General features: G+C 38.1%; 2 protein-coding genes across 4 annotated transcripts; both read right to left on the bottom strand.

Annotated features, from left to right (window-relative positions):
• Positions 1-29,577: 29,577 nt before the first annotated feature.
• LOC138064439 (uncharacterized) lies at positions 29,578-75,210 on the bottom strand. 3 transcript variants are annotated; one of them, XM_068927008.1, is made up of 13 exons: positions 75,072-75,210; positions 67,710-67,801; positions 64,217-66,697; positions 60,492-60,674; positions 56,181-56,348; positions 54,270-54,371; positions 51,116-51,226; positions 49,341-49,519; positions 38,067-38,224; positions 36,712-36,754; positions 33,576-33,762; positions 30,621-30,756; positions 29,578-29,869 (listed from the first exon to the last, which is right to left on the bottom strand). In XM_068927008.1, the coding sequence occupies exons 2-13, from the start codon at positions 67,765-67,767 to the stop codon at positions 29,770-29,772; spliced, it is 3,906 nt and encodes a 1,301-aa protein (XP_068783109.1). In that variant the 5' UTR covers positions 67,768-67,801; positions 75,072-75,210; the 3' UTR covers positions 29,578-29,769. The 3 variants fall into 3 exon arrangements, with proteins under 3 accessions (XP_068783109.1, XP_068783108.1, XP_068783107.1); XM_068927007.1 differs by lacking the exon at positions 75,072-75,210 and adding an exon at positions 72,104-72,239; XM_068927006.1 differs by lacking the exon at positions 75,072-75,210 and adding an exon at positions 72,104-72,181 and having other exon boundaries at positions 67,710-67,798.
• NUDT12 (nudix hydrolase 12) lies at positions 71,023-90,316 on the bottom strand. Its single transcript, XM_068927009.1, has 7 exons — positions 90,196-90,316; positions 89,028-89,241; positions 85,816-86,411; positions 84,395-84,562; positions 82,439-82,552; positions 80,387-80,586; positions 71,023-79,062 (listed from the first exon to the last, which is right to left on the bottom strand). The coding sequence occupies exons 2-7, from the start codon at positions 89,231-89,233 to the stop codon at positions 78,952-78,954; spliced, it is 1,395 nt and encodes a 464-aa protein (XP_068783110.1). The 5' UTR covers positions 89,234-89,241; positions 90,196-90,316; the 3' UTR covers positions 71,023-78,951.
• Positions 90,317-128,495: the final 38,179 nt, after the last annotated feature.

Below are 128,495 nucleotides of genomic sequence, written 5' to 3'. Positions count from 1 at the left end.
TAAAATAAAGTGAAAATTCATTTAGGATTGGGAAGAAGAAAATCTGCAGTGACTGTTTGGCAGCCTATTAGTCACCATTAGAAATGTTTTTTTCCTGGGAATTGAGGGTTGAATACAGCATGTTCGGTAAAGGCTAGAAAATTCTAGATATAAATGTTTTTTCTATTCTTAGAAGAATAAAGAGATAAAAACCTCTTGGGAACCTGGAAGCTGTGGCCTGGCTGGCCAATGGGAAGTTGACGGTCTAATTCAAAGACCAGAGATGGATACTCATCTTTCTCTTCTGCCTGTTTAGTCTAGAATTCACTAGCATTAAGGAAGCGTTGTGCTAGTAAGATTAAGTTTTTTATTTCAACTGATTCTACGTGAACAAAAGTTGCTTCCATATAAAGGCCTAAAATATTTTGATCTGGAAGTCAGTAATGAGAATTTTTGTTTCCAGCCGCTTCCTAATAATTATTTCTCACCTCAGTTGTTGCACTTATTTAATTAATTTTTTTTAACTAATAAAGGAAATGTGCACGAACAGAAGTCAAATCCTCTCTATAACAGAAACCAGTGAGTTAAAACAAAACCAGCCGAGAGGAGTGACTCTATTTTGTAAGAGACATCAGTCTTTTTTTCCACAGAGTGGTCAAATTCTAGAGGATTTTACTGCTCAGTTACTGCCGGAGACCGTTGTGCGATTGCTCGCGCACAGCATTACAGTGGCTTTTGCTAATGCAGGTACATCGCGTTGTATGGGACACTCCAACGTACTCCGTCTCTCAGAGCTAATCATCTGTAGGTCCACAATTAATTTAGCTGCTTTAGCTTCCAGCTAAAATATCACCATTATTTTTAGGCCAATTATGTCTCCAAAGATGTAATTACTAGACTTTTGTGTATAATTATAACTTGAGCTTCCTGTTAACTTGTTAATAATTGCATCTTCCCTGGCTAATAAACACCTCAGGACTGAGCCTCAAAGGGTTTTTTTTTTGTTGGTGGTGGGTTTTTTTGTTTTTTTAGCTCAGGATGTAGTTGTTCCTGATAAAAAGGAAACAGTTCACTTGGGAAAATCAGTGTAGTCCCGGACACGGTCACAAAGAGGAAGGACCTTATAATGACCCACTTCACGATCTTTATATGAAGTTTCTGCGGCGGCTGGGAAGGTCTGCTAGCGCACCCGGCACCGCTTGCCGGGTTCTTGCTTTTGGGCCGGGCAGGCTGAGCACCGGCCACCCCGTCCCCTGGCTTTTGGCGGCTCGTGTGCCTGCGGCGGGGGGCAGCGGAAGGGGCGGCCCCGTCGCTTCTGCTAAAAGACCCCTCAGCAAGGGGAAAGGGCTGGGGGGGGGGAGGTCGGCGCAACCGCCCCCGCGCGTCCCTCTGCCTCCCGGCCAGCCCGCGGCGTTGGCGCCCCGACCGCCTCCGTGGATTTCGCCCCAGTGGGAAGCGGCGGCGGGGAAGAGGAGGCGGGGAGCGCGTGACGGCGCGGGCGCCACGCGTGACCAAACTGAGCCGAGTAATACTTTTTTTAAATACTTGAACAACAACCACAAAAGCCCTATAGACCCGTGGCACAGGAATGACCGTCAGGTGGGGGGCGGAGGTTTTCGGGGAGGGCAAGAGCGGAGCTCGCGGTGGAAAGTGGGACAAGGGAGCACACGTAGCCCCGGCGTGAAGTGGGTCGGGGTCAAGGTCGGGCTCAGGCCCAGGGCCACAGTGGGGCTGGAGCCAGCACCGACCGGTGGCCCCAAGATGGCGACCGGGAGGCCCCGAGATGGCGGCCGGGCTGTGGGGCTGGCGATGCCCGCCGGGCCCCGTCTTTTCCTAACCTCACCCTCTTCTTCAGTCCCGGCTTGTGAGTGCTTGAAGACAAATGACTTGCTGCGCTGCGTAGTAGCTGACACTTAAATATATATCTTTGTCTATACCTCTCTCTCTATATCTTGCTGTTGGGGAGGGGAAAAGGAGGCCAAAATTTTGTCTCGTTCCTTTTGCTGTAGTTGCACAAGGCCGTCGGCAGGCAGTGGTTTACGAGGTCTCCGTGCGAAGGTTTTGAAGTAGCAACCCTTGGCCTAAAATTATTGCTGCAATGAAAAAGACGGAGGAGTTTTGCCGTGCCGGTTTGTTCTGAAACTGTTGTGCGATCTCAGCTCGGCTTAAGGTCAGATCTCCAGGAAGTTGACGCATTTATTTCAAAAAAACAAAGCAACCGTTATAATTTGGAGTGGTGTATTAAATTATCTAATTTTTTTTTTAATTAGACACTCTCTTCTGCCCGTAATGTTTAGGCAGGGATTGCCTGCTTTTCATTAATATCCCCAGAACGGGGCTTTTCATATCACATTTAAATCAAAGTCCAGTGGAGCAGCTAATGAGTTTACGAGCTGAAATATAATCTTAAGGGCATGTTCTCAGATTTTAATAAACAGAAGGCTGAATATGAGATTCACAGAGTACTAAATATTGTGGATAAAAATTACTTCTTGCAGTATCAAAGGAGAGGGTTGTGCTTTATTTTTTCCCTTACTGTTTGCAGGCTGGACCAAAAGGCAAATCTCGATTGAATCCGGTGGTCCCCTCAGATTAGTTTGGTTTAAAAGATTTAATAGCAGTTAAATGTTTTGTGAATGAAATGCTTCTCAAAAGGAAATATAACTCAAACAGGACAAATGAAAATATCAAAACGTTTTGTTTTCTTTTTTAATGTCCTTTTTTTTGGATCAAAACAATTAGCTGAAATCCAAATGAGTTCTCAAAATATTTTTGTCAGCCAAATCTGCATTTTTGGAGAATAAAAGTTAGACTGAAAAATCTTTCCCAGATCTACTGGGGAGGGAGAGAAGGGGAAGCCTAGACAGTAGGACTTTCCTCAGTGATCTGTTAATAAACTGTTCTGTGACCATGCCATATACCTGTCTGTGTTCAGATTATCACCATTTCATGTGTTCTTTCTGTAACAAAGATCAAAAATAAAAAAATGCAGAAAGCCAAAATATTCAACTGAATAGATTTACTTTGGACTTAAATATGTTTGTTTTTCCTGTTGAGACAGGTTCACCCTGAAAACCCTTCAGTCAGCGTGAAGTGGCTAGGAGATGTCTACATGAAGAGCCTAGGAGAGCATGGAGCCCGCAGCAGGTCATACACATACGTTTAACAGTCCTGAGCGTTATTAGGGTGGTGGAGGTCTAGGGTTTGGAGCAAGGTTTGGAGCATGCCAGCACTTTCCGTTTGGGTGCAGATCTGGCACGCAAACAGACCTGTCCTCACAGCTCAGGGACAAGAATTCAGCCACATAAATAGGAAGACATGTACTTATGATCTGCGCTTTGTTGCCAGTGGACAGGTGGTCTTATCAGGAAAACGTAGGAACAGGCAGTATAAACCTGTCATGGAGAGACCCATGATAGTCATAGAGGTTTAAATGGGACTGGGAGAATAAAGCGCTCTTGCATGTCATGAAGTCACTTCTTAAAGGTATTTGATGAGTGATGTGGGAGGCCTGCACTAATGGGGGCTTCATCTATTTTGAGAGGATGGGGAGAAAAATCTGGCTAGAGTTTACTTTTAGATAAACATAGTTGCCACAAAAATAGTGGATTTCACATTAGGAGACAGTAACTGTAAAGGAATAAGCTCTCAAATAAAAAATGAATAGAGCAAAATACTCTGGAGCGTTCTACCTGGGAAAGGCTGCATAGTGATACAATTGGGGCATAATTACCATAATGATTTTTTCATAACTTACATCCACATGGGAGTATCTTTTAAAACTGAACAAGTAATATATTAACAAATAAAGCTAATGTTAATACCTTGTAAGAACAAAGACTTCTGCAATTGGATATGTAACAGAAAAAATTACTTGGAAAGCATACTAGAAAATTGTTGGTTACAGAGCCACGTGAAAGTGTATTTTACTCTCGCTATACTGAAATACATATTTTTGGTTTTCATATTAAAGCGGTTTAGACTGGCTTTTTAATTAGTATCAAGATAACAGTATGCATAAGAAATAGGTCATGCTGCTCGTAATTTCTCTATCAGACTGATAAAATGCACTTACATATTGCATATAGTAATATAAATATTCATGAAAGTAGCTCCTTGATGTAGAAGATTAATAGTTTTGACATTGACAAAAGAAATGCGATACACATAATATTAAAATGGCATCTCTGCATTTGTAGGCTATGTTTTAAAGTGGTTTTGAAAGTATTTTTCAGATGATATTTGCCTTTATTTGACTTTCTACTGAGGCATAATTTAATGAGCCCTTGCCTGTCAGCTGATGTCTACCTTTCATCTGAAACAAGTTACCTGATTGTTAGCAGCCTGCTATTGGCTCTACTAATTAAACAGATGATACTAGGGGAGAGAGACCAAAAGGTAAGGGAGGTGGATAGATGGGCTCTAGCCTTGCCATTCTGTGTTTGCATATATAGATGAATAAAATACAGCTATAAAATTTTATCAGTGAGTCAAGAATGACTATCTTCCAGTGTTTATGAGCAGCCATATTCTCCTACCATTCTGTATGTAATTTGTGATTTTAAGAAAATAATTTTGATATATTGCCTTGCTGAGCAGTACCTCTGAAAATGATACGTAGTATATTTTTAAAACAGCGGAACTGAAATCTGTTGTGTTACGTTTACCTTTGGTAAAGAAGAAAACACTGAGTCTCACTGGGAAGGCAGGAACCTCTTGATCTCTTTTTCTGGTGCGACTGTGTAAGGAGCAGGTTTCCATTGTTGCAAAGCTATAGAACAGCAGGCTTTAAGGCTATTGCTTTTTTTTCTTTTTTAATTCTTAACAAGAATCTATCACTGTTTCAGGTCATGCAGCCGACTGATTTTTTTTTTTTTTTTTTTTGGCTACTCCATGTTTTGGAGAGCAAAATCTCTTGAGTTTTTTTATTACTGGTGATTATGTGAAACTGTTGAGTGTATAAAAAGCTAAAATAAACCTTCCTGAGCTAACCTCAAGGGCCAGATGTGAAAGTATGCTGGGTCAGACCAGTGATCCGTCTAGCCCAGCGCTCTGTTTGTCGAGGCTATAGGAGATGGGAGAAAGAGCAATGCTACTATATGTGCCCTTTGTACTCTCCCAACATCCACAGCCACCAGATTAGGAATGCTAGAAGTTACCTTTCTGCCTCTTCCCCTACTATCTCTTTAATGGGCTTGTGGTCCATAAATTTGCCTGGTCCCTTTTGGAACTGGCTGACGCTGTTTGCATTCCTAACCGCATGCAACAGCAAGTTTCAGATGTTCACTACCCACTGTATAAAGATATACTTTCTTGTGTATTTTTTAAAGTAATCTCCCAGTTTCACCGGGTGCCCCCTATTCTGGGATTGTGTGATTTGGTGAATAACAGCTCCACATTCACCTTATCTGTTGCCTTTATGATTTTCTGTAGCTTGATCATATCCCTTTCCATGTTCTCCCTGGTGCAGTGACTGCCCCGGAGGGCAGTTGCTCTACGCCCTAGGTCACCTTCCTCGGCACCTTCTCTCTGTAACTCTGCTAAGCTCCTTAGTAAGATGCAGAGAGCAGAAGAGCACTGGGAGATTTCACTGTCACCCTGTTCTCCAGGTCACTGTTGAGAGCTGTTGAAATAAAGCTGTTTCTGGCACTAATCGCTGGGGGACCCCGCTGCTGGGACAATGTGAAAAGTGATGGCAGTGCCTACCCTTCACTTCCTGTCTTTTAACCAGTTTTCAGTCCATTAATGGACTTTTCTTCCAGCCCCACAGCAACATATGTCCTCCAGTAACCTTTGGGGCGCAGCCTTGCTGCGGGCTTTCCGAAAGCCCGCAGGGTCCCTTTGCCTGTGCCTATTAACCCTTCTGGGGGTGCCCACAGTTCCCACGTACCTCTCTTTGGAGCGCGATAACCTGTGTGTGGCCAGCATGTATTTTTTTCAGAAGGGCTTCTACCCTGATCTCAAAACTGGAGCATTCTCTTAGTGGCTTGCTTTAGTGACCAATGATCCTCAGCAATTTGAAAATGAAAGCCAAATTTCCAATATAAATGTGTTTGGGTTTAACTTTTACGTAGTGTTTTGTCTCCGCTTTCTAAATAAGCAAGTCATTCTTCAATATGTTTTCATAACCTATTTTTTTGATTACGTGAGGTCTGGTGCAATCAGGTCACTTTCCCCAAGCACTGCCTCACTTTTTTTACAGCCTCTTCGATTTGTGATATTTCTTCTTAAGAAGTGGAGCCAGAATTGCATGCATTGTTCTGTTGTTAATCTTACCAAAGCCGTATAAAGGGGGGGAAATAAAGCCTTTGTATTCCTTTCTGTGAACTACTCAACACTTTTTTCTCCCGCTTTTTTTTTGGCCACAGTGCTGCACCTGAGAGGATATGTGCAGTTTCCTGTCCACTGTGATCCTGGCGTCATTGTCACAGTCCTATCTTGTCATAGATTTGGTTATGTTAAGAGTTATTTGGTTTGTATATATCAGTATGTGTTACTCTGCAAGTCTTTGTATTATCAGCACACTGTATTTTTTATGCTTCCAGGTCACTGATGAAACTGCTAGACAGCTTTCAGCCTTGTACTGACAACACTAGAAATCCTGATTCTCTACTGGCAACTGCTTCTGGAGGTCTGTCACTTTTTGAATTCTTAATATATTTTAAAATGTGTGTGTTTGTGTTGTTTTGATGTTGGATGGAGAAATTATAGCTTTCATTTTCCTAAAGAGGCTATAAATAAAACACGCATACAGATAACCTTGTTTCTTCCCCTAACTTTTACAGCATAGATAAGACACACAATTTTACATTTATATGGTGCAATATTTAGGGATCCTCCCTGAAGATCCCTTATGACTTTGTATGTTTGGAGAAATTGACTTACAACAAAAATTTTGTTTTACAAAAAAATAAGTAAATGCTCAGGAGGTATTTAATTTTCTATTAAATTCATAAAAAATGATGTCAAAAGGAAACTGATCTTTTATGCCTTTGAAGCAATCTAATGACTCATTCTTTCCACTTTGATAAGCTTTATTATTTTGAAGAGGTACCCAAGAGCACCAGGTGTGGATTGATGACTAAAAAAAAGAAATTGCATTTAATCTTCAATAAGGTGCTACATAAAGTTGTCTTTAGTGGGAGTTGTCTTCTCTTCCTCACACGATTTTTCTGTAACAACAGTCTTTCTCTTATAACAATTGTGTTTGTGCTCCTTGAAGCCCCTTGAGTCCCTTATTGGCTTGAGATGTCAACAAGTTTATTCTGACAAAGTGCAAAAAGTATTAAGTTCCTGATTTACAAAACTGAAATGCAGTTATAACTGAAAATAACATAAATGAATCCTGAGTTGCTCAGTTGATTTGGCTAGCTTGCAGGTCTCGATTTAGCTCTCAACTCTTCAGAGAATTATTACATACCATGAATTCTCTGTCCTTTTGTTAAAAAACCTTCTTTTTCCTTTTTTGCTATTATGTTTCAAACTACCTTTGTGTTAATTCATTAAGAGGAATTTTATTCTGGACTAAACCAACTGTAGCTGTGACAATTCTCCCCTTCTGCACTGAACTCTTAGAAATAAAATGCAAATGGAGGAGGAGACCTCTCTTCTCCGGGAGATGATTTCTTCTCTTTAAACAGAGAACTCTCTATTTCTGCTCTGTTCTTTGGCATTTTAAAGTGCTTCGTCTATTTGTCTGTGATGCTTGTTGTCAGTGTGGGGACACCTGCCATTAAATAATAAATTATTGTCCGTGTAGCCTTAACAGTTTCACTGCAGAGTTCATGTCAAATCTAACTACAAGTCGTAGCAACATAGAGTAAACTACTAATATTTGTAAAGATTTCTTCATTTCCTTAGCTAAGAACTTATTTGATACGGCCTAGAGAAGTGCCTCTTTATCTCTCCCCAGAGAACTGAGGGCATCAGTTCTGATTTTTATTTAAAAATATTGTCCATAGCACTTGAAAATGTATTACACAATACAGGTTGTTTCCTATACTTATAGCTTTTTTCCCCTCTATTTCAGAATGTAGCATGAGATACTGCAAATTTTTCTGAGAAATCCATAAATCTTTAGAGATAGATATAAGACGAAAGAGAAGGATAGTACCAAATATTTTGTATTCTGAATCCTATATTTCTAATGGATATATGTATAAAATTACAAAATATTTTGCTTCATTTGCCTTTAATAGAAAGTGTTCAGCCAGTGTGATAAAGGTATTAGGAGAAAAACACTGTTTCATTAGGAAGGAGTCACGTTCTCTGGATCTAATTCTTAGATTGGTGCCCATCTTTGTATAACTAGGCTTTAGGACGGTATGCTGCCAAAGTAGAAGGGCAGAGGAATTCTCTTTATTTCCCTTTATGGACTGCTAGGCATACCGTGACCTCTGCAGAGCGCGCTTTGGGAGTGTGAGGAGTCCTGACTCCATCCCTCACTTGCTGACCAGTGCAGCCGAGCAGAAACTACTTTAATTTGCTACTAGGATGGGCCAGTAACATACTGCTATAATCTTCTCCACCTATCTTCAAGAACCGAGGTGCTGCATTTGAAAGCTCCTTATTCTGGGAAGGCTAGTTCTTAGGGGACAGGGTTATTCAGCCTGTTGCTTCACAAGTCATTCCGTGAGTATCATCAACAGCAGCCATGAAAGAAAAGAGAAGGGAACATCGACCTGAAAAACTGAACTCGCTTCACTTTGATCTCAGAATAGCTGGCAGTAGTGAAGGCTTTGGCAAAGGTCACTCACTGTCTATCAGGGTCAAATACAAACAGTTGTCTGTGTGGAAAGGACACTTACAGTCTGCCCAGTCTCCTCATTTGAAATGTTTTAATGAAGCATTTGACAATTAAATGTGAACACAGTGTGAATGATCTATTTTGAATCCATTCCACAAATAAGAGCTGAAAAGCCTAAAGATATGTCTATATGAAACATTGATTTCCTGAGAACATAATCCCTTCACCCCCGGATTTAATTCCTATCTATTCTGCTAGTGCTCATCAACTCTGCCTACAGCTATTCAAGCAATTAATTAGATATATTTCACACAAACATATGCTCCTGCATGTACCAGGATTTTTCCTCCTTTAACCATAACAATAAATAGAAAAAGAAAAAAAGTTCTGCAGAGAGGAGTGGAAGGCATTATTTGACCTACAATACATAACTGTGGTCCCAAAATATTTGATGAGTGGAGAAGTGTCAGGTGCTACTAGGTGCAGAATTGTGGTCTTAGTCGCTGAGATATCGCTCTCTGTGGGTCAGCAATGGAAGGAGGATTTAGCATTAAATTTAACATCTTGTTCCACCTTGAGAGTCTTGGCGTAGAATGTGCTGTTTGTTGTCTGCGCAGGCAGCTGATATCCATCTTAGGCACTAAGGGCTGGCAATATTTATGAGACACTCACATTGCATTTTAATATCCACGATTCTTCAGTCATGAGTGTGGCAGCATTTGATTGAATTCGTTCATGCCGTTTTTACTGATATCTCTCCATACAGAGCAACGTTTCACAGTTGCAAGTGCTCTGACAACCAGACTATACTGACTAGCAGTAGCATATCTCAGTCACTATTCATAATTCATGCCTAAAGGGACAAGTGCTGTATTTTGAAAACTGTCAGTTTAGCTTTGGTCAGGATCTACATTTAATACTTAATCAGTTTCCTATATTCCCTGAGATGAACAGAAGCTTTGGCTATATGATAATTAAGCATGCAATGAAGCATATTTATAGTCCAGCAAGGTTTACTAACCTTTATGATTTTGTTTCATGATTATATATATATTTTAATAGATACATAAATATACTGTGTGTATATTTTCTGAATGTTAATTGCAGTAAATTCAGCTTGTTAGGAAACAAGTATACTGTGCCAAGATTGAAAATAACACATAATAATAGAAGGTCACTGACAATGTTATAGGTAGAAATTGTGACCTACTTTAGCTTGTTATAATGGCACAGTGAGAACGTCTAGTGAAATTTATAGCTCTGCTTTTTAGAGAGGCCAAGTGCCTGCAGCTCCTGTTGATTCCTCCTGGGGATGGGTACTCAGTGCTCCTGAAAACCTGGCTCTAAGCATCTATCATAGAAATTTTTAAAATAGCTGTCATTCATTTGGCAAGAACGTAAAGCAATATGAGAAACGTATTGGCCATTGGCTCAGTAGATCCCAGAAAAGAGAGTCATCTGTTATGTATTCACCTCCTGTGTTTCTGCAGGAACTGTTAATGAACAAATACTATTCTTTCCAGATCTCTGCTGATACCATTGATGGCTGCACAAACAAATGTGTTTTGCTGAGGAGCTCTATAAATTGAGGATCTTTTTAAAACAAAAAAAACTTTTAATTTTTCCCATTCTGAAGTTTGTTTCCTGCCGTGATGCTTGCCTTGCCCATCAAGGGAAAAAGCCATCCAAAATGTAAATAGTTAAGATAAAATTGCTGAAATGATATGTGTAGTTGGAAAGGAAACATTATCTAAAGTTTTTAATCAGAATGTATGAAAATGGTGTCAGTCTAACTGTATATTGGGCCTGATCTGAAGACCACTAAAGTCTATAGCTTATTTCTGGGTCATGTATACAAGGTATATGTATATATAGACAGGTAGTCGCTCGCATACAAAGTTCTTATTTTGCAGAACAATTTAGACTTGGAAGGTAACATTAATAGGATTATTATATTACAGGTTTTCTAGCAGGCTGACAATTATAAAAGAAAGTACAATATTAGTTGTTTAGAGAAAAATATAAAATGATTTTAAGGCACTTGTCCATACTGCATTTTGTTAAACCAATCCCTTGCTTCAGTGGAAAGGAAATCTTTAGCTTTCCTAGTAGAAAAACAATTGTCAAGGAAAATTCTCTAGAGTCTCATATCTCTACTATCGGCTATAAATCCAAATCTGAGGTGAGACACTTCAGCTAAGCTAGTTATAACTCATTAAATGCCAAAATTTGCAGGGAAACAGGTGACCTTTGCAAAGAGAGAACGGGGATTGATTTCAACACGCTGTGGAAGAAGTCTATTGCCCTGTAGGTTTGGGCTGTAGCTACAGACTTTTCAGAGTATCTTGTTGTTCTCTTCTGTGGCTGCCAGACTGATGAGGGAAATCCGCATTCAAGCTTTCTGCTAGATGGTCTACAGGGACAGCATAACCCTGTAGCGTGAGGTCAGCTGCACGGATCATGTAGCTAAAGAAACTTTTTCAGTACCTAGGGAATGCTGTCTGCAGCTTGAATCATACATGAATGGTAGGTGTTTTTCAGTCTAGTTTTACCTTCACCTTCTTCCGTCCCTGACATTACCCCTGCAGGACACCCATCAAAGTCTCTGTGCTTTGATGTTTGGAGTTTTATTGCTGATATCTTTAGAAGAAGCTAGAGTAAGGAGTGTTCCCTGATTGTAGTCTAGTTTTTCTGGTTACGAGATGGAAAGTCAAATGCTTGCCAATCACTACAGCACATACCAGGGTTCTCTTATTTCTCATATATCTCTTATTCTCTGAATTTCACTAGCTTGTTTTTGGCTCAGAGGTGGAATTCAGATTTATCACTTCTGCCATCTCTAAGAATATTCATCTGATACAGCAATTGCGTTGGTTCTTTGCTGAAATGCATTTAGTATAAAATTCTACAGGGAATGTGAAAATGCTTTCTGACAACATGACAGATGGAGAAATTCTGCAGTGATATGTCCCACCCCTTTCTGTTCATTCTTTTAAAGTGGATTAATCTTGTGTTTCACCTTCAAGAAGGGAACTGCAGCGCTGTACAGAACAAACTCTTTGTTTTGAGAGAGACTTCAAGGGAATGATGTAACACCAGAGATAATCTGTAGATCTGAGATACTGCAGTTAAGCACTTCCGATGAATCACTGCTGGCACTGAAGGCAAATGAAGAGTGTACACAGACGTGATTTAACGATGTGAATGACTGGGAATAATTCTGCTCTGTAGAACAGGTCATATGCTTTTGCCAGACTTGTTCATTGCAGCAAACGGTTCATTCTGCAGCGTCTAGTCTGCTGTCATCTTGAGGTGCTCACATGGCACAGTGTGACTCTCCAAGGTCATCTGGACACTGAAATACAATTCCAAACGCTTATTCTGTGAGACGCTATTTAAGTAAGCTAACCTATTTAAGTTAAATAGGTTACATTTTTAATGGTTATCTTTTAAAAATTACTGTGTAGAGGAAGGTTTGAGGAGATTTTCTAGGTTACTAGTTTCTTCAGGTGCTAGGGGTAATCTTCATTGTACAAAGAAGACAGTATCTCTCAAATCACGAGAATCTGTCAAAATAGAACATTCTCCTCCTCCAATACCGCCCCAGACTTTTAAAGATGTCTCTTCTGTGCGTGTAATAATTGTAATTATTTGCTCACTTCATACCTCTGTCAGCCTTGCTGCCTCTGTCCACGCATAGCAGCTTTGCTAACGGACTCAAATCCTCTAGCTCTGCTTACCCCACCACCTCCTTGGATGCCTTTGTTGGCATCTTCCTTGTGCTCCAGAAGGCATCCATTTACACACGCCTTACTTCTCTTCCCTGGTCTGCTCCTGCTCCCAGTACACCTTCCATTTTGCTGCTTATCTTTGTGTCCCTAAAGTCTCAGGTTAGTACTTTCTCTTTTGGACTCACTTAGCCTTGGATCTGTCCCTCTGTCTGCTGCTTGCCCTAATCATCTCTTAACTGCCTTAAAATTCATTTCCTCCAAGGAACTGATCCACTGCATTTGCCTCACCTGTAGTCTCATTTCCTGTGTTTACGAGTGTGGCTGTCCTCTCTATTTTGTGTTTAATCTTATTTGTTGTATACTGAGGCAATGTGCGGCAGGGAAAACACATTAATCTGGGTTTATAAATCATATGCATGTTACTGAAGGCTGTGGATGCGTCACGTTGCCTTTTCTGTCCTTGATCCACCAAATAAGTATACAAGGCTGTTATGGCTCCAGTTAGTATTTAGTATTTTTAATTCTGACAGTCCCTATTCGGTCAGTTGGCAACACAGCAGCTGCCTCACAAGCATTTACAGCCCTCCTTTCTTTGACATCAGTGGCTATTTGATTAAAAAGTGATCAGGGAGGAATGTACTCATCCAAGCTTGGTTCTAATGAAGCTGTTACATAAAGTCCACTAATGAGTGTTTTTTTCCTTTGCTTGGGTTTTAACTCTGGGCCTAGCTTGGCGAGAACCTAAGGAAAGTGTTGCCTTTTATAGCATCCTGTCCCTCCATAATTCCCCAAAGGACACTCCCCCACAGTCCTGCTGCTGCATTGCCTCATACAGCTCTTTCTCCCTTCCTGAGCTGTGGATACGCGTTCCCCCGCCGAGCAGCCGAGCCTCCATCTGCTCAGCACCTCTTCTTTCAGCATATGGGGCTGAGCAGTGTGTTGTTCCTAAACTGGGATATCCAGGGCCAGGGTTGTGGAGGTAGTGCTGGGGCCAGAAGGCTGAAAACTTGAAGCTGACTGCTTACTGAGTCTGGAAGATGCCACTGCTTCTTTGCAAACCCCCTAGCAAATCCTTTGTACTCTTTGAAGCTGACACACAACTGCTTGCCTTAATGGTGAGAATGCCTATCATTTCGATTTCACTCTCAAAGCCATATGGGAGGTCCTATCTAAGCACGGTACATTTTCAATCAGTAAATAATTCCTTTTAGATTGGCACCCTAGAACTGTTCAGTTTGCAGAAACCATCCCTTTTTTTTTTTTTTTAGCATGTACTTTAGTTTAGTACTTTTGCTGTATCAAGTTGTTTGTTTCTGTGCTACAGCCTGAATGCATTTAGGTTACTAACACACAAGCATTTTCATGAACTGCTTGCTCTCTGACATTCATTGTATGTGTCCTATGTTTGACTTCAAAGCTTTTTCCCCTCTAACGCAAAGTTAGCATTGTTCATTGTGAAAAATCTTTTTCCTGCATGCTTAAGTGAAAAATGTTGAATTGGGGCTGGAGAGCAAGCTACTGCAGTACTTAGAACCTCAGGAAAAAGGATTTTGTAGGTATACTAAAGCTTTTACTTGTATAGGAAAAAATAAATGATTTTAAAGGGTGATTTAGTGCTTAATGCTTTCTAATTTTCTCTCTGAGTTGTGATCTCTTTGCATATCAGGCGAGAGAGAAAGTGATAGAAAGCAAAGTCATGCAGAGGAGAAAGAACTAGCAAAAGCAGGAGGTCTATTTCCCCACTTAAAACAAAAAAACTGTCCCAGCTGGCAGGGGAAGACAAAAAAAAAGTGTGACTTCTGTGAATATTGTGGGATCAGATACTGTATGACCACTATTGTGAACAGTGACCCTGAGAAAAGATCCCTGCAGGCATGGCCTTTTAGTAAGATTGCTTCACACTCGCTAAATAAAATCACATTGTGTGCTCCCGGGCTAAATTTATTTATTATAAATATATTTTATTTACTATAAATATATTTTGAGGGCCTTCAAATCTGAAATACAATTTTAAATTATGTTAATTCTGTTGAGCATGAATAGTAACAACAAATCAGCTTTAAAAAAAAAATGACTCTCCAGTCAGCCTATTTGTGCAATTAAAGAGCTGCTTTAATGTCTTAGAACACCTTTTATGATGTGACAAGGTGAGCGCTAGTCGGTGTTAAAAGTTGCAGCATCTCCAACTGGCTCTTCCTGCTGTAAAATGCTTCCAAATTTGATTTTCCTCCCATCTTTGCTAATTACACCGCGTCCCTTGTCGCAGCTGACCGCTCCTTCAGTGACCAAACCCCAACACCCTCCTTATTTTACATCGCAATCGTATCTCCTACAACGCGAGAGCTTTATTTTTCGTTGCAGTGCCGTTTACAAGATGTCAAGGGCAAGCAGCTGCACACTGTGGCTGTGTGCAGCTATTTCTGCTGAGCCTTTGTTCTTCCACCGATACAGCAATTAGAGTGAAGCTGCAAAGGGGCAGGAGAAGAAAAGCTTTCCCTGTGCGAGTCCCTCTATCAAGCCACACACCTCTGAACTGAAATTTCTGGGTTCACTGCTTCTGCAAGAGTGCCAGTTTGGCGCTCTGAGCAAACGGATGAGCAAATAAATGGAAACCAAACAGATTCACACTGTCTTTCAATTAGGAGAGGTCTGGTGTTCTATTATTACACGTTTTTATCCTCTCGGCAGCCTGTACAGAGATCTGCAAACTGTTCCCTTGGGGGTTCCTTGGTAAAGAGTTTCCATTCTGTTGAAAAGCTCTTTCTGGGCAGCCATCTCCAGAGAAAATCATGTCTGAGCTACTAGACAGTAAACAACAGTGCGGTCCCACAGGGTCTAGGGTGACCTGAATAAGGTTCAAGCTAAAGGTAGTGACAGCAGTACAATCCTGCCAGAGTGTCTGGGCGCATGTGTGCGTATAATTTCAAATATGAATATTTCAGATAGCCTCAGTCCAACCTCAAGCGAGACAACTTACAAGACTTGCACTGTGAAATGGAGGCTGGTTTTGATAACAGTTTACTTTTATGCGCACAAATAAATAAACATGGTTGCAGCCGTTTCAGGGTATGTTTTTAGCAGTCATTGCAAGGTTTTGCACCATTTACTCTCCTCATCTGTGCTCTCACTGTGTAGAGATGCTTAGATACACTGGCTTTTCAGCTTATCCCTTTAACTCAGAGCGAGGCAGAGCTAAAACACACACTGATCAGTTCTCTCCATAATGTTGTCATGAGGCATGTGATGAGAAATTTTTATATATCTAGGATTAAAATCTACATTTACTTACACCATTTCCTGTTCTTCGTCTCTCCTCCCCCTAGTAAGCCAGACCTGGGAGAGTTTTGCCTATACTGAATTAACGGAGGTAGCCCAAGCAGCATTCCTCCTCCTTCTTTCCCAGGCTGGCCTTATGCTAATGGGCGTATTGATTGCTGAACAATTTATTTTTGCTAACCAGTTTTCTTTTCACTGTCTGTCAGTTGTCACCGTAACTCTCCATAATAGGTTTACTAACTGTGCTGTGTCCGATTTTTGCTGTGAAAGAGTCTCGTTTTTCTCATTTTTAAGTGCAGCATCTCAGATCTGTTCTGAAGGAGACTACCTTTGCTTTTGTTAATAGGAACCACTTTTTGCATCTGGTTATAAGGGACTATCATCCACTACCTGTGAAAAACACATGTTGCAAATTTTCATTTTATACGGAGCCCCTTCTCCTAGCTTCTCTCTGTGGCCCTAGAGCAAGTTTTCAGTAGAAAACTTTTAACTTCCGCTCTTCCTTTTCAATTGTATATAGCAAAGACTTGCGGGTTTCAAACCATTAAGTGTCGGCTCAGGCCGTACCGGTGGGCTTGGCGCGTGCCTACGTGCACGGCATAACACTTTGGAGATATACTCCAACTAGCTTATCGCCTCGCCATGGCCCAGCCACGGCCCTGCCCTAGCCCAGCCCTGCTGCAGCAGGGATCTGAGCTGGCTTGTCCGGGGCAGCCGTGGGGCCAGCGTGGAGCGCACCCTGCGGTGGAGACCCATAGCCCCTTCTGCCTTTCAGTGGGGCCTGTAGCGCTCGAGCCCAGAAATCAGCGCTCCTGCAAAGCTATTACCTGGCTATTTTTCCTGCGCCACAGTTGGTGCACCTCTGTGGAGGCAACTCTGAGTCGGAATTACGGTTGCAGGGAAAGAATTAGCATATTGTGGTTACTATTATGGTACACATGATAGCATATAATTAAAAAGCCCTCGCAGCTCAAGACTCTTGACAGATAAAAATGGAAAAACACGTTATGTCACCACTACGTGAGCCTGAAAATAATATAATTCTGTATAAAAGTCCTTTTATGAAGGCGTGCCTGCTTCATTCTACCAACTGCAAAACAAAAAATGAAAAAAAGAGAAAGGTTTAAAAAAAAAAAAAAGGGAACATGACTTCTTTTGTTCTATTTTTATTATTTACCTCTGACCTGAATTCACTGAAGCTGCAGCTATGCTCCTGACAGATCTCGGTAGCTGATAACAAATGTTGAAATTTAATGTCCAAACCTGGGGTCAAATTAAGTTTCCTCCTGAAGTTGCAGAGCATCCTGGAACAAAGGGCTGCAGCTGCTTTTCAGCTGTACAGTGCTGTTATCTGAATGTCAGAATTTGAGAGAAGAAATTGGTTATTCCCTAAATATGTTTTTAAATGTCTTCAAGAGAAGACCTTTTTTTCCTTACTGCTTCCAGCAACTAATCATCACCTCAGCAAACCAGCACCTGGCGCTTTTCCCATTTTTTCTTAAGTTGCAGGCCATTTACATTATGTCAAATGTGTGAGGTCTTTCTTCTTCCCGTAATCGTCTTCAGGAGCAACTAACATTAACTAATCATAATCTTCTTAAAGGTCACTGGCAGTTAGGCCTTTTTGATCCTTGGAAAACAGTGATATAGAGATATTTTTAGTTGATTTGTAGGTTAATTCTAGTTTAATTCTAGATTTTTTTTTTGCCGAGCAATGTGGGGAGATACTATATGTGGTACAAACAAATATTACTTCTCAATTTCTCTCTTTTTTATGTTGTTATCTTATATATTTATTTTATGGCAACAGCATCTTTTGTGCCAGCTTCTCTGTATGTGAATAATAAGTAGATTCTGTGCTCTAAATAGCATAAAATATAAATGGATCAGACAGACAAAAGAGAATAAAGGCAGTATTATCTCTATTTAAAAGTGAGAATACCTTTACTATTGACTGTTCCCTTTCTATTTTTGGTGTATGTGGGTGAAGATGTCTTGTGCTCAGATTTCCATTCAATGCTGAATTTAAACAGTGGCCCCTTGCCTGAATGCTGTGTAAGACATGCATCTGATATGCTTTGTGTTTGTATTTCTTCAGCCCCGGATCCTGCCAGAATGATGTGCAGATAGCCCACCTCCCTGAGACAGAGGTCATAATCTATTGTGATTACATTATCCCCTGTTCGGTTTCAGCCTTTTCCCTGAATTTTGGTTCTGACTGAATGAAAGGCTCAGTCCTCTGTTATTGTAGTCTTTCTGTTCCCCATGCCCCTTGTATTCCTCACGCGCTTGAGATGTGAGCTCCCAGCTGGGCTTTCGGATGTGCTCAGCAGATACGTTCCCTTGCTTGCTGCAGGCGGGACAGTACTGTAGTGGGAAGCACCATCACCTCCTGATGTCAGCCCTCGGCGTACTGGGGCCCTTCTCATTACACAACATATTGCCTCATCTGTATGAGGGGTACTAGGCAAAAACTTTCTGGTTTTTGTTTCTTTTTCACATGGGCCATTTGAAGTTGTTGCCTGCCTTGGCCCTCTGTGGGGTTTGGTACTTTGTTGGGTTGCCTGGCACCTCCCATAGGAATGGGAAGCTTTTGTAAGCTGAGGTTGCGAAACCTTTTCCCCAGAGCTATCAGTATTCGCAATGGAGGATAAATGAGAGCCATGCACTTGCCACCATCACTGAATTTTTGCGGTTAGTAACTTGCTCCCTGGTGCTGTGCGTGCTTATTTATACTATTCAGTGGCTTTTTCATGATGCTTTCTAACGGCTACCTCTGTGCTTTTTATTCCAGGATGAGCTAACAAAGTCCGTCCATTCCCCAGCTCTCACCTAGCAGCTTCCTCTTGGCCTGAGCCTTTCCCTGGTGTCTGTCAGGATTCCGCTGCCAAAAGCTGAGTGCTGCTGGCTGCGTCCTACTTCTGTCATGCCAAAACTGTACCTCTAACAGCAGCTCTAACTGCTCTTCAGGCTTGTAGGGACTTTAGGACAGCATCAGCTTTCTGCTCTTTTTTCAAGAGCTCTGCTGAAACCCACTCTGCAGTGGAGGATTAACTGTGTCAAGGTTTTCAGTAGGACTGTGCAGAGTCTGGAAAGATACTTGGCTATCCTCTATAACCTTGGTTTTGAGCATTTGCTCAATGGCTTTCAGGGTCTCACTGGGGTCACACAGGAGCCGATGGCTATTAAGTACAGGAAAATCAGCTCTCCTCAGCTTTGCATTCAGTCTGTTTAGCAGTTTTTAAGGTTTGGTTTTATGGTCCTATGTTCATTGCTTGCTACTTAGCATTTTTCCCACTGGAGGGTTACATCAGAGAGAGAGCCTTTGGGGACTGAGCTGCAGCTCCAGTGATGCTCGCTGGCTCCCGGCAGCCCTGCCAGCACTGGCTTATCCAGCTCTATAGATCACAACCTTTGCTAAGAGCAGAAACAGTGAGTCATTTTCCCTCTGATAAAATAGGTGTGTGTCCTCAGTTGCTGATAGTGGGTAGCGGCTTCTCCGCTCCGGGGCACAGGGTCAGCGTACATCTGCGTTTAATCCGATCCTCGCTGCAACGGGGCTGCTCATGCACCTCCTTCTGGGTCCCGTTTGATATCCCGTCTTTGCAGAAGTCCCTATAGAAGTCCTCTGTGCAGTGGCTTTTCTAGGGCTTCCTGCACATTTTCTTGTGTTTTTGGGAGGAGGCAGCAAGGGTCTCTGTTGCTACTCCTCTATGTGACCACATCTTTGATCTGAATCCTTTTATTCTGCTTGACAGAGGGAGGTGACTCTCTTTTTCTCACATGGAAGATATTCTGTGGGATTACTTAGCTTGCACTGCTCTGTTGTGGGTGGGACTCCTAGGGGTCCATTGCCATCAACTCAAAGTGACAGTGTTTCCTTTCACTTTCCTATCTTATTTACAGCCTACATGCCTTCCCACAGATGGCCCCTGGAATGATTTTTAAAAGCGTCTGCTTCTCTGCTCTGGTATTACTACTTATCAATACTGTTGAGATTATGTTGTACTTGGCTTTGCAATCCAGCTAAAATTGGCCATTGGTCTAATAGCGTAACTGCAAATATGGCAGATGGTTGGCAAACAGGCTCTGCAGCAGTGAGCGCAGCCTGAACGCATGGCAAACAGCGGCGGTTGCATAAGCACGCTCATGTGAACTTGCATGTCGCTAGCACAGGTATCTGCCTGTAGCTGTAGCAGGCTGAGTTTCAGCTTTGCCTTGACACTGGGTATTCCTTCTGGTTTCCAGCCTGTGAAGAGATAGATGCCAGGCTGTCTTATCTGGTGATACCTACAGCCAAAGTAGGGCAGATTTTCCTATCCCTGCTAAAATCACACTGTGAGAATCCTCCTTTTCGTTGGATGTCTGTGTTGAGCGGATGCAGCTGTGCATACTTCTGCTCTTTGTTTAGTTAGTGGTGACTACCTAATGTAACTTTTTTTCCTTATACCTTTACACTGTAGTTTTTAAACTGGATATTTTTCTTTCTGGCTTCCATGCTGTCTCTTTGACACTGGATTATAATGAATGCAGCTTCAGCTGGAGCTGCCTCTTGCGCTCTTGCAGGCTGAGCTTGGATACTTGTTCTTTTCTGGTGACTCTTATTGCTTTGATCCCTTCCCTCAGCAGATTGCCTTGCTATTTCTCTGGAGTGAGATCCATTTCATTGGCAAAATTTAGGCTTTTTTTCAGCTTTGTTTGTGAAACACAACTTGTGCTATCTCTAGCATACAAGGAAAAATGAAGCACAAGCTGATGTGCTGGCTCCTTCATGTGGTGCTGCACCGTGTTGCGCTAGACCTTGCTTCCAGCGCTGGCTGCACTGTTACTCCCAGTGGGGCAATACCACTCTCTGGCACCGTCTCCAGTGTGTGATAGAGACCTTCACTTAGAGGCATTACTTCCCAGAGCTTTGCTTTTCTCTTCATGAGCGTACTACCTCATTTCCAGTTAGTGGTTTCCATTTGTGTTTCAAAAGCATCTTTGGAGCGGTTATGGAAGTTGCTTATATGGAGAAGCAATTTCAAGACATTTATTTAATTAACCTTTACCTGTTTTAAGGGCATCTTTTCACTGCCCAGTTCACTGGACCAACAGCAAGCTTTCCCTACGTCCTTTTGGTCTACAGGGTTTGACAAACACGAGCGCTGGCAAATTTCCATAAAGAAAAACGATGAGTTGTGTGTGGCCATCACTGGCAAATAGTAATGCTTTAATTCTGAAATGCTAGTAGTACAGAAGGATCAAAGACCTGGCCTCGGCTTTATACTGGACCTAGATCAACATGCCCAGAGGCTCAGTTAGTATCATTTGTTCCCATTGAAAAGAATTACTCCATTTCATATCAGCAGAAAGTCTAGAACAGGTGGATCTGGCTTTTTTCTTTGTGTTGTGTCTTGTGGCTTCTGCCTTTCTATTCTAGTGAGGAATGTGCGGGCTCGAGGGATGCTAGGATGCAGCGTCTACCCGTCTTTCCATAGGTGCAGCAGAGGACTCGAGGGGTGCGGAAAGCAGGATCTCTGTCGACAGGTAGGTGTAATGTCTGGAGAGGCATCCTGGCTGCAGGAATCATTAATGGTTACCCTGGGAAATTGTTCCTCTTCCCAACACCTCATGTTCTTATTTCTCCCAAGGTGGGGAGAAAATATCTTGACTGTAAGAACTGTCTCATGATATTTGATGAGTAGTAAAATAACTGGTTAGTGCGGGGCCTGAGTACAATTATCTGTCATCATACTTATTTAGAATATCAGTTGCTGTGGCAACTGGAGAGCAGTGGATAGGTGTTCTCGTCATTTATCAGGAAAACCTACTTTTATCAGGGAAACTGATGATTGGAGTAGTGAACTGAATTTGTTGAATCTGGATGGTGCACCTGCTAAAGCAGTGAGGGCGGCTACAAATTCAGCAGCTACTCTGCACCTGTGGAATTATAGTGGTTGATCAGGCTTTGTGTTTTATCATTTGAAAATAGCTGTAAAAGAAAGAATAATTAGCTAAAGACAGAACGTTGCTTAAAAAGTTGCCTGTCGTCTTGCTTCAGAATTTTGAGTAATGACAGTCTTCAGGAAAAAAAACAACCTAAATCCAAAGGATTGCTTAAAAAAAAAAAAAAAAAGCACCATCTGCTAGTAACTACTCCAATATTCAAAAGTTTGACTTCTCAGTAATTACAGTTCAAATTCTGTTGCTCATTCCCAGCTGGGACAAGGGCAAGTACGTCCAAAATTTATTGCACGATGTCCTTCCAAATGTTGGTTTCAGATCATTTTCATTTAGAAATGTAGAAATTAATTCATAGCTGAACTATTTTATTATTTTTAAAGCCTAAGGAGGGATACCACTTAATCTGCATTGAAATATTTGTTCTTCTAAATCAGCTTTTCAAACCATTTTTGTCTAAATCAAAGTGCCCCCAGTTTGTTGTAATGAAAACAAGATATTTCAGCTGATGCTAAATAACAGCTACTCTCAGCAATGTAAAATGAGGAAAATATTTAAGTTGTAGATTATAAAAATAGGTGTTATGTTATCCATTGCTACAGCTGACCTCATATAAAATAATCTAATGCAATATACAAATGAAAAAAACACAAAATACAATTTTCAAAACCTCTAAACGTCCTAAAATATTAAGAAATCGCTTTGATTTTTTTCTGAGTATTTTTATTAATAAGGGGATACTTTTCTAAATGATGAAACTTTTAGATGACAGCCACTTCCTACCCCTGCGTCCCCCCTAAAAAAAAAGGAAAGCATTTTCCCAGCTCTGTCAGCGTGTGATTTTCTGTTATGAAGTATCTGGCTTGGCTGGCATTACTTGCCCTTGAGAAGATCATCTTGAATAAGAAATGTCAAATTCTACATGCTGCTGAAATCCTTCCTTGCCTCTACTCAGATAAAATTAGCATGTCATCTTGTGAATGGGCATAATGCCAGCAGAGGGAACGGGCATAAGCGTTCATATGTCAGCAAAGTCAGGGTATTAGCAGCCAGATTTCTGTCCTAGAGTGCTGCAGTGTTTTACAGCTTTGGCTAATGCATATCTCATCACTTGTGTAGTTTAAAGGTGGATTAACTCTGGAAAATTCAAAAATACTTTCCACTAAAATGAGTTTCCATTTCTGGTAAATGAGATTTCAGGGCCTGAGAGAAAGAAAGGAAAAATCCAAACCTATACAGCTATGCCCTTCAGAAATGCATTACAGAAGGGTATTATGCATTTTGCAGAAATGTTTTTGTGGCCCAAAAGTGTCTCCTGCTAAATAACTCAGCCCTTTGCGGAAAATGCATCGGTGACCTTCGGTGGCTTTCCCTCTGCAGAACCTTGCGCGTATTTTCTGCTGAACAGGGCAGAAAAAGAGCTCCATTTGGAGTGCAGCAAACCATCTGAATAAATCATGCTTCAAGTACATGACCCGATTTCTTCTCAGCGGAATATACGCTGCTAATGGAAGCGTTCTGGTTTCAATATAGTTATCTTTTTCCTGGCAGTGAAAGGAAAACCTTGAATGCGGATGTATCTAGCAATACATATAAAATCTTGACTGCAAACAAATGACCCATGGTGAGATACTGGCAACACAGTGACTGCACAGCTGTGCCGATCCCTTGCTGACATGAGACAGCAGTGATCTCGCTTACCCTACAGGTTCCCCTTCCATGTTTGCCTTTGAAAGAATTGTAACAAAAGCTAAAATGGGAGTAAAACTTAAAATCTGAAGGGAGTCTCAAATAAAATTTAAAATCTAAACTCCCTTGGCCTTTGGAGAAGTATGGATTTGGAGCTGTCATGGCTGAGTGCTATCTCTTTGCTGCCTAAAAGAAAATTCTGTTCTGTTACATTGCAAAATATGTATCTCCATTTGAAAAAAAATTGCTTTAGCTAAGATTTCCGTCTGCTGTCTGGGGCCACCTTTTCACCCTTCTTCCAACCTACTTTTTTGTGTCTCTGCCTTGCTGAATTCACATTTGAAATGTATAAAAATAATAACATTCTATTGCCATTGCTGAAATAACTTGAAGACTTGAAAAAGTAGTATTTTATTTAATGTTCATTCAAACAAAGAGTGCATTTCTTTATTCAGTCCCGTGAGAAGACCAAGAAAGACTTCTATTCCTCAGGATAGAGGTAGAGTTTTCCCCATGATCATATTTTTCTCACTGCACTCTCAACATTTTTTCCTATGAAGATAAAAGTACAGCTGTCAGCAGCCATTTAAACTAAGCCAGCTGATTTTGCACTAGAGAGAACGAGGAGTTATCACACAATCCATTCTGCTGGCTCATAAAATGTGGCATTTCAACATGTGTCTATTCCTCAGCTGAGGATGGCAACAAGCACCTGAGGGTAAAAACAGCCAAGCTGCCACAGTTGTTTTTGCAGCTTTTTACTCATGTTTGCCCTAATCTCCTCCTCCTATTCAGAGGAGCAGTTTGGAAATACCAAGACGAAAGCTTTTTTGGAGGCATATTTTATCTTTTCTCCTCAGAAGATGGAAATCGGGTTTTCACTAACATTTAGAACAGCATCACGCTGGCCAGGCCCTATGGTTGTTACAGGTTCTAAAACATTTTATCTGAATTCTGTCGTTGACTTGAAATGGTATCTGGAAGCTTTTTCTCCATTAATTCAGGATCGTTTTAAGGAAACAGTAACTTTTCCAATTATGTAGTAAACAAATTGTAACTGCAACTAATTACAAGCATTTTCTGACTTTGTTTTATCAGCAGTGCTTATTCCTTGACAAACTGGAGACAGGATGCATCAACAGCAAATGATGATATTGCAGTGCAAGACTGGAGTATCCTTGGACATTTATGTTTGACAGACTTCACAGCGGTGCTTTTCAACTTCACATGCTTTTAATTCTGGGTATCATCAAAAGCATTTCAGTTAATTATTTAAAATGTTTTTTAAAACAACAAAGCACTTCTGGGTTTGTTTTAGTGTTATAGAGCTCATTCATAAGACACATTATAGATTAACTCTCATACGTCTATACTGAAAAATTACTAAACACAAAGTTTTCTTAAAATATATCTTTCATAAACTAGGGATGACATGATATGGAGAAAACTGCTGTTTTCTCTCATTAGTTTGTGTCTAGACTCAATTCTAACCCATTTTAAACATAGATGTTTGTTTTTAGTTTTTAAGTCCTTAGTAAGCGTGATCTACTCTAACTTCAAAGGCAGTGTTGGTTTATGTCTCAGAGTTATAAATGTAATCAATGGAAAATGCTGTTACAGGTATGATTCTGTAAAGTGCTAAGCACCATAGGCATAATCCTCTTTTTAATCATATGTTTTAAGTTTAAACATAGAGAAGAACGAGACCATGTGTTTGACTGGGTTTGGAGTATTCAGCAGATTTCAGGTTTCAGCCCTCAGCTTTCAAGCATAATATAAAGGAAACTGGAAGAAAAGTGGTACTTCAGTGAGACATTGATGTTCCAGTGTGCTTTTTGCTGTGGCACATTGTTGTCGAACCCCAGAAAAGCATGAAGGTGGCATTTAAGCTTGTAGCTTTACCCTGTCAAGAAAGGCATTTTGTTTATTTATCTGGCCTTAAACTCCTGCCTGTCTGAAGTTCACAAACGCTTAATTAAACATAAACTCCATGGTATCAAAATAGTACATGTTATAAGGTTATTCATATAACAAAACTCCTACCAGTTAAAAGAATTAGAAAATGACTCCCACATTTTACCAGACTTAGCATGTCTTATTCGAGTAGCTTTAGCACAAGTCATAGGTGCAAAGTTTCCCTCGGGAAAAGTTTTTCTTTTTTGTATATTGAACAACTATAATCTTTCCATCAAACAACCTTGTCCAGTGCCTTACCCTTTCCCTAGCCAAGAGATCCAGTATTCTCTTTTTCTTTCTTCTACATAAACCTTATCCAAAACGACTTTGTTGCCCGCCCTTGCACTTGGTCCATGGCAGCTGTACTTCCTGTAGTTTAAAAAGGCTATGACTGGTATTTTGACTAGCTGTTCAGGATAGTGAAGGGTAAAGTGAGTAACCTGAGTGGCCTTTCGTTACTCTCTCTCCTAGTTTGAGAAGACATGATTGCATGGTTAAGGAAATGGCCGTTCAGTATAGAGAAGAAATTATTAATACTTCATGATAAAAAATACCACATGTAGAGTTAACAATCCAATCTCTTTTTTTTTTTTTTTTAAGGTCTGCCTGACTTTGTGACCATGACTAATGTTCGTCCTGTAGTCATACGTATGCCGAGCTCAGTGAACCGTTTCTCCTACTTGAAGGTGTAAGCTGATTGCTATAAGCTTCAGGGAGGATTTCTATCCTCTGTGTGCAGGAATGGACAATTTGCTGTGCACAGCTTTATTTATTTATTTATTTATTTTGCCTCCGTCTGGCGCATCTCAGGATGTAGAATTCTCAATTTGATAAACGATGGTCTGACCTAGCATGGCAAATCCTGTGGTAATGGGATGTTAAATGAATGTTAAATTCACTTTAGCAGGAGAGCTGCAGTAATACAGAAAGTACCTGGTAAACACTCAGAATATTGAAATAGATTTTTTTTTTCAAACTGCTGATAATTTTCAAATTTAACTACAGCTTTGAGGCAGATAAGAGTGTAAAGAGAACAAAACAAACTGGTGCACCAAAAAAAATCTAGAAAAATAATTCTTGACTTCTTGAGTATTTTGGAAAAAAATCCAGAGGGGAAAACAAGTCAATAAAACATGAAAAGGTAGCAATATATCTCGGTGACAAGGAGATCACAGAACTAGGTTGACAAAGTTCATGCATGAACACTGAATTATATATTGCTATTTATAACTACAGTTATCCAATTAGCATTAGATCTCAAAAGTAATTAAAACTCCAGAGGAAAGTGAAAAAACACGGGGGAAAAAAGTTGTAAGTACATTGGAAATGTTCAAAAAATTCCTTTTGGACAACGCATTTGGATCAGGAAGAAATCCCAGGACAATGCAGGAAACTATTGCCTGAGGAGCAGTGTGAATACAAATAAAAATAACCACAGAATCAGATACAGTAACTCTAGCTTACTATGAGAATTTTCACACAATTGGAACAAACCATCAGAAATACCTCCATACATTTTTCAAAGTGCTTTTAGCCCTGCTAAAAATGCCAAGAGAAGGAGTATGCCACCAAAACGGCTGGCTGACAGCTTGCATCCTTGGGACTATAGCTACTTAATAGAAAAATGAGAACAGCCCATAGGCTACTCTGATCTGTACTCTAATGTATGGTGATCAACCAGCCTTGGCTCAATAGGAAAGTTTTTCTTTGGCACCTCCTCAATTTTTATGGGGTTAAAAGCTAGATACTTCCAAGGCCTGCTATGTTTTTTAATAATTTATATAATTTTTTCAATTTTTCAAAAATTTACAGACATTTGAGAAAAAGTGAGTTATTAGTACAAGTTACTACATTTATGCATTTTATTTAATTTTGGAAGTCTAAAAATCACAGAAAAGAGACACTAATCTTCCTTGGGTCCATCAGACAGAGAGATCTCAGTAAACTCTGCTGTTCTGCTGCCCATTAAGCAGAACAAAGCAGCCCCAAAAAATCTGCTGTGTAAATACATAGCTTTCCAACAAAAAGAAACTATGGGTTGAGTCTTTATTTACTTGTACATTTTTATAGCACTGTAATTGTATTGACTTCACTTGAGACATTTTTGAGGCAAACTTGCACCAACTAAGGAACTGAGAGGAAGCACATTTTCAAGGTTTCATATTTGTTGCATACGACAAATTAAACAAAGCACAAATCACTAATGCAATATTAAAATACCTTGGAAATTATTGACATTTTGGAGTCCAAGCAGGAGATTTTTTCTAATGTATGAAGCACTTTATAATGATGAAAATTTGATGAGATAGTACGTGAAAAGGCCGTATCCTGTAACCTTTACCCACACTGAAGAGCACATTTGTTTTTGCACCTTGTTATTGAGGTTACTGAGTCTTTCATCACTGTCAGTTCTCTGTGCCACATATATTATCATATGTGTCTTCAAAGCTTTACACAAACAAGAAACGTGGTGATGCTGTCCTTTTGTCTGAGGATGGCTTCAGTTACACTTGTTAAAGAAGAAAAGCGTTTCCAGTAACCTAGTAACAGTTGAAGAAACAACTAGTTCCCAGAGGGAGGTCGGATCAGAGCCTGAACAAGATTATAATGGGGTGACCAGTGAACCGCACAGTATTCATTTTTGTAACTTTTTTTTAATGGAGTATGCATTTGTCCTTTCTGTTTGCCTTTGTTTTACCTATTGTTTCTTTTCTGCTTCTTCTCCCTAAACAGTCCCCCTAAATTGGAGAACTGTCTCCTAGGAAATGTTAACAGTTGTTAGTCTCAAGTCAGCAGCATTTGTACTTGACCCAAGCAAGGCATGTTCGTATGTGTTACTTTTTCCCATGCAAAAGAGTAAGAAAAAGAAGTCATTTATACCTGCTGCAGTACTTGTTCTAACAGCTGTAGTGGAAATGTGAATTTCATTTCTGAATGTGAAAATTTCAAAATACTAGCAGTAGATGTAGAACATGACCATGAGGCCCAAGCTTACTTGCTTTCAAATACATTTATACATTTTACTTTGTACAAATTTGTGCTCTGAGGTAAATGTGTTAACATGTTTAGGGGCTGGTACGTGCTTTGCGAAAAGCGCTTATACTGTTTAATTAATTATTCTTATTTTTGAGTTAAACCATTCAAACCACTGCTGCAAACCATTTGGACTGTTTAATAGCTTTCTTTGAAGTACTATTGCTTCAAACATTTAAAGCTAATGACTTGGTCTCCCTCAGACTGGCTTAAATGTAGAGAGGCTTAAAAAATACATCTGTGGTGGGTGGGGGAGCTCCACTTGCCTTTTAGGGTTTTTTTTTTGTCATTGTGGTCCACTTTTTCAGGCTGACAGTACGGGCTAGCCAGTAGCTGAGGTTCTGGAGTGTTCGAGTGAGCTCAAGGTCTACAGAGTTTGACAAAAAGATCAAATATCAGAACCTTGTAATAGAAGCTCATGAACAGGCAATTTTTTTCTCTGTACCGTGTTCTATTTTCCTTTCTGTACTGTGCTGCAACTCTAAATTGTAAATCTCCCAAGGTGAGATATTTAATTAGCACATGGGTTCAATAAGTAACTGGAACCAATCTTTATTATTTTATTTGAATTGATATTTTGGGAAGTTTGGAAACTGAATACCCAGATTTGTTCAGTGGAGGAATTCTTTTACTGTTACAGAATAATACAGAATACTATGTATATGATCAGCTGTAATTACTGTCGATGTCTAACGCTGATGTCCTTGATGAAGATTTATGGTGCTATCTCTTACTGTTAACTTTGGAGGAAATAGTGTCTCGAATTCTCAAATTGATTTCTCTCCATAAATGTGATGTGCTGTGATGGAAGATGGCCAAATCGAAACCATTTTAAAATCAAAATTTATGTTAATATAGAATATTAAAGAACAAAAGTATTCATCCAAATAATACGAATGCGTTTCATTCCCCCAGTCATGCTGTAACGGTACGTAGCTGTTATCGTCTCGTCAGCTTGGCCTGTCCCTACCTTGAGCTTGGCACCATCTGGAAACTTCAAGGCAAACCCAGATATGAAACAGCTGGGAGGAAAAGCAGAAGACTTTGCAAAGGTTGTGTTTACAAAACAAAAAATGATGCTATAAAACATCAGATGGAACAAAATATATACTGAAATCCAGTGCTTTCTGCTTTGGCTATATCAGGTAAAAGTTAATGTCAGTTAACTGCTGTAAAGCCAAAGTAACTTCATCCTTGGCCTAGGAACCTTGCAGTTGAGTAGAAACACAAAATAAAAATAGCCACAAAGAAGACAACATTGCTTTGCTTTTATTTACTAATGCTTACAAAAGATGTGAATGTATAGCAATGCTAAAGATTACCTGTTGCTAGAGCATCTTTTAAGATGAGTCATTATAAGACATAGCATGAAATTTTTAATGAAAAACAGAAATTGATGGAAAATGACCTTTCTTCTCACATCCTTGTCTCCTCCAGTGGTCTGTTCATGAAATCTTGAATCGCCTGGTGTAGGGGTAACCATTTATTAATTGAAGCTTTTAAAGCTGTAATCCACCTAGAAGAAAGGAAAGACCAACAACTGTCTCCTACTGAGCGGTACGTATGCACTTTTGTTTTCTTTGAAACAGGTCTTTTATAAGTGGTGTTTGTGCAGTCTTGTTACTGTGTATGCAGCTAGTAAGTGGATTGGGGAAAGGCATGAAATGAAGGAGTTAACTATAATAGCAACATATCTCAACACTAGTTTCCAAAATACTGAATAGCTTTGTCTTTTGTTCATTAAATTAAAACACAAATCCTATAATTAGTAGGCTTTACACAAGCAGAATTGCCATTGACAGCATTTAGAATTTGGCTGGATTATGATGATGGAATTTACCTTTAGAAAATGATTTCATAGACTAATTTTCTTTTTTAATTATAATCATCATTGCTGGAAGTAAATCATCCTTGGGAACGAGGAGGATATACTTTTCATTAGTTTGAGCTTCTCTAGTGAAAGGTACCATAGCTTTTCTGTTTAGTGTAATCACCCACGCACCATTGTGGAAGGCACCCTATCAAGGTTCCTTTCTGAACCTCTACAACTGAGCCTCGCTGTAGTTCCAGCATCGACAATAACAGAACTGATGACTCACATGTGGCAACATATTGTACTGCAGTGTGACTAAAACTAGAATTAAAGGGAAATCTGGGGGAACAAGTGAAAACAGAATGAAAAGTTGTTGCCAGATTTTCCCAAACTCTAGTGTTCCTGCTTTCCTGAATTTTTGGCAAATAGAATAGAAACAAAAAGTTCAGTTTACCTTTTGTTTTCATTCACATTCTCTGCACACAAGTAGAAGGTTTTAAACTCTTCAGATGGAGGTTTGAGTTCAATTACAGATCTCTTGGAGCCCAGAGACTGTTCACTCACAATATAGCCCTGTAGATAAAGGCCACCTGGACAGAAGAAATAGCATGCATTTGGTATAACGTTGGCACGATTTGTGAAGTTGCTGCCAATTACAAGCATACTGACAATTCTTACAAATTTTATTTGCAGATTCCTTACGTTGCGTGTTTCCACAAAATGATGCAGAATTTACATATAAAGTGATATGCTGAAAAATGCAAAATTTTAGTTTTATTCCAAAAATTGACTTGAAAATAATGTACAATTCCATGTTTATTCTGTCTAAAAGATTGCCTGATCAGAAGTGTTCTGTTTACAATTTTAGCAGTTTTTTAAATTTTCCTCAGCTGCCAGCTTTGGGATTCAATTGGAGTTCTGTGAGGTCAGCTGAATTCTTGCAGCTCTGCCTCGTGTCTTCATTATGAAAGGTCTACGCTTTGGATAAAAAGCAGTGTACAGGAGGTAAGCCTTTTTATTGTTACAGACTGAATTTACCCTCAGCTAATGCTTGTGCTCCCGTTTGTTTTGGCACAGATGTATCTGATTGTCAAGTTAATGGAACTTAAGAAAGTTCTGTTGCATTATGAAAACTCACTCCAGCTCATTCTGTCTTGGCAGCGCTGGCTTGACAGATATAATGGGAATACAAAGCTATAAAAATGCATTTATGTCTCTAAAATCAGCAAGTGTGAATGTGACTACAAAAATAGGAAATCTATTTAGTAAGAAAGTTACATTGCCACATCATTATTTGAAGGATAGCCGTACTTAACGTTATATAAAAGTAAAGCCATACTAAAAGTTAAGACTGAGAAGGAATATGGATGTGAATTTTCAGGATAGCCTCATGGTACGTTCTACAGTCAGTTTCTTGTGGACAGAACTCTAGTCCTGAAAACTGCATGACCTTCCAAGATTCAGGGGTTTGATTTTAGTCAAGTAAACCTAGAAGCTGCTTCAAGTAAACCTTTGAAGTTTCATTTAATCTGTCAGGTACTTTAGACCCATCATTTTATGCACACTGAAATAATAGTTAGCTGAGTCTATCTTCTAGTTCATTGTAAAAAGTGAAATATGAACGAGAGACTTAAATGAAAATAATATTAGCATCATGGAGTGGGCTCTATACCTGTTCTATCAGTATATGACAGTTTAGTTTGTATGTGCAGTTCCAACACAGTGACCATATTTAGTACAGTCTTCCCAATTTCCAGTCATTAACTCTGGCCAGCACATAACCAGCAATATAGTTTTAGTGATTTCTTCCCAGAAATAAGTTAGCCCATCATATAATATTAAGTGGCAAAATATTTTTTCTAGCTTTTGTTTTTTTTTTCCTTTAAAAACGAAAAGGATATACATTTCAAAATTTAAAAAAATCCTAGAGTCAGCATTGGTTCTCTTTATTTGAAATGCTCCCATTATTTATTGGAGCACCACTGCAGGCCACACTAGCTATCTAGGAAGAAAAGGATTCACACAGAAGTTGTTTTTCATGACAATTTCATTTTAGCCATATTTTTTTCAGATGTCACTTCACTGTTAACAGTGTATGAGTTCACTTTACACTTATATGGTGAATAGCCAAAAAGAGCTATGGAGCTGATCAACTGCAGTTGAAAGCTTCTGTTACTGACTTCAAGTTGTGTATTTTTTTTGGCTCTCTCAGTTAGTAACAAGAGCAACAAACTAATGCTACCTCATTGAAAAATTATATGGGGGAGTGAGAATCTGTAGTGAAATTGGAAAGAACAACAAGGAGCTGCAACAACAAGAGGAAAAAAACCACTACAGTATGGAAGAATTTGTATGTAGTAGGATATTTAAACACCAAATAGGCATATTTTGCAGTATGAGCATGGGCTTGAGTGTCACAGATACATAACAGCTAATTTTTGCCTTTCCACTGACTCACTGCTTAGCTTTGGGCAAGTCTTAGCCTCAGTGTCACGTGGGTAGGAAATCACTGATCATTTCACATGTACGGCCTTTTCCAGATGGAAAACGCTATGTAAATGTGAAAGACTATAAAATGGAAAGCCTCTTAACTGATCATATGGAAAATGCATACACCCTAAGAAAAGTTTTCCCTTTTGAACTGAAAGCTGACTGGTACGCAGAGAGTTCAACAGCATTTCCTTTCTGACTGCCAACTTCCTTAGGCCAGGAAAGGGGAATTTACAGGTCCTGACCCACCCCCTCTCCCTGGAGTACCTCTTTTTTATTTTAAATGTCAGTTTTCTCAGAGCTGTGCTGGCCCCAGATTCTCATTAGCGCCTGAAACTCTGCTCCAGGGTCCCTTGTGATTGACCCCTAATAGCCTCACTTTGCTGTCTCCAAAGAGCGGCTGGATAGCCTCCTCTGTTACCGGGAGAAGTGCTAAATGGCAGCACAGCTTTTGCAGATTAACTGCAAAGTACCACAGGCAGCCCCTGCAGAAGGGCAAGCCAGTGGGCCACTGGGTGGAGCTTCTTGGCCAAAGCCATGTGGAAACTGCCTGATCGCAGAGAAACCAGCCCTAGCTAATAATATCCCTCCCTCTGAGGGTGTTATCTACCAGGCAGTAGCAGGCAGCCGGCAGCAGCGTGTGCCCTCAGTGCAGACATCGGACCCCTCGTTCCCGAGGTCGAGCGTGTGGATCCTGGTTAGCTATGTTCAGGAATGAATTCAGACTGCACAAAGTAAAGAAAGGACCATGAGGAGAACGAAGAGGCTGTCTTGTGAGAACAGACTAATTTGCTCTTCCTACCCTCACCTTCATAGAACAGGTAGAGTGAATTTGCTGCTCAGGAACTTTCATTATTTTGAAACTGCAGTGAAACACTCCTGCTTTAACAGTCATCTACAATCCAGTAGTCATCCGTACCTTGGGCAGGTGTGGAGCGAAGAGTGGCATAGAAATACAAGCAGCCGTCCTTCAGGATGCAGTAGTGCTGAACCCAGACGTCCTTGTTTCCCTCCAGCTGGTGGAGGAGCCCGAGGCACTCCGGGTTCTTGATAGCCAGGGGTGGCAGTGTGGTGTTATGCAGTGTGACATCTACCCAGACATGGTTCTATAAAGTAAGCACAAGCTTAATAGTTTCTGGTAAGAAATTAAGGAGGATCCGCTGTTACAAGAAGACGCTACCTCTAGTCCCCTGCTAGGAAATTAGCTTTTGTTGCTGGAGCAGTTTGGAAAGTCAACAACTCTGAAAGTATAATTAAAAATATACACTTGATAGCAAACAGTGACTTGCTTCTTCCTTCTTAAAATAATGGCTTGTCTTTCTGCAGCTATTTTATTTTTCTGTTCAAGTTCTGCCAGTAGAAACAGTAATATTTCAAAGCTGTATGAAGAAGGCTTTTGTACTGTTGTGGTGATTGACTTCAACAGTCTTTACTCTGTGTAACCTGGCAAGCTAAGGTTCACCTTCTACCCTCCGCGATTCCAGAGGAAACGCAGGAGTGTCTGAGGCCAGAATACAGCATGCAGGCTTGGATGGAAGTGATGCCACACGTGAAAAGCCTTTCTATCCCTTTCAAGAAAGTACAGTCTCTTTAGTTACTAAAAGTATTCTATTGTCATTTTGAGGGGAGAACCACAAGGCTTTCCATTGTACAGGCTATTTGCGTAAGAGAAGCTAAAAGAAGTCAGGAAGAAGTTAGCAGTTGTTTAATAAGGCCAAATTGTCTAACATGACATTAAAGCATTTCTTTCTCTCCTTTAAATCTAAAAGGTGTTAGGAACTCAACCTCTCCAAAAAAACCTACTGTGTTTTGTTTATTTGCAATACACGCGCACACACACACACACATACACACACACATATATATTTTTTTTGAATTCTGCATCAACCAGTATCATTGTCATTTGAAATCCTTGGGGAGAATGTGTACAATATCAATAGCATCCTGATTGTTTCCACTGGGGTTTTCTTTTGCATTTATTTATGCTATTTCTTTTTTATCCTTGACAAGCCAGTGATGGAGAAAAGATCTGAAAAAATATAGCTAGCTGTATTCTTGGCTGTGAACTGGAAACCTGCTGGGACTTTCTGCAGCAAAGTGCAAGAGATGACTTCAGTAATACAAGATATATTCATAGAATAGATACCCCTGTAGGTTCATCAGGAGGACATAGTGTCAGTATATTAGTCTGTTAAATCATTCTGTTGTGAGCCCACCTGTAATACACTAGCTATTCTAAAAATTCAGTAACGAATTATATAGTGAATAGGGGGGGAAAAAAGCTTTCTTTTATTAAGCTGAAGTCCAGTTAAAAACAGGAGGAAGAAACTAATTGGAAGTAATTTCATTAAGGACAGACGTTGGGCAATGAAAGCAACATATTAAAACAAAATTTCCCTCAGAAAAGGATATTTTTGCCAAAAAAGATAAAGAAGTCAAAAACAAGATTCAGTAGCAGAGAAAGGAGCCAACTTATTGTGTGAGTGCATGAGAGAGTTTTCTGTATGTATAAAGTCGGACCTTTTTACTTTACAGGTTATTTTTGCATGTTACACTAAAGATTTTTTTAAATATGTTTTATTCTCTTGTGTGTGACTTTTTCCTAGTTTTTGTCTCAGGTTATTTTTTATTCTTTGGTTTGGGTGCACAGTGAATATTTTAAATTATTTGATTTATTTTTACTGCTTCAAGTGTTCTTCTAAGAACACTTCTTCTGCTTTATGTTCTTCTAAGAAATAGTGGCAGGTCGGATATCCTTGGACACAAATTAGGTTTTGCACTGATAATCTCATATAAAAACTGAAGCTGAAAGAAATGTATGCATGACTGATTTTATTCTAGTAGAAAAGGTATTAAAGAAACAGCAAACATTTCCTTTCAGTGTTTAGAAACCTATCACTAAAACATACTGCTTGGAGGAGTTATTCATGTGTCCTGCATTGAGAGAGCAAGGAAAGTAAAATGATTTGTTGTTTTTTTTTCCTACTGCATTAACCTAGGATATCATTTGTAACTTACAATTTTCTTATTTTTATTGATTTATTTTTAAGTCTGTTTATTTTTACTTTTTTTTCTTTATTGATGGTGTTCCTCTGCAAAAAATATAGACAGTAATACTTTTTCTGCATTTGAGCCTCACATTCCTTCTGCTAAGAAGCAAGCTGGTTCAGTAGCTAAACCTTATTAAAAAAAGACTTTACAGGTGAACAGCATATTTTTGTAAAGACAGGCGTATCTTTAGGAAGGAAGAATAAGAAGTTTGCAGCCACTTTACTAGGAAAAGGAAGCTAAAGTAGCTTTAACCCCTTTGCATACGGGGATTGTTCCCAACCGTGGAAATACCAAAATTAGTTTTGCAGCTCCCAGTTCAGGGGAAGGCTGGGGACTATTTGTACGGAATCACGTTGGGCTGAGCAAGGTCCCTCTGTAGCAGCTCAGGATCAGTTATGACCGTGTTTTTCTCAGCCACATGGGCCATCAGAGAGCACAGCTATATGAAGAGATGGAGAGATGAGCCTTATCTGTGTCTTATCTCTAAAAATACAGAAAAAAAACAGTTCCAGGAAAAAAACCCCTTTCTAATATTCTGTCAGAAGTGACAATGGATGGCCTCAAGAATCGAGGCAGACTTGCAGGGAACACCTAAGGAGATACAGCCCTTCTCACCCTTAATTCCAAATAGCATTACCTGGGGTGGAACATGCCCCGGACCATTTGCTAGAGAGTCTTCACCCCACTGCGCACGCTACCCTTCCTGCCTTCCCACTATCAGCACAGCTACCCTCGTTGTAAGTTATGTCTCTGAATCAGCTTAAAGCTGCTGATATCTGGATGGGGAACATTTTGATTCATTCCACCATATGGCAGCAAAACATATTTGCTGAGGCACAATAATGTGTTTATATGGCTTTTAGATTGGAGCTGATTCACATCCCAGCAGCTCAGACCAGCTTCCGTGTTGCTGTCTGCACCTGACAATGTACAAGATATATCTGTCTCTGTCTTCTGCACAATCTACTTTACACATTCTGCTTCTTGTATAAATAAAGCATTACCTGATGCACAGGATGCACCGCTTTATCCATAGCCTCCAGCCACCTATAAAATGACCAAAAATGAGAATAGCTTAGCTTGGTAGAACAGAATAAATGTGTTTCACTGCCTCTTTTAATTCTTGCTGATGTAGACAGCTTTTAAAGGGATGTGCAATTTTCAGGACAGATTCAAGGCTTCAAAGTAGATAAACAGTGGATTAAATCTAAGTAAATGTTTCTAACTCTCAGAAAATAATTCTCATAGCTTGCTGTATAAGGTGTTATAATAAATTAGGGCACTATTACAGACAAGGTGAATCTATAAATTTTAGCCTGACATGTTGAAATGTCTTCACATGATCATTCCTCTGGTGTCTTTGTTATAATGCAGATTAGGAATTTGTGGGAAACTTAAAACAACGTGAAATTGGACATTACAAAATAGAGTCGTCTGTTGGCAAAGCTTTTGTTTGTGTGCTGTGGCTGGTATAGGAACAGGAAGTGGGAAGTGCTCATATATTACAACTGTCAGTGCCATGTACTAAGATACTGTAAAAGATGGAGGGATGAATCAATCTTAGCAAATATCATCTGCTTCATATCTTTATATTTCTGGTAAAACAGAATAAAACAATGGGGAAAGAGTAGATTTTAGTACATTTTGAAAGTAAAGCCTAAAAAGCTGTTACCTGTGTTTTGCCTGGTTTTGGTGTCTCCTGTTTAAGTCAGCTATGGTCTTACGGAAATGGAGAAAGAATAATTTTAAAGTCTGTCTAACTCTGAGACAAGCCCAAACACTTTTCCCATTGTCAGAGCCAATATGCTTTTCTGGGCTGTCTGTTTTAAAATGCAAAAATAATAATGTGACAGCATGACAGAAAGGGAAGTGGAAGATGGGATTGCATTTATTACTTGTGCAGTCTTTGCTGGGCAAAAGATAGACTATTGGTGTGAAATGACAGATAAGCATGCTTAGATCCACAGGAAGATGTACAGTTCATCTGAATAAAGAAATGGGGGCAAAGGAATGAGAATATGGGAGGAGATTTCTTTTTTTTTTTTTTTTCCTGGAGATCACTGAAATAAAGTATTCAGGCTCTGTTCAAGCTTGAACAGAACATGAATGTTAAAGACGTGACGAGAAAGCTATTTCTTTTCTCATTTAAAAAAAAAAAGATAAACTATGAATCTGAAAAATAGTTTTTGAGACTTCTGCAAATGAAAATCAGAAACAACAACTTTCCCAAAAGTAGCTGACAGGGTTTATTTCCTATTGATTAAGATAGAGCTTGTGAACACATGCCAAAAATTTAAACTCCCTCTCTCCCCAAACTTGAAATAATAAAACTGACCTTGTAAAATGAAAGATCACTTACCTCTTCATTTCTTGGTTAGAAGTTGCACAGAAGTAGAAAATCCTGTTTCCACTTTGAGGTATGCACTTAAAAACAAATGGTTTACCCAGACTGGTGTCAACACCAATTTCCGCTCCTTCCAACTTTGTTACTTCTAGGGGCCTGCATTTCCCTTCATCCTGTAATTAGAGAGAGGAAGGCTGTGCCAAAGTTCAGAATTGATATAAGACTGATCCCTGTGAGACTGGGATAAACTAAGAGAAGTATTCAAAGGTATAAAATCTGGTGATAAGGTTTTATGCCTTTGAAACCATCCTCCTAATCATTTGCTTTAATGATCAGTAGTCCCAGAAAATACTTATGATGGAGCCATGAAAGATAAAATAATTGAACACCCTCTAAATCTCCATCTGCGTTTTGGCTCTTAATCATTTTTGCTTCATCAAAGGTTGTATTTGTGTGCAGAAACATTGCTAGCTATTTGTAAATATTCCAACTTTTGAGAGTGCAGTTAAGTAAGGGCAGGATTTTCAAAGGGCACTGAAGAACTTTAGGAGCATGAGCCCCTTCACAAGGCTGTGCTGCTCAAAATCTGGAGTTATGCTGAAAATCTCATCTCACATGTGCAGATAGAGGGAACAAAGGCTTATATTCAGAAAATAGCAGGCATAATTTAAAAGACTGGATTTCAGCTCCTTTATAAAGTTGCCCTAAATATCAGTATATTGAGTATCTTTCCCCATTCATTTCAGACAATATTCAATGGAAATCATTGCAAAGTCTTTTGTACAGTATTGTTGTGGACTGAGTTAAAGCTCTTTGAGACTGGAGGGTATTGTCACTGCCTTTCTCTTTGGGTAGTTATAAGAAGACATTAAGCTCCTTAATATAAGTAGATAGGTGAAACAGCTATTCTCCCTGCTCTCTGCCCCACCCCACCCCCAAACCCAACCCCCCAAGTACATGTCTTAACTGAAAACAAAGGCGCACACATCTGGATAGTGAACTCTGTCTTTATTTTAAACAATACTCTAAGCCCCTTTGCTCTGAAGAGCTAAGATTGGAGCTCTAACAATTGCATCAAATTTGCCAGCGATAAAATGGAAAACAACAGTTAATGCTAGGGCGCGTGAAGAGCATTAGTACTGTTTGCAAAATGCACAAAAAATGGAGTCTCATAGAATACTGTAAATAAATTATTGGGAGTTAATTACACAGTATCAATAGGAACTGAATTACAAATGCCTTTTTTTTTTCTTGGCCTAAAAAAATGTACATAACCTTTCATAAGCAAAATATCCTCCTGTGAATATTAAATACTTGAATATTTTCTTGTATATTCATTAACACATGCAATTATCACTTTGCTTCTGTACAAGCATTTTCTGCAGGAAAAAAAATAGGTCCCAATACTGAAAACTAGTGCCAGATAGACATCCATGAATGCATTTCCTTGATCCTTCTGCTTTCCACTTTTTTAAAATGCAGAAGTAAAGTCAATACAGTAGCTGAAGACAATCCTAAAAGTCATCAGTGCCATATGACCTACTTTACTTACAATACCTTCAGACACAAAATTACATTGCAACAGTAGCATAACTGAAATATATACTGAGACTCCAAATCTCATCCCCAGCATAGAGAATCGTGTGCTAGAGTGATGAAGTGTTATTCATTAGGATTCGGTTGTCCATGGTCTGGGTTCTGTTGCCTGTCTCAGCCTGAAGGCAATAGTCACTGAAGATGCTGAAATGGCTGTGAGACCACTATAACTGCACATCCTGATAAACTCCTTCTCTGAACACTCTCTGTGCTGTCTAGAATGAAGGCAGAATGAATACTCTGTGGCATACGGAATGATTTATGTCCACTCCATTTCAAATGAATATGTCTAGGCAAGGAATAAGATGGATTTGAGGATTTGCATACGTTGCAAAGTGAGACCAAATATTCTTTATTGACTAAAAGGCAAGTATGCTCTCCTAATTCTGATAAACCAGAGAAGAGACACTTTTCACTGAGGGGGCTTTCAGGAATAATATCTTGGGAGCATTTCTGTGGCAAACCTCCCTTTGTTCCAAACAGTGCCAAAGGCATATAACTGAAAAAGTTATTATAAAAGCTATTTGGTATGCCTGGGTCTGGAGTGCAGCCCACTGACAATACTGTCACTATGGTACCTAATACAACTATGTGCTACTGTTTAAGTTGATGATATATATGGTACAGATTTTAAATGAACTAGTTCAGATTGTAGCTACTACAGTTCTGTTTTGCACTTAAGTCAAAAAGATTTTTCTAGCCTATAGAAGGGGAACAAAGGTATGGGTTCAAGCTTTATGTTCCCTGCATTAAGTGGTTAAGAACAATACAGTCCTCTGGAGGTTCCTATCTGTTGTTTCATGGATCCTCAGTGGTCCACAGGATTTAACCTCTGGGCAGTGGGCAGAAAGCATATTCTCCTTTGGTAAGTTCTATTTGAGAATAATAGAAACAGCTGAAAGAGCCCTTCCCTTGCTGCTAGTTTTCTTCAGGTGACCTGAGTTTCTGGGGAAATGTTTTTGCGAAAAAAAAAAAAAAAACCCATCTCAAAGTATATCTATGACCAAAAGACAGGCTGAAGCAAGGGAGCAGTAAGAAAAGGAAAGTAGGCATCTCCTTCCTTTATTGAATGAAAAGGCCATTAAGATAGGGTACGTAGCTGGGAGCTCATAAACCAGTCCTATCTAATTCGGTGTAAATACTTCCAGAAAACAAAGGACATTCATAGCATTTCCTGAATGATTCGCTGCGATCGAGGGATCCTGTTTGAGCAGAATCATATTTGCTGTTCTAGTTAAGCTGCTTTGTCTATCAGAAAGGAAGGCTGAAAAGATACATGAACATTTCATGCTATCTGCAGTGAAAGAAATCAAAATCAACAACAAAAAAACAATGAAAAGAGATTAAAAATAAGCTGTGCAAGAGACTGCAAGGACTAGGGAAATGGGACAAAAATAACTTTACAGAAAATAAAATCAAATCCTAGAAAATATTAAAAGGAATCCAAAACACAGAAGAAAAACTGATCAGTGCTAGAAAGCAGAAAATGATGGACTAGCTAGCTTAGGGGACTGGCAGTAGAAAGTGTAAGGTAGTCACCTCTAGGTCGCTGGTTCAAATTGGTTTCAGGTCAGTAGTGACTTGAGGGAATTTTTGGCTGTATATCTAAAATATCTCCCTTGCTGTGCCCCTGTTTTCTTAAACTAGACTAGAAGATGAACCTCTCTCCTCCCTGCTTCCAGCTTTTTCACTTCTTACTTTCCTTTTTGCCCAACTTTCCCCATCACAGCTGACATGGCTATGACCCTCCCTGGCATTTAAGTTCACAACATTTTGATCACCTGTGACTTTGTTCCTCTCTGTCTGGCCTCTCCCTGAGTTCTGGTGCTGCTTGCTTAGTAGTATCTCTAAAACGTGCTTTGTGTTAGGCTTACTCTTCGTATGTTGCGGAACTAAAAACCAGAGCCTGTTTGCGTTTCTTCTTTGAGCTGGACGCATTGGTGTATAGGAGAGGCTAAGGCAGAAGAAAGGACTAGCACGTGTCAGTAAAGAGAAAACTCTAGACTGCAGATCTGTTTGTATGGTATTTTTCTCAAATACAACTACAATGTTTTAGTTTTTTATTTTGTTTTGTTTTAAACCACTGATATCTAAACAAGAGAGAATAGAAATGTACTGAATATCAAGATCACGGTGTGGGGGGAGGGAGAGGCAAAACCTCTGATTTGAAGATCCAAATTATCCTACACCTGGCTGTATTGACTGGCAGCTTACGTGTGATTGGGTGGTCTTTGATATGATTAGTCTTCGAGTTCTGGTTGAGTTCTTTTGCTGCATTTAATTGCACAAAAGGTAATTAACAGTTTGCAGGACCAAACTTTATAGGAAGAACTATCGATTGAGATAACATTTTGAAAAAACTTGAATCAGGTCAAGTAATGTATCTGTTTATGACTTTTCTCTGGGTCAGCATATGCAGTCTGTTGGTAGGCCAAAATTAACTTATGCATCATGTCAGCCAGCAGTATTTATGATTTATTAATAAAAAGAATAAAAGGGAAATACTGGAAATGTAGGAGTCAGCAGCTCCTTAAATGTAAATTGAAAAATATATCCTGGAGCCATGGGAGTCATGGAAAACGTACAGCAGAAATCAGATTGTATACCAGCTCTAAATAATGTGGCAGCTCCCAGACTGTGATGATAAAGCTTCAAGCAAGAATGAAGAACAAATAGAAGTGGTATCTTTATGAGCAATGGCTTAGACCTAAATCTATTTATAGCTAAGCCTTTTATATAAAGTGCTTAGGCTTAGCAATGAATACATAGGCCTGTACAGGAGAACAAAGGACTGAATGTTTGTCATAGATTGAAATGCTGAGAAAGGTCCACACATGGTAGGCAGGGGATTTCTTTCTTGCTATAATAATTGGACTCCTTATATACCACAAAAATTAAGATAATTTAAAAGTATCTTTTCTTTCTTGCTATTCTGTTCTACTGGGAGCAATCTTAAGAGTATGCCCAAGAAGTATGTACCGTAGAGTCTGAGTCTCAAATTTCTGCAAATACACACTCTGTCAAATGCCCCGTTCCCGCATATAGAGGAGACAACTGTAGAAAGAAAAGGGAACATTTAAATGTGCATTAAAATTTCCTCTTTCTATTTAGGGAGGGCTTTCCCTTGTTCTGGGAGGGCCCTCACTTGTTCTGCAAGGCCTGGGTGCAAAGTAATGTGTCATGCAATGAGCAAAGGATAAATAGAAGACCAGTATCCAGCTGGTCACACTATATATGTAAATGTTGCTGTTGACTGTTGTTTGAAATAAAAACAAGCAGCCAACTGTAAGTTTCTAGGTGTCCTGAATAAGGAAGAGAGCAAGAAGGGAACAATTTACAATCGCAAACATGCACTGACAGAGACAACTGAAGAATGGCAAGCAGTTTCCTTCACAGAGACCCTGGTAACTAAAAAATATCCATGGAAGGCGACGTTCCTCTCGTGGAAAAAAACAATGGAGGTTAGGGACTCCTGGAGTGGAAAATGGTGCTGTCTGATTATCTGAACAATATTTAGATACCAGTTAGCTGGCTGTGTTAAACTGTCATAGACAGAGAAGACCAGATAATGTTGAGCTACTGAAATGGACCGGCTTTGTAGTGGAAATAGGAAGATGATCTAACCTCTGATCACTGAGGTGATGGAACAGTTAGACAGGGGTCTTTTGGTTGTTTTGGAAGGTGCGTCTTCCCTCCCCCTGCCCTCAACCCAGAGAAACTTTTACTTAGTCCTACTCACACTATGCCTGAAGGCTTCCTAGAGGCATGGATCTTGTGAGCCTAAGAAATGCAAATCATAATTCTTTTTTAAACTGATATTGTTATATGTAACCACAAGGAAGGCTGACAAAATGCATACCCCTCCCCTTCACTGCTTCCAGTGTGTTCAGTGAGATTTCTCGAAGGTATCTGTTGCAGTTTTCTTATAGCATACTTCAAACTATTACAAACATATATGGAAGGCCATTTCTCTGAGGTTTTGTGCGTGCAGGAGAATTTGCTTCTGTTCACTCACAGTTCAGTTGCTTATAAGAATCTCTAAATCATCTGAATCTCTAAAACATGTCACTTTTCTATTTCTTACTGTCAGGACAGAGACTTCCAACCTAACTGCTTTAACTTCCTTCCTATCACAGTTCCTTCTTTTGACTTTCCCACCTTGAGTCCATGCAAAATACTGCTAGGAAAACCATCCTCTCTAGTTATTTATTCTTAATTACCATTGCTCTACATCATTCTTAGCTGAGGGAAGTGGGAAGGGAAATGGAATAAATGGCAAAAGTAATGTAAGCACCTGACAGACAGAGCTGAATACGGCATAGAATACGTCAGTCTCTAATTTCTGGGAAAGACGATGTCTGCAAGGGAGATACACTAATGCTATACTTTCCTGTTTGGAGCCAGACATCTTTATAGCTTCCCCTAGAACATAATCTGAATGACATTTCATATTTTCCTTTTCAGTTACAAAATTTGTTCTCTGTCTCATTTTCCTCTTTCCCAGGAGCTATTCATGGCAAAGAGACAGGAAATAATTAGTAAAGACATAATAAGACACAAAATAGAGAGGGACTAGGATATTTGTTACAAGCACATGCTCTTTTGTTAATTCCTTTAATTTTATCAACTCTTTTTTTCTTCTTTAACCCAGAGAGCCACATGCTATATTTTCTTTTAATTGATCTTATATAGCAAGAAAGCAATGATGAAATTAGGAAATGCTAGTTTTGGCCGGTATTTTTAGCAGTCTTGTAAATATTAGTATAATTCTTCTTTAAGATTATGTTTGTATTCAGCTTTAATTAGCTGAGCTTCTTACATTGTGAATAGTTATAATGAAGAATTTTGAGTAGTATATTTTTGGCTGTAACATTTTCTTTATGCTTGTGCTTTCCTGTTGAACCTAGAACACTCTCTTTAGCAGCAGTGTCCTCATGATAGAGGAGTGCATGTTCCACAGCCTTTGTGCGCCTTGTTGGCGCATTCATACTTTGGTCCCAGGCCTTCTATTCCTTCTTTTTAACAAATTTCATATGGCTAGTGTTTTTTATCCTGAAAGCTGAAGCATATTGTTAACTTTGTGAGTTCTGGCAGGTTCTAGAAGCCACTTGGTGCTGGAGCACAGAGCTCTGTGTGAACTCATTTAACCTATTGAAGCAGTGCTCTACTGCTGTGGCTGATTGCTTTCATAATCTTTCTTTTCTTATTTAAAGTTGATTCAGGTTTTTCTGTCCTGCTGCAGTCTTCATCATAGACACATTGTGGTGACTTTGTGATCACCTTATTGTGCTGAACAGCAAATGCTAGTGTTAGGGAAGCATACACTGCTATCTGTAGAGAAAGCATCAACACTTGCATATGCTCATGTACCTTCAACTTTCCTTGAAGAAATGTGTAAGTTCATGAAGAAGAAACCTAAGACTGATCTTATCCTTTTCTCAGGATAAGATCTGAGTGTACATCACTGTTTCTCTCCTCACCATGCCCAGATATCTTTCCTTGGGAGGAAATCCAGGCACATAGGCAGGGATGGAAATGATGCACTCAGAAAGCCCAGTGGTCTGGAGGATGTGGGACCAGGACTGTGGAGTGTAGGATGGAAATCCACTGCTGCAAAGTGTAGGCAAAGCTGTTACATTATAGCTCCACTGATCTCAGTAATTTACACCAAGCAAGGATCTAACCCAGTGTATTCATATTCCTGCTATGAGCTGGCAACCACAGCTATATCCACTGAGATGAAAAATATATTTAGTTACTCATATGGCTAACTGCTTGTAGAATCAAGGTCAGTGACATCATCTGTCAGAGGGGAAAACAAAATGACCTTGTAGGCAAAGTGACTGAATCTATTGCAATGTTTATCACTTCACCAATATGTGATGGGATAGAGATGAGTCTGAAACAGCAGCAATTACATGGGTGAATCAATATGTAAAATGCTCTAGGAACATCAATTTCTCTTTTAACGTGGGTGGGAAAAGGGAAGTTCAGGATGGATAATTTCTGCCTGTAAATAGCAATGACGAGGCAATGGAGCTCTCTGTTTTTGTTGGTATGAATTAAAACAGATGATAAAAAACCCTTTACCTTCTCAACCACAAAACATGATCTGCACCATTTCAGGCATAAATAAAGTCCTGATGGTCTTCTCACATTGGTGTAAATCAGGCATGACCTTTTTCGAGTCATTGGAATTACACCGATGTAAGTTTTTGACCTTGACATCAAAATCAAGCCCTGGTTATACCTGAAAATTGATAAATCTGGTAAGTTTGTTGGACAGTGATATGCAGATTATCCTGAATTACTTTTGTCTCCCTGAATTACTATTGCCTTCAATGCACTGTTTTAAAGAACATCTTATATTCACCTATTGAAAGAATTTGTCTTCCTAAGTGAGATGAGGCCTGGAACATAATGTTTCCAACTTAATATCATAGTTGACATGATATATAAATCTTGTGTGAAACTAAGAACATTATTTGTAATTCTCTTAGAAAAGGAAGTGGGATAGGCAAAATCTATTTACGTTATTCTTCTTGTGCCCTGATAGAAATCATACCCAAAAGAAAGAAATAGTGCCAAAGGGTCCAATTCAGCTGCTTCTTACTGATTTGGACATTGTATCTTTCAGTAGTGAAGAATTGCATCCTTATGTAAGCATCTTTCATTTTATCTTACTAAAGGCCTCTTCAGAGTACCCTGTGAGCACTTGAAGCAGTGAAGGGCGCTCAGGCTTTCAGGTACTTAAGAAGTACTGTAATATTTTAGTGTTCTTTGGAGTCCAGAAAGAGAAGGAGGGCGGGAGGGAGGGAGAGCTAAAAAAATTGTATGAAAAGTTTCAAAAAGTTGTTGAATGGCATTAGTCTTTGGTAATGCAAGAAAACAAGTAGTAATTGCTATTACAAAATATTTATGCAGTGTTTTAAATTTATGTACCTTTTTTAAACAAAAGGAAAGGCGTGTTTTCAATGCAGAAGAGCCTGCCATCAAAATACAAGGTTGGGATGATTCAGGAAGCTATTTTTTAAGGCAATAAACAAGATAGGAGTAGGTAGGGAAGAAAAAAAATTACCTTAAAAATAAATCTAATGATTGAAAGAAAAAAAAGACCAAATCAATTAAATACAAATGAATGTAAGATTATGGGGCACCTTTTAATCCTTAATCCAATTTATATAACACTGTTTCTTCCAGGTTAGTTAATTGATTGGGAAGTGGAGAGTGTTTAAAAGGCATAATTAGATTTCTTTACATTTCAAGAATTTGATGAATGACCTGATTAGGGGTAAAATAAAAACTTCTCTCCAAGCAAAAAAGTTCCTACATGTTTGTATCCTTTTTAGCGTATGTTGTTTTTTGTTTTTAGACTAGAATAACTGGTGCTGAAATAATGATGACAGAAAGCCAGACTGCTTTGTTGTATATCTGTGAAGCTCAGTGGTTCTGCAGCATGACCTTGACAAGCTGGCTAGTGTTTATGTCATGGCACATGCAGGGAAATAAGTCTACCAGGCTGTTTGCTGAAAATGTCAGGGGGAGAGAAAATTGTAGACAAGGAGGCACTTTCTACAATTTTTAGCTACTTCTAGCAAAATGTCTTTTTCCCACAGAAGTGTTTGGTTTTGATCAAGAGACTTGAATGCCTGAAAGCTTGACTAATTTTAGTTTGGATATGATCTTGCAGTGCCTCATGGGAGTTTTTTCTTCACGTTAATAGTATGGTCCATGAAACTCTATGCTTAGGTTTACCAAGAGGAGAGACCAGATGCATAGCAGTGAGTTATCAGAGATCCTGAACTGTAGAGGAAGATGGACTCCCAAGCCCTCAAAGTATGGTTCTCGGGAAGCATTGCACCAGCATCTTTCAAGTAAAAATTTGGTCTCCAGCATTTTACTGAAAAGGAGAAATTGTCAAAGGAGAAGGTTTTTTTCTTTTTTGGGGATTGGCTCTACTATTAATGTAAAATTGACTAAACAGGCTAGCATGCAAAAATGAAATATATACATGGAAGACTGGAGGGAATGGAGAGAGATGACACATAGTAGAGAAAGCAATACAAAAGCAGGTTTATGTTTAGGAGTGAAGCCTGTTGTATTATCCCATCTTCCCCCCATCTTCTTTTAGCTGAAATTCCCTTACACCTTATTGTTGTGTAGATTATATTCATGTGCATTACAAGTCTGTGCTGGTATGTCTACATGCTGTGCTGTCCAAAAACTGTGTGAGTGTGTTAGAGGCCAAAACTATTTATAGGGCGTAATATTAACGTGGGCTTGGTGCCATCCCTAGGTTTTAATGTAATTTTTTTTATTAAGGACGGGCATAGGTGCATTTCACTGGCCTGTGTTCAAGCTGTGCAAGAGAGACGAATCCCTTTCTGCCTATTTCTAAGCTGGTATTTCCACTGATGTCATTCCTAGATTTAGCTAGAAGATTTACTGGAAGTTACGTGAACTTTGTGTAGTGAAAAATCCCTCACCAGGGCAAATTGTCTCAGCTTTACGAAGTTTGCTTGAAATGAGATGAAAATGAATGCTTAATGGATCATTTTGGATCTTTTTTTACAAGATTTTTTTTTTACTACAAAATGTTCTGAACAGACTGCAGGCTTTGAAATAAACCTGTTTAATTTTATAAATGTAACTTCCTACATGAATAAGTTCATCACGAAGTTATACAAAGGAAGGGATTAGTACCTTGTAGTTACATGCAGCACCTGTTAAACTGCCTCGCAAATTACAGTAAGATGCTACTGTATAGCAGGTGAATTCATCCTTTCCCCTTAGTGAAGAATATCTATTATCAAAATACTCCACCTGCCGGATACTGGCTGAAACATGCCCACTGGCATCTCGAGGAACTGTCCAGCAGGCACTTCATGTGAACTTGTAAAACAAAGATCCCTAAAGTTAACAAATTTTGAGGAAAAACTGAAAATTACTGCAAAAAAAGTCATGTCTTTATTTTTTGTGGCAAATACATATTTGAGTATTCTACCTACTTATAGCTGATGCAATGGCTGAAGCCATTGGTTTTAAGCCGTTAAGACTCACTGCTATGCTAGGGGATTGTAAAATTACTTTGTATTGAAGTGGTAGCCTCAGTATAATGCCAAGTAAGGTATTATTCTTCATGAAGCACCAGTTTTATGCCTTTTAAGAAGCCTACAGCTAGCTGAAGTAAAGCCTTATACAGCGCTTAAGAGTGGATACAGCTCCCTACTCACATGACAGAGAATAAACGAGGCACTGAGCCGTGCTACAGTCCTTTAGCACACTGAGAAAATGGAGCCTGCCCCATATCTCTCTGTACAGTTCCACACACACAGAGAAAACTTATGCTTACGTTGGCTTAAAAAAATTCATAAAATGGTAGATGGAATATAAAGCTCCTATACTTCTGAAACTATTTCCTCTCTTCCAAAGCCTCCCAGAGCCTGTTCAGTTCATAGATTTCTTTAGTATTAGAACTATGAGATTAAATGTGAATCCATCAAAGCCTGACAGTTAATATCTGTTATATCTGTAAGATAAAGGAAGACAGAATTGCCCAAGGGGCCTTCTATATACACCACACACAGGAAACATCTTTAGTATTGGTGCTATTCCATAAGTCCTGCAAGCCAAGATAACGTGCTGTACTTAGTTCAGGATACAGCTTGCTTACTCACCAGCCTCTCTCCTTACCTTCTTGTGTTTGTAATAGTGGAGGTGGCCATTATGTTTCAGCACAAACCACCTCTTCCTCCATCCCTTTAGTATCGCTGACTGTGTTCGTTTGTGCAAATATCCCCGACAGGTGGGCCTGGGAGTGTTAGGGTAACGGCTGATATCGGATCCCACCACCATAGTCAAGATATCAGGACCTAAAATATTACATGAAGAGTATTAAAACCTAAGTCAGAACTAGAAATAACAATCCAGTTTCCTGGAGAAGTACACTCCTCTGCTATGGGGTGAAGAACACGAAGGCAGTATGCCATCCCCTCCCCTTTTCCTCCTAGTGCAGCCTCTAGAATGTTTGGCCTTCTTTTAATAGAAATTCAGGGATGAAATTCACATTGTGCTGAGGACTTGTAATGGAGCCAGCTATCTGAAGACAACTCTTAAAACAGCTTTTGTGATCTACTTTTGCTAGCACCGAGTTTATTTTATCAGTTTGAAGAACTGGCTAAATTTCATTGCCTGAAATCAGATGTGTATGCATAAATTGGGATTTATACAACAATTGCTGAGAATACCCTTAGGGCCACCTTCAGTCTCTGTTATCGTACATATGCTCTTGGGATTTCCTTCTTTTCTATGTTTTGGAGTCTGCTAAGGTTTTCTGCTATTTATGCCCCTCACAGAGGAGGCTTGCTGTTGGAGCCTATTCTGTGCTTATCTGCCCACTTATCAATTGCAAAAGGTAAGTGCTCAAAAGAAGTGTTAGACTGCAAGATTGGCTAAAAATGTCATATTGTTATCAGCAATGTGGTACTGTTTTAGAATATGCTGATGCTATCAGCACATGTATGGCTTTGCCCCTAGAGGCCTGAAATTCTGATTATACCAGATACTACTTCAGAGCAGGTGGCAGTTTGAAAAAGATTGAGAACTGTGACTACGACATATTTTCATTTGCAAAACATTTGCTGGGTTTCTGTTTTGGGGACATTTGACTTTGGGAATGCTGCCTGTGTGCCAAGATTCATGCCGGGGTAGGGGGGGGTTCTCTTAGTGGAGTTAAAAATACCCTGTAATCAGAGATTTATCTACTAAAAGACTTGACATACTCTTAAATGTAACAGTGTGAATGGCACCTCTATAATTAAAGAACTTGGTATGTGTCAAGATAAATTTGTCACTGTCTTGTAAAAGCATTTTAATTTATTGAATTTTCTGTGAGCCCGTGTCAAAACCATATCTGAGATAAATAAAAGAGCTGCAGTAGGTTGACTTTCAACATGCAAACATGGGTATCTTTAAGTTTTAGTCATCACAATACTAGGAAGAATATACCTGATTAATACTACTGACTGCTTGTTTCTGCGATGTTGCAAAAGGCTGCCTCATGAAATAACCTCTCTGCTCTCCTGACTAGACTTCAGTTCCCAGCAACACAGAAATAGTTACTGGGAGCAGTGAACCAAGCTGTGAATTTTCCCCCTGAGGAAGCATAAGGCATAAATTGGATATTGGTGTCTCTGAAGTCACTTTCAGGAGACTCTCTCATTAAGGCAGGAGAGCCAAAAGCTGCCTGTATTGTCAAACATGCTCTTTGGGGAATATTTTGTCAGTATGTCCATATTCTGCTATGTTTCTAGCAAGGTCTAGAAAAGCAAGTGATTTAGGCAATGCCAGTGCAGATGTATTAAACTGTTAATTGAGTCTTCTGTAACCTCCATTGTCATATTGCAGGTATGTTATGAGCATTGTATAGTGATCCTGATTCATGTAACTTAAGATGATTTCAAACTCACCTTTCCTTGCCAGATTTGCAGCTTCTGAATGTGGCATGCTTGTGACATCCGTTCCATTGACTGCTATCAGAATATCCCCTACCTGAAGCCCTGCTTCTTCAGCTGTACTGTCTAGAATCAAAATTGGAAAAAAAAGGGATGTTATTATCAAGCATATCTATGTGATGAGGTTGTTATAGCAAAATAGATATCTGTCCAGCCAGTCAAGAATTATGCTTTGGGGTCTTCATGACTTGAACTTGGAGGTGGGGTAAGCTTTTCTGAGCAAGGGGGGTAAGTTTTTCTGAGCAACTTGTTAGTGGCCTACAAATGAAACTTCAGGGTTTAAGTACTAATTCAATTCCAGAAAATCACTGGCAGTGGAGAAATGTCATTTACTGTCATTATGATTTAAATACTTTAAGAGGCGAGTAGGCACTCCAGTATTTTTGAGGGTTTGGGCCTAAATTTCCAAAAAAGATCTGATCCAGTCTTCAGTGAAGACAGTGGAAAGAGCATCCATTACTCCAGTGAGTTACGGATTTTAGAAAAATCTTGCTGGTTAGCAGAATTTGGTTATAATATTTTGTGGTTTGTGACTTGAAGAGGAAATAACATACTAGCTAACAAAAGAGTGAGTGATTCGGATCGTGAATGTATCATCTTGTTTATTTGTCAACTGTTGCAAAGTATATATGCTCCTAATAAAATAGGACTCAGACGAATGCTAGCCAGGAATGGAGGCAAATTAGATGTGATAAATATGCTCCGTTCACAAACACTAATGCAGTCGGTTAAATCCCACCCGCGTACTTTTCAGACACAGTTTTTTCTTCTCATTTATAATTAAGCATTCCTAATATACTGGGAGAAAAACTTACTGGAAAAATTTTTCCCCACCCATATTATTTAAAGTATGATTTTTAATAATCTGAAATCTATCAGTAAATGTGATGGCTCAATGTATTTCTTAGGTCACTTAGAAGCTGTGGGGAACAAATTAGTAAAAACTTAACAATAAACAGTAGGCACAATAAAGCCATGGTTCACCCCCATATGTATTACAACACATTTGCAAATTAGGTGTTTTGGTCTGTGCTGGCCTTCAACGTATCATACAAGATTTTATGAGCATAAATGCTCTTTAAAATATTATTAGAATAATGTCTTTATTTCATTGTGCAACTGAAAAGCGATTCAGATGCAATTTTTATGTCTCTTTTAATGAAGCCAGCCATATTTCGAAGAAATGAAATTTTACTAAAAGTTTATCTGTAAAAAAGAATAGTCTGTTGTTTAAAAGCAAGCACATTTGAAAACAAAAGATACAAATAAACTTAGTAGTGACACACAATGTGAGTAGCAGTTTTGCATTTTAATTAGTACGTGTTAGGGTTAGTGCTTGTTGGATACTAGGGTTAATGCCGTGTGTATGACTTATAATTTATTTACATTTAGGTGTAAAACTCCTCATTTGAATTTGAAGGGTCTCTTCAGAGGTTCTATTCTATGATTTAAGAGCACTAAGGGAATCTCTTATGTTTACAATGGGGAAGTCAGCTGAATCTTTTGGAACCAGGGAGGAGAAATATCTCTTTGGAGCAAAGAGAACTTTGCATGAATAGGGACTTGAATTCCCAGCAATCTGATACCACAGCTAGTTGTCGAAGTACACATCACCACAGTTGCGGTATTTAGGCCAATGATGGCAGAGCTCAGTAATTTTGTTTTCTTAAAATACTCAGCATGAGTGATGGCAATCTTTAAGCTCTTTCTCAAAAGTAACATTCTAATGTGATAAGCTGAAAGAGTTTCTCAAAATTACTTTCTCAGATTCATGCCATATCGTTTTGCACCTAAATTATACTGTGAAAATTATCTAGTCTGAAGAGCTATAGATATATTAACAAAAAAGTATTCTGAAGTAAAATTATGTAGCTGTTTTGGGATAAATGGCATTATGTAGTCACTTTATCCATAATTCAATCTTACTAGGTCCTCCGTACAATATTCTACAGGCAAAAGGCTTTTTAGATTGACATTATTGGCTAGGCTTCAATTGATAATGGAATTATTGCCTGTACATGCTTAAATACAGAACGGTTTTCTAGGACATGTTGCCAAAATCATGTTTATTTACATGTAGGTTACAGTATCCAAGAGATCCTTGGATAAGTCATAGTCAGCTCCTGCAAATTGGTAGAAAATAAGTTAATCACTTCTAACACTTTTTTTTTCCTGTTGAATAGGACTATCCTTTGCATGGGTTGCTCTTCTAGACTGAAGGCTTTGTTTTTAGCATGTAATAAGCAGAACACTTGCTCTTAGACAACAAGTTAGAATGACTTTTAGAAGTCATGAACAATAGCATCATGCACAAGACATGATGGCTGAGGTATAAATCTAACAATGTTCAGACCTTAAGGAGCTGCGTGGGTTTCTGATACCAGTCTTAGAGCTTGCAATGTGTTAGTAAAGTGTTTGACCTTTTCAGATATGTCATTTTCTACTCTGCATTTTGCTCCTTTGCCAGATTTCTGGCTTTTCTGATTTTCTCTAGAGGAGTTGAATAATGACACCATTTGGTAGCGCTATATGCAGTATTTAAAGTGATGGGTTCAGCTAATGGATTCTGAGGCCTCCGATATTAGACCCATGTAGTCAGGAAACAGGACAACATGATACAAAAAGCCAGGAAAGTAACAGAGCTATTCTTAGATGCCTTGCAGGTGGGTCCTCACTAGCACTCTTGATCTGGGATGACAGTTTTAAGTCTTTTGTAGTAGAAATCTTTCAGAGTCTACTCTACCTCCTGTTCCTTCTCTAACTCTACTCTGTACTCTGTATGTACACATACTCTAGACGTGGGTGCATCCTCACTGCATCCTCTGTTTCATTCTGTGATTGTTGTCATTAATGGATGTCAGTCCCACAGAGTGCTAGACCTTATCTCCGGAAAGAGGTTTGATACAGACACTTGCGTAAGGTATGAACTGGTATTGGAAGGACACAGACTAGTGTCCTGTTTGCCTCAGACTTACTGCGTCCTTAAGATAGTTTGTCACGAGCAGTTCAGGAGTGCAAGTATGTTTTATTAAATACCTCATATCCACTAATTACGCAAACTAATAACATATTTTCACAGCAGAAATTAATAGGTAGAACAACTACTTACTTGTGTCAACTTCAGTCACAAGGATAGGCTTTGAGAACTGGATTCGGAAACCCCAGGGGTAATTGCCAGTTCCTTTAGCGATCTTCACTGTTCTTTCACGAACTGCAGTGGAGGAAAAAGGAGATCCTTTTTCTTTGCAAATCAAATTCAATTTAACAGGCAGCAGCTTGTTTAGAAAACTTCCTATCTATAGGAAACGACACTCATACTTTCTGCAAGTTGCTGGGATGGTTTCAGTACCACTCCTTGCTGTTTGGTACTGCACCTCTGTCAGTCCTTACCTCCCTCACACTGAGATTGACAGAACCTCATTCATCTCAGGGCACAGTCAGACAGCTTCAGTGAAGTATTATTTCATCAGCGGTTTAAGTTAAGTGGCTGGACTTTGTGCTGAAGTGGCAAAGACAGACTCAAACATTCCAGTCCACCAACTACATTATGGGAAAGAAAAATCACTCCTGCCCTCTGTTAAATGAATGCGTCAGAGCTCTAAGTTGCAAATCTAAATTCACTCTAAATTCTTGAACGAGTTTAAGTCTATTTCTTGAACTGCAGTTCTTTTCATGTTTTTGAAAGTCTCTATCTTTTGGATATCAGTTGCTTCCTTTTTACTCTTTCATCCCTTCCTTGTTCACTCCCTACTCTCACTCCCTCACTGTCCTCTAGTCGAACCCCTTCCCCCTGTCCCCTGGCACTGGGATCTCCTACTATGGATGGCTGTACCATGTGAAATGTCTTTCAAGTTAGCAGAATTCAACACACAAAAGGATCATTGTCCTTATAAAGGAGGATTAGGGTCTAACTCTCTACTTCACATTTCAACTCTTCTCTTTCCCATAACAGCAATAAAGGCCTAGTATTAGTATCATGTCTCAAAAGGCCTGGTTCATTAATAAATGTTATACTCCTGACAGACTTCGGTGTAAACTCAAATTCTCTTCTCAGTGTCTGCTTTTGATCATTTGATTCTTTTACCGGGTTTGTTTAATGAGGGCCAATTTAATATTATTTTATGATAGTTATTTTGTCTTCAAATTGTGTAACATTTGAAAGATAGAAGTTGCTTTAGAGGTTTCTTTACCAGCAGGCCAATTGACATCATCTATCTAAAAGAGCATAGATACTTCAATACCTACTTTAAGTGGTTTGCTGAACTTCTGACTTTCCTCTGGGGAGAGAAAGCAATCAAAATGCTCTATAGAATATTCCCATATATTTTAATGGAGATTTTTCATACCTGGAGATTTATAGAGCACGTTTGTTTCCTCCAGTGTGTGGTGAATGATTTATGAGCTCCAACAAAGAACTATCTCCTGTAAAGCTACAGAGGTATTTCACTTTGTTCTCAGCTCTTCAAACCATGTTACCTTTCAGCAACTTAACAATTGAACAGTAAAGGAAAACCCAACAAACAAAAAAGACATTCACTGTATCTGTTTGCGTGACAGGGTTTAAACTGCAAATAGAACAAGAAAACTACTTCATACTCACAGCAAGCTTTATGTTTTTCTCTCTGATCTACTGTTTGAAAGTTTGATGCAGACCTGATTTTATGACTATTAAATATACCTGATGTCCACAAATAGTCCTGTATGATATTGCCATGCTTGAAGAAGCTATGAAATACATTGCTTTTATGTTTATCGTGCAGCAAGAGATGAGGTTTAATTCTGATCTCTTACCAATATAGATTTTGTCAGGCAATTATGGTATTATGCGAGAGATTAGCTCAAAAAGAAATACTTATTCAGTTTTTTAATCCTCTTTTACTTTCTTGGTTTCCTCTTTTTCTTGTCTTCAGCGTAAGTGTCTGGTACCTTCTCCAAAATGTTAATCCCATGGTATCCTCAGAGTGCCCAAAATTACATAGAGTTTTATGACATTTATTACTTGTAGCTTTAGACTACTTACTTGCTACTGGTCTAGGCCTTTTGCTGAGACATCTAGGACTATTATTGGGAGAGACATCATCTCCTCTGAAAACCCAGGAAGCAGAATGAAAGTTTTCTGTATAGAAACCTCTATCCTCATTTTCAGAATGTAGTCCCAGATCTATTGACCGAGCATCCTCTGAATTCACTATCATGAGGATAAAACAAATAAAAATAATGTCATTAGGCAAAATGAATGAAAATAACAGACTTCAGCCAGCCAGCAAGGAAGAAATGCCATGAACTTCTTAGTGAAGTGTTCAGAATGTCTCAACCTAGTTCTGCAATTTTGCTGCTGCTAATAAAAGATAGTGTTGCAAAGATGTTAGAATATAAGATCACAATATTGGGTGCCATTGCATGTTGAATTCAAATACCAAATGAAGTCTAAACGCCAGTGGTCAAAATAGGAGCTGCACCTGTTTAAGAGATGTCTGGCTTTAGGCAGTTAACTGTGAAGCCTTCTTATCTGGTCTATTTGATTAGCAAGCTAAACAAGTTTTATAGGAATTTAGTGCGAGTCCAGTGCATGTGGGAAGACAAAAAGAAGCAGAAAAGTAACTGACATGACTCAAGTGATGATTACTACATTTGTTTGCCTAATCTTAACTCTTCCAGATGTGTAGTCTTGTATTTAGTTGTATTAAAAGGGAAGCAAGGAAAGAGTCTTATTTTTGGATATAGAACTTCTGGCTTGTCCTCTGTAATGCTTTAGGCTGCTCAATATTTGTTTGACCTGGTTTAATGTTACTTGTGTTATTATGAGGTTTCATAAGAATGTAATTGCATCCACATACAGTAAAGGACCTCAAATCAATACATTCCTGCTGAGTTGTTCTTGTTAAAATAATATCTTTATAATGTCATACTGAGAAATACAGTGTTGCAGTACATGGTATTTCTCTGCTTCTGTGGCAGATTTTTCTTGTTTTCTGCAGATACCGTATTTTTCTTTTACTCTGCTAACCGACTCACCTCTGTTTCTCCTGTTGACCACTAACTGTCCATGCGAAACACTACACTCACTACACTGTGGCTACAAAAGTTCTGAAACCCTGAGTTTTTGGAATGTAATGATCATTGTTTATATGCCCCTGCATAGTATGTTAAATTAGTGGTTTTCTTTTCTTTTTTCTTTTTTTTTTGTTTTTTGACAAATGAGTCACTGTTCACTCAGTTACAGTACACTATGAATAGTCTATTGTTCCATGTGTTTTTAGAAAAATCTGTATTAAAGTCCTATGAAGTTGCAAGACATTATTTAAGATATGTGACAGACAAACATATAGAATTTTGACCCTTTTTCTTTATAGGATATGGACTGTTGACCAAATGAAACCTTCATACTTTCATTACAATAGCGTATGCAGTATATCACTGACATTTATAATATAGTCTAAGTAGCCTATATGTACATCCTTTCATAATTAATATTTTTCATTGCAAAACATTAATACTGGATTTTCAGATTCATGTTTTATATTAATTTACATACACAATATCTTGTGTCTTGTAACAGTCCAAGACAGCTCAAACCATATCACCCAGATTAGCATGGAGACAGTGAAGACCTCTATAATTCCTCTGCTATAGAAAAAAAAAACAAAACAATAATTTTCAGGGTGACAAGGGGCCAGGACAGGAGGGGAGATGGCTGAGTGAGAGGCAGGCTGTAGATAACAGTTTGACTGTGGGGAAAAAAAGGCTGTGCAGTGATATGGCAACTTCCTGAGCAGTCTGGGAGCTGCAACTCGAAAGCTAAAACCAAATGGTGAAAAGCATAGAAAAGTATAAAATGTCAGAGAGTACATTAATGGATAGACTGAAAAAATGCTTTAGTATAAATTGTCTGAGAGGAAAAAAAAAAAAAAACGTCCTTCAAGTACAAAATGCCTTATATAACGCAGCTGGGGAAAGGCTCTATTTTCTTTGTTTATCCTGTATTTGGTGTGACAGGTAGAATGATGCCCAACTTCAAAACAGAAAAGATAAAGATTACCCTTTCTTTAATTTTCTTCAGTAAGTTAATTCCTGGATACATTTAACATGTATCCAGTACAGTCCAATTTTCCTTCACTTTGACAGTTTGCTTAACTGTATCTATCTACACAAATATACCACATCTACTGACTTCTCCTTTATTGTGCAGAAAGTATGAGATGCCATGATTAACTGCAAAAATGCCACTAACAACTAGATACTACTGAGCTGTCATAGTTAAAGCATATCTTAGCCAACTAGCATGAATTTATAAATGCAGAAAACCTAGACTAGTACCGAGCAGTTTGGTACAAAGTGCACTGAATAGGCAAACACACAGAAAGAAATAGTGGCACTTTGGCATTAGGGAGTTATGCCAAGACATTTCCTGGATGTCTCGTCACCTCTCCTCTGCTCGAGCTCTTGGTACAGATGTCAAGTCTAGCATCTTAGGAGTGTGAGGCATGAGTTGCACTTAGGTTCTTTTTGGCTACTGGAATCAAGCATCTGAGGAGTTCCTGCCAGCAAGTATGGATGAGAGTTGTCGCAAGTCTGCAAACACCAGGGAACAGGGTAGCAGCCAAAGGGACAGGGACAGAAAGGGTATCTTACCAAGTCTCAGGCCTGTAGCATGCTGTCCAAAATGATTAGATACTAGGATTTGCAACAGAATTGTCTGATCATTCATCTGGTTTAGAGGCCGCTTCAGGCTCATGCCATATTCTGGCAAAAGTGTTGTCTCAAGGGAAGCAATTCCAGCTGTTGCAAGTTGGGTGTGTGGTGCTTTTTGTTTGTTTGGGTTTTTCGGTATATCCTCTGTGAAACTGTGTGTGCCTCATCTAGTAAAAGTAACAGTCTAACTGTGTTCAAGAGCAACTACTGTTGAAGTCAATGAACAGTTTATCTTGCTGTATGTATCTCCTGGTAGGTTTGGGCTCTGGTGATTTGTAATGATAACTCAAATCCTTTTGTGCTGGCCTTGAATCTTGATTAGGGACAAAGATTGCAAGCTGTTGCCAAGAAACAGCTTTTTGATTTATACATCAAATCAGTCAGTCATCCCTGCTGTTTTGTTAATGGGCGCTAAAAACTTCGGGAGTGGCTTATTTGCCTGAGCACAGGTTGCAAGTATCATATTAGGTGTCTTAAGAGTATCCCACTTGCCCTGCAGTTATTGCTTCAAAAGGGCATGGATATCCTGTTAGGTCATGTGCAATATCTGACAGTCCTATATGGATACCTCAGAACCCTAATGGAGTCCCCGTTGGCAGTAGGCACCTATGTTTAGGTAATGAATTGAGCTCCCACTGATTGTAGAAGTTCCCTCCAGTACAGAGCTGGAACATATTCACAGTCTATGTTGTATTGGACCTACACTGAAGATACCGGTCTTATAGCTGCCAGTCTTATACAGGTTTGCACTTAATCTCCTTCAAAAAGAGGGTTATCCATCTGTAAACAAAACTTTCTTCACAAAAAGTAGACGTTCTAGCACAAAGTATTCCTTTAAGAGGGGCAACTGTGTCTGCAGTATCAGTAATATTTTTTCCGTTTGCTAACAAAAGGATAAACAAATCTTCATTTGTAAAATCTACTTCTTATATTAGCTAAAGTAGCAAATCAGGAGGCAAAGGCAATGTTAAATGAGAAGTATAACATATGCTCTCTCCTAGACTGTACAGTCCCTGCACGGGGACTCCAGCTGCACGAAGTGTAAATTCATTAAGCAGTTCGCCTTTAAAACTCCTTCCCATGAGATTTCAAGCTGCTGAGTTTGGTATAGTCTCAAACACGTGGCAAGGTGACAGATTTCTTAATGAGACAGTTACAGGAATACCTGTTCCAGTAATGGGAGGGACAGTAAAGGACGACCTGGGTAGCAAACCTGAAGATAAAAGCTGAGGGAGGTGTCTTAGTGAGGAGAAAATAACTCCCAGCTTCCCATGGCTCTTACTTAAGCAAAGTAGGCAATGAGACAGATGTTTTTGCTGCACCCATAAAACTGCTACCATGAGCAATCACCTAACTTTCTATGTTTAGAGTTTGTCCTAAACCTAATTGTATTCGGACAAGGATGGTACAATCTACTTTTTATCAGTCAGATTGTTTGTTGTTTTGTATGAAGGAGAAAGAAGGAGCCAAATTCCATGCTGAGGAATGGTTAAATCAGATAACGTATGGTTGCTCACAGTAATGACTAAGATAGGGACTCAGGTTATGAACTGAAGATCAGTTTCCATGGCTGATAATCCTAACAGGGTGTCAGGAACAAAACGGAAAAATAATACAATTGTCAGACTAATGTACTCACTTGATCCCTCGGTGATTGTGCTGTTTATGGAGCTTCCTCCAGTTGAACTGCATTTTTTGCTGTCTTTGAATTGTTTCCGTCTCCTGGCCCATTGGTCTATTGCTTCTTCCTGGGAGCTATCGCTGGCTCTGGTGTCTTTCAACAAAGGTAACTTTCTGGTCTTATTCACTTCTGATTTCAAGTCTAAATTATAATCGGATGTTGTTTGTGAGAAATATGTGTAAGACATTTTCAGAATATGCTTAGGCAATTATACTGTTTTAAATTTCCACACTGTACATATGAGTAGCCTGTTTGCAAATATAAAAATGAAAATACCAAAAACATTGAAAATATTCATAAACTGTATTTTTTTTAGAAGAACTGAGTTCTTTATGCAGAGAAGAGTGCATCTCTTTGTTCAGTAGCACCCTTGTCCTTTCTGTCTCGTTCTGGCCTCACTCAGATCACTGTCACTGACATGTATCACTTAGCCCCTTTCCCGAGACAACTGATTATTGGTAAGAGTCAGGAAACTGATTTCTTGAAATGCCTTTGACTTTAGTGAAAATAGTCATTGTCCCTCTGACTATTAGTGAGTTCTCACATCATCAGCAAACTTTTATATTGCCTGGACTTCTCCTCCAAATCCTGTTCACAAAGTTTTGCTCTATTTTTCCCCTTTGTTCTAAATATTCTCTCCCTTTGTTGAAAATTGCCATGCTTCCCTTCCAGCATCATTCAATTATTGAGCACAGGAAGCCCCACACTGCCCCTTGTGCCCAGAGTCTTGCCAAATTAGATTGGTGTTCCCACATTCCAAGTGGCCTGTGATTCACGTTAATCAGTTTTAAAGCTTTAAATGCTCACCTTTTTTTCTGGATGCACGCATTTACTCATTTACAGTGGCACCTTCACAGAAATAACACACATGCAAAATTCAAATTCATAGACTAACAGAGGGCCAAAGTTATGGGTTCTGGGTGGCACAAACCAGATGAGGTGATAGTTAAGAGACAGCACACACATAGATAAATCTAAGCTAGGGGAAATGGAAAGAGAGGGGAACAAATTCAAGAGAAAACAAATAACCATTCCTTGCTATTGTGAGCCAAGTGCACTTCTGTGCAGCGTGTTTAGCCACTGAGGTTCAACGTGTGAGAAGTCAAGGCTTCTTCTGCCTGAGATAGGCAGAACAAAATAGTAGTAAAAAAATGGCCTGCCCTGCAGCAAGGGAGGAAAACATGTAGTCCTTTGTTTACAAAGCCACGCTAGACTCAGAACAGTGTTTCTCTACTCCTTAGTTGTTTCCTTATCAAGGTTTCCAAGCTTGTTAACTTCACTTCTAAGCCCACTATTCCTGGGATAGGTGGAAGCTAGAAAAATTTCCCCTTGTTCTGAAGGCTTCCTTCAATGTCTTCTTTCCATACCTTTGTTCTAAAGAGATTTCATTTAATTGTTTTTCTGTTAATTTTTATGAAGTATACATATATCAATATCTACATATCAATAGCAGACTTTTGGTAGTTTTGAGATTCCCATTGGCAGTGCTGAAACAGGGGAACTTGGAGGACCTATCAATATTTTCTGTAGATATTGTGAACAAAAAAGATTATTAAAAACTTTCCAGTGGCTTTTAAAGATTATTAAGATTTTAAAAAGTATTTTCCCCATGATAAAAAAGTACATATTTGCAAACAGTACGAAACTCCTAGTCTGCAAACCTGCTAGACACATTGCCTTCTGAAATTGAATATGGCAGGTTGCATTCCAGGCTGACTGGTGTCTTCTGAGGCACTTCCTTAATGTAGTTTCAGCTGAGGTCAGAGATCTTGAAAACTGCTCTCTTAACATTGCATGGCATAACATATGCAGATAGTTACATCTGCTCATGTTAAAAGAAATAGTCAAAGTTGTATTATTCTCTGGTAGATAATAATGCAAAATTACATATTTTTAGAACTTAACCTAGAAGCATTTCTTTTGGACTCTAGGGGTGCTTGCTCCCCCTGTTGTGGTCCCTCAAAGGCCAACAACATCATCTTGTTGTGGTCCCTCTTCAACAACATTTGCAAAATATGTGGATGCATGTTTGCATGTTAGCCGCTTTGCTTGCATGACATTATCTATTTTGAATGCATAGTCTGATCTGAATTCATATGATATCATAGGGAAAACCTGCAAGTGCATATATTTGGGCTTATGTACACTGAAGTGATAGTGAGCTCATTTTACCACAAAAGGACAGATGACAATGATCCATGAACCAAAGATCTGTGAACTGGCTCTTATAAAATTCACTCAAGCAGTTTTTACTGCAAGTACTTAACCTTTAAAAACAGTATTTCCATACTAGTGCAATTTTTACAGATTTGTATGTTATCAGATTTATTTTGTGGCCTCTACAGACTTACAATGACTAACTTTTTAGTATTGCATGCACTGAGTTATGCTTAACTTCTTGTAAGTATAATTGGCTCTACAGCCTTTTATTCCTATTGTCCTGAGATTCTTAGGTAACTAGCTCTACCAAGTTAACCATTTTATCACAAAAAACAGTATGAAATATACCATTAACATTGCACACATTTAACTCGTTTTGGAAACCTCAAATTCCATTTTTCCTTAAATGCCAAAATTTCTCCACAGCCTTCCAAACTTAAAGAAATACATTTTTTTTAAGTTTTAAATTTCAGCAATGCGTATGTGTGTATTTTTCTGTACTTTACTTCAGAGTAAAAAATAGAAACAATTTTTATCTGGCATTGACGTGGAGATAGACAATTTTAGACATCGTACTTGAGATGCTAGCTTCACTGAAGCAAATAACAAAGCTCTTACTATTATTTGATGCTTACATACTGTGTACGTGTTAAAAGAATACTGTGAGTGAGGATGATCTGATTTATATTTGCATATAATTTTAATTTTTCTTTAATCAAGAGATTTGGAATGATATTTCAAAAATACAGACTGAAGATTTACAAAGGTGTGTGCACATATTCATATGTATAGGTAAAGTAAAAAGTGTACATTGTAGTGCGCAATGTCCCAGTGTGGCTTCACATTTTTATGATTCAAAGCACTCCTTCTAAGTGACCCAGTCATGGACATGGGTGGATGGATTACAGAAGGGAAGATAAGAAATTTTGTTAACAGATTAACACCTCATGTGAAGGGGGAAAAAAAAATCCTTTATCATATGCAGTTTTCTCAGCTATATACAGAGAGGAGGAAGTAAGGTTAAATGATCTGCTGTGGTCATTCCGAGTCTCATAGAAGGCTTAACCAGAATTAGGATGAGATGTTCTTAGAATTCAATATTTGCTTGGACCACATGGATTCCAGAAACATGTGGTTTTGAAATACCGACTAGAGCTCTGAGAATGTCACATGGCAACCATTTAAATAATAACAAAAACAAAAACAAACATGTTTCGGTGTTTGCCTCTCTCACTTAGATGTATCAGGTGGGTTGATTGTTCAATGTAGAAAACTCACTCCTTGAAGAAAGCTGTACTAAACTTTTCTTTTATTTTTTATTAAAACTTACTTGACTCTGCAAGAAAGCTCTTAGAATCCTCAACACAATAACTGTATAATATAACCAAATAGCTAAGCATACCCATATAATCTCTTTGTAAATTAATAATATACTTTTCCCAAATAGACTTCAATAAAGCACTAAGCCAGCTACACAGAAGGTGCATAAGTGATATTAACTCCGAAAGTCTTAGAATACCTACCTTTCTGACTAATCTGTTTTATTGATGAAGTGGTGATATCTGTATTCTGATGGAAATCTTCCTTCATTTCAGACTTTTTATCAGCTTCATCAGAGTTGGATTTGGCTAACTGATGTGACTGATGTGCTCCAGGCTCTCTTCTTAGGCTATCATCAGATAATTGTTTGCTGTAAAGGTTCTCAGTTGTTTCCTTGATATATGAATGTTCTGTCAAAATCTGTTTCTTTTCTGTGTATGCTGAAGAGGTAGATAATGTGGCAGCCTGTGCTGAATCATTACAGCAATTAGCTTCATCAGGGATATTCACAGATATGTCCTGTATCTCAGACAAGCTTTCTAACTCATTCTCCGTGTCAAGCTCCTCAGGGTCCAATAGCAAGGGTGACAGCAAGGATTTTTTTGGTATACTACAGGGAAGTTTAGGCTCTTTTCTTACTGCAGGGCCAGAGGGATTTGGTATCAACTTGTTGTCACCTTGGATGATGAGTCTTTGTTCTAGCTCACCAGTTATTACAGTCATTACTGATCCTCTCCTTTTCTTTGTTACTGCAGGCTCTGCAGGGGATAGCTGAACATTTGGCTGTAAAGCTAAAAGTTGGTTTGTGACACATTCGGTAGCCGCATCATCAGTACTTTCCTTGTCAGTAATAAGGTCACCTGATGGGCTTCTAGGAGGTGAAGAGACCTGTATCAACTGATCTTTGCTCTGCAACTCTGCATGCTTTTCTAAATGACTGTACACTGGTGTCCCTTCATCTAAAATGCTTTTGGTAGGCTCCATGTCTTCTTCCCTTATGGCTAGGTTTCTCAGAGGTGCCACATATTTATTTTCTCGTTTCTCATTTATAGCATCACTGGAATGAAGAGTCTTTATTAATGTTTCTTCTGTTTCTTCACTTTGCCTCATATAGCTTGTATAGTCATTTAGTAAACAAGTATCATCTAGACTTTCAGATGGATAAATGGTAATATTATGATCAAAGGAGGTGAAAGCATACTGATATGAAGACTTAAGACTTCTCAAACTTCTCAGTGATGAGGTGAAGTCAGGACACTTACAAAGTTCTGTATCGCTGCTATGAGTGTGTGGGTTCTTGCTGTAAACATCTCCTGGTTTGGCCTCCTTAGATAATACCTTTAAGGATAAGGACGGCAATGAATAAAAGCCAGAATCCCTTCTAGGATGAACTGGTGATAGTACATCAAGGGTAGTATCTGGGAAAGACTTTCTTCTTGCTGCTTTTTGTCCAGTGTCACTGCTGTTGTCACTGATATTTCTTTCTTGACCTGTTCCACTGCTCTTATTGATGAGTGCCTTACCAAAGTTTGGCTTATTCAAGGTATTACTATCTAGAATGTTTCTATTATTCATTTTTGAGGAAATTATTTTATCTTTTGAAAAATATTCCGTTTCACTAGTGTGGTCTTTATACTCCTTTTTGTTACGTTTGCAGAAATAATTGTCTTCCTCCCAAATTCTCAAGGCTGCAGAGAGGCTGTTGGAGTCTCTTCTCTCATTCTCAGAGTACAAAGACACCCCCTCTGTAATAGTATCCAAATGCATTTTGTCATAGTCAGCAAACTCTTCAGGTGGAGGGAGAAGTACGCACCCATCCAGGAATGTATGGTTGTCGTTTTCATGAAGGCTAAAATATGACTCACAATCTGTGTTGCAGGGTGCCTCTGTTACAGAATAATCTGTTTCACTCCAGTACATAACTTCATGGTCAGCGTTGCAGGTTTTGCTATGTACCTGTTCACTAGGTTTGATGTTAACCATCAGATTTTTCTTTCTGTTGGTATATTTCACTTTAATTTCTTTTCCTTCAATGTTCATTTTCAGGGAGGCATCCTTGTTAGTAGCAGCTTGGATTTTATGTTTAGAGGATACCTTATATTTCTCATTGTCATCTACTGAATGGTTAGTTGAAGGACACTGGTACTTAGGATATTTTGAATACTGGCTTTTCTGGTATCGTCTTTCATGACAGCGTTTACTGTTCTTTGAACTTTTCCTTTTTTCAACTACAAGGTTTGTTCCAGTGCCAAACAAAGAAAGGTTCTTAATTTCAACTTTCATATTAAATGAACCGTATTTTACTTCTGCAGTAATTTTTCCAGTAGCCAAACTAATGGACTTTGCAGAGTCTGGTTTGCCCCACAGTGTAATTTTTCCTGTTGATGAACCGTCTGACTCGCCAAAAGTTACTGTAGCTAGGATTTCATTTTGCTGAGAAGAGAACGGTTGAGGAGGGCAGTTCTTTTCCTTCTTTCCTTCTTTTTCACTATCTGATATGTTATCAAGGTCTCTATCTTCAGATGCGTCTGAGCTACTCTGATTCTTATTTTCATGATCTTTTCCATTTTCTTCAGAACGCTTTACATTTAACGGCTCAGAGAAGTGAGACAGCTCATCATCTACTTTATTTTCAAGGCTTTCTAGATTTTGCTGGCATTTACAAATGGGTGGCAATTGTTCATCTAATTTAAGGAGGGGGGAGAAGAAGAAAAACATTTTTCTCGTGATTTGGTAGGCAGTAACTCTGTGGTTAGCTTCGAGACACTTTTTATAGAAAATGCCTATTTTAGCTCTAAAGTATAGTGTATTTTCCACAATAGCATTTTTTTCCTTTCTAGTGTTTGTTTCTTTTGACATAGTTATTTGATAAGTAATACAAAGCCAAATAGGGTAGACCATGTTAACTCATTCTAATTACAGGAACTCACTCCAGTTACAGGAAATTGATATATTAATACATGTTTTTTTCTCAGTTTTATAGTATTAAGATGATATAGGATTATACTTGCATTTAGAAAGATCTATCCTTTTTACTTCCATTTTTCCTCTGAGTATTTACTTCTTTCCTGTGAACGCACTGGGACAATCAATATCCCATTGCACGTTTGCAATTTGGGGTAGATTACATAGAACTTGACTTTTGTAATCCTTTTACAGATGAGCAAACAAAGGGATTAATGAATATTGTCACAATCACACAGCAAATCAGTGGCAGCATTCCCGGGGGCATGAGCCACAACTCTCTGTTCTAAGTGCAGGACAATACTATTTCCTGGGGGAAGCTGATTCATGGCAAGATTTCATGGCATTTATACAGTATATGAAAATCTGCCTGGCTAGGGCTTTTTTTAGAATAGGTCATGTGCATTAGAGGATAATAGTTTTACAGTGACATCTACCTAAGTAGGATTAGATCAAGCTATTATACTTGAACAACATCAGTAAGTTTACAGCAAGAATGATGTAAACTTGAGATATTAAACATCAGCATCTAAATAGGATCGCAGCGCAACAGAAAATAAGTAGTCTCATCAAGATGTTACCTATATGTACCCACACTTGTGTGTGTACATATTTCCAATTTAAGAAACAGCTTTGGTCATAAAGATAGATTTCTGTCTTGATGAATGACTGGAGAGTAAACACCTATGATTCTGATTTTTTACTTCAAATTAAATGTTTCAGTAAACTTACATTCTCTGGAATCAGAGCTTTTTCTGCCCTTGCAGCTTTTTCTTCTTTTTCTACTCATTTTTAAAACCTGAGGGCATCTGGGTTCCAGTCTTCTGTGTGGGAGGGAAAACATTTGATTGTGAGAAAGATTTTCTATGGTAATTTGGCTCTCTTAACTTTCTCAAGCTAACTTGGCTTTTCTCCTATATCGCCAGTGACTGGTTAGCCTGAAAAATAGAGAAGTGGTGGAGCAGGCACTAATGCATCTATTTTCTTCTCTTGATCATTTAGGGCCAAATTTTCAAGGTTTCTAAGGGATAGCTTGGAATTAATGTCTGTTAGGTAACGGCTATGGGGCCTGGACCAACACTCTTTGAAGTTTGTGGGAGGCTGGACCGTAGCTGACTTTTCCAACCTATGATTCCGATTTTTAGACATTACTATGCTGTGTTAAGCATTCATTTCTAATTTAACCTAATTTATATACATATTGAAAAACTTAATAATCATTGTTTTTTCTCTTCAAGAAATGATTAGACTGAATATAAGAGAATAGAATCCCCAAACCCTCAACTGGGAAATGATCTGTTCATCCACATTTAGTCAGTTATTTTCCTGCAGTGAAGTGAAACCTAGAATTTATATTGAACTGAGCAGAATATCTAAAATCCAGAAGTTATCGCTCCTACTATGCAGTGGAGCTTGAGTGGTGATTGAAGGCATGGCAGCAACGGAAAAGGCCTGTGTCCCCGATTGTAGAGTGACTATGTAGGGGCTATTCAGCCATTTAAAATAGATAGCATTTGGTGGGCTTATGTTTCCTGGAAAAGTTGGTTGGCCAAAACCTACAACTGCTTTTTTCCACAGTATTGAAAATATAATCTATAAAAAAAAAAAAAACTAAAGATTTTCTATTGTATTTTAATGACCTACGGAATAGATAATTCACATTATTTGAAATTAGAAGTATTTGAACTGCTAATATTATTGGGATAGTTTTGAAAATCAGTAGAGTTATACAATATATCTTTAAATATCATCCTGACTGCAAGTGATGGTAGCTGCAATGATCTTTAGATGATGATTACTCATCAATACATCAAGTGCATCATCATCATACATTAGTACAACAAAAGTTAATAAAATAACTCTATGGTTTTCTTTTGAGTTTTCTAAAGATAATAGATAAATTGTCATTTTAGTTACCTGAAAGACTTGGTGTGTATAAAGAATAAAAAATAAAGATATTAATTTCAAAGTCTTAATGTGTTTTCTGATTCAGTTTGATTTGCAAGCTTTTCTTTCATAAAATGTGAAATTCTGTCACTGTAAAAGTAATCATGTTGGAAAGAGCATGAGTGAAGTTTTCAGGCTGTAAACTTATGTGATGATGTAGTGTAATGTAGATGTATGGATTTTTGTTACAAAAATTAAGATTAGAATAATGTTTTTAAAGTCATTGCATTGACAATGTGAGAGTCATGCTACCTATCACTGTATGTAGTCATATGTAGCTAGCCAAACAATTAGGAATAAATTCTTCTTTCAAGACATAGTCACTGACTTCTACCAAAAAATTTTTTAATTTTGTGGAAGGCTAAATGACTGGATGTGTCAGAGCACTAATATGTACATTAGTTGGCTGGAAAAATATAAGCATTTCCCCCCACTATTTTGGAAGATAGTCTTGAGAGTTGGAGAAAGCTGCATATTTATTTCACAGCAGACACTTTGGGATGTTTACGTTGTCAATTTTCAAAATGAAACTATCCCCCTCTGTTTTTTCCAGGTGTCATTAGTCAAAGCTTGACAGATAGCCAAGCCTGCCTGAAGGTGTTAAATTCAGTGCTACAAGGCTAGATGAGGCAACACATGATGCCAGCTGAGCGCTGTTCTCAGTGGGAAGAATAATCTGATCTGAAAGCCAAATATGAGGGTTTAAAGAACACAGAGGCAGGGGCTGGGACCAACATTTAGCTCTAGTTTTGAATGTGAGGCAATGCCTGTCAGTTCCACCTAATAATCAAGGTTCTATTAAACAATTACATATGCTAGTATATTGAGTATGTCCAACTCATTTTTAGAGTTACCTTATGTTAATCATTATTTGTAGATTGGTGCATCTATTTATGACTACAGAAGGAGCAAGCTAACAGACCCCCATAATCTGACTTTGATAACTGATGTTTTATTATTCTACTAAATTGTAATTGAGAAAATATTTTACTTCTAGGATTTCTCTCAATTCAACCTAAGGAAAACCGTAAACATCCCTTCCCCTTCCTCAGCTCCCTCCATTTGCAACAGTGAGCGCCACCAACAGGAATTACCACAAGACTAAGTCGCTCCCAGCGGCAGGACTACAGATTTTGCCATGTGGTCAAAGGTAAGGAGTAAGACCTAGGTGACCAGTATGAATTAAGCTGGTTTTTTCTGGTTTTGTTTTTTTCTTGTTGCTTTTAAATTTTTGTGCTTAGTTAGAAAGGAAAAGTAGATGAAAGCTTTAATGTAGGGTGAATGTTTAGACTTTTTTTTTTGTGATGAAGATTACAGTTTCCTTTGTTAATTTTCATACTTATGTATTACTGATCTAAATTCTAGATGCATGCATTAAATCACTGATATCTTAAAATAAATTGCAAGTAAACATTGAAAAGAACCTTTAACCCTTTTCAGAAAAGGGTGAGGCACCAGCTCTTCCTTTTCACTCATGTTTTCTATGTATGTTTTCTTTGCATTCTCTTTGTTTATTCTTGCTTTGCTAGTTCTGCAACTCAGATGTGCTGAATTTAACTGAACTAGGAATCTCATCAGCTTCAATCCTAGTCACATGAGTGGTCTCATTGCCTTGAGTAATGATTAGTTGAAGGCATCAGGATTGCAGGGCAAGACCCTTAATTAGGGACAATTCTGTACACTGCTGGACACTTCTTGGGAGAAGCTGGGTGTTCACTTAGTCCAATTACCTTAAATGAGAATAATGGCATTCAGCAGCTGGATAGAAGCCAGCATCCACTGACATAGTGCTGTACGTGACAGGTTATTCTTGCTACAAACAGCAGTGCTTAGGTTAGCTTGCAGTAAGCGACTCCATAACTAAATTTTGAGTGAAAGATCACTCCCCACCACAGCAGAAGTTAAATCTTTCTAGAATGTGTTTATTTTCACTGTGAACAGCATTGCTAATAGTATTTCTTTCAGGCTAATGTGGGTGATGGCAAGCTTTGTGATAATAATATGGATAACATATTTTCTTTTACTAACATATGCTTCTGAGATCATGTTGTTAGGCAGGAGTAGCTGCATTAAAAAAAACTTACTTGAAAGAAAGAACTGAAAACACAGCAATAATTTTATTTCATGTTCATATTATTTATATAATGGAGATCTGGAAACATTTGTTTTCTTAAGTTTTATGAATAAGCATGTTTAGTGAAGCTAGATTGTAATGAGAGGACACTGGCAGAAAAGGCAAAGTAAACTTAAAAAAAAAAAAAAGCCAGGAAAAACATAGAAGAAATTATTCATGTGTAATGACACAAGAAATGTTGAATCAGAATGGTATTGTGCCACAATACATTTGTAAAATGTTTAATGTTCTTTCAGGATAATATTGTCTTTTTTGGGTGGTAAATCTATTTTCTGTAATTTCATCATCTTATATTGTAGAATGTATAGCTATAAATATATTTTCAGTGACAGCTCACTGACTACCTCCCTGTTAAATCTTATATCTAAAATATTTCACCTTTCTCAGACTGTACAAGAACAATGTCTCAGAATACTCAAACAACTGTTTCTGAATTACAAGCCTTCTACGGCCTTCCCTTCTGTGTTTCACCCATATCAGCCCCTTCTGATACACTTCCTCCTTTTGGATATGGCATCTGACTTTCTCTCCAAATCTGTATACCAGATTTTGCTGTCATTGCCTTCCATTGTGTCTCTTGCTTCTTGTATTTCTCAATATCCTTCTGTTGCATACTAATCTTTGTTTTCTTTGTTTTGATTCTGCTCCTCTATCAAGTTATCAATTATGTTTGACTCAGTCTCTCACTGCTTAGGTTTCTCCCTTTCTCTCCTCCTATTAAATTATTCTTAAAGCTTTATTTTTCCTTGTGAATTCCTCCTTTTGCCCTCCTTACTGACTGAGCTCTGCAGCATATTACTTGTGTTGGTGTTTACACACTGAAGCAGATAAACCACAGATAAATAGGGCTCACTCATTTAAATACCTCTTATTCAATTATCTTCCATTTTCCCTTTTTTCTGCAAAGGTGCTCCAAATCTCTTTATCAAACTACCACTATTCCTCATTTCATTAATTTCTGAACATCCATTTCTGCAGTGCTTTTGCCAAAGAATGTATTTTATGCCAAATATATGCAAGGAAAGAGGTGCATTATCAAAATTACCTGTCTTAGTGGTGTTCTTTATTCTCTCTCTCAGCTGATATATATCTTATTTTCATTTGTTTATCATTTCCTCTGTATGTTTTCCAGAGAACAGACAAAAACAGGCCAAAATGTCTTTGGAAAATGTTTAGAATGTCTGTTCATTCTGCAGAATAAACAAAAGAAGCAGGAAGCCATTCATATATATATGGGGGAGTAATAGGACCCTAAAGCATTTCACAAAATTAATTAATACATGAATTGTGTGGTTGCAAAGAATCAGCTTCCATTCAGATGGAACTTGGTAGTTATCTGACAGTACCCAATTAGATATGAGAATAGCACATCCAAATTAAATACCTAGAAAAGTGTGGATAAGTGAAATTACTCAGCAACTGGTATTGTACTAAGATCCAGTGATTAACCATTTTATTTCATGAAATGTGCTGCAGGATTTTTAATAACCACATCGAATCAGGATCTCGCTTTTTCGGCTTACCAAAAGATAAGCAAACATCAGTCACTAGTATTTCTACTATATTTCTGATTCTCAGGAAAGATTACCGTCTAAGCAACTAAGAACATCACTTGTACCATAAAGGAGCAAATTCAGGAAATCCAAACTCCATGGAATTAAGATTTTGCATTATTTTGGACTCTTAGAAAGCATTAAGTGGCACTAGATATAGGGTGAAATAGGTTTTGATTGACTTTTTTTTTAGAGGAAAAGCTGGTATACCATTCTGGCTATTACATTTAAAAGATTTCCCTGCACACAGATTGCTCTTTGCTTTAGTTTACAAAAAGACTAATAAGGTAGCAGTCAGTCAACTGTTTTCAAGATAATTTTTACTGAGAATGAACATGTCAGCAAATTCATACAAAAATTATAGTTCAGCTTTCATGGGTTTGTACATGCATGTATATTTCTGCCTTTCTAGGGAGAGAAGACAAGGTATAGGTCCAGGTTTCAATTCCTAACTTCTGCCGAAGCCATTTCTAAACTTCATTTTCTTACAAAGCTAAATTAAAGCTCCTGCCTACTTAATAAGCTAATCTTGCTTTCTGTTTAATTATTCTGAGTCCTTGGCCACAAGAAGAATAAATAATGTATTATTAAAGGATAGACATTCATTTTGTATTTTGAAGATGTTTCATTTCTTCATCAAAGTAGTTCATTTCTACCCTTATTTAAAAATATGCATTGTTTTCTATATACCAAAGAAAAGGAGAACCAGGTAGCCTCTATGCTGTAAAAGTGGCCCATAAACAAACCACCTGATAATTTTACCATGAATTCTGTATAACGAATACTTCAAGTTACTGATCACATTTTTCAGTTTAATATAATGGGATGTGCGTATATTTATTATGTTGTGTATTAAAAAAATGTTTTACAACTGGCCTAGACAGCTTAGTTTATTGTGCATTGTATTTCTATTATAGTGGATAAAATCATGTTGTCCTTAATAAAATTTCTGTTAAAAAAAAAAATTCTCAACATAATTTGCCATAGATGTCTCAACTGTTGGACTGTTCCTGTTCCTATTTTGAGGCCAATGGAAAAACAGCCAATTTGAACAGGAGCTGGATCAGTCCTTTTCTTGTCAATGAGTTTGCAGTATTGGTATTTGGCATTATATCTTGCATTCAGTCACTTTTAATTTGTTTTTGTTTTGGCACATAAATCATAATTTGTAAGCATGGACCACAAGAACAGGTAGGTGAAATGCACTTCAGATGTGATGTGGCAAAAGGACATGAAATCAGTAGAAATCTCACTGTAACACACTGCTGTTTCCAATAATAGGAAATATAAATTCTATGGTAAAAGATGGTACTACCAACAGAGTACTACAATCCGTTGTCAAATCAAACTGTGGTTGTTTTTTGAATTTCATAATTGTTAATAATTAGAACAGTGTAAATCTAAAACCTCTCTTTTAAGTCACTGAAATTCGGCTTAACAAGAGAAACCTGTGTAATAGTTCTATACTGTCACAATTAATTTTCTTTGGAAATGAGTTAGCTAGTTATTTTGAGAGTGTCTGTGACTACAGAATATAAATTATGACTGAGAAAAATCTTTCATTTCCTATGAAGTTCAGTGCGGAAAAACAATTGACCCTAGCTTCAAGGACTGGATTTCCATTCTCTATAATGGGGAGACTTAGAATATATCCCACCTTATTTTCCAACTATGCAGTTTCCAAGGTCACTTTCTAGAGGAAATAAAATTTACATTGCAAAGAACAGGAGTTATTTGGGCAAAGAATAACAAAAAAGGGAGCGTTTAAGATTTCATAGGCTTGTTTTTAGTTCAGTGTAGGTGTGTTGAGAAAACGTTTACATTTCCTCACGAAACTGTGAGGGAGAGATCCAGTGGTAGAATGTTTCTCTCCTTAAAGAGGGAAAGGAAAACTGCTTTTCTTGGAATAGTTTTGTATGCAGGAAGAGGAAATTGTAGGCCCCCCCTCCCCAACCTATCCATGCTTATTTAAGTGCTGCAAATTGAGTTTGTAAGCTTCTCTGTTCAACAGTATGCAAAATTCCTTATTGACTAATATACACTATCCCTGTAGTCTTAACATAGCATTCCTCACCGTCCACATCTGAAATAGTCTTTGCAGATAAAGACAGTACAAATAACAAATTGAAGTTTGTTTAGTTAGGCTTTCAATTCTTAAAATATGTATTACTACATTTTAAGTCCCTACCTGTTAGTAAATAAGATGACAGATACAGTTTTAGGAATTTAAAGTCCATCTTAAAAATCCCTTCTATTTAGGAACCAATTCATATTTATTCACAAACTTAAACTATATACTTAAGTATAATTTGAAATCTTTAAACTGCATCTACTGTGTAAAAACAATACAGAAATTCTGTATTTTATAAAAGCTATGATGACTTACAGCAATTAAGTATGTATAAAATACTACCCGACACTTAGGGGTGTTATTTAAAATAAAAAGATATTTATACTTACTGTTACTATGAGTCAAGTTTTTTTTTTTTTTCAGATCCTCACTTGCTATTATGGACTGTTTGTGAATAGTCTGGTTTTCTAAGCTAATGAAGGATGGGCTGGTTGCCTTGCTATGGCTTAACAGGATAACACATTCAAATTTTTTTTTCCTTTGCACTTATCCACTTCTGCACTGCTAACCCCAGTCAGGAACGATGTGCTGGATACACATATCCTTCCAATCACTGAAGCAAAAAAAGAACTACTAGTTAATTAACTCTTAACAGTTAAAGGAAAAGAGAAAAATAATGATTAACTCAACTTACCTGGGCAAATGCTTTGCAAAAATGTTAGGTTTGTCTGAACAGTCTAAGTTAATAAAATTACATACATGAAAAATAAAGATAAAAGAAGGAACAACACTATTTGCAGTCTTGCTCCACTTCTTTTTCTATTTCTGTCCCTTAAGCTCAGAATCTGATTAGTATATTTAATTCCATGGAGCATCGTGACTGGTCTACCTTTAATCGGCCTACTGACATCCACTCTTTTTTCTTTCACATGTTGTAGAATTTAAGATGCTCTTTACCAATCTAGCAATATTCCTGCACAAAACACAACATATAATGTTCATGCTACACTGTCCACATTGGAATGGTTTTTGCTTTATATTTACACCTAAGCAATTTGAAAAATAGGATACAAGAAATATGCTTATAGGAAATATTTCAGGACCTATGAAAATTTAGTAGAAATCTCATGCCACTATTTCTAACATGAGCTTACAGGTTGGTCAGTGGTATAAACTTTGTGGCAGGTTTACAACCCTTGTCTATGTTTTGTCCACCTTACTATATTATTATTTATATCATCCGTAAGTTCTTATAATTTCAAAAATAGATAAAATAAAGTTTACAAATTATACACTGAATAAAAGTTAATAATCATTAGTGTAAAGGCAACCTGGGAAAAAAGGCATGTTTTCAAAATTTTCTTCCTTGTACATCTATGTGTGGTAGCAGTACTACTCCCTTTGCTTTGGTACCACAGTAGAAACAAGGGAGAAGATAGTGAGACAACGTTCTTACATCGCACGAACAAAACCTCTCTACTTTTAGTGGTTCAAAGGATGGTATTTTTTAAATGTAGTGCATTAGCTTAGTAGCAAGCTATACTCTGCTTATGCAGGTGCAGTCTTGAGATATACAACTCAAATCTTCTGGAGGTTTTGTCCTGACCATATTCCAGTTTGATTCGTTATACACTTTCTGTTTAATTTCCTTGCTAAATTTAATTTGGCACTTTCTAAATTGCTCTAGTTGTTAAATATCTACAGCATTTGGCTCTTAAGATAGATGTTTCATGTGTAATCAGCAAATAGTAACTATCATTCAGAAAATTTCTATGTTGGAAAACAGATATTGTCAAACTGAAATGCTATCCTACTACCTACAAGTCAAATTAAGATAATAAAGCGCTAAGAGAATTTTAACTTTAAGAGATTAAAATGATCAAATTAGTTTTTCTTAAACAAGGAATGTTTGTCATCTTTTCCCTAACTGGTTCATCTGTATGATGAAAGAAAGGATGGGTATATGCATATAGTTGAGTTTTAAAAGGTCTCTTGATTTAGCATTTCTAAATGTAGATCTATTAAAAATTGTTATAATACCAGAAGTTATTAGAATTGAAAGATCATTAAAATATTACTTTCAAAGTTGGAAATTATTAAAACATTACTTTCTTTTTCAACATATCCTTCTTCTGTTACTTTCATGCTGTAAAAATGGTATTTTCAAATTGTTTCTTATTAGCATTGTAATTAGGTATATAATCTGTTTATATAGATTAAAAATGATTAAAAAATAGTCTGAATCTTATTATCAGTATTGGGTTGTGGACACCCTCTTATGTTTCACAGTTACAAACCTATCTCTATAGCAATTCATCGTAATTTCCTACATGAAAAACTAATAGGAAGATTGGACTTATACCTATATATTTTTAGCTACCTCAATGTTGAAAAATGATTTGCCTTTATACTCTCTGTATTTGCTCTTGCTTTATTCTCCCGCTTTCATCTGCTCCTCATTCCCTCCTTGTTCATCCCTCTTAATACTTGGTTATCACTGTAATCCTAGTTAAAGGTTTCTTCCATTGCTTAGTTTCCACCCCCGTTCACATGCTGTCCACTGTTCTCCTCTACTGGTATCAAAAACCTGCAGCTAGACTTCCTTTTTTTCCAATTTTTTTTAAGGTCAATTCAGTTCTACTGATAGTATCTGCTCTTGCTTGTCAGCTGCGGTCTATGAAAGCTTTTCCTATTTCCTCTTCTCCTTGGTAGAAGAAAATTTTCAGGGAAGCAGTGTATTGCTTCCTTTTCTTTCCCAGATGGGTCAAGAGATTCCCCAGTCTTCTTAATCTGTTGGTGCAGCAGGAAAGGATGAAAACAACCTAATTATTTGTCAATTGTTTCAAGTCTACCAGAAGTCCCTGTTGGATTAAAAAGTTTGATACCACTGCCTTAAAAACAGGATGCTGCAATAGTATGAACAGTGGATGGAAAAAAATAACTATGAGGATTTGTAAAAACATCTGTTCTGATACCAGATTTTGCAGAGTTTTGATAAAAAAAAATCACATCTTAATTATTAAATTAAAAAATCAAAAAAGATTTAAAAAGATTCAACATACTCTGAATAAAAAAAACCCATATGATAAAAAGTTAATTTTTATGACTAACATTGTAGTCATTTGCATTTCTTTTTATACCGCTGCAATGACTGCACAATCACAGACTACTGAATCTTATCATGACAGTAATAATAAGAACAGTACACTTTTGTAACCATCCATTTTGAAAGACTATAGTTTCCATTCTTTTCAATAACACAATAAATTAAGGCACAAATTTGAAATACAGCATTAAGAATATGTAAGTAAATATTTGTAATGCTATGTTGTTCTCTCAGTCTCACAGATGGGGTTGATATATTTCTGTCTTTCAACTGTACATTCTTGATAACAGTAACAACATTAATACCTTGGTTTTAATAAAATAACTCTGTACAAATTTTGAGATATTATTTTATGTGCTGTTTAAATAATCCACTTCCTTATTACAGTTCCATTTCTAATGATCAGAGAATGAAATAACTCATTGCATAAGGTAAGTACATTATTACTTTATATAAATTGTGACTATTTAGCATTTTTGGAATGGTTCTCCAATACTATTTTTTATAAACAGAGTACTGTGTTAAGCTTTTAAAATAATTCAGGGCAACATATAATTGGTAAGTGGAGGCCAAGTCAGACAGGTGAAGTAAATCCTCTCCTTATAGTGTTATTCATGTGGAAGATAAAAAATACTACCTGTTCAGCATTTAACTTTGCTATTTGTTTAAAAATAACCATTGCTGATAGGACTTTCAGCATTAAATGCTCTTTGGTGTTCTCTGTGCCAGGCAGAATTAAAAAAAAAAAAAAAAAAGAGAAAAGAAAAAAGAAACCTCCTTCCAGTGGGGGCTGTTTGAGATATCAGGCCCAAATCAAACATTTAAGTTCAGAATAGCTAAATGAATTGCTGGAAAATAAAAAGCATGATAGTGGAAGGCATAATAATTTGACACTAAAATCAAAAAGCAGCCTGCGCACAGTAAGATATCACTGTTGCTTGTTTGTTGCTTGCTTACTTGGGATAGTAACTGGCTTACTGTCCAGTTAGAACTTAGGTTTGAAACCGCCCCCCCAAGTTTGCATCGTTTAGCTCTGGAGTCAAGGGCAGGCTCAAAAATACATGTGGTCCTGTTTATTAGATAAACAGGTCTTTCTAATTTATTTCTAACATTAGCATTCACTAGAAGAAATAATTTAACTTAAAGAAATCAATTATTTGAATTTAAAGATTAGCATTCATTCCAATCCAGTGTTTTATCAACTGGTGTGCAATAGCTCGACTTGGCGGCACAAAGAAAGAACGCTCATTTCCTTTAATGATAACTTCCACGACCTGCAATAAATACAGATTTTTTTTCTTTAGAAGTTAGTCTTATAAATCATACAGAATCTAACATTTTATGAACACAGGAATTACCATACTATGACAACCAATCAGTCTACTGTTACTATAACTATGACAGAGCTACTACTGGGTTCTCCAAGAGAGATGCAAAAAAACATAGAGAAGAGATGTTGAATTCTGACATCTTTGAGCTCAAATGTGCCTCAAAGCATACTTACTTTCTAACACAATTTTCAACACTTACTGTCTATATAATATTATGGGCTTTTGTAAAGCCTTTATTATGGTAAGGACCACCAGATGGTGCTCTACACTGCTTTTTACATTCTTTATTTTTTAACATGTAACTTTCTGGTCTTGGAAGAAGTATTTTTTCTTGGTTTCCTGAAGCAGGAGCAAGCAACATGGGAGTATGCTTTTAGATAAGTATACTTTTGAAGCACATTTATTCCCATCTCTATAGTAATCTGCTGATGACTAGCTGTATTCAGAACTGATACTCATTTAAAATAGATAAGTGTTCTCAGGCATACACTAAGATTGTAGGTGACTAATTTTGCCTTCAAGTTAACTTACTGAGTCACAACACTTGGAACTGCTAGGCAGAAGTAGAGTGTTGTTAGAAGTTTAGCTCCTCAGTAGCTTGTCAAGACAACCTGCATAGATTATGTTGCATAAGCAATCTTTTCTTTCTCCTCTTGTAAACTTATATTTCTTTCTATGCACGTCTTTATTTTCCCTCTTCTGTTTGCCTATGTTTTAAATACTCAAAAAAGCTAAGTTTAGAATTCCATATTAATGCACTGTGAACTGAATTTAATTACTAGAGCATTAAGCTACTACTGCACAGAAAAAAGATTTTAAAACTAATGAATTTCCAGAGTTTTAACCTAAACCTCCCCTGCCCCACCCCAATAAATCTGATAACATGCTTGTTTGGAGAAACTCAGATGATGAATGCCATGAAATACTTCTTCCACCTAAATGCAAACAAAGCACAGGCTTGTGAAGGAAAGTAGGCTAAAATAACTGTAACTTGCATTCCTCCTGAAGGAAACAGTGAACAGCTAACTATGGCAAAAACGTTCTGAAACGGGCTTGAAAGTGACTGAGTAATTGCTGTGCTCCCTTATGAATATCTGCCTTTCTCTAGTTGTAATTTGCAATTGCAATATAATGCAATTACAGTATGATAAAATGGAGAATATACATGCTTATTCAACTTGTTGAAAAAAGTGAATATCTATTGTATGCCAGAACCGATACAGTCACAGACCAATCAATACAAGAAGGAAATTAAATTGAACTTTACCTGTTCTCTAGTGAACCAGCGGGCATCCTCTATTTCATTCTTGTCAACTTTAATTTCTGTAGACACCGCAACAGCTAAGCAACCAATCATTAGGGAGGAGGGCATTGGCCATGGCTGACAACAGACATACTGAACATGGCCAACTTTGACTCCAGCCTCCTCTTCTACTTCTCTTCGAACGGCATCTTCTATTGTTTCGCCTAATCAAAAAGGGCAAAGAACAAGTAGCCGATGAAAATACTCCAAGCAAGGATTACAACCTGCACTTTGAACTGACTCAGAAGATTTGAAACTGCCTTGAACTGCCTGAACTGATCTCGGGAACTGCCCTGAAATCTAGTTCATGGATCAGGGCACACACTTTAAGCATGGGCTACAGAAGACTGCTAAAGTCAAAGTAGCCACCAAAGCAGTGGTTTTTTTTAAATGGAACTTTGAAAATAAAGTACTATAACTTCTCCACCATAATGTTAATTTCCTGAATTGCTAATTTACCATATATGCAAGCTTACATTACTCTACCTAAAACTACAAAAAATGGGTAGGGAATGCATTGTTCCTTAAACAAATTTTGAAATATAAATCTGTTCATTTATAAAAGATCATTCTGTAAAGTTTTAGATTTTCAGTACGACTATAATGGCATGTTATACAACCTGAAAATCAAGTTTTTAAAATGACAACAGTAAGAGAACAGAGACTACAGCAGACTGCAGTCTACAGTCTGTAGTAGAGACTACAGTAGACTACACATATTTCTGCACTGTGCCTGACTCACTTTTTATTGGCTCAACATAGGCACACAATTTTCCAAACTTAACTTCAATGGAAAACTTTCTGTCCATTTGCATGGACATCTGTATAGATGTATATGTGCAGTGGTGATGGTCTAAGGCTTACATATCTATGTGTGTACTCTGTTGTAACCACTGATTAATGTAAGGGTTCATTAAGTAAACAACCCACACATCAGTACAGTGCTTTATCTGAAGATATTTTAAAAATTCTTTTAAGTAGTTCAAACAGGATCTGCAAGAACCAAAAGCTTTTATACAGACTACAATATACAGTGACGCTTCCGTATATTTCATTTTGTCCCATAAAGAACTAGCCACTAATATAGCAAACTCTTTTCATCCAATTAGAAGACTAACTTCTGCATAAATGTCAATATCTGTGGATATTTCTTCAAGTTTTTTATTAATTGATAAACGAAATACTATTTTAGCTAGCAAGAGAACTCCTAAGAGTTTCCTCGACTTAGCTGAGTCTTAGCTCAGCTAGGATCAGCTGATCAGATCAGCTACTCTTAAATTTCAGTATTATATAACTGAATTGAGTATCAGAGAATAAGTTGTTGGGGGAGGGAGTAAAAGAAAGGAGGGAAGAAATAAACCTCCTGACTTCTTTCAAATGATATCTGAATCAGCTTATTCATGCAGGCACCATAATTCATTTAACACAATTACAGAATATAGTAATACATTATACTCTAGCTGGTGATTAAGATGTATTTAACATATAAGAATGTTTTACAAAGCATTCTGCACCTTCTAATAATTTTAATTAATTCAAGCTATTATTGCTGAACACAGCTAGGAAGAAGTCCCTTTACTTCTCTTTCTGCAATAATAGTATTTCTGCTGCTCTTCCATATAATCGGCCAGGCCTTAAACACTTCAGCAGAGGCTTAACTTTAAGTATGAATCATTCAGTTTAACTTTTTTTTTCCCCTATACTAAAACCCCTTGCTAAATATTACTAAAGAAAGGTTCTTACATATGTTTTTAATTTTTTTTTAATTTAAATATATGAGAGTGCATAAGAAAACTATTTTAAAAGTATATATATATATATACAAGTTGACTTTTGCTTATTTTAAAAATGAACTGCTACAGTGTTTAGTGTAGGCATATTTATTGTAACAACTTATCTAACAGGAAGCCAAAACATTCATTTGACATAACACAGAACAAATTTCTAAATTATTTTCACTGTACAATGCTTGCATGCAAGAAAAATCCTTTGATAAAGCAAAATGAAATTACTCACCAGGTTCTACAAATCCAGCAAGACAGGTAAACATTCCAGGGGGAAATCTTTTCTGCCTACCTAAAAGGCAGTGGTTCCCATCTGGATGGATAACTTGCATTATCACAACAGGATCTGCAAGGCATATGAAAGAAATATATTTCAACTTTTTGGGGACTTAAAAACAGCAATAAACTTCAGCCAATCCAATATTAATGCGTGTAAATACAAATAAGATACACAATTTTGATTTCAAGCACTTAAAGGTAGGTGCCCCAAAGCAAGCTGTTATTTTATTTAGCTGATGTTTGTTCCTGCAACATATCTATTCATTTATTTTTGCAATATACATGCTTAGTAGAAGCACTTTACTAACCAAGGCTTGAAATTCAGGCATAAATTACCTGCAACTGAAGCATTCAATCTGTTGAGAGTACCAGCAATACTAACCTCGTTATACATCCAGCAGACAGCAACAATTTCAGCAGCAAGCACAATTTACTATGACCTCTTTCACACACATGCAGCCAAAAGATGTACTTTTGACTCAAATGTACATAGAAAAGCTAGATACTCTTGTTAAAATGTAAATACTGACTGAATTTCCCACTTTTGCCTTTTTCGACTATTCCCACTCAGTCTCTCATTTGATGTTGCATTTTTATCTACTTTTTCATTTTTGGCCTTGTAGCGTCTTTTTCTTACTTCCTTAATATTTTCTCTTACTGGTATCATGGTTTTTACAATGCCTCCCTGCACATTGTTCATCTGCCCTCTTCTTCCCTTTTTGTTCTCATCAGACTCTTAAATATCCAGTTATATAGTTCATTTTTTTTCTACTTTTGCCTTTATATTTTTTTTTCTCTTGCTATTGTCCATCTCCCTCTTTGCCCAAAAGGTCAGTATTTTCTCTCTATAAGAAAGTTTGATTCAGCAACCGATATAAGCAATGCTTTCAAAGATTAATGCCCTATTCAAAGGTGTCTGCCATGTGGCACAGCACAGAATTTCAGGTGTTGCTCTCTGTAAACTTTTTTTAGAGGAAAGCATCAGTAACAATTGCTGTTTCAGCAGTCTTTTCGTATAATCCCATTCCTGTTCTGACTTTGTTGTGCTAGAGAGTGTAAAGAAATAGCCACTAATTCACTATAGTCCATGAGGGAGAAGACAGTGGCACAACTTTTTTGATTAATAAAAAGGTATATCTACAGGACCTATCACAAAGCAAAGTCTGGAAATAAACACGTACAACATCCAGAATTACAACTGCAAAAGAAAAGAGAGGCCAGGGTAGAGGAAGGAAAGGTGAGCAGATGGTCATCGAATGATGCAGACAGGTAAGCGTTTTCCTTCCGTGTTTCCCCATCTATAGCACAGAAATTATAATAACCTCCTTTGCAACAAATTAACAAAAGGAGCTATAGAAGAATATATACACATTTGTATCCTGGATAGAATTAAGCCATGTAGTTAGTGACTGACAATGAAAAGGGAAAGCCAGTGGAGGTGGTTAATGCAGTCAAAGCAGCACTACAGGAAAATGACCATTGAATCAGAAATTTGACACAGTGCCAAACAGGCCATTTCGAAGCCAGAAGGCTTGCAGTAGTTGAGACGACAATATGAAGAAAAAAGAGAGTAAAACGTGACCGTTTGTATTGCGAATATCTCATTTATGAGATACTTACATATTTATATCACCACATCTAAGTGGTGTTATTGCGTTGCAATAAAGATTGATATTGTCACAATATTTTTTGTCACAGGCTACACCAAAAGAGAGAGAAGCCTGAACTACTTCATCCTAAATAGCACTGAGACGCACACACACTCTTGTGGAGAGATAAGTATGTAAGACCTAGGACAGAAGCAAATAGCTGAAATAACTAAAAAGAAATGGAGTTACAGGTATATAGCTATAAGGAAGTAGTTACAAATAGGCTACTTTTCATCAAGTTTATCTTACAATATCCTCACCAACTCTTGGATATGAGGTGTTGTGAACACCGTGGAGACTGGGACAATCTTCTTTCAAGCAAGTTTTCTTGTAACCCCCTTCTCCGGTCTTGGTTGCACTCCCACACGTGGGGCAGAATTGGTAGCGGCTGTGCCATGCTAGAACAGATCTAGCCTGGGCTACTACTCCTTTAAAATAATACATTGAATATAGATACAGTCAAATACTAATTTATTTAAGCTTTTAATATTATAGAATAAAGCAAATATTAAAATTTAACATTAAAAATAAAGTAAGACCATGGCTTAAACATCTGCTATAAGAGAAGCTGAGCAATATGAGTTATTTGTTTGTTTTTTTTTTTGGTAGGAGAGCACATGCAATATAATGCAGTACTACATGGACACAGCCCAACTCCTTTGCTCAGAAACGAATTCATGGGATTTCCTGACCAAGATACTCTGTTTCTCATTACCGTTACTTTGTCTGGGTAAAGTGTCCAAATTGCATATCACACTGCTTTTAGTGGCCAGAATTATTATTTCAGAGCTACTACATCTATCTTGACGTAATAACACATTGTTCCTTTTAAACTTGAGGTGGCAGCCACACACTTGCTGTTTATCCTTCTGTAAGAGCAAAATTGTTGCAACAATTGTTGCAATGTGTCCATACCAGAATTCATTCACTTCTGAGATCCTGACTTTGCAACATTAACAATTCATTTTCAATATACAAATCTAATACTGTTACTTGTCTTATAGAGCCATTAAATTACAGGAAAGATCATGCAACTGCCAATATTTTTAGGATAAGGTGGGGAAACCCAAAATTTCATTGCTACTTAAAGTTTCTATAAAACCTTCAAACAAATCAGAAATCAATACAAAACTCCTGTGTGCTATGGCCAAGATATCATTAGTGTCCATGCTTGCACTACATTGTAATACTTAAGGGCTGGTCTTGCCTCCTTTTTCTTGGCAGAGCACCAAGCTACAGGTTTGCAATGCTTTGGGTGCCACTATTGCTCACACTTTTTTCCTCTCAGGTAAGTATCTAACAAACTCTTATTAAGGACTTATTTTCATTTCTTGTATTGAAACTCAGTAATCAGAGGATTTTTTTTCTTAGCTTTAAAACACATGCATATGCATTGCATTCATATTAAAAGAGTATAATTTGTAAAACCATGATGATGAATGGATTTTATAGTCCATTACTTGTGACTGCAGATGTTACTACTTTGTGACTGCATGTTTTTACATACAAAACTCTTCACAAAGTCACTAATAAACAGTTAAAATTAAAGTTTTTCTAACGCCACTCAAAATGCATAATTCCGCTGCAGCACTTGTTTGTCTTTGCACTACACATCAGCGAATCCCAAAAACATATTTTTCTGATGAGACATCTGATTACAGTTACATTTTATGTACCTTACCAGCTTCTTTTTCAGGCAACTGCAGTAGTGCAGGCATTGGTGGATGAAGAAAATAAGCGTCTTCATGCATCTGTTTAAATTTCTCAGCGGAAGTGGGATCTATGCTAAGAGCAAACCAAGCAACTAGCCCGTCCTCTTCATCTTCTTTCAGAACCCTTCCATTGTGAGCAGCCAGCAGGTTCATGTGGAACTGAAGTTCAACTCCAAGAAAAATCAAGGTGACGTCTTCGCTCTGATTCAAGTACTGCTTTACATCCTTGTGGTACAGCCTACAAAGCTTGACTTCTGGTTGCTTGGAACTCTCTACTCCTCCACTCAAAGTAACCAAAGGACTTAGATTTGAGAAAAGGATGTATACTGTAGTTGGATGTATTTGTTTTTTGCTTAGCCAGTTAGAATCTGTTCTTTTGTTGCTCCTTCTGTCTAGGAGTGTTATGCCAAAGTAATTTTCATACTCTTTCACTTCATTTGGCAGAAAAACAGGCCTCTCCCCACCCTTCGCATTAGCCAACAAATTAGCTATGTGCTTGTACCCCCAAAATTTAGCAATGTCCAGAGCAGTCTGCCTTGATTTATTAACAACGGACCTGTCACACCTACAGAAACAGAACAGAACAGTGGTTACCAGAGTAACTTTAAGAGTCCCAATGCTGTACTATTCTTACTTATAGCGTAACACTGATACTATTAAGATGTAGGAGCTTTTAGAAGTGCAATCTGTACTGGAGCACCTTTTAGACTAACTACTTAGCATTACAGTAATACAAAGTGATATTTCACTTCCTTTTGCTAATGTTGGATTTCATATTTAGACTGCACTCCAAATTAACTATCACTTATCAACATTCAGGCTGTACTACAACAGTAATGAATTAATAAAAACCTCAGACATTTTGTAATGCAAAAAACAAACAAACAAAGAAAGAAAAGCCTCAAGATGAGGCTTTATGAGGAAGTGAAACTACAAAAACCAGGCTGCAGGTCTCTTCCGAATAACCAGAAGATACAAAAAAGATATTAAAAAAAACACGCAGTTTAACAAGCATTAATTTCTAGAAGGTACCCAAAGTGGTATCAAAAGACTTGTAAGACAAGATTTTCTGTTAAGAAAAATCAAGGATATGGCCTATACTTAGTGAGAGAAGTTGCATTCTGAGAATTGTGGGGCATGAGCTGGTCCCTATAGGGATCTCTCTCAGTTACCAAAACATCTGCGGAATCAAACAGCTGAGGAAATACTGCCTCACAGCATATATTTAATTATTAAAAATAATTGATATGGATTGGGAAGTCAGAAAAAATGCACTTTTATTTTTTGTCAATTTTAACCCAAGTGGAAAAGTAAAAACAAAATATCACTGTAAGCTACAAATTATAGATGCTGGGCCAGACTCATCAGTATGTTCCAAAAGCTTTACGCTAGTCTGCGAAGTATATCCAATTTTACTGCTGCAACTATATTTTGCTTTTGACAATCAGTGAAAAACTTGGCAGTAACTTTTTACACAAATACAGGGGATAACTGTTTAATTTTGTGATACCACTTTCTGGAAGTGATGTCTTAATTTGGGTTAGTTAGTGTCAACTGTCAAAACATACCTAAATTTCTTGAGCCTTTGACTTGCTAGCCTAAGGAGTGTAAAGGTTTCACCTTCCCGAGTCAAAAATCAATTTACGCCCTATGAACTTTCCAGTTTATTAAAAACAAGGGAAGCCAAGATGCCAAAATGCTGTGCTAAATCAATATTTTTAGGTAAAAATTACCAAGCCTCAGAATAAAAGCCACAGCACAAACAAAATTTCCTCAGTAGCCCATTGTTTTTAAAACATGAGGCCAGTATCAACAACATGAATGTATTAACACAGGCAAGACTTTTGCCTTCAGAGTTTATATTAAACTCAATAGTTTTTGACAGAATTTGAATATACTTTTACAAAAGCATTCAAGTTTTAATTTAAAAGTTTTTAGTGCTAAAGGAACTATTGTTGTCTATTTATGTTTTCACATTAATTATCCTTACTGTAAAATCTTGCGTTATTTCCTGTTTAATTTCCTATTTTCAACTACCGATTTTTTTGTGATTTTTGTCCTCTATTTTCTGCCTACTCGGGTATGTGCTGGCTGTGATCAAATTGCTATTCAGTGTCCTCAACAGTGGCTTCAATTATTTAGATCACTAAGATCTTTTTTCCAGCCTTCAAACATTTCTTGCATTTCTTGTAGCTTTCCTCAAACATAGACGAATTAAAAAAAAAAAAAGATTTCCAGGATTAGTCTTTGGAAGTTTTCTAATTTCACCTTCATAGCTCTATTGACATTCATGTTTATACATCCAGCAATGTATTAGTCTAAATGATTATTATGGCTAAATATGACTAAAATTAGACTAAAGAGGCCACAGAATCATATCAGCAACTGTACTGAAATTGCCTGCAAGAACTCTCCTGAAAAGGATGTTTACAAAAGGAAATTTGTTCTTTTTTACAATATGCAAAGTGGTAAAACCCCCAAAACCTCAAGGAGAAAGGTTCTTCAGTACACGCAAGATTTCAGTCCACAAAATCTGGCACATAGGTATTTTCCTGCTTGCTAGAATATGCTAATTATAGGCCAAAATAGCAGTTCATCTGACACTCCATGCTGAGCCCCAGCAGAAGGTGTATCATTTCTCTAAGAGGATAAAAAGGGTGGGATGACTCCTGGAGCCTGTGGACTGCCACATTTCACCTTACTCATCCTCAATTACATACTGAACTAATCTTGCTTGGTTCTCTAATTAGGGGTGCAGAAAGGAGCAGATTGGTCTTGATTAATGCAGAGCTCAGCTGAACTAGAACACCTTATGCTCATGCTTCCTTTTGAAACGTTTTCCATTTGAAACATTTGGATCCTCATTTTGTTCAGGATTTAGACGAATCTTCTTTGGGGTCTCAAGCAGAGCTTTGAGGCATCATTTGCTTTTCTTCAGTATCTTAAAAAACTAGGAGTACAGCAGCTTACTTCAAGATAGACAACAGATATGATAATATATCTTTGGAAAGCTATGAAAATGGTTGGTGTCGCACTGACAGAAGAAAAAACGTTTCTGAATTTTAAACCTGGAAATTCTTCCTCTATCTATTGGATAAATATATTTTTCTACTGTAAAGATTAAACAGGCAGAAAGGGATTCAGGTTAGAGCTCTTCTATAGGATCCACTAAACAGCTTACCCTTCTTCAAGAAGAATTTGCACAACCTCAAAATGTCCATTTCTGGCACCATACATCAAGGCTGTCCAGCCATTCTCTGCAGTTGCATTAATAAGTGATGGAGAGCGAACGAGCAATGTTTTCAATCCGACTGTATCTCCAACAGCAGCGAAATTATGCAGCTGAGAAATCATGTCCTGCTTGAGATTCTTTTCAAAGTCTGTCATTGTCTCAACTAAGTTAAAAAAGAAAACAAATATCTGAAAACAAACTTACCATCAGTAAAAGGACTTAAAAAAGTAAATTAAGCTTAACGCTATGCAGCCAAAACAACATTGTCACCAAAACTATGGATACAACAGTCAAATTCGTATAATCAGTATGAAATTGTTACCAAATATCAGTTCCACACATCTCCAAAGATGGGTAAAATTTTACCCCAATCATCAGTTTTAAAGATGACTTAAGGAGAGAAGGATCTTACAGTGAAAATGAAGCTTGTTCAAAAGTGAAAAATGTGTTCGGGTTTCAGATTAAACGAGCACACAATCAAGACAAAAACCTTTGAACAACAGAAAATCCCACACTACAGAACTGAGTATTTTAAAAGTGAAAAAATCCGCATCACAGCGGACTTTCACAACCGTCTTCACCGACCGCTGTCTATGTTGAGCGGCGCGCTCCTCCCACCCCCGCGTCCGGCCACTCCGTACCGGGGGCACAGCAACAGAAACTGCTAATAAAGCCCAGTTTCCGTTAAAAACAAACAAACAAAAAGTATCTTTTTTTTTCAGCAGTGACGCGTTCCCCGCTACACGAGCACTTCGGCGGGCGATCAGTTTGCTATGCTAGAGCGGCCACGGGGCGGCAGTCTGCAGCGGCCGTTGGCCGCCGCCGCCGCCGCCGTTAGCCGCCCAGGCTGGTGCGCAGGCGCGGGGGGAGGGGGCCGCCGCCGCCGCCGCGGCCCGCTCCCAGCCCGCCTGCGCTCAGCGCCCCTTGGGCGGCCGCGGGCTGCGCCCCGCGGCGCGGTGGGGGGGAGCGGGCAGGTTGTCAGGGTGCAACGGTCGGGGCGCGAGGGGGCGGCGGCACGCGGACGTAGGGGCGGGCGGGGCGCGGCTGCGCCCGGCGGGGGGACCAAGTGTGGGGGGGAAGCGGCGAGGGGCGGGGGGAACGGCGGGCTCCCTGTTACCGTGAGGGGATCGGGCGCAGCAGCCGGCGCGGGGCCCTGACTCCGCACGCACTTCCGGCGCGGCCGGGCCGCCCCCGGCGGGCAGCCGTTTCCCCGCCCCGTGGCGGGCCGAGGCGGCGTAGGCGGGTGTCCCTCGCGGGAAATGGCGCCCGGAGGAGGCGCGCCGAGAGCCGCCCGCGTTAACGGCGCTGTGCCCTCGCTGGAGGCTTTTCCTGCCCTTGGGCGGGTAGGCGAGCAGCGCCGGCCCCTCGTGTGCCCTGGCCGCCCGGCCGCTGCTGCGGGCGGCCGTCCCTGCTGCCAGTCACAAGCATTACAGGGGATCACTGGAGTCGTGTTGTCAAGGAGGTCAGCTTGCTGGACAGGGCTGAAGGTCAAAAGAGGCCTTTTCTCTTGCAGGCAGCAGATCTTGTAGTTGGAAAAAGCAGTCAAAAGCGACTTTTTTCCCCCTCCCAGCTTCACTTCGCTGTGTGAAGCGCTAGGGTAAAGCCAAACCAAGCAACAATGGAACCTGCAAGTGCTTCCTTGTTTAAAAAAAAAAAAAGGAGATGTAAAGGGGAGCTAGCTGAAACTGGAACGAATCAGATGTCATGGCAGGGGAAAAGAGCTAACAGGGAAATTAGAGTGATTATGAAAGCCAGAAGATAGCTTTGATAAAAGTTTGTACTGTTAGCCTAGCTCGGGGAAATCAAGGACATGCTAGTCCTGGGGAAACGACCGTGGGTCTGTTCCTGTTTATTTGCCCCTGGTGAGCACTTGCCATGCTTTGTGCTTGATTTATAAAAAATCATTACCATAATCTAAGTGGCAAACCTTATTCTAGTACCAGATATTCTAAAGTCCTGGTGCCCGTCTTGACGTTTTAGAAAATAAGAATAAAATTACATGATTTTTTTTTTAAATTGTATTGCTTGAAATGCCTTAAAAATATGTGGGCTTTTTTATTTGCCTTTGGATTTTTAAATTTTGTGGATTCATATCTTCAGATTTCTTCAACACCAGATATCTTTAAAATCATAAGAACCAGACTATTCTTGTTTAAACAACTTCCAAATCTGTAACAAAATACTACCTGTTTGCAGTACTGAGTGGAGAGGAGAAGAGAAACTGTGACTGGGTCCTGTCCGTCCCAGTGCTGGCACGACTGCTTGTGCTGTCTTGTGTAGTGCGTGATAGAAAAGCATAACCTGAAATTATGGAGTTCGAAGAAACTGTCGTACATTGTAATAATGGTTTGCTGATTATACTGTTTGGAATATATGCACGTATCATGTGACCTTTATAAGCACTTGATAAGTGAGCTGTGAAGCCTGTGCTGTATGTGCTCTTAAGTTATGTATTCTTATTAAAGCTTCCTCAGCAGAGGGTCAACCGCATGGGATAAAACTCCCTGTGGAAAGAGCTCTGGTGCAACGCAGTGATCGTGCACAGAGACTTATTAAGAGCTTTTTTCTGGGTAGGAACAAATGAAAAGTGTGAGGGATATTATTTTAATTTTATTTACTCAGCTGGAAACTATCTAGCCATGTGTATATGATCTGGGTCATGTATCCCTAAATAATAGTTTCCACCTGGTGGAAGGCTGCCATCAATACTTCAATAGCCAAAGCCCAAGCAATTTCAGTTATTCAGTCATTTTTTCTTCCTGTGAGGATTAATGGCTGAAGAAGGAAATAATTTCCTCAGTATAGTTGACATTCAAAGCCACAAATCTACTTCTTATCTTCTTTTAGTAATGTCTTACATCTGCCACCTGTGAAGTTATGACAACTCAGCCTTATATCCTGATCGGGGTAATCAAGTCCCTGATCTCCTGTAGGTGGGCTGAAGCATTCTTTGTGTTCAAGCAGCTGAATCTTTACTTGTAGTGTACCACAGAAAATCATTTGCTTGACGAACTCGCGGTACTCTGTTAACAGCTTTGAAACTTGCTTTCCTTGTGTCTGAAAGGGAAGAATGAGACCGAATCCTAAACAGAAGACTAGGAGAGAAGCTAAACTGAAATGTGGGTGTTTGGGGAGTCAGAAAGGAAACATGTGAGTTGAGGTTTCTGCAAGGTGACGTATGTGCAGTCTCCTAACATTCTTGTTCAGTAAGAATGAGATATATGCAAGTTGTTTATTTATAAGCTATATATACACAAAAATCTGGTGCTGTAGCACTGGTCAGCAACTTACTGTATCCTGGCTACATGGTGAAGCAAATGCTGTAGGCTGGAAGATCAGGCATAGTTTGAGGAGCCCTTTATTATGTTCAGTGTTTCTTTCTACAATACATTTATTATCCGTGGCATGTGCAGTCTGAAGTGGAGTTTCAGTTGAATGTCTAACTAAACTATTTCATACTTCAATTAATCGATTGGAGTCTTTTTTTCTTGTAACAAATACATGTTTTTTAAGTACATGATTTTTTAGCCTTTATGTCAGTGGTACCTTTTTATGTTGCTAGAAATTTTGTTTTCATGTCTTGGAATTTCTACTTGTATGCAGATACCAATTTATCTCTTGTATTATGAAACTCTTTCAGTATCGGCTGATTTGTATAACCAGGCACCCACCTGGATTCTTCGTTTTAATCTCAACTTTAGAACAAAACCTGAGTGCGTAGGCCTCGTGCTCTGTTCAGAAGGCCTGTGAAATGTTCTTTTACAGGGTATTAGTTCTGTCAGCATGTTCCCCCTAATTTTCCTCCAAGAGGTTTTGACCAAGGGAGCTATGTACATGCTGGATCCTGGGAAAACTTCTGATTCTGCCCTGCTGAAGGAAGAGTTATTTTGGAGGACTCCTGCTTGTGAACTTCAAAGTGATTTTTTTTTTCTTGGGCAATAATCTGTTTGGAGGGAGGAGTTCTTATTCTTAATTTCCCAGTGTCTTCTACCTGTTGTAGAAGTGCAATATAAAATGAATATTTTTTTCCACTTGATTTCATAAGCCATTTTGGAAGAACAGTTTTCCTAAAAAAAAAAAAAAAAAGTGAAGTTCACATTGTTTAGAAATTATTTTAATGAGTTCAGATTGATTGTTACAGAAATCTAATTGCACTCCTACCAATAAGGTCAGGTGGCTTGTTTTTTTCCCCACACCCTTTTTCATATGAAACACAACATTGATGGTACCTTACCCAGGTTATAACTATAACAATGACGTAATACCCCTTGCTGTAAAAAATAAAGTTATTGTAGAGGTCAGGGTGGTGCTGGACTTTGGTGTGCCATGATTCTTGATTTCTTGAACTTGGAAAAAAAGTATAGATACTGGCCAGTATAGCCTTTGACTTGAGTGGGTCTGTTAGCCCTTTAGTAAGGGTGAGTATTCTTGTTGAGATGAATTTTTAAGGCTTCAGGAGTTTGAATGAGATTGTACCTTGATCTCAAAAGAAACTCTGGTGGGTCTATGTTGATAGTGACTACTGATAGTCTTTCCAAAAGGCTTGCTAATTACTGCAGATAGTGAACAAGGAGTAACATTTGAATGCCCTGATGTCCTATTCATTTTGTGCTACAGCCTGTAGAAAAAATTGAATATGCTCTAAAGAAGGTACCTGAAGTGCCATTGGGAGTGCTGTGGTGTTTGAGTACTGTTACTGTTAGAAGTGCTCTCGAGGACTGGGACAACATTGCTCATAGTTAGCTTAAAAGGCGACAAAATGATAGCACTAATGGGAGAGAAGCGCTCTGAAGAGAAGCATGGCTCCCAATAGTTTCCAAACTTTATCTGTAAAAGTCTAGCAGTATGCTGTTACTACCAAAACAAGGCTGTTACATAACTGTAGAAAAGTTGAAGAAGATAAGAGACCTCTCTGAGCTGGAAACTAGGGAAAGTTTAGGCTCTACCAGAGGAGGTGCTGTTCTGGGATTCCCAATGCCTCAAGGGTAAAAATATCTTGAAAGGAAGAAACTTAATGCAAATGATTTGGACTTCTATCTGAGGTGGATAAGGCATATATGTAGAAAAAAACCTCTGACTACATGACTTGTGACTCTCCCTCACTCAACATTCTTAGAAGCACTCTTTGGGATTTTGTTACTTAAGAATCTTAAAGCCTGTGTGTGTCTCCCAAAGTAGTAGTTAGACTGGAAAAATAAGGGATGGTATGGACTACTGGGTCTGGAATGGGTAGCTTGCGATTCGTTGATACTCTCACACTTCAGATGCAAGGAATTAGTGTTTTTTTTGTGGTGCGTCAGGTAACCAGATCTTGTTGTGAGATGCAAATACTTTGATGCCTGGCTGTTTTTCCTGAGAATTTTGATGCCTACCAGCACGTGAATGTTTCTGGGATTGTGCAGCAGTGGAGAGATGGTTCTGAGAACTTAACCCTAATTATCCTTTATTAAGTGGACACCTGTCAGTCTGAGAGATTTATTACCTCCCTGTACCCTGATGACATTAAGGAGACATTGTATCCAAAAAAGACATGAGCTTTGTAGAAACCAACAGTACACAAGAGTGAAGAAAATGAAACTGTTACATATTTATATGATGTGACTTTAGTAGGATGATCTGCCTTTTTAAGGTCCTAATGAGTCTTGGGCTGGCTGACCATATAAGTAGGCTCTTTTAGATATCAGCTCCATCTGGCAATAACATCTGTCAGGAAAAGACCTAACAGCCTGGTTTGGTGGAGGAAGACCCCCCCTCCCCCCCGCCCCCCGGAACTGGCTTTGGAATAAAAGAAAAGATGTAGAAATAAGTTATATTTGTTTGAAGCCTGTGTTGGCAGGAATAATAGATATGGTCCAAGTTACCTTGAACCTTACTGAGGAAGGTGTCACAAGAATGCTTTAGTAGCTCTTAGTTCTTTCTGGACTAGGGAAGCTGTCTAGCTTGATTACTCATTTTATTAGATATATCAAAAATAATGTGAAATCTTTTTTGTGCGTGTTAGACACTATTAAAAAGGAGAATCTGGACTGATCACATCTTAGTGCAGAGGCTGTTGAGGCTACATTACACACAGAAAAAATTTGTTTTAATGTTCTTCAGACTCATGCTAAAACAGAAGCGATGTCATAAAAGGTCCGCTTGTTCATCATTTGGGCCTGTACTGTGTTCTTATCACTTAATTTCAACATGCTCTACAAAGGTTCTGTTTTTTCCCAAGGGTTACTATGCTAGGTGAAGGTTAAAAGGCAGCTTTCACTGGAAGTTTTTCATTGGAAGGGAAATGAAATAGTGTAAGACAGTGGATGTGTGAAAGGAATGTGTTGCCAAACAGTTTAGTTTATGTACAATGCATTATAATGGATTAATCTTTTAACTCTTTGGCTTTGAATCAAAATTATAATGCATACATAGCATATATTAAGGATGGTTAGGCTGTTGTGAAGTAAGCGGAAATCAGTATTATCTCGCTGGAGTTCTTGAATTGTGATTGTAACATGCAGAAGGTCTTAGGTGTTTCTAACCATGGGCTTTGGCACAATTTAAGTAGGTTTATTTCCAAAAGACTCCCTGAGAACTGATTCTTGCTGGGACAAACCATGCAGGGCTTGATTTAAAGTCCATTGATTACAAATATGAATCTCTTGACACTGAAGAGTTTGGATCAGGTTGGTGAGCGTTTTCGCTCTGTTGTAGGAGAGACCCGTAGCAAAGTGCGTACGTTTTTCTGAAACTCTCTTAGTGTATTCCTTCAAACACCTAAACTGTATTAACAGAAAGTTTTCTTTGGCTGTGATACAACTGCAATATATGCTGTGCTTGACAAGAAAAAAAGAATATAGCAGTACCCCACTACCTGCTGAGGATGTGTTCCTGAAAAGTGAACGGTTAATAATATGATGGTTAGTGAAGTATTTTTTCTCCAAACAATTAATGTAGTGGGGTGGGGGGGAGGGGGAAAGCATGCAGGGAGTTAAGAAATGTGCACGACTTAAATATGCAGGGATAGTCTATGTGGTGTGAAGGATGGAAAGACAGGAGCTGGATCATCAGGACTGTCAACTGGGGGAGGTGTTAGCTTTTTGGGAAGTGGCTCCTCAGAGTGGATCACAACTCCAAAAGGTCTTAGCTGCCTCCTCTGTGAGATTGAACACTACCCGTTTTTCTGTCCTTCAGTTTGGTTAACTTCACTGATCTTGATTCATCTGAGAAAGAGGATGGCAGTGAAAGTGCAACCATTCAGGAAGAGGCAAGAACATTTACAGGGTGGTGGAGTGCTGGACTCCTCATCTTGATAGATTGTGACCAGGCTGCAATCGGGGGAAAGAAGTAGTATCCCAAGAGCTGAGATAGGAGGTGGGATATGGGCAAGATTATTGTGTGTGCTTTGACTGGCTGACACTTGGACACTGGTTAGTTTTCTCCAAAGTATTGTTATGCTTTCTCCCTGTTCTAATTTTGATTTTGTTTGGTAAGTGTTTGTATATAACTCATTGCTTATGAATGTGTAAGCATGGCTCCCTGAGTACTAGACAGAGTAAATTACTTTTTCAGGTTTTTGAGTGCAGGCTGAGTTGGTGTTTCAGTTGTTAAGTAAGAGTTGTTTAATAATTTGTCACTGTCTGGCAGACTAAAATGCTTCCTATATGTAAGTGAAATCATGTTTGCAGCAAACCTGAGGTGAAGGGACTCTTAGTCTTTTATTCTATAGACTGGTTGCTAAGGCACTGAGTTAATATTAAAAGCATCTAATTGTTTTTTTTTTTTTTAAATCCAGATTAACAAATACTTGCAAGGTGATTTTTTTTCCCCCCCATAATAATTACTATCATGCAGCATGTTTGAAGTTCAAAGGATGATTCCCCTTAAATGCAACAGAAAAGAGAATGCTGAAAACTTCTATAAATGACATCATTTGTTTGAAGTGAATACTGAGAAAATGAGGAAAACTATTTTTACTGATTTTGGGAAAAAGTAGACTTTTGGTGACTTCCCAGGTATCCCTGAGAAATGGTAGAGCAGACATAGGGATAAAAATTGAGCTCCGTAAAGCAGTCTCAACTGCCTTCGTCCTGAAGCTGTTTTTTTACCCGCTTTAATTCTCTGCCTTGGTCAGATACACCTATTTTCAAATTAAATGAGGCAGAAAACATGCACGTGATTGTTTTTTTATGGTAATATCTTTGTTAAAATACACATACATTCTCTATGTTCTGGAAATGAAGTGAAGTTTTGTTTTGGAAAGAAAAAAATGTGTGAGCATGTCATGGGAACACTGTCATTGTCTGTATTATGAACTAAAGTGGCGCAAGTCATCTTAATTATGGCATTTTCTAATTTTAGAGTGATTTAATTTGCAATCTTAAAAATCTTATGAAACAGTTTTGGTTTGTTTTGGGGTTTTGTGTGTGTATATGTGAAACTCATGACGTTCAACATACTCTTTCTTCAGAAAAGAAAAAGAAAACCTATATTGTATTTTCAGCAGTAAAGTTGGTGCCTTGAGATGCACCGTGAAGGTTTTCGTTGGCTCAACTAATGACATAGGTGATAATTGAATGGGCTGGTATCAGAAGGAAAAGAAACACAGTTTTGTCATGGGATGCTACCTGTAAACAGGGAAATGGTGAAACTAAAGGATTTTGGGAGAGCTGTGTGGAGTAGGTATCATGCAACCTCACTTTATATTTGCTAGCTTAACCAATTTACCTGTTTCCCATCTTTGTAGACTTGATCCCTTTCATACATTTCATCTTTATTATACTCCTTGCTGGTTTCTCTCTCTTTATTCTTCATCTTACCCCAACTTCTTTCCATGTTTCTTTCCCAACCAACCACAATTAAGTCTTCAATGTAGTAATCCAAATTGCTACTCCCCTCCTCTTGATCTGTTCTGTTGCAATTTTCTGTTTTTATTATGCCTCTCAGGAAATTTGTTTGTTCTTGTTTTCAAGCAGGTGCTTACTCAGTTTGTCTAGCCCAAGACTTCTGCCATTTCTTTGTCAGTAGTTACATTCTTTACCATCATAGGATAAGTTTTTAAGAATGCTTTCCCAGAATATTCTCTCAACTTCCGCTGTTTTGCAGACTACCTTAAGTGTGACACTGGTAACTGACAGGTAGTGATTTTTTGCAACTTGACTTTTTTTTTTTTTAATTACTAACTTTTACCATCTGCAACATCCTCTAGCAAGGAGTTCCACAGTTTAACTGCGTGTTGTGTGGAGAACTTTATTTTGAACTTGCTGCTTGCTACTCTCTTTTTGACTTACTGTATTGGAAGAGTGAGCAGTTATTTCTCATCTGTCTTCATATCATTCATGATACAACTCTGTCTTATTCCCCTCTCTGTCTTTTCCATAGGTAAAGAAATCTGGGTATAGAGGGAGTTCTTGTTAGTTACAGGAGGCTTCTCTTTGAACCTTAGTGTTACAATCGCTGTGTTAACCCGTTAAGAAAAAGTGTAGCATAAGCAGTCAGTGTCGTTTATGTTTCTATGCTGTCCTAACAATACCAGTTTCCTTGCTTTTTTTGGTCCAGTCGCTCTGCTATCTTACTAAGTTCCTGTTCTGTACAGGGAGAAGTAATATATCTAAAGGGTTCTTTGCAGTAAGTGTTGGTACTAGGAAAAAAAATGCCAAAGAGAAGTGTAGAAGTGAATCCTCAGTTTGATTCCTCAGATCTGCCCAGAAAGATTGTCACTCTCTTTTAGCCCAGACTCCATCCTTTTTTCAGAACTTTTAGTGTTGATATAGTTTTAAATATGGTTATAAAATTTCAGAGATGCCAGCGTGATGGTTCATGGTACTTCTGATGCCATAGTTACAGATTTGTCGCATCATTGCTAATGCAACATGCTTTGTTAAAGCTCAAGAAGCTATTGACATTTTAAAGAACGTTTAAAAACATTACTGAAACAGTCTATCTTAAAGACCATATTTTGGCTTTCTCTCATTTTGTTGTGCTAAATTACATTTGTACATTTAATTTACAGGACAAATTGCTATGTTTGTTTATTCACTTTTGACTTTAATTGGCCCTTGGTGCAATTTACTACTGTTTATGGCAGCTTTAACTTCTACCAACAGTTAGCATCTCTCAACGAGCTGTGCAGCCAGAAATAATTTTGCTGAGGTTTGTGCTTGAGTTTCTCCTGCCAATCCTTCCAATGGTAGAGAATGGCAGGATTGTAGGTGCAGAGGGCATAGGACTGATTGCAGCTGATGACCCTTCACAAGAGTGCTTCTTGAGTATGAGTTTTGAGGTTTCCGTACAGGTCTGCTGTGTGTTGGTGAGGTGTTCCAAATTTACTTCTTAAAAGAGAAAAATAGTGATGTGCTTTATTAGTAAAAATGCAGTGGTTCAGATGCTGATAATTGGAGTTCAGAATGCTTTATGATTTACTGTTTTTTACCTATATAACTCCTTGAGCACTATGGACAACTAGGTTCCCCTTTGGGACTTCTGCAAATTGGAGTATAGGAGGGCTGTGTATTTATGTGTAGGGCATTTTACATATGCACAAGAATGTACATTCATTGAAGAATTGAGAATTTTCTTTTAGAGGTTTTATTTTTATTTTAAAATAGTTGATTTTTTTTAAAATGCATATTTGTAATTTTTATTGAACAACTACGGTGTATACAAGTATGGTACTTAATATATGTGTGTGTTTTTCTCCCTCTAGTGGCTAAGGCACGGTCTGTACATCCTATCACTTTACTAGGTGAGGAGTTTTCCTTAAATTGAAATATTAGAGTATGTTTCTTTTGGATGTTGACAGTCTTATTTATGCCCAAATCTTTTTTTCTGCCCTTACATCCATGATTTTATGTAAGAGGAATTGTTAATCTATATTTTTATTTGCCTTATGTAAAATAAAAGTTTTTACATTTTCCATTAGTCTTCTGTGTCTGCATGTAGAAAGTTGTGGGCCCTGCTGTGACACTAATGCGAAGTCATGTATGTTATGAACATTTTTTGGTATACTTTCATGGTAAGAAGTGAATTAGGTCCTGTCTGCAAGTTTTTCTGGTCCATCTAATCACATGACTTCCTGAGGCAGTTGAGCATATGGCCCTCTAAGTCTGCCTTGACCCGGCCTTATCTAGTATTAGGAAGGAGATAGGACAAACCTAAAGAGAATGTGTAATGAGAAATATTGTGTCTAAATTGCAATCTTTGAAGGTTTTCATAAAATATCAGCAGATCTTTAATATTCTACTTTGAACTGACATTGTCCTGCAAGTTTTAGTAGATGACAAATTATTATGGTTATCAGTAAGTAGAGTTTAAGAGGCTCCTAATGGCTGCATCAGTTAGAGAAGGAAAAGAAATGTTTAGCAAGTCACTGTTTTACAGATGGTTGGTCTTTCAGTAGAACTTACCTACTGTATCTTGAAATATAGGACTTTATCAACAGTGGCCTTTGGTAATCTATGTTTTAAATGAAAACCACTCTTTTCAAATCAATATAATGAATTGATTTGTACACATTTCAAGCAAGACTGCTTTCTTTGGATTTTTGGTGCTGAATGTGCGCTGCAGTTAAAGCATCTTTTCTGTATAATTAAATCTATATTTGTTGGTTTCTTCATTGAGTTGAAACTGACTTTAAAAGGCTGAAATGTAAGTTAAAGAAAAAACATGCAAATGCATGTTTTTTTACCCCTTCCTTTTTTTACCCCTTCTCCCCCCCCCCCCTTTTTTTTTTAAAGGTATGTATTATTCTTTTCCTCTCTGAAATATAATAAATGGGAATGCTGTGTTTTGATTTAAGATATCGGAGTTATTTTAACTAAACATCTGGAAAAAATGGCAAAAAGTTGTATTTAAGGCATTTCAAGATGCTCCCAGAAGTACTTAATTGCTTCGAATCAGTGCCTCTTGGTTTTTACCCTTTTCAATATTGATGTTTTTGATCAGGCAAAGAGTGCCTTCTAGGCGCTTTTAAGCTTTGATTAGCCAGTTACTAGCACTGTTCTAGCTAGACTTCTTTTAAATGAACTAGCTGATGTAAAGCTGTAGTGTAACCTGACCATTGATAGTCAGGTAACCTGACTATGTGATAGTACGATGCTATGCATGTTGCAATATATATTGAAGTGATGGTTGAGACATTTGAAGGATTTGGATGTTGGTGCCTATATGTGTAAAAGGAATCAGAGCAATTAATAGTGTACATAAATCGGTGAGAAAATTAATGGCCAATACAGTTTTGTAAGAGTGTGGACAAGCTAGGGGAGACTTTACAGAGGTGGTCGATCGTTCACTGTTACAAATTAGCAGCAAGGCCTGAGAGCCTCAGTCAATAGAGGGTGCTCATGAGACTAGGTGCAACACAAACCAACAGATGAATCTAGTTTCTGAAAAGCTTAAAACAAACACCTCTGCTTCACCCAGATACGAGGATTCGACATGTAAATAAATCGGGTTTTGATATTGTATATGTGGTAGTTCAATTTTATAGCAAAATACATGGTTCCCAATACAAAAGGCAAAGACTGGATTTACCTGATTTTGTTTACAAAATACGGTCATTAGTCTCAAGGGCACATGTATATGCACAATGTAGAGAAACTGATATTTTTCTCATCTCCTACAAAGCTAGCAAAATGGCCTGCAAGACAGAGGAGCATAATACATATATATATATGTTTGTGTATGTAATAGCATGCATTGAGTCTAGATAACAGTTCTGAAATATTAGTCATCTGCAGTTTAATGTCGCTGTCTTAATGTGTACTGTGTACAGTACTTGAGCTTTTGTTTGAGTTAGTCTTTCTTTGTAAATGCTAAGTTACATTTTGTTTATGAAATGTCAGTTCAGATGGTTTGCCTAATTGAAAACTGATACAAAACAATTCTTGCTAGGGAAAGCCTTTCTGTTCTAGTTGTTACTATGGAGAGCCATTTGCAGGGGACGGCTTTATCCTGATAATGTACCCTGTTGCAACTTGGCTTTATCCTGATAATGTACCCTGTTAATACTGTCGCAGTCTCTAGTAATGTTTAAAACAGTTGAAGAAATTTAAGTTAGGAATTTGCATTGATTAGAACAAGACTGCAGAAGAAGCTCTAAAAGAGGTGAGGTGCTTGGTAATATATTAGTGTAAGAACTAATTACTAAATTTATTTTACCGAAACTAAATGAAATTGCTACACAGCAAAGAAAAGTAACTTCAGAGAAGTCACTGAAATAAAAATTTGGGTATGAAATTGTAAGAACTCCACTTGTAAGCCTGAGCTTATGTTAAATTTTCCATATATGTGTAGGTTTAAACATGTTTCAGCCCTCAAAAGAGGGGGGGGGTTGTAGCTCACTCTTAGAATTATAGCATGTACAGTGAAATTCATAATTTTCAGGTACCTAGAGTCATTATGCAGTAATAGCAAGCTGTAGCTTTAACAATATTAATACACATGCTATTTGCTAAATTTTTTCTCCTATCTGGTGCTTCAAAACCAGTTAATTCTATCCTGTTGCCATGTATGTGTAAAACCTTGCCTCATTCTTGTTTAACACTGTTCAGTGTAGCATGTCTGTTTGACTGTGACCTACCTGTAATTTAGTATTGACTTCTAGGGAACTATGCTACTTGCAGAATCTTAGGACCAGGCCTCTTTCTGTAAACTCTATATAAATGCTTGAGCTGGTGTGCACTGGTTTTAACAGTAATCTGTGTTAACTGTTATGAAGCCAGTGTTCTAACTGGGTTAATCAGTTTTCACAGGGAGCACAGATTTATTCAAAACAAAGAATGGGATTAATATTATTTTTGGAAACAGTTCAAGTGATACACATTCCTGAATAAATACATTTACGAAAACAGTTGCACATGATTCATGATACAGATTGTTTGAAAGACTGGTAATTGCATTAAAAAAAAAGACACACTGGCTGTGCCAAAGTCAGCACAGTCTGTCTTTACTGAAGTGTCAAGCATACATTTGTCTGTCAACTGATTTGAGTACTTAGAACCTCTAAAACCAGGCCTTTATGTCGAAATCCTGTTACTATAAACTGACAGCACAGCATGACTACTTATAATCTTTGGTAAAAGTTAGTAGGACACATCCTCTTTGTTTTGGTGTAATGGTTTACATAAGTTAAAAGAATTCTCCCATCTCAGAGTGCATCTGACATAGGTGCCCTACAGACTGGCTGCAGGTTTTTCCATGTATCTCCTGCAGGCATCCCTTTACCCTCTGAAAGACACTTCATCCCTTTGGCTTGGGGTGAGGACATACCTGCTCTGCATACTTTCATCTGCTTGGGAGCAGTAATTTGAATTGTGCTTTCATTGCTTCTGTTTCATACGGAATCCTGAATTTGCTTAAAACGGCTCTCTAAGGCATGCTCCTGGTTTTTTTCTGAGTGTATTCAGAATATACTCACCACCCAAGAAGGACTACGATTCTTTTTGTCTCATATTTTCTCTAACTTCTGGACTTCTTTATGTTATTATTTCCTGGTGGTCTAGTTACGTCAGAAAATCCAGACAGTTTGCCTATCTAATTCACTTACAATAAAGATTATGTTCAGGGATGGTATTGTGCGAACTACATAAAAACTGTGTGAAGTTAAGGGATATTGTAGTGTGTTCTCACCAAGTGTGTTGGGCTTTGAGATCTCAAGTGACTAAGAGAGCTCTTTTTGGATCATATATAGGTAAATATTGTGTTAATGCAGAGATGGCATGGGTGACCTTCATTACAGTAGAATTCTTAGGAAAGCACATGCCACCTGCATGGTAATAACATTGCAGTGATCTCCTCAAACTGTTAATACCTTAATTAAAATTAGTTCTTATAAACGTGTTCAGTGCTTGTATGACATGAACTAAAATAGAACTGAAATACCTGACAAAATAGATAAAAATACATTTAAGAAAAGCTCGTTTGCTGTGGGTTTTGCATTTACCGTAGAGCCAACAAAAGATTTGAATACCTAAAAATATGTATTTGCCACTAGAGGGTGCACAGTGCACAGGAATTGCAAAAAGAGGGCTGAAATCCCTCGCATGCTTTGCAGGAGCTGAGAGAAACATGTCTGAGGAACTTTATATGTTTAGTATTTCAAGGGGCGTTCAGAGTTTCCCAGAGCATTTCTCTGAGCATCTGAATCTGCAGCTGAATGCTCAGGGTGGATTTAATGTTAGCTTTCTTTCCCTACTTCCTCCGAAAAGCAAATTGCTGCTTATAACATATTTTAGATTTGCAGGACTAAATAGAATGACAAAGAAGAACATAATTTAGACCATGATAGTTTTAGATATTATTCCTGTTTGCGCTCTGAACTTTGTGGGCTTTTTTTGCCTGCAATATGACAAGTCACGGAATGTTTGCCTGCAAAGATTCTGTACGAACCTTACTTTCCCTGGGTACTGGAGCACACGTGTTGCATACCAGCAGGCAACGTTTGGTAAGGGTGGAAGTATAATAGCAGGTGATGCGTAGAATTATGGACTATAAAAGCAAAAACTCCTACATTTTTAAAATTACTGAGTAATTTGAATTATTGAGCGTGGTCGTTTTGATCTGTTGGGTTTGAACCTCGTTCCTGCTCTGGTGCCTAGGTAGAAGTTCTGTGATACTGTCCTTACACTTTTTCTGAATTTACTTTCAGTTCTAAAAACATATTAAACACGCAAACTGAAATTGGTGGCGTGGTTATCTAAAGAATGAATGGTTTTTTTTGGTCTGTACACGGTGGTTGATGTTAGACATCCCGAGTATGCTTTAATATTGTATTTTCTATGCCTTTTAATTAATTAAAGGGTCACTGGTAGAAATAAGGTATAGGTCCAGAACCACTTGGAGGGTATATGAAATATGTGGCTACAGATAGTGCTCATTTAATTATGAGGTTTTTCAGAGACTAATGTCCTAGGTATGGGAACATCAGCTGTAAAGGTTTGATTATATCAGAACAGTAATATGAGCGTTGGTAGCAATAACTAGCTTGAGACCAAGATCATCTCTTGGGAAGGATAATTTAGGAAGGATAGTTGCTGGGGACCTGCAGCCAGGGGTGTTGTAGAAGACACTGATATCTCTCCGTTTGCTGGCTTTGTCCAAGAGTACCTCCCCTTTTTCTGTTTGTCTGGGCACCTTGGTTCTGCTGGAGCCGGCTACCAGAACCTTCTTGTGGCAGTGCTTTTTGTGAAGAGAAGGAAGCATGATAAAGAAGGATGAGTACTCTAGGCTGTACTATATGTTTTGTTTATTTCTGTGAAGGTAAAGGTTCTGCATTTCTCTCCTACTCTGTAAGGCGTTGTTTGTCACCCTGCTGCAGAAGCAAACGTTGTTCTTTTTGTCTTTACCTTTAAAGTGAAAATGCATTGAAGGATCTGGGAGTTCAGACAGCGTAAAATTTAGGGAGATTTGTATTTTGTTAAAAAGAATTGAATAGGGCAGAGGCAGGGTTTCCTTCACAAACTGAAAATCAGCAAACATTTTTTATTGCACTAATAAGTAGGATATCACTTGTGATGCTTAAGCACGCCGACAGAAATGATTTACAATATTCAGAGGAAAAAATAAGACTATTTTAGGAATTCAAGTCTTCAGCTATTCATGAAATTTCTATGCTAAAAGAGGTATCTTACAGATGTAACAAATTGAACTAATGCACATATGAATTTAGTAATGTAAAAGGTATTTAGATAATATCCTGAAGATGAAGGCCCCCTACCTCTCTGCAGAAAGGCTTGGCGTAGTTAATGCATCTTTATGCAGTGTGTAAATTTTGAGCTAAACTACCTCTTCCAGGGCCTAAAGAGCAATTCAGTTCATAAGGCACTGGTTCTGCAGCCGTTGTTTGGAGCCTGCCAACTCATGTTAACCAGTGCCACATGTGGTGAGTTTCTTGATATGCAATAGATCACTGAGCACACCACATTTGTTTCATATAAAACCTTAGAACATAATTGTTTATGACTTTCATCACTATCATGCATTTCAATTTGTCTTAAAGAGTTGAAAGGCTCTGAGTGTCCATACGAGTGTTCTTGAATCATTCAGACCACTTGCTTTAGGTTGTTTGAAATACTTTGTACGCAGCTGCAGGTACAAACTACAGGGCCTAAAGGGGGAAAAAAATCAAAACAATAGTGAGTCTGTTAAAGACCATTAATAATATACATTGTTTTATCAAGAGAACAAAGAAAACATTGGGGAGGAATAGAGACAGGGAAGATCGAAGTAAGAGGCACACTTTCAGCGTGTTAGAAAAACATTTGAAGAAGATTCAGAAAAATTCGTTGCTGCTATGCTTCCCTCCCCATTTTGAAGGGTGGAAGGAAAAAGTATTTCATGTACCCTTCTGAAAAAAATCAGTGGTTGTCCTTTTGCAGATTTTTGTTATTTTATTATATTTTTTTTAATGCCATGATTTACATTAAAGTGTTTTAGAAGACAAAGTAATTGGACAAGTGAAAACAGCTGTCAGGAAAAATCATTTAGGAAAAATAAGGGGGGAAACAAATGCATAAATACCCTTTTCACCTGTGTACTGGTACTTCCTCCCCCCCACCCCCCCATTACTTAGGCTCACAGCTGCGTCACACTATCATTTGCTTGGTCCCGCCATAATGATTCACAACTGCCCTCTACGCTGTTTTTCAGGGTCTCAGTGATGGGCAAGCAAGTGGCTTGTATGCAAATAGTGCTTCAGATAACTGGCCTAAGAGACAAATCAAGCCTGTGAACTAGATAGAGAGGTCCTTTTTCTGGTCTTTGTGTAGCGTGGCGCTTAGTGGAGCTGAAAGTGCGTAGGGGAGGAGGCTCTCAACGAATGAGCTGTGCTGTGATGATGGAATTGATTAAGTTTTAGTGACCTCTTCACTGCCCTTGTAGGGAGCCACGGTCTGGCATTCCTAGATAGAATAAAGTCTGAATGACATGCGTTTCTCCAAACCTGAAAAGCCACAGTAACTGCAATATTTAAGTTAACCATTTACAGTAGATGATATGCATATATATCACTTATTCTATGCTATTTCTCCATACAATTCCAAACCAGAGAGTCAAGAAAAGGAAGAGACTGAAGACAGGGGGAGGCTCTATGGCTTTGTGATGTTGCACGGTCTACCAACACCCTTGAGAGGCTGCTTTAATAAGTTAGAGAAGTTAAAAATGTAGCCTGAGCAAAGGTGTCAAACTTTTTCCCATGTGCTGTGCTTCTCAGGAGGCATAGCACGTAATTTATCGTGGAGGATTCAGCTTGGCCCAAACGAAGAAATTGTGGGTTTGTTTTGTTTTTATCTTTGTAAGAAAAGATTGACTGTTTCAGGAGTTTTGTACTAAATCTATGACTACCTTCATCTCTATTTTAAGGACTAAATTTAGCCTTGAGCCTGGCGGGAGAGCCTATCACATAACAGGGCTAATGGCTACTTTGTGGCCGCATAGGTGGTGCGGAGTCCCTGCAAGATCACTCAGAACTATATGCCTGCTTCATAGATTTATAGGAAACCTCAAAACAGGAAATATTTGTGATACATTGTTTATAGTTTTGTAGACAGTGCTTTCCATAATAAATTACTTTTTTTTTTTTTTAACGGAAACAGGCATATCTTGTTAGCTATATTACTTGAAATGTGTTGAGGTTTTTCCCCAAAGCAAATCAGAATGGTTCAAGAATGACATCTGTTGCACTCCTGTATTGTGTGTAGTCGATTCTGTAATTTGCTGTGCCACGTGTATGTGTAGTGAACTCTGTTTCTTAAAGCACTTCTCAAAAGCATGTGACTCATCATGTCTTTTATAAACCTACAGATACTGCCATGTGTTAACAATTTAAGCTAACATTTGCAAGTTAATGGTGTAACTTAAATTACTGGTGTGATAATTGCATTATGGGGTCCTGGAATGTAACAGTAACAAACACTACAGCTAAGTCATTTTTCTAGCATGAAAAGTACTATCTGGCCTAACATGCCCTGTTTTTTATAGTCTATAGTAATTCCAAATTTATACTTTTTTTTAAGTCTTTGCCTTCTGCAGAGGTCCACAGACATGTTTCTTGGCCCTATCTACATAAGTGCTTTCAGAGAGCACATACTTTTAGTTTCTGATTCTGCAAGGTGCTGAACAGTCTACAACTGGATAGCGGAGAAAGCTGAGCAACTGGAAGAAAAAAGGCCCAAAATATTATTCTGCTAAGACCTTTTACTCAGCTACTGTGTTGCACATTTGTGGATAATCAATTTTTCTGGTGGCTGAAGTAATACTTAAATAACCTTTGCCAAATTATGGGAGTGGTGTTAAAATTAATTAGTTGACAGTTTTTATCTTTGTGAAATCTTTAGGTAAAATACCGTAGAAGTGAAATAATTACTCTATGCTTGTAGTAAATACTGATTGTAGTAAATGGGTAAAAGATTATAGTGAAACATTCAGCCATTGTTATATAGCAATTCTGTAAAATCCTGATTTAAAGGAAAAAAAATTTTTTTAAATCCTAATGTTAAAGATATTCATAACTTAAGGTTGTGAAGCTATCAAGATGGAGTAGTATAGGTCCTTGACATGACAAAACAGTTTTAAGTCCAAAAAAGTTGCCTTCTTTAGTGCACATTCCTGTTATCCATTTTATTTGAAAAATGTAAATATAACAATTTATTAAAACCATGAGATCCCTTCCCTGATTGCTAACATTGTTTTTGTTAGGTATGCATATGGTCAGAACATCCAAACTGCATTATGATTAACGAGGTGAAGCAGATGAACATTTTTGATCTGTAACCCCCTTCGCTAAACCTGCTGATACCAGCAGCTCTACTGCCTTTGCATTAAAGTGCCCCTTGCAAACTTGTAACAGGACAATTTAACATAATACTATTAATGTAGAGCTCGTTTAGGTCATTTATAAAAGTGGAACATGGAATAAAGCCAGGTTTTCTTCGTGGTTCCTCTGTAAGGCTTTTTAGAGGGACCTTGCCTTTTTCAGTCATAGCCTCTTCATAGTCTCACCTAAAACATTAGTTACGGTATTCTCTCCGATGTGGGATTGGAGTTAGACATACGAGAGCAGGCTTTATTGCTCAGACTTGCCTACTGAAAGTGAAGATGCCACATAACCATTCATCTTTTCTCCTTCCAAAAGAAAAACCTGTGAGGTCCTCCAGCTCTGACTGTGAGCCTTACTCTTTTACACTTCCCCTCCTAATTCTCTGCCAAGGAGATTGACTGTAACACGTTTCCAGCAGAGCTTCACAATATCTCTTTGGCTTTGGACTATTTCTGAAGAGAAAGGTGCCATGTTTCTGCACTGCAGCTAGGCCTGTATGACTTAGAAACAGATGCAGGCTCAAAGAAGTTCTACTGAGGGTGCACCTGCAGGGCAGCGGGCTGGCAGTATGGTGGCACTTTCTCTCTTGACCTGACTAGCCTGGTGTGTAAGGTACACCTCTGTGCACAGCTGTCCTGTGGCTGGGGAAATGCTGCGTGCCTTTTCTGCAGCTTGCTCACCTGGCCAGGCGTGTGGGTTCTTGTACGTTAGCACTAAGGCAAGCTGGAAGGCCTTGGTGAGCAGGAAGCAGACCAGAACTCGGAAAAAGAGCGCGGGTCAAAGGGGCTCTGGAAAAGGACTGTAAAGTGTACTTTAGGTTTTTTTTTTCACTCTCCAGAACCGAAAGTGTACCAGATTTTTTGCAGGCATAAGTGCTGTTTGTGGGTGTAGACAGATGCAAGCAAGTTTGTTGACTTCCAGCAGTTAGGTGAGATAGGTAATAATATAGTTGACTTGTTAAGAAAATTAAGAGTCTTTGCCTCCCCCCCCGACTGAAAAGGACTCTCTGGGTCATGAAGTACAGCCCTCTGCTGTCCTATCCAGGCACATAACATAATCCCATTCATTGACTTATCAAACTGTGTTTTAAAAATAGGTTTATTTATCAACCTGCATGTGTTGGATGACTGTTCTGGAATGCTGTTCCAAATTTGACTCTTCTGAAGGTTAGAGAGCATGGACTGGAGAATCTGTCCTTTTATCTAAAATCTAATGTGAAACTATTACTGTTCATAAAACCACTTTTAGAATGTATATGTTTCCACAAGTACCTAAGTTTTGCTGAAGATGCTTTGTTTTCTGAATAAATTTAGGAATACCAGTAGTTGACTGAACTTTTACCATTCTGTATCTGACACACTGTTTTTTTTCGAATACAGAGGTAATAGTGGCTTTTTTCTCTTTTCTCCCCTGCCCCCCCCCCAACCCCTTCCCCTCTGGTGACCTCTGATTCACTGATACACCTTCTTTCATAGCAATTTAAAGCACTGCCAACAAAAGATGCTTTGCCATGTGTTGAATCTGTCAAGCTTTTAACTAGTTTCTCCTCAGGTGTCCATTGAAGATGAAGCAGGTATTGAACAAATGTGTCTCGGGGACTGTTTGTTAGCTAATTTTTCATCTGAGTTTCCAGCTGCACCAGCAACCTCAGTAAGGAAAAAATAAGGTGATTTTCAAGACAAATCCTCTCTCAAATAGAATAAGCAAGGTAGTGTTTGTTATTTGTCTTTTGAGATAAATTACTTTAACCAATTATCTTCATCTGTTGCTTTGTTGTCTCTACATTTGTTTAGGTCAACAGCAGTAGAAAATCTGACTGGAAATGCAGACATAGATCTTTAAAGCAGCTTTTTCTGGCTTTTCCTAGAAATTAATTCCAAGACTACTGTTTCTACTGTAGGGATTTTCTGATTTGGAAACACTCCTGTGACAAAGGTCATTCATAAGGAGCTGACAGTGTCTGATGAGCTTATAAGTAGACTGTTTCATTATGAGATAATAAAAGTAATCAAATAACTTGTGTTTCAAATGAGTGTATAAGGAGATAAAATGGGTAGAAATGGCTACCCCTGCTAATACCTCTAGACACCCTCCTTCCTCAGTGTTATTAAATCAGCATTTTCTTACACTGCCCGTGAGACTAGATTGGGAATTCCTGGAAATCACCCATTTAGGACTAATGTCCAGGGCAAGTTTAACATGAGGAGTTGAAGTGGTAGCTGTTAAAACAGTTACCACTCTGCTTGGCTGCAGGTGCTTCTTGAAGTATCCTGTGTATGGCTTTTGCTGCATGGATCCTGAAACGTTGTATTTTACCCTGGAAGATGGGATGTCTTTCAAATAGAGGTTTCTTGCTTTGCCGTTTGTTTTGAAGTGAGCCTCTCTGAGTAGTATAATCAGTTCACTTGGCCTTTTAGTTCTTGCATTCTCAGAATTTCAAGATAACTGGTGGCTTTACCAAAAGTGAATGTTTGTTTTTCTTTTCTTTTTTATTTAAATGTTTCTGAGTTACATTTGTAATAGTAAGGTTGAGCCACATAAGCATTTAATGTGAGCTGTCAAATGGCCCATAGGCAGTAACAAATATCACTACTAATCTGTGATCTGAGCTTCAATATACTATTTTTGTGTTGCTTATTAAGTTACTGTTTTGAGTATAAAATGATAGTGATCAGTGTAGATTAGCTCCCATTGCTTCTTTGCATTTATATCCATATTGGGCTCTATTGAGTTCATCTTGAACTGTGTTTTTTTTCTTTCTTTTTTTAATGTTTGATTTAAATCCAACATAAAGAAGGAAGAAAAATTAGCATTGTAGTTGTTCAGTAACCATCTCCCCTCTGTAACTCTTAATCACCTGCGTGCTATGATGTTACTGAACATATTGTTGCTTTTTTCTTGTTGATATACTTCCATCAAAATCCAGAGTTTCAAAATATCAAGATCTCTCTTTTTAGAACAGAAGTGGGACATACGGGAAACTTTTCACTGCTGTTTCTCAGGCTGTACCTATGTTGTACCTTATCCCTGGATGATTCATCTCCAGTGTTGCCCATATAGCATATTTTGGAGATTAAAATTCAGCTTGATTTATTTAGCTACTTTTCAGAGGCATTAGGAGGTAACTTCTTTCTGTGTTTTGACTTCATTAAGCTGGATGGTCCTTATTCTCATGGATTTGGCTTTCTCTTTGAATGAAAATCCAAGTGAGATTTCAGCATTCGGTGTCAGATGTCTCTTTGCACATTTGAAACTAGATTACAGAAGGAGAAGCAAACCAGTTTCAGGGATGCTGTATCACAAAGCTGTTAATAAATCTTTTCTCACTAGAGACCTGTGGTTGTGAACCAACAGTTTTGCTTTCTTTAGTCAGGTGATTTAAAAGCAGAGTTTACACGAACGTAGCTTTTGGTGACGTAAGATGAAATATCGGATTGAATTACTATGTACAGCCTTGAAGCACGCTTCATTCTAGATAAATAATGAAAATTAGTGCAAGGAAATATGAATTTGAGATGTAATTCAGAGATCATGTTAAAAACTAAATAAGTGCATAAGTGTTTTGTGAGATAGGGAAATCTATTCTTTTGTCAGTTATCTGACTAGTGGTTTTCTAATTCTTAAAAACCTTCTGAATGATTGGATTTATGGTTCAGAACATTCTAAATTAATAATAAAAAAGCCTGTTTTACAGGACGCTTAGCAAAAGTAATGATTGAAGTATGCTATTTCCAAGTTTAAAATATTTAGAATGGAAACCCCATATAGAAATAATAAAGGTCCTGTAATATCTTAAGGGAGGATATAAAATTGTCTAATCAATTCAGTAAGATAATGTTTTTTTTAAAAAACGAGCAAAAATAAGATGAAATATCTTGTATGGAAATTTTGTGCTTCAGTGTTTTCTTTGGACTAGCAGATGTCAGGAGTAAAACTCATTTATATGTAGGTGATAAATTGTATATTCTCATTATTGATTTCACATTTGTAGTGTGCTTCATAGTTCCTAATTCTTACTGCTTTAATGGAAATGCTGCTCTTTACTATTCTTACCATATGTGACACAGTTCTGGACGTAGAATTCTAAGAAACTGATGGTTTTAGAATTCCAATCCACATTGCTATTCGTAAAGAACTCAAGTTGAAGTGAATGCACTTTTCAAGACGGAAACTGTCACCTTGAGACTAGTGAAACTGATACAATAAGTGTTGTTAGCTATTGTTCGTGAAGTAGCTGCTTTGTATGCAACAAGGCCTTCTCGAACAGTAGGAGTTTTCATTTTTTCAGCCTAATGGATAAGACACTTGTTGTCTAATTATAATTCTTTTTCCTCACAACTTTTAGCGTCTGTATTGTCCACCTTTATAAACAGGAGATACTGAAAGGAGAAATTACGGAGACCAATTGATGCCCATGCTTTATGGATTGCAAAGATGAACCAGGAGATATAAAAGGATTAAAGTTAAAATGGAGTAAATTCCTGAAAACAAAGCTGGGGAAAAAATGCAAAAAGCTTTCAAGGTTAAACTAAGAGGTAAATCCAAAAGCTAAATAGGCTTAAAGTCCCTTTTTGTTTTGAATCATTACTACTTGTATCATACAGACAGGCTTTGGTTAATTATGCATGTTGATGCAGGAGTTCTCAGAAGGAAGGGTGCTGCTGCTTTTTACTTTTTGTTATTTAGAGCAAGGTCAAAAGAAATTTTATCTTAGCTTCTGGACTTCCTTTAGGGGCTTTTAAAATAGTCTTAGTTTTAAATGGGTGGTTGTAATTTATTGTCTTTCTATATTGTCATATCTATATGGACAGATACCATAATTGATTATGAAGAACTGTATTTCTAGATTTCAGGGCTTTTATTAGGTGTTAAAATCTCATACTCTTTTTGTGACAAGAATTATAATCAGAATGGAATTAGAACTCTACAGCTTTTTCTGAATTTCTGTCTAAGCCCAAAACTAGGGGGAATGAGCTAAAGTTATAAGTGCAGAAACATGTTTATTCTCTTTGAGTTTACATAATATCCCTTTTATGTGAACGTGTTTTCCATAATGCAAAGCAGACGTTTACTTCATGATATATATATATATATATATAGATATATATTCCAAATAACTTTCCAAAATATTGGACTGCATCTGTACCAATGCTTAAAAAAAAAAGTTTTCATATTAGGATGTTACTGACAGGACATGAATAGGGTTCAAATAATTTTGAAAACTTTTCATATTTGCTATTATTATTAGTGAATTGTTACAAGCACAGAACTGTTGCCTGTAAATTCTTTGCCTGTCTCAGTGGGAGGTCTGAGTATGTAAAGCATACAAGACTGGGGAACAAAATTAAGAATATATAGGTATCTATCATACCTTTACCTAGGAATGATAATAGATTCTACTGGATCTTAACCCAGAGGTAAAAGAATGTATTTGGGCTATGCTTGCATTACCCTTGCTTTATTTGTAATGATTAACCAAAACCACTGGTTACTGATTGACTTTCATTGACTTACCATTGACACCTCAACCTCAGTATTTCCTCTGTTGCCCTTGGCAGAACTTATTTCATTTGTACAGGTATTGGCTATAAATGTCTTTTGAATACTTTCTGCTTTGTTTTGAAATAAATGTACTTACAATAGTAACTTGTATTGCAATGACACTGGTCCTACAACTATAATTTTAAGTATGTTGGTATTTTTTGGTAAATATTTTATTTTCAAGTGTTTATAAATTGGCCGTTAATACAATATTTGCTTAAAATTGATATTCGTACATTGAATTGGGGAACAGAATATTATTTGCAAGAAGAAAAGGCAACTGGTTTAGTAGGCTTCAAAATCCTCAACGAACCATTATTAAAATTTGTCATCTTAAAATGCAAAACAGACAGCCACGATGATAAAACAAGTCTCCGGGGATGCATCTTCTCTCCCCTGACTTGCACTACAGTTTTCTTACTGCACTGGGGACAAATGCTCAGCAGGTGTAAACTGTCATCACTGCGACGTCGAGATCTATGACAGCTTAGACTAGCTGAAGATGCCCTGCCCATCGCTCTGTTCGCACATGTTTGCGGTGCTCTCCCTCGTGTATTCCACAGGCTCGCAGAGGGTGGGCAGCAACTGTTCACCTCACTGGCATTTCACCTTGTCTCATGCCAGTGCTCCTGACGATATACTACTTTTAGTAATGCTTTGTCATTATCCGTCCTTTACATATAGTTTCAACCACTTAAAAAGGTTTCTTTTTACTGTCATTGGGAAATAATCTTTTAAATTGATTTTAAAATTCACATGTTGCATATACCAGCACTGGTACACGAGTGACCCCTTGGGAGGGGTCAGTTGTGAGCGCAGGCTGAAAGTCTCCGTAGGGTTTTTGTATGTAGAATGTGCTGCAAAGATCCATGTAACTATAGAGAGGAATATTGCTTTTATACGCCTGTAATTTCAAACACCTTTGCGTCTTGGGGTGTGTTTTTTTTGTTTGTTTTACTTTTCTGTATGAATAATCTTCAAAGTCAATTATTTTTACCATTTTAAGAACCTGTCCAGATGCTGAGGAACAATTTCATGTTTCCTGACTCATTACAGCGCCCAGTAACTTTTACAGTCTAGATCTGATCATAAAACTGTCTTAGCATACATGTAAAAATGAGTTTTGTGGTATCTGTTTAGTCCTTAGTGAGTATCTGTGCAAATTGCAGAGCCACAATACCAGATAACTTATGTCAGTCTCTGCACAGGAGAGGTCCAGTTCAGGAATAGCGGGGGTGTTATAGGTCAATACTGAAATGCGTTGGCAGAGCTCTGCAGGGAAGCTTGTGTAGCATCTGCTAGCACTACGTCTGGCGTTTTTAACCACTGCTATCAATTCCTTACTTGAACGAATGCACTAGAAATTCACTCCAAACCTCAGAATACCCTTTCTACCAATCCATCAAAAAGAAGAGAAACTTAAGTACAGCAAAAAAGTTAAAGATCTGTTTTTCAGCTACAGAAGCAAAGATGCTTAGGAAGAGGAGGGAAAGAAAGCATATGGATTGAGCACACTCTCCAGAGCTGATGCAGTTGCAGCTTTTCCTCACTACCAAGGGGGGGGTTAATTTAAAAAGTGAGAGTACGAGTGTAGGTGTAAAAAAAATTCTGACACGATTTTGCCTCTTCATTGGTATTTACAAGAATAATACTTGCAAATGGGTTTTTAGATAGTTTGTCTAATCTGCGTGCATCTTAGACTCTTTTTAAAATGCACTTCTTATTTTAACATTCACTGAAAGATGAAATATCTGAATGGGTTTGACACAGTACACTGCTCAGGAACAAAGCATGCAGAAAATGGATTGTTGTCATAGATTAAGAAAGCTCCAGTACTTTTAGTGTGTAATATACATCTTAGTGGCTAAAAAGTGTTCTGGAAATAATGGAAATAAAAGAAATAGTTTGAAGATAGAAATCTATCTGCATCTTCCATCAACCTCTCTATGTAAAATAAACTGAGAGCGTTAGCAGCTCTTTGCTGTTTTTTTTTTTTTTTTTGAATAGTGGCTGATACCTAGAATATGAAAGGAGCATTTAGGATTGCAATAGTTTAATAAAGCAACTCAATTTCACCTGACTTTTATGGTTTTATACAACGTATTTTCATATATTCATGTCAATTTTTCACTGAAAACTAAGGGTCACTTAAGCTGTCTTCTTTGTGGTAGTTTGATTTTTCACGTTCATATGACAGGCATGCATATTTATCTCTCATCTTAGGTAAAAAGTATCACATTTGAGGACTTCTTTTAGACAAAGTTATATTAAGAAAACAGTAACAGGCATTAGTGGGTACAAACATGAGATCTGGAATGGGAACTTCTCTAGAGCATTATTTTGGGAGAATCACTGGGAATGTATATAACTTTCTTCTGCATTCATGCGTAAACGAATATAATAATTTCAAAATGTTATTGCCACCTATTGGAAGAAAGGTAGAGCTGATCTCAGTTCTGCTGTTCTGATGCTATGTATTAGGAATGACAAAGACTGATGATTAAATAGAAGAGAATACAGTTCTTTCTAACTTGCTCTTTCCCTATAAGGCTATGAGAGAAAATAATGAATAGCTTTGTGTTCCTTATTTCAAGATGTCTAGCTTTATTTTAAAAGGAATGGTCAGTTCTTTACTATGATTTAAAAAAAAAAAAAAAAAAGCTTAGTATTAATCCCAGATCTCTAGAAAAGTAATTCTACTTTCAGATGAATCATCATAGCAATACCATATGGTAGCATGTATGTATGAAGGTAGCTATAAATGTCGACCCTGTGATGTGACAGGCTTGTGCATTTTTGAAGGGCCTTGTTACCTTCTCAGTATGACAAACCTAGTCAGAAAACAAATGCTATAAATGATTGTAGCTCAGGCAAAATGAGGAGTGCAGTCAGTAGTGATATAGGCTATGGAAGGACTGCTGTTACTGAAAAAAACACAGAGTTTTCAAAAATCTCATTATGCTCTCTCAGCTAACTATGTAGTTTAGTCACTTTAAAAAAAGTAAAATGGTTATTTTAGAGTAATAAAATCTAAAATATAATGAACACGTACAAAAGGAAAGATTGAAACATTCAACTGAGAGTAAAACATTTTTTTTTCTTGTCTCTTGGAATACGACCTTTAGTATTTTAATCTGCTATTGATCTATTCACAGTCACTAATCTCGAAAGTCCGGCTGCTATTTACAGTTGTAGAGCAACGTCACTGTTCACTTTGAACTTTGCGGTAACCTCTGTGTTGCTATGTGAGTGTATGGTGTTAAATTAACATAGAGGCACCAAGATTGTCAGTGTTCTATTCAAGAGTGTCACTAAAACATATTTTAAATTAATCGTGAAGGCTAAAAGGAACAAACCTGGCCTGGCTTTGGGTAACGTTCAGGGGGATCGGGGTGAAATCTTTTTCTTGGAAAAAAACTCTTTGCAACTCCATTGATCTGAGTGATGTATATAAATAGACCATACTGCTTCCTTTGGAGCTTTTTCAGAAGGAAAAAAGAAGTCTTTAAGACATACTGACTTTTTGTTGTAATTTAAAACCTTAGAATTGCAGCTGTAAGAACACAGTGTATAAACTAGTCGTGAATTAAGTTTGGACAACAGTTCCTAACCGTTGGAGACAGGATTGGCAAGGAAGCTTCTGGATCTAAGTGGAAGCAAGCATCTACTCAGCTCTCTGATGAAATTTGATCAGCTCATGAATTACATATCGTGCAGTTGTTTGTTATTTCAAAGCACGGGATTTGATGACTTAACGTTTTCTTCCACTTCTGAGCAGTGAGCTTACATCTCAGGGACAAAGTGTAGGCTAGTACTTTATTTTGCAACGATAACTGATTACTTAGTCCTCCCAATCTGTACTTTTGACTTCTTCTCTGTCCAAAAAATGGACAGAAAGATGTATTTGCATCTTGAATATTTAAAAATCCATTCCTTCAGTGAGTGGAAAAATACTAATGCTATCGCCTTAATCAGAATGCATCAGTAGATCAGAACGAGACTTGCAAATTCACAGTATTTATCATAGCAGAAATCAACGTACCAAAGCCATGAAAAACAAAGAAACGCTAGATAAGTAGTGAAATTAGAGAAACGTTAATTATGGAGCCTTTAGAATTTTTGGGTGAACCAGAGAAAGATAGATCATAGAGGAAGTCTAGTACCTGAGGATTTTGAGAATATATGAGGAAACGGGAAAGGATGCCTTGGTGTAGGCTGAAGGTGTTTGTGTGCTATGGTTACGTCTGTACTAGCAACTCTAGAGTGTGGCCATGAATGTTTTCTGGCCCTGGCACACATCTGTCTGTGCTAATAAACAATTAGAATGTTCCTTGGCATGAATTTGGCCCACGCCAACCAAAGCCTTCCCCAGCGCCCTTCCTGGGTATGATTTGGCAGTTAAAATGCTCTCCGTTACTAGAAGAGATAAGGCTGTGTTGCTTTGGCATGCTCCCTCTGGCACAGCTCTTTAATACTATCCGAGCAGGCTTTGTGCCATGCCGCAGGCCATGCCAGATGCCCCTTTGGCATCCTGCTTTATGAACCTCACTCTTACAAAGTACTGTGAAATAATATCCTGGTTTTTCACAGCTGGGCAGCAAAAGATTGTGTCTTGGTAGTAAGGAGCCCAGGAGAGGACCACCCTCTTTGTAATCTGCAAGAAACTGGGCCAGGAATGAGGGAGGTTCTGCTCTGGCCAGATCGCTCTACTCCATCCCTCACCACCTATGAAAAAACTGGCTTACCTGCTCTGCCAAGACTGATGATGAGACACTTTAATGCTCTAAGCGTGGGCAGGCTACACATATGATTGACATATGATTTCAAAAATAAAAATGTCTACCACAGCAGCTACTCTTGTGCAGCTCAACATACATGCCTGAACTATTCTGAGATGCCTGAGATCTTCAGCTGGGAGACCTTCCCAAAGCCCCATGTGGGGCATGACTTTAAGCAGTCCCCTCCTCCAAGAGGGCCTGTCCTTGCTACTGCTGTTGTCATTAATGTCAGGTACCCTAGTGGCAGCATCTGGCCTGGAGGCCTAAATAGAGGAGTGAAAATTAGAATTTTTTTTTTTCTCACGGTGCAAGGAGTTGTGTTTTGGAATTGGAGCTATGGAGACACTATCAAAGGGTCTAGAATAGCCAGAACTGTGGAGTATGACTTGTGGGGGAGAAAGGCTGTTAACAGCTCCTCAAATAAATTGTCCACTTTTGCGTACCTGCCAGCATCAGTAAGGGACTATTTTTGCTTAGAAATCATCCATGTCAGACATCAAGGCCTCATCTCCAGAGTAGGTATGGAGGATTCTTTTCCAGTAAAGAGACTAGCTAAGGAGGTTTGAGAAGATAAGTCATGCACCCAGGCAGCAAAAGTGGGAGCAACAAGTTCTTGATGAAGCTGAATTTTTTGAGACATAGTAGCAGCTACTGCAAGGCAACATTGGGTGCTTTGCACTCAACAGAAGTGACAGACCTTAGAGGACTTTGCATGGGACTCATTATTAACAGAATGTGGGGTATACTAATGTATTTTTTTCCCCATAAAAAATTGAGGACGGCTTGTCCTCAGTGACGAATATGTGATGCTGAAGAGGTGCGTGGTTAAGTACAACTATGGTGTGTTTTATTCTGGGTTCTGTTCCCACTAGGTTACTTGTTTTGAGAGAGAGAAATTCACTAATATAGATATGGTCACTTTCATGTTAGTTAGGCTTAGTGTCTGGAAACCATTCCTTGGTACCTTTAATTTACAAATGTAAGAAAGACTGTGATGCTACACTGCTTATACTGTGCAAGCAGAAGTACTGTCTCATATTCCACTTCTGTCTTAGAAGCTAGGCTCATTGCTGTGTTGTACTGGGACGTATGGAAGTGATATGAAAGTAGAAGAGCTCACCCAAGCTTTGTGTATGCTGTGCGGAAGGCAGCAGGCTGCGGTGACCATTATTGTTTCATCTTGTGTGCTTGTCTGTTGCCCTTGGAGTACATCTGGGTCACGAGGGACCCAAACTTCCCTCGGCATGTGCTGATTCACGGTAAAATGGAATAACAGCCTTATGTAGCTGGAAGGAGATATGGGCGTTTTGCTTAGTTCTAATTGTATTGAGACCTCTGTAGAAAGAATTTAACAGCACTGGCAGAGGGATTTTAAGTGTTAGTTCGTTACAAAAATGCCAATGAATGTAATAAATAAGCCACATATGGAAATGAAATGCTAATACTAACAGTATGAAGTCTAAAGTAATGTCATAAGGTAGTGTTTAATGAGGAAAACTTAACATATATTTATTTTTTCATCATGAGTCAAATAGTCACTATAAACTATATGTAAAAGCATTGGTATTAGTATTCTGGAATGCAACTGTATAACTGCAGATTCTTACTCTAGTTTATTTTTCATGATAATGTTACTTCTTTTCTTGGAACCAAATATAACAAGTGCAATAAAACTTGTTTTTGTTTACAATGAAATATCTTTCTCCGACCTTGTATTCAGATGAAAAATAGAAAATACTGAAGGGCACACAAGCAGATTGGCTCTTGGTTTTGAAATGGTAAAAATTAGAAATAATGCAGGATTTAACACTTAAAAATGAGACACTAATTAGCCAATTTTGATGCTGATTCTGCCATAATTTGTAGTGTAATCATATCTCCACACCATGCAATGCACCATCATGCTAGAAATCCCCAGTTTAGCACTAAGCAGACAGCTATTTCAAGTGCAATGCTGATATACTAGTTTAGCCCCTGAAAACAGTATAATGGTACTAATTATTTCTGCCTCTCTGCAGGTTAATTAGCTTGGGCATGGCACAGTGATTATACTTTCCTCTTTGGAATTATCTTGTTCAAAGCTGGTTTGGCGATTTCTACACAGTATTTTTGTTGGAATATGTGGCTGTATCCTTAATACTACTGTTTCCTTCTTTGCCCATCCATAATTTGAGGTTAACTCCTATTACCTTATCAGGAAAACACTTAGGTCTAGAAATTTTAAAGGTTTCTGCTGATTATATATGGTCCATCTCTACCCTTAGGGGATTTTGGAAAGTGTCAAATGTCAATTGGAAAATGTTTCTGCTGACCTGTTGAGACTCTTTAGAAAATCTCATTAGATATACTTCTCTTCATAAACCCCTTTGAAAATTTGACCGCTGCGTATCGCCAGGCTCTATTGACTGGGTCAGGTACCCTCATGAATGCATTTAATGATTTGTTTATGTTTTCCTGAATCAGACCCCTAATTTCTAAGATCTTTTATCATTACATATGAAGTATAAAATGGCTTATTAATATTTATAAATTATTCTAGTCTAGCATAGACTAGAATAGCTATACTTTTCTAATCTATATACTAGACTATAGACTATACTAGTCTAGCTATACTTTTCTCTGAACTTGTTTGTTCTCAGTAGGTAATAAATACTTGTTAAATAGGCTTAGTGACTATAATGAAACTACTCACAGGCGTATTTGAAATAGCCTGTTTAATGTGGCTCCCCAATGACTGAGAAAACAATCAACTGTACCGTAAATAATCCAAACTGAACGGATCTATAAATCAGTGATTTTTAAATTTGTGACCTTATTTAGAGCAATAGGTGAGCTAAGGCAGGTGTATGACTAGGCTTATTTAATGATAGAAGTGTTACTTCTACATGTAACAACTCTAAATAGTAACAGTGCTTAGAATAGCAAGTAGTAAATTGTTTAAAGGACAAAAAGACATCATAATGTTTAACGTGGAATACAATTTATGGAGGACTAGTTATTTCTGTTTTGCTGTTCCTCACTAAGATTTATCCTTTTTCGATCATTGTATCCCAAATTCGGCTCTCGAAGAACAGAAGTCTTGTTTAACTCAATGGATTTACACGAACAGAAATGAATTCCAGCACAGAGGTTAGGGGCCAAATTTGTGAACTGTTCTAAGGATAATGAAATGAAGAGTGTGCATAATGAATTTGCAGATGACACTAATTTAGGAGAGGCTACAAGCATACTAGAGGACAGGATGGGATTTAAGTATTTTGACAACCTGGGGAAATAGCTTTTCTCTCAAGATGCCTGGAAGCCTGACCTATGGGGAAAGATTGAACAGCTTGTAGGTGTTTAGCCTAGAGAAAAGTAGACTGGGGGGTACATGATAACAGTCTTCAAATACTGCAAAGGCTACTGCAAAGAATACTGAATTCTTTATTTCCATGCTGAGTAGGATAACATTAGGATTTGAACAGCAGGAATGAAGAATTCACTAGGAGAATTAAGCAGTAGAAATGTTTTTCTACCAATCAAGAAATTTTAAGAGCAGCTCGGGTAAAAAGATGTCATAATGATGAAAATATAAGATATCCTGAGTTAGAGTAGTCTTATTGCATGTATTTCCATATGGAATGCTCCTTGATGCAAATGGAGATGATTTATCTTCCCCTCTCATGATACGAGAAGAAGGTAACAGTGAATACTGAAATCCTGTCCTATTTATGTTCTCCATACCTCTTATGGCTTATCCCTCAGCCATACTGTTGGTTCACTTGGTGTTATCGTGTATACTGCAGTGATAAGCTATACAGAGGAAGTATATGGAAGCATTTCTTTTGGTCGATATCTTAAATTATTTTTGGTGCATTTGAAAACATGCCCAGAGATGGAATAACGGACTCATGTTGTACACTAAGAAATAAATTCCTGTATCTTCTTTAGAATTGCATTATCACTGACAGGTACTTGTTTTCATCCCTAAAAATTTTTCCCTTTGAAAAATTGTAAACCTTCACAGCTACGCGATAGCCAAGAATATGAAAGTATATGTTATGTGATATTTATATTGTATATAAGTATGCTGGAAATCAATTGGATCTTAATCTGCATATTGCTGTGAATTTTGTACAAAACCGTACTTAATCCTGAAACAGTAGTACAGATCTCAGTGAGCTTTGGGAATAATATCAAAACTTCTTTTTGTTAAAAGTAGCATGGAAGATGGTGGTAAGTAAATGTGGTCTTTCAGATGGCTGTCTGGTTTGATAGTCTTGGAAGCTCCTGCCCTGGTGCACCTGTGTATTTAGTGTTTTTGTGGTCTTATGTTTACTGACAATGCTGGGGTAGGGTTGCTCTAGGGTAAAACACTAGATGTGCTGAATTTCTGTTACTTGTAAGTTGCCATCATGAAAATGGATATACTTTGTTCGATCTGTGAATATTGTCACCTCCACTTGACATGTCAGCATTGCTACCGCGATAATTTTGTTACCTGTTGCAAGTGAGACTTTTCCCACCTCAGGCTCTTCAACATCCATATTTATACCTTGGGAAGGGGATGGTATTCTCTTTAGTATTCACCAAAATGTCCTCTCCTAACATCTTGAACTTCGCAATGGCACTGCAACCTCCAAGATGATCCCTGGGAATTAAAGAAAAGAAAAGAAAAAAAACAACTCTGGAATTTCAGTGAGCTGTGAATGGCTATCCAGAATTATTTTGCCAAGACAAATTGTCATGTCTTATTGAGTCCTAGCCATGTTAGTATTTCCTGCTCATGTTCCCTTTCTGTAACAACAAGTCTTTTGGGTATCAGTATACTTGGAATCGGTGATGTGAATTATTTCTAACCTCTTCTAAATGTGAAGGTACTTGAAAAAAGCATGTAAAAACTGCCAGCTACTGTTAGTAGAGGGAAGCTGTTACAATGTGAAATTAATTCAACAAACACTACTTCTGGGCATGTCAGAAGAATCTTCTCAATGATATCTTCACTTTACTAATTGGAATAAAGTTAACTTCCAGTACATCTGCACCATTGCTGAATTGGTTCACTTAGTCCTAAACGTTGTCAATATGTCCTCATTATTATAACCTTGAATTTTAATAGTGTGTATAAGGTAAAGCGTAAGAATGTTCCTGGCAGAAAAGTCTTTTTAGTGTGTGTCTAATAAACGGGATCTACCCTTGTGCGCTGTTAATGAATTTAGGGAAGAAATATAGAGAGAGGAAAAAAAGGCAAAGCCGTTACAGACACACATGCAGTAATCCATCAACAAGAGGTTAGGTCCTAATAACACTGTACTCTGTAACAAAAGATATACCTGGCAATTATCAAGTTTACCAGCAGTGAAGAAAGCAGAGGTTTTTCTTGGAGAGCTAGCATAACATGCAAATTGTAATGATTTCAGTTTTTCAGTAAAGCGCCAATCTCTGCTAGGCCTTTATCCAGACTCACTGTCCCCGACCCGTTACAAGAGCCATAGCCTGATCCGGTGTTCCAGCATAAGGATGTCACAACTTCTGAACAATTGCAGAGCTCTGGGTTTGGAGTTACTGCAGATCTTAGTAGGACTTTTATCTGATCCCTCTCTTTCCCATGCTAGAGAGCACCAGGCCATTTTATTTACTGGGCACTGTTATTTCTCGAAATGATGATCTCACTAAGTGGCGAGTGTGTGGGCCAGTCAGGCAAACAAAAAGTGCAAGTATGATCGTATATACTGGCACTAACAGACTATTCCGGTTGTGTATCTGGGTAGATATACAGAGGCATGAACTTCACTTTTTTTTGACCAGTCCCTTTAACAGTTTTGTAATGGAAACTTAAGTCTCTTCTTAAACTTTGAAGGCTTACTTGCAGTATTATTTCAACCTCTAGTATGCAATGTAACTCTTAGGATTTTAGAGTATCCGATATACCATACCCGAGTGACTCTCTTTACTTTTCTATTTTTTACTTTTCTATTCCACTGTTTACTTGGCCAAGTACAAACTGTTCTCCTAGGGAGTACAGTCTTCCCAAGAGTGTTCTCGTCTGTTTCTTACAAAATCACCACCATAAAAACTACCTGATGATTTCTCGATAGTGTCAGCAGTACAGACAAGGCATCTCTCATGTACTGGAAGAATCAAAGCTCCTGCTGGAAACACCTTATTGGTTATCTAACCTCCCTCTGCAAGTGCCTTTCTACTGCCTCTTCCAGTTTTAATTGTCCCAGGCAAGGAGTTTTACACTGTAGTCCTAGTTGCTTGCCTAATAGCCATGCCATGAGGTTTGCAGTTATGTTGATTGCTTTCTCGGAAATGACGGTCTGGGTTAAGAGCTGTGCAGAGAGCCATTTCCGTGCCCCAAATCAAGATGTCTGTCTGCACACGATGAAAGCCAGATAGTATGTTACACTATCTTTAAGCAGCATCTACTGGCATCTCATCTACTTTGAGCTGGTCACATCTATGCAGATTGTACAGATATCCATATCCATGTGAAAAAAGGGAGCGTTTATAAAACAACTCTCCAGACTTCATTTTTATGTTGCTTTTATTTTGGCACACTTACTAGTTAGGGACAAGCAGGTGGGCTGTCTGAGCCATCTCTGTGCTGTAACATCCTCTTCTCTTAAAACGTAGGCAGAAGTTAATGGCAGATTTGCTTTTATCCTGTATATTAGGGCAAAACACAATGCTGATGCTAGTGTGTAGACAGGAGATTGTCCGTCTGATGTCAATGCTCAAAAAAAACCCAAAACAAAAAACAAAACTAAAACAAAAAACCCCTCTGTGTGCTGGTCTTGGAGTTGCACCATCAGCTTTTTCTAGAGTTACCTGGGTGAACAGCAGGACGCTCATCTGTACTGCAGTGCTGACAGGTACTGCTGCTGCATTATGTCCCTGATTCTCTCCATGATGGGAACCTTCAATGGCAGACAGCTGCAGCTAATGTGCCGGTATTCCAGGTTAGTGGAGTGCCACATGTCTGCATGTTAACTAAATGTTGTTGCCCTTGGATGGTGTAACATAGCTGAACCTCAGCATACTGTAAATGTAGCATACTGCATCAATCTATGCCAGTTCATTCTCTGGTCAGTTAAAATGAATGCTGTCAAAGCCTCTGACACATGACTTCCTTTTTGATATATTCCATCCTTGCTGGAAAATGGTGTAATGCAGAATCCAGGAACCATGCAAGCTACTGAGCCTGATGCCATTTGTTTTTTCTCATTGTAAAGAGAAGAAAAGGCTTAGGTTGTAGTAGTCCTGTAAACTGCATCCCTGCGATGGCACCCTGAAAGCATACCTTCAAAGAAGAGATATGGAATATTTTGGTTATTGAAGAGCTTGTGCTTGGTAGTGCTCTGAGTGAAGAAATCTGGTTTCGAACAGCTTATTTCCATTTTAAAGTGTCCTTTTTATACTGAGAAGCACTACAATAAAGCATATAGATCTGAACTTTGTAGAAATAGTGCAGGTTCTGACCTGAGACAAATTGGTGTGGCTCACTCATCACAGATAGTAGAGGTAGATAGTAGAGGTAGATTTGAATTGTGTTTCTACCAGGAATTGACACTGGGAGAAAGTGAAAATTAAAAGGATCTGAAAATCGGCATCTGAGAACTATAATCACCAATAAGTTTTTCATTCAAAGAGGCAGAATAGATGACTAAGGAAAGACTGAGGAATCTGGATTCAGCCTCTTTGTGTTCTAAGTGATGGAAGACAGCCATAACACAGCTGCAAATGTCTTAACAGACATTTTATGTAGAGGGCCAACTGTCCAGTATACCAGGGATGCTCCTGAGGCTCTGTTTCCTCCGCTTCTCAGGAGGAGAAGGACAGTAAGCGTTACTTCATTCTTAACCTTAGGACTTCTGTTGTCTCTCTCTTGCCAGTACCTTGCCATTACCTGCATCACTGCTGGTTTTCTGTAAATACTAGTTGCTGGAGTCAGTTGTTAAACTCAGCAGTGCTAGCCATGCAAAGTAGGGAGCTTAGATCTTGGGATCTAATTTCCTCACCTGTGGAGAGCTGACATTCTGGTGCGGAGAAAAGTGATTCCTTTTAATAATATGCTACATGACTAATATCCACTTAAGAGAAAATGACTAATCTATTATGCACAGTGTTCTGTAAATAATATTCATAGCATGGCACAAAATACTACTGTAATTCTGTTTTGCCACCACTTGCTCAAATGGTAGTAATGTGGTGAGTTAAAAATGTTCTAATGCATACTGCCATGTTAACTGAGTGGTACTGATAAGGCCAAGAAGCTATCAATAAATATTGAAGAGCGGCTGTAAGTAAACTATTAATGGTAAATGGATTTGTCATTTAGCATGAAAACAAATAATTTCTTGTGACTGAATCAAAGGTATGATCAACATATTGCAAAATGTTTTTCTAATTGAGGTAATCAATGCCACTTGGCTGACTAGGCCAATCACAAAAGGAGCAAAATATGCTTCGGAGATGGAATGATGATTACAGGAATCCAGCGTGTGGTCTTTGAAAAATGTTTCCTTAAAATATTGGCTAAATTGTACAATATTAATTGGCACATAAAGTGTGAAAACCAAGAGAGACCAATCCCTAGTACTGACAGGACTTTGTGAAGTTTCTGAATCTTTTCTGAGTACTTTCCTTTTTTTCTCTGATAAAATGCTGCAAGAAAGCAACAGAAGGGGTTAAAAATAGATATTACCTTATTAAAAAAGCTATAATGTGAACAAATAACTATATTAGGGGAAAGTAAAGATTACAACTGCAGTACATAGTCCCTCCCAACTCAGCTTGATGTGTAGAAGGAGAGCACTCTTGTCCTTCTGCCCCTATCACTGCTGAGGAGGAGAACGTCCGAGAACTTGTCCAGCTCTTAGACATCCACTAACTTTACTCTACTCCCCTTTGAATAAGGATAATGTTCCTCATGGTCTCTTTAGAGTACTACTAATACCACCCAATATATTTGAAAATTCACCCCGATAATTTTAGTTGCTGTGCCGCAGAGGTGAAAGAAAGTGGTTAGAGCTATTCTGCTAGCTCTGTTTTTCCAAAATGGTGTGTATCAGTTGCATGTCAATTCAGTAAAATACCCAGAACAGTTAAGATGTGAAAACAGTGAAGGGGAAAAAAAGGCACAAATAAGGCTTATCCACTAAGTCCCTGGTGTCCTCATCCTTTGAGTCTTTATCAGCTTTCACCTTATCTCAGCTACTTAGCTTTAAAGCAGAAGCTTGATCACCAAAAGACATGACATGCTTTTTTATTGTGAAATACTACATGCAGTTTAGCCAGGCACTGTACAACTTCTGCCAGAAG

Source organism: Struthio camelus, chromosome Z (assembly GCF_040807025.1).
Source record: "Struthio camelus isolate bStrCam1 chromosome Z, bStrCam1.hap1, whole genome shotgun sequence".
Classification (NCBI taxonomy): Eukaryota; Metazoa; Chordata; class Aves; order Struthioniformes; family Struthionidae; genus Struthio; species Struthio camelus.
The sequence above is the reverse complement of the archived record's forward strand: the minus strand, read 5'-3'. Positions and strand labels throughout refer to the sequence as shown.

Coding starts and splice junctions, on each gene's coding strand:
- LOC138064439 (XM_068927008.1), bottom strand. CDS start 67,767: ATGAGTAGAAAAAGAAGAAAAAGCTGCAAGGGCAGAAAAAGCTCTGAT. Junction 38,225..49,340: donor ACTATTACAAACACAAGAAG/GTAAGGAGAGAG, acceptor CTCTAATTACAG/GATGAAGGGAAATGCAGGCC. Junction 36,755..38,066: donor TCTAACCAAGAAATGAAGAG/GTAAGTGATCTT, acceptor GTCATTTTATAG/GTGGCTGGAGGCTATGGATA.
- NUDT12 (XM_068927009.1), bottom strand. CDS start 89,233: ATGACAGACTTTGAAAAGAATCTCAAGCAGGACATGATTTCTCAGCTG. Junction 84,563..85,815: donor GTTGCCTGAAAAAGAAGCTG/GTAAGGTACATA, acceptor ATTATTTTAAAG/GAGTAGTAGCCCAGGCTAGA. Junction 80,587..82,438: donor TGCTGGATTTGTAGAACCTG/GTGAGTAATTTC, acceptor CTTTTTGATTAG/GCGAAACAATAGAAGATGCC.